The following is a 144179-nucleotide window of genomic DNA, read 5'->3' on the forward strand; positions in this document are numbered from 1 at the left end:
AAAATACTTAGAATTTTGTGTAGATTAATAATATGCCACTTTCTTCCCATGATAAAATGTTTAACATGCTGTTTGTGTTTATTTTGCATAATGCCATACTAAAATGCTTTAATTCATAACTAAATAACCGTAGCTCGGATTTTAATAAATTATATATGTAAATGGGGTAGAAAAATGCATAGTTTAACTTGGTGCACTTTATTTTTCTGGTTAACAACATTAAAATTGTGTTTATGGCAGAACAGTAACAAATCTAAAATATGGACATGAGGATTTTCCGAAATTGTTGTTTGTTGTTCCGGCCTCATTTAAACTTGCCTAAATAGTTAGTTTACTTATGCTTCACCTTTTGCCAGGTTTAACAACATTTAATATTGTGGGGTACACAACCGAGAGTTAACTAAATAATTAAATGTGGTGTTTCTTCAATATGCAACTCGTTGCATATTGAGCTCCACTTAACTTGTAGTATTGTTTGTTGCACTTTGCCATGCCACGCATATTTAAACTGGACATGCATCACACTTGTTTGTGCATCATGCCATGTGTATGTGGTGGTTGTTTACTATGTTGTTTGTTTCTTTCCGGGTTGCTTCTCTCGTTAGCTTCGGTTTCGTTCCGGAGTCGTGAGGATTCGTTCGACTACGTCCGTTTGTCTTCTTCATGGACTCGTTCCTCTTCCTAGCGGGATTTCAGGCAAGATGACCATACCCTCGAAATCACTTCTATCTTTGCTTGCTAGTTGTTCGCTCTATTGCTATGCCGCACTACCTACCACTTGCTATATCATGCCTCCCAAATTGCCATGAAACCACCTCTAACCTTTGTCACCCTTCCTAGCAAACCGTTGTTTGGCTATGTTACCGCTTTTGCTCAGCCCCTTTTATAGCGTTGCTAGTTGCAGGTGAAGATGAAGATTGCTCCATGTTGGATTATGTTTATGTTGGGATATCACAATATCTCTTATTTAATTAATGCATCTATATACTTGGTAAAGGGTGGAAGGCTCGGCCTTATGCCTGGTGTTTTGTTCCACTCTTGCCGCCCTAGTTTCCGTCATACTGGTGTTATGTTCCTTGATTTTGCGTTCATTACGCGGTTGGGTGATTTATGGGACCCCCTTGACAGGTCGCTTTGAATAAAACTCCTCTAGCAAGGCCCAACCTTGGTTTTACCATTTGCCCACCTAAGCCTTTTTCCCTTGGGTTCTGCAGACTCAAGGGTCATCTTTATTTTACCCCCCTGGGCCGGTGCTCCTTCAAGTGCTGGTCCAAACCGAGCGATGTCCGGCGCCCCCTGGGCAACCAGGGTCTATGCCAACCCGACGTCTGGCTCATCCGGTGTGCCCTGAGAACAAGATATGTGCAGCTCCTATCGGGATTTGTCGGCACATTCGGGCAGCTTTGCTGGTCTTGTTTTACCATTGTCGAAATGTCTCGTAAACCGAGATTCCGAGACTGATCGGGTCTTCCTAGGAGAAGGTTTATCCTTCGTTGATCGTGAGAGCTTATGATGGGCTAAGTTGGGACACCCCTGCAGGGTATTATCTTTCGAAAGCCGTGCCCGCGTTTATGTGGCAGGTGGGAATTTGTTAATGTCCGGTTGTAGAGAACTTGACACTTGACTTATTTAAAATACATCAACCGTGTGTGTAGCCGTGATGGTCTCTTTTCGGCGGAGTCCGGGAAGTGAACACGGTTCGGGTTATGCATGAACGTAAGTAGTTTCAGGATCACTTCTTGATCATTACTAGTTGACGACCGTTCCGTTGCTCCTCTTCTCGCTCTTATTTGCGTATGTTAGCCACCATATATGCTTAGTGCTTGCTCCAGCTAGACCTCACTACCCCTTTCCTACCCTTAAGCTTAAATAGTCTTGATCTCGCGGGTGTGAGATTGCTGAGTCCTCGTGACTCACAGATACTTCCAAAATAGTTGCAGGTGCCGATGATACCAGTGCAGGTGACGCAACTGAGCTCAAGTGGGAGTTCGACGAGGACCTTGGTCTTTACTATGTTTCATTTCCTGATGATCAGTAGTGGAGCCTAGTTGGGACGATCGGGGATCTAGCATTTGGGGTTGTCTTCTTTTCTTTTGGTTCCGTACTCGGACCTATGTGTGTACTCTGATTGACGTATGAATTTATTTATGTATTGTGTGAAGTGGCGATTGTAAGCCAACTCTTTATCCCACTCTTGTTCATTACATGGGATTGTGTGAAGATGACCCTTCTTGCGACAAAACCACAATGCGGTTATGCCTCTAAGTCGTGCCTCGACACGTGGGAGATATAGCCGCATCGTGGGCGTTACAAGTTGGTAATCAGAGCCATCCCCGACTTAGGAGCCCCCTGCTTGATCGAATCGCTGGCGTTGTTGAGTCTAGAACAAAATGTTTTGAGTCTTAGGATTATATATATCGGAGACTTGGATTCTTTTTACTCCTCAGTCCCTTCGTCGCTCTGGTGAGGTCCCCTGACGTAGAAATTTTGACTCTTCTCTCCTCAAATTTCACTAAAAATAATTTTAGGATCACGCGGGTATCTTGGAATCGTTCCGATGGTTTTGTGACGAGAACATTGTTCTTGGTGCCTCCTGACATTTAGGGGTTGTGGCAGTGTCCCGGGGAGTTGAGCTCCGAGGTATTGTCGTCACAATTTTATCGTTGCAGTTCTGGAATACCTGAGTTTCCCCGACATCGAAAATCTCTTTTATGCAGTTGTTGGTGAGATCACCTCGACGCCACCCAGTACTGGGGCGGGAGTTCGGGAGTATTGCCATAACTCGTATAACGGATGCTTTTCAAAGGTTCAGGTAAATGATTTCTGAAAGTTTCTTGGTTATGTGTTGAAGGATGGATACAGCTGGATCTAGGTATTGTTAGTTTGGGTGATATATTTTGTGTCCCCTGTATCCCCAACACCTGATTGCATAACCAGAAATTTTCGGGAGTTTATAAGTGGGAATTCAAGTAGCTCCTAGGATATCTTTCCGACAGATGCATGATATGAGATTGGGGTTCGACGTCTAGTGGTCCGCCTTTCCACGGTTAGTTTTACAGTGGTCTCGTAGTGTCTTAAAGAGTCCTTGGCTATGCCGACTCGGGGACGCTTCGTATGTCACGTGCACTGCCTTGTACATGATGGTTCTGTACGATTGAGCCCGTGTGGGCCCCACCACGAAAACTTCAAACGAAATCTCTATCATATGTTTGTTCCGGCTTATTCCGCAAGCCAAATACTTTGTTTTGTTTTGAATTGTGGTATTCGAGTTGCTTCGAAGTCAAATGTTCAATCCATACCTTTCCCTAAGCGGTGTTCCCCTATTTCTATGTGGATACTAAGCCTTCTTGATCATCGAGATTGTCATGCCAATTCTTTTCTAACCGACGTGCTTCTCTTCAAGTGGATCTGATCATTTCAACATTCGCGAGATCGATTCTCAGTTCTTTGCAACGGTGTTTATTCCATCTGCCCCAAGTTGCCTTTGTTTTCCCGCCCTCCCACCCTCTTTCTTCAAGGATTCAGATTTCTTAATCATGTATCCATCTTATGGATGTGAAGTTTCTCCATTCTTTTCCATCAATGTTCTTAACCGGTGATTTCTCGTGAAGATGCTCACGAAACTTCAAGTTCATCATTCTTCATTCTTGTATTCTTCTCCGTTGGATTAAATTCAAGCTTTGTCGATCATATCTTTTCCTCGTTTCAAATGTTTCTCTAGTACCGGTGCACCTCGTAATCATTCAGCTCTCGCTATTCATTTGTTCCGGAGTGTTGAACATATCTCAGAAGATTCGTGCTTTCCATTCTCAATCCGTTCAAGGGATTTTGAGGTTGTTATATCATTCAAGCCATTTAATTCAACCGGTGGAATCTCTTTTTCAAGTAATCATTTCAACGGTGTTTCTTTTGAGTGGGCCCTAACCCACAGGTCTTTTTCCAGGATCTTACCTGACTCTTCTAATTTTTCTGGAGTTATTCTCAAATTAGTTTCAAAGTTTGACGTAAGGATGGGTTATCATCACTCATATGTCTTTCTCCAAGATCTTTCAAATTCTTTTCATTGTTGATTCAACCTTTCTATTCTTCATGGTTCCGGAGTGCCTCAACAATTCATGGTGGTGTTTCTCGTCATCATTCTCAACATTTGAAGACTGAAGAAGAGTTTCTCTTAAATCTTGGTCCGTTCTCTTGAAGATTCATGGTTCTAACTTGATGCCATCCTCTCATAATTGTTTTCGATTGCGAGAATTCTTTTCATAACCATACGGAGCATTTTCATGAGTTGTTTTCGTTTCTTGATCATCCAAAGGCCATCATGTCATAATTATTCATTCTCAGCTTTTGGATCTCGTTCTCCAAATCTTATGGTGCATCGCTCAAGTATTCCCTAGTCAGTTTGTGATCTCTTCGTTCTCATATATTTATATTCCGTCAAGTATCTTTATTCATTTTTTCTAATTCTTCCCGGTGAATTGTGCCTTTGCTACTTTCATTTCCAATTCTTACGGTGGTTCGTTCAAGAGTTCTCTTCCTTCGTTATCATATATATTTATTCGTTGTTTCAATCCTACCGGTGGTTCGATGAAGACCTTCCCAAGTTTGCGCAATATCTATCTAAATCCTTTCTACGAGAATAAGTAGTATGCCAAATCCATTGCTTGTCATCAATGTAATTGATGAAGGATAATCATAATGTAATTCTTATTCTTGCTTCATCGAGTAAAATTCAATTCCTTATTCCGGAGGTTCATGAAAATTCTCGGTTCCAAGTTGTTCATTTTTCTTTCCGGAGCTCCAAGTTATTTCGATTATATCATTTCAAAGCCCCATCTAAATCATTGCAAGGATTCTTTTCATTCTTCAATTGTTCTTCAAGATTTCTCTCGGAGTTAAGATCCGCCAAGCTATACCCTAAAATAAACATGGTGTTCAACACATGTTTTGTTTTGAGGAGTTCAAGCATTCTTCATCTTGCATTCCGAAGTGCAATTCTTTCCCAATTATCTTTTGGGATGGTGTTATGTCATTCTTGATAATTTCCCTTCGCGTTTCATGATTCACAAGTTTTCAAGAGTGATATATTTAAATTCATCATTTTCTGTTTGTTCAAGAGATCTTTTCAACCAATCAATCTTTTTATTGGAGTTGTATTGGGTTATATTTCACCTATAGCCTTCCCGAAGGAATGTAGCTATTTGTGGTGTCTATCATTGATCCAAGTTTTCTCCTATCCTCTCGGCGAGAGAAGTTCTCATCTCTTCGTTGATCTCAAGCAAGCAATTGCTTCCGTTAGTGGCGGGTTGTCACCTCATAATTTTGAGATGTGTTCCATAAGCCCACAACAAGCTTGTTCTTTTCATTGTTGATTTCCCAACAACTCCGTTATTACCTTCTTGGAAGGATGCTTTCCAAGCTCATTTGTGGCAGAAGTTGTCATTTTCTTCTCCAGTCTTTATTCCAATGATCTATCTTCTATTTTTCTTTTCTTCCGGAGGCATGGTGATGTTGCTCTCTTCGCTCATCATCTCGAATTGTGAGGATCGTGTTCTTTTCTTACTTATCCATTTAACCGGAGTGTCGTGTTTTCATTCGAGTTCTCTCATCTTATCAAGTTTTGTCTCCTTCCTCAACCGGAGGGCTGTCTGAAATCTTTCTTACCCCTTGTGCCATTGTTTCATTAGTTCCGGAGGCAGTGTGCTGTTGATTTCATTAAGTATCCTCTCATCTTGTTAAGTTCATGTTCAATTCCTTCCATTTACAGTCGGAGTGCTGCCCAAATTATTTCATTCTTATTCCTTCCCTATCTTGTTTAAACCGGAGTGGTTTAAATATTTATCGTGTCACTTAACCTCAAGGTTCTCATGGTGTTCCTTGCTTCCGTTTACTACGGAGTGCTCTCAATTCGCTTATCTCTGTTGGGTCATTTCTTTCGATTTGTTCAACCCCAAAAGGTTCTTTGGTTTCACTCATTTGTCTAAGAAGCAATTAGTTTTACCTCTTCTCTTCCCCTCCCGTTTATCTCCGGTGCCATCCTAGATCTCGGGGCGAGATCCTCTTGTAGTGGTGGAGTGTTGTAGCGCCCCGAGACCGACGCTCCAGACACTTTCCATGTTTTGCATTGTTGCCGCGTGTTTTTTTTTGTTGCATTTCATCATGTCATCATACGCATTGCATCCACATGTTTTCTTAAAACTTGCATCCGCTCGTAGGTGCCGCGTCTCCCCTTGCTTTTGTTGTTCGTTCGGAGACTAACCTTGTTATTCGTTTGCCCTCTTGCCAAAACCGGAGTCTCTCTGTATGGTGCATCGACCTCTTGCCGTGTCCGAAACTTCCCCGAACCCAAACCGGACTTTTGTTACCGTTGAATCCGGATCATCCCCAAACATCTATAAAATATCTCCGTTTTGTTAGTTGGACGCCCATAGCCTATTTTTCTCGACCGTTCAATTTTGATCGGAGGGTCTGTTTTGCCTTAAGCTAGTCCACCTAGCTATTTATACAGTCCAAACCCTATTTTCTAGGGATCCATTCCATCCATCCCATCCGCCGCCACTAGTTGTCCCCCTTTCCTCGGGATCTTGCCCGATCCACCCAATCGATCCTGCATTCTCCTCATTTTCCCCATCCCACCAACCAGCAAGCCACCACCTTCTCCTCCTCGTCTCTACAGCGAACCCAACCAGCACCCCCCTCGATCGACCTCCGCCGCGGCCTCCCCTGCCTCCATGGACGCGTCCAGCACTTGTAGAGCAGCACGTCCCCTCCAAGCGCTACCTGTTTCGCGCCCGAGGAGATGCTCGCCGAGCTCCACCGGGGACCACTTCCAGCAAGACCCTCGCGTCCCTCTCCTCTGCTTCCTCCCGTTTCCCTTCTTCATGTCTCTTTCTCTCACGGGACTGCCTCTCATCTTCTTCTACAGGAGCTCTCCGCCATGGCCGTTGAGAGGAGCTCGCGTCCCTGTGCCCAGATGCTACTCCGCCGCTGCTGTTCCACCGGAGCACCAGTGGCTCGGATCCGCCCCCTCGTCCACCTGTCGTCCCCATCTCCGGGGCTCCCCCTGCACTTATGCTCCCACTGCTTCCGCTCGTGCGGGACGAACGAGTGCTTCATCTGCCTCCCCAAGCCGCCGCCCTGGCCTCGGATCCGGCCGGTTCCCGTGCGCCCTCGCTCCGCCAAGTCCCTCTTCAGCCTCCTGTAGACCGCCGTGCCTCTGCTTCGTGCGTGCGGCCGCCACCTTGGAGACCCGCGTCCCCGTCGTTCCGGCGTTGCCCTTCGTCGAAACCGCGCCAAGATGCCGTCTCCTGTCTTCGCCAAGTCCCTGCCGCCGTCCCCTTCTGCTTCGTCATCGCACGCGAGGAGGACGACCCCAGCGCCAAGTCCCGCTTCGCCGTCTCCTGCAAGTTCCAGGGCGCCGCTGCCCTGCCTCGTCCTCGCCGGAGTCCAAGCCGCGCCTGCTGCCTCCCCTGCTTCGCGTCGAACCGCTCCAGCCCGCATGCGTTGACCAAGCCAAGAGAGCGCCTTGGCCTAGCCTCCCGCGCAAGTCGGCCCAGCCCCAGCTCCAGCCTCGGCCTGCCAGGTCCTTCACCAAGCCGGCCCATCTTCTCCTCTGGGCCCAATGTGAGCAGTGCACCATTTCCAGCCCGATCTATTTTTTTCTGCTCTGGACGATTTATCTAATTTCCAGAGAAACTGCATGTTTACAGCAAAACCCTCCATGTTCACGCTTTAATAACTCCACAACCATGCATCGGATTAAAATGTTTCAAACATGTAAAATACTTAGAATTTTGTGTAGATTAATAATATGCCACTTTCATCCCATGATAAAATGTTTAACATGCTGTTTGTGTTTATTTTGCATAATGCCATACTAAAATGCTTTAATTCATAACTAAATAACCGTAGCTCGGATTTTAATAAATTATATATGTAAATGGGGTAGAAAAATGTATAGTTTAACTTGGTGCACTTTATTTTGCTGGTTAACAACATTAAAATTGTGTTTATGGCAGAACAGTACCAAATCTAAAATATGGACATGAGGATTTTCCAGAATTGTTGTTTGTTGTTCCGGCCTCATTTAAACTTGCCTAAATAGTTAGTTTACTTATGCTTCACCTTTTGCCATGTTTAACAACATTTATTATCATGGGGTACACAACCGAGAGTTAACTAAATAACTAAATGTGGTGTTTCTTCAATATGCAACTCGTTGCATATTGAGCTCCACTTAACTTGTAGTATTGTTTGTTGCACTTTGCCACGCCACGCATATTTAAACCGGACATGCATCATACTTGTTTGGGCATCATGCCATGTGTATGTGGTGGTTGTTTACTATGTTGTTTGTTTCTTTCCGGGTTGCTTCTCTCGTTAGCTTCGGTTTCGTTCCGAAGTCGTCAGGATTCGTTCGACTACATCCGTTTGTCTTCTTCATGGACTCGTTCTTCTTCCTAGCGGGATTTCAGGCAAGATGACCATACCCTCAAAATCACTTCTATCTTTGCTTGCTAGTTGTTCGCTCTAGTGCTATGCCGCGCTACCTACCACTTGCTATATCATGCCTCCCAAATTGCCATGAAACCACCTCTAACCTTTGTCACCCTTCCTAGCAAACCGTTGTTTGGCTATGTTACCGCTTTTGCTCAGCCCCTCTTATAGCGTTGCTAGTTGCAGGTTTAGATGAAGATTGCTCCATGTTGGATTATGTTTATGTTGGGTTATCACAATATCTCTTATTTAATTAATGCATCTATATACTTGGTAAAGGGTGGAAGGCTCGGCCTTATGCCTGGTGTTTTGTTCCACTCTTGCCGCCCTAGTTTCCGTCATACCGGTGTTATGTTCCTTGATTTTGCGTTCCTTATGCGGTTGGGTGATTTATGGGACCCCCTTGACAGTTCGCTTTGAATAAAACTCCTCCAGCAAGGCCCAACCTTGGTTTTACCATTTGCCACCTAAGCCTTTTTCCCTTGGGTTCTGCAGACTCAAGGGTCATCTTTATTTTACCCCCCTGGGCCGGTGCTCCTTCAAGTGCTGGTCAAAACCGAGCGATGTCCGGCGCCCCCTGGGTAACCAGGGTCTATGCCAACCCGACGTCTGCCTCATCCGGTGTGCCCTGAGAACGAGATATGTGCAGCTCCTATCGGGATTTGTCGGCACATTCGGGCGGCTTTGCTGGTCTTGTTTTACCATTGTCGAAATGTCTCGTAAACCGGGATTCCGAGACTGATCGGGTCTTCCTGGGAGATGGTCTATCCTTCGTTGACCGTGAGAGCTTATGATGGGCTAAGTTGGGACACCCCTGCAGGGTATTATCTTTCGAAAGCCGTGCCCGCGGTTATGTGGCAGATGGGAATTTGTTAATGTCCGGTTGTAGAGAACTTGACACTTGACTTATTTAAAATACATCAACCGTGTGTGTAGCCATGATGGTCTCTTTTTGGCGGAGTCCGGGAAGTGAACACGGTTCCGGTTATGCATGAACGTAAGTAGTTTCAGGATCACTTCTTGATCATTACTAGTTGACGACCGTTCCGTTGCTCCTCTTCTCGCTCTTATTTGCGTATGTTAGCCACCATATATGCTTAGTGCTTGCTGCAGCTAGACCTCACTACCCCTTTCCTACCCTTAAGCTTAAATAGTCTTGATCTCGCGGGTGTGAGATTGCTGAGTCCTCGTGACTCACAGATACTTCCAAAACAGTTGCAGGTGCCGATGATACCAGTGCAGGTGAAGCAACTGAGCTCAAGTGGGAGTTCGACGAGGACCTTGGTCGTTACCATGTTTCGTTTCCTGATGATCAGTAGTGGAGCCCAGTTGGGACGATCGGGGATCTAGCATTTGGGGTTGTCTTCTTTTCTTTTGGTTCCGTACTCGGACCTATGTGTGTACTCTGATTGATGTATGAATTTATTTATGTATTGTGTGAAGTGGCGATTGTAAGCCAACTCTTTATCCCACTCTTGTTCATTACATGGGATTGTGTGAAGATGACCCTTCTTGCGACAAAACCACAATGCGGTTATGCCTCTAAGTCGTGCCTCGACACGTGCGAGATATAGCCGCATCGTGGGCGTTACAGCCTGCCTTCATGGATCGGTGCAACGCTGCTTTTGTTTTGCTCTTTTTCCTGCATCAAACAATGAAACCAGTATGGGCCCAGAGGGGCGAGTATCGAACTGTGGTTCCTTGGTTATTGCACTATGCGTGTTGTTCCCGTGCCGTGTTGCTATTTTGCACAAAGATAACTTAACCTGGTGCATCCGGGACGCCCTCTTCCTTACGAGGTGTTTGTTTCCTCGTGTCCACCCTGACCTGGTGGTCTGTGCTTGCTCAGGAACTGCAAAAATTCATTAGGAGGTGCGCTAGAAGATTTGCCGTCCACCAAAGCCTTACCCTGGCGCTTTGTATCACGGTACCCGTGGGGCACGGACTAGGAGAGATGCGCTCGAACGAGGGTGGCTCACGAGAAGGCAGAGAGGAGAAAAATGCTCGTGAGGGCACCTGCCTAGCCCCCTCGCGAGGTATCCGAGAGAGAGAACACGAGCGAATCAGAGCCAGAAAATGCGGTAAGAGGCGAGGGAATCGAATCAGCAAGGAACACTAAAAGCAAACTTCGGTTAAGAAAAAGCGAGCCAACTACGGAAAGCAAATGAAAAGCCGCGTCCGGCACCTAATCTAGTCTTCAAGTCTTCTCACCAGCGCGGAGCTAAGTGCTGCCACTAGGTGTGGGACGGAGCCCCGGGGCCCGAGGCCGGCGCTCCTGAGACTTCGGGGCGTGTACAGCCCCACTCATTATTACGTGAGAGTGTCAGGGGCGGCGATTCTTCACAGGCACCGGGCCTTCTTCACAGGCTCTGGGCCTTGCTTCATGGGTAGAACTTCCGGAGGTGCTGGATGTTCTAGGCCTTCTAGATGGGTATCCCGTCCTATGTCTCCAGGCGCGCGGCGACAGGCCTGGAGACATGGACAACCCTGAACGGGCCCTCCCACATGGGTGAGAGCTTGTGCAGCCCTTCCCTGGAGAGGACCCGCCTCAGGACGAGGTCGCCCACCTCGAGCGTCCTGGAGCGGATGTTGCAGCAGTGGTATCGCCGCAGCGCTGGCTGGTACCTTGCCGCCCTCAGCGCAGCTTCGCGACGACGTTCCTCCCCCAGCACGAGATCCATCCCCCGCGTGGCGTCCTGCTGCGTTTCGTCGAACGCTAGGACCCGTGCGGAGCGATGCTTGACCTCGTGAGGGAGGACTACTTCAGCTCCGTAGACAAGGAAGAATGGGGTCTCGCCCGTTGGCTTGGTGGCGGTGGTGCGGATGGACCACAGCACGGACTGAAGCTCGTCGTGCCAGCCCCTGCCACAGGCCTCGAGCTTCTTCTTGAAGGTCCTGGTCTAGAGGCCCCTCAGAACCTCCGCGTTGGCGCGTTCGGCCTGGCCATTGCTCCTGGGGTGCGCCACCGAAGCATAGCAAATCTGCGTTCCAAGGTTAGCACAGTAGGTTTTGAAGAGGTTACTAGTAAACTGCGAGCCGTTATCTGTGATGATGCGGTTGGGGACCCCGAAGCGGCTCATGAGGCCCTTCATGAACTTGACAGCAGAGCCGGCTGGGATGGTACGGACGGCTTCCACTTCCGCCAACTTGGTGAACTTGTCGATGGCGACGTAGAGGTAGCGGTAGCCCCCTGGCGCTCGAGGGAACGGGCCCAGGATGTCCAGCCCCCAGACCGCGAACGACCACGTGAGCGGGATGGTCCGGAGGCCCTAAGTCGGCTGATGAATTTGCTTGGCGTGGAACTGGCAAGCCTCGCAGGATTTCACCAACTCGGCTGCGTCGTTGAGCGCCGTGGGCCAGTAGAATCCACTGCAGAACACCTTGCCGACGAGAGTCCATGACGACGAGTGGTGTCCGCAGTCCCCACCGTGTATGTCAACCAGCAACTCCTTTCCTTGGTCACTGGAGATGCAGCACAGCGTAACATCGTTCGGTCGCTTCCTGTACAACTCACCGTCCTAGATACAGTATGCCGTGGCTTGCCGGGCACGCGCTCTGCGTCCTCTTCCTTCTCCTGCAGCATCCCTTGCATCAGGTATTCCTTGAATTCCATGGTCTAGCATTCCTCCTGGGGCTCCAGCACCAAGAGCAGGCGAGCTCCTGAGGTCGGGCCACAGGCTGGGGCTCCCGTGGCAGGTGGCTGTGGGAGCTCCTCCCGAGGCCGAGCCTTGCTTGAAAGTGGTGGTGTCACTCATGGCTTGAAGAGCCGTTCCTCAAAGACGCCGGGCTCTTGCGGCTGCCGCTTGGATGCTCTCCTGGCGATGTCGTCGGCTTCCTTGTTGGTGCCCGAGGGCACGTGCTGTAGCTCCAGGCCCATGAACTTCTTCTCCATCTTGCGCACCTCCGTGAGGTATGCCTCCATATGCTCGTCCTTCGGCTCGCATACTTTGTTGGAGAAGTTGACGAGAAGCTGCGAGTCGCCTCTAACGATAAGGTGCTTCACCCCCAGAGCTGATGCGGCCTTCAGGCCAGCTATCAGGCCTTCGTATTCTGCGATGTTGTTGGAGACCTTCTTGCCGTGCTAGAATCAGAGTTGCACGGCGTAGTAGAGCTTATCCTGAGTGGGCGAGATTAGTACTGCTCCAGCCCCTGCGCCCTGGTGCGTGAAGGTGCCATCGAAGTACATGACCCAACCGTCCAGTGCCTCGCTTCCTGGCGAGGTGGATTGGTCTTCGCCTTCTTCGAGTGTCGGGGCATCCGTCCATTCCGCCATAGAATCAGCGAGCGCGGCCCCCTTGATGACCCTGGTGGTGCTGAACTCCAACTAGAATGCTTGCAGCTCGATGTTCCACTCAGCGACCCTTCCAGCTGAGTTGGGGCTCCTGAGCACCCCTCCAATGGGTAGGCCGAGACGACCTTGATAGGGTGGCCCTGGAAGTAGTGCCGCAGCTTGCGTGAGGCCACCAATAGCGCGAGCAGGAGCTTCTAAGGCATGGGGTATCGTGCCCTCGCGTCCCGCAACACAGTGCTAACAAAGTACACCGGGTGCTCGACGAGGGCTGGCGCGCTGTTGAGTCTCGGGTCTTGCGGAGATTGGGGCGTCTCATGAGGTGAATGGGCTCCTAAGGCCTGACTGCTTTCGGGAATTTCGGCAACATCGTCTTGCTGAGCTTGGTCTTCTACTGCCAAGGCTTTTGCGGCGCCTTCTTGACCCTGCATTACTGCAGCTATAGCTTGGCACAATGGGCCCTTGGATTGGTGCTCCTCCCGAACCGCCACCAGCGCTGCGCTGGCGGAGTACGGGGCGGCGGCAAGGTAGAGCACTAGGGGCTCGAGAGGTCGAGGTGCCACCATCACCGGAGGGCTGGTCAGGTACTTCTTGATGTCTTGGAAGGCTCAGTCGGCCTCTGCGGTCCACTCGAACGGGCCCTTCTTCTTCATGAACGTGAAGAAGGGTAAGGCGCACACTCCTAGCTTGGAGATGAAACGCCCCAACGAAGTCACTCGTCCCGCCAGCTTCTGCATCTCTTTGAGGGTCTGTGGTGGGCTCATGTCCTCGATGGCCTTGATCTTCTCTGGGTTCACCTCGATCCCTCTGTGGGACACGAGGAATCCCAGCAGCTTGCCGAAAGGGACACCAAACACACACTTCTCCGGGTTAAGCCGCAAGTTCACCTGGCGCGGGCTCTCGAAGGTCTCCTCCAAGTCTTGAATCAAGGTTCTCGCCTCCCGAGAATTTACCACTATGTCGTCGACGTAGGCCTCTGTGTTTCTCCCGAGCTGTCGCCCCAAGGCGATGTGCATTAGTCGCTGAAAGGTCGTGCCTGCGTTGCGCAGCCCGAAGGGCATGCAAGTGTAGCAGTACACCCCACACGGGGTCAGGAAGCCTTTCTTCTCCACATCTTCCACCGCCATCTTGATCTGGTGATATCCTGAGAACGCATCTAGGAAACACAACAAGTCGCACTCGGTGGTGTAGTCGACGATCTGGTCGATACGCGGGAGCGGGAACGGATCTTGGGGGCAAGCTTTGTTAAGGTTGGTGAAGTCGACACACATCCGTTCCTTCCCGCCTTTCTTCGGCACTATGACTGGGTTTGCCAGCCATGTGGGATACCGAACCTCGCGAATGGCACCCACCGCCTCCAGCTTGCGGGTCTCCTGGACGATGAAGGCCTGCTTCTCCGTGGATTGCCACCTCGCTCGTTGCTTGACAAGGTGCATGTTGGGGCACACCCTTAAGTGATGCTGAATCATCTCTCTCGGAACCCCCACCAGCTGATTGGGCTCCCATGCGAATATATCCTTGTTTGCGCGCAAGAACCTTACCAGCGCCTCTTCTTGGACGGGACCGAGGCCGGCACGTATGGTGAAGGTGGCTCCCGAGGGTCCGTCCTCATTGACTGGCACCTGCTTGGTTTCCGCCTTGTCTTGGGTGAACAACTGCTTCTTCTTGGTGGGCGCGGCCTCCTTGGCTTCGGCGGTACCGGCGCCGTCGGGCTGCGCCGCCGCTGCGGTCTTGAAGGCAAGCTTGAGTGCCGTTACGGGCTCCTTGGTGTCTCCCTTGATGGTGAGGACGCCCTTGATCCCAGGCATCTTCATGAGGTTGTAGGCCGGGTGAGTCGCCGCCATGAACTGGGCGAGAGCCGGGTACCTGAGGATGGCATTGTACGGGAGGCTGATGCGGGCGATGTCAAAGTCGACCAGCTCGGTGCGGTAGTTGTCGTGTGTGCCGAAGGTGACTGGGAGACGGATCTGTCCCAGAGAGTGGGCAGCGCCGCCACCAACTCCCGAGAAGGGCTTGCGGAGACTAAGCCGCTCGAGCGGCACGTGAAGAAGGCTGAAGGCCTCCACGAAGAGCAAGTTGAGGCCGGCACCGCCATCGATGAGGGTCTTGGTAACAGCCACATTGCAGATGGTGGGCGTGCAGAGCATTGGGAGCATGCCCGAGCCAGTGGTGGAGCCAGGGTGGTCTTCTAAGCTGAAGGTGAGGTCGGCTTGGCGCAGCCCAACTTGGGGGAGCCCCCGGGCGCTTGGAAGCGGCCCCAATCTGACGGAGGAACGGCTTGACGTGTCGATCTGAAGGCGGTGCTTGTGACCGCCTAGCAGGGCTGCGACTGCGTGGTGCGCCGGCACCGCGTAGCGAGCAGTGAAGAGGTCGCGGAGTTTCCCCCAGGACGCCACCGTGGATCCAGGGAGGTTGAGCAGCCAGGCGCGTGGCTCGCCAACGAGGGCCATGGGGAACCAGTTGGCCATGACCTTGTCGTCTCCCCCGGCCTCGAGGACGGCCTCCTTGTACACCAGTAGGAACGGCGTAGGGTCCGTCGCGCCGTCGTAGCGCGGCGGCATCTCCGGCCTGAACTTGGGTGGCCATCGCTCCCGTCGCAGGGCGGGGGCCGGGGCTCGGAGCCCCCTGGCCCCGTCGTCGACACCGGCCGCAGGAGCGGATGGCGGGGCACCCGCCATGGGGGCAAAGTGTGGCGGCGTGGGGCGTAGGCCGGTGGAGAGAAGCTACGGCGCACCCCTACCTGGCATGCCAAATGTCGGATCTGGGGTTCTTGCAAAACCTTAAGGTTCGAACTCTGGGGTGCGCGCAAAGTTCTTTCCTTCCTACCGATCCACGCCCTAGCTCGCTAAGATCTCACGGACGAACTCGACGAACTCACAACACGGAGAGACACGAGGTTTATACTGGTTCGGGCCACCATTGTGGTGTAATACCCTACTCCAGTGTGTGGTGGTGGATTGCCTCTTGGGCTGATGATGAACAGTACAAGGGGAAGAACAGCCTCCTTAAGTTGAGGTGTTCTTGTGCTCTGTGGACTGGTGGATCAGAACTCCTCCCCCCTCTGTGGTGGCTAGCCCAACTTATATAGGCCCTGGTCCTCTTCCCAAATATAGAGCGGGAAGGGAGCCAACAACAGCAGGCAAATTTGAAAGGGGACAGCTAGTACAAGCTATCCTGACAAAAGTGTTCTTCGCCTGCAAAAGGCTCTGGTGGTGACTGATGTCTACTACACAACCTTCTTCTTGTAGACGTTGTTGGGCCTCCAAGTGCAGAGGTTTGTAGGACAGTAGAAATTTCCCTCAAGTGGATGACCTAAGGTTTATCAATCCGTGGGAGGTGTAGGATGAAGATGGTCTCTCTCAAACAACCCTGCAACCAAATAACAAAGAGTCTCTTGTGTCCCCAACACACCCAATACAAAGGTAAATTGTATAGGTGCACTAGTTCGGAGAAGAGATGGTGATACAAGTGCAATATGGATGGTAGATATAGGTTTTTGTAATCTGAAAATATAAAAACAGCAAGGTAACTAATGATAAAAGTGAGCGTAAATGGTATTGCAATGCGTTGAAACAAGGCCTAGGGTTCATACTTTCACTAGTGCAAGTTCTCTCAACAATAATAACATAATTGGATCACATAACTATCCCTCAACATGCAACAAAGAGTCACTCCAAAGCCACTAATAGCGGAGAACAAACGAAGAGATTATGGTAGGGTACGAAACCACCTCAAAGTTATTCTTTCCGATCAATCCATTGGGCTATTCCTATAAGTGTCACAAACAGCCCTAGAGTTCATAGTAAAATAACACCTTAAGACACACATCAACCAAAACCCTAATGTCACCTAGATACTCCAATGTCACCTCAAGTATCCGTGGGTATGATAATACGATATGCATCACACAATCTCAGATTCATCTATTCAACCAACACATAGAACCTCAAAGAGTGCCCCAAAGTTTCTACCGGAGTGTCAAGACAAAAACGTGTGCCAACCCCTATGCATAGGTTCATGGGCGGAACCCGCAAGTTGATCACCAAAACATACATCAAGTGAATCAATAGAATAACCCATTGTCACCACGGTTATCCCACGCAAGACATACATCAAGTGTTCTCAAATCATTAAAGACTCAATCTGATAAGATAACTTCAAAGGGAAAACTCAATCCATTACCAGAGAGTAGAGGGGAGAAACATCATAAGATCCAACTATAATAGCAAACCTCAAGATACATCAAGATCGTGCCAAATAAAGAACACGAGAGAGAGAGAGATCAAACACATAGCTACTGGTACATACCCTCAGCCCCGAGGGTGAACTACTCCCTCCTCGTCATGGAGAGCGCCGGGATGATGAAGATGGCCACCGGTGAGGGTTCCCCCCTCCGGCAGGGTGCCGGAACAGGGTCCCGATTGGTTTTTGGTGGCTACAGAGGCTTGCGGCGGTGGAACTCCCGATCTCTTCTGTTCCCCAATCGTTTTAGGGTATATTGGTATATATAGTAGGAAGAAATACGTCAGGGGAGCCACAAGGGGCCCACGAGGGTGGAGGGCGCGCCCAGGGGGTGGGCGCCCCCCTGCCTCGTGCCTTCCTCGTTGATTTCCTGACGTGCACTCCAAGTCCCCTGGATTGCTTCCGTTCCAAAAATAACTTTCCCGAAGGTTTCATTCCGTTTGGACTCCGTTTGATATTCCTTTTCTGCGAAACACAGAAACAAGGGAAAAAACAGAAACTGGCACTGGGCTCTGGGTTAATTAGTCCAAAAAATAATATAAAAGTGCATAGTAAAGCCCATTAAACATCCAAGATGGATAATATAATAGCATGAATACTTCATAAATTATAGATATGTTGGAGACGTATCAGCATCCCCAAGCTTAATTCCTGCTCGTCCTCGAGTAGGTGAATGATAAAAGAAAGAATTTATGAAGTGTGAATGCTAGCAAGTGCATAAGTTTGATCAATGATAATTTCAATCACCTTTTCTAGCATCATTATATGTTATAATAGTAGCTCAACTCATAGAACTTTGCATGATCAAGTAACAAACTATTCACATGTTAAAGTATAGATCATAAACTTTCTTGAGAACTAACAAACCGTGTTATTAGTCATCAAACAATTACAATTCATCTTATTTCCAGGAAGAGTCTATGTCAGAGCTTTGATTTAGCAAACTCCACATACTCAACTTTCATATAGTCTTCCATGATTGCTACCACTCAAAGCATATTTTTAGAACAAATAGCATCCATCGAACACAGAGAAAGATAGGGGCTTAATGTTTCGCCTCCCAACTTAATTATCATATAGATAATTGTCAACAATAATAATTCATGATCAAATATATTTGAATGGCCATATATGCTCAGATCTTTCCATCACATGATGCTTGCCAACTAAAGAGTAGGTTGGAATGAGAAGGAATACTACTGACTCTTACATAAAAGTAAAAGATAGGCCCTTCGCAGAGGGAAGCAGGGATTTGCAGAGGTGCCAGAGCTCGAAGCAAAAACAGAGATAAAAATAATTTTGAGAGGTATGCTTTCATTGTCAACATAACGACCAAGAGTTCCCAATATACTCCATACTAGATACATCATAAGCGGTTCCCACGCAGAAAGGTAAATTTTTTACTCCCCCTCCACCAACATTCACACTCCACGGCTTGTCCGAAACAACGGGTGCCGTCCAACTATCAACATTCCTGGGGGAGTTTTGTTTAAATTATTTGCGAATATGTTTTTGATCTTTTTATCATAGGACTGGGCATCCCAGTTACTAGCCATTTTCTCGTGAATGATAAGCGGAGTCCACTCATCGTGAGAATAACCTAGCTAGCATGGAAGATACTGACAGCCCCTTGTCGCTACATGAGCGATTCGGGCATACAAAACAAATTATTATTTGAAGGTTTAGAGTTTGGCACATGTAAATTTACTTGGAACGGCAGGTAAATACCGCATATAGGTAGATATGGTGGACACTCATGGAAGAAACTTGGTTCAAAGATTTGGATGCACAAGCAGTATTCCTGCTTAGTACAGATATTTTCTCTAGCAAAGGATTCTAAATAGCAAGCACCACATGTTAGAGGATCCATAACAATATAACTTCTACACAAATATACCCAAGCATAAATCATTATGTTGTCTTCCTTGTCCAACTTCAACTAATTTGCTCAGGTTTGAAAATAATTAATGGGGCTCACAATAATAGAAGATGTCCAAGATAGTATATTTATATGTGAAATCTCTCTTCCTTCAATATTCTTTCATGAATTGTTCAAGTGACCAATACAATGTTTGCTAACCTTCAAAAAATTTACCACCTCTACTTCTTATATGTGAAGTCATTACTCCCCATAGGAAAGGCATACGAAACATATATAATTTCAGATTTATGACATTCAAATAATTCAACCATTTACTCATAGGATATAAGTGAAGCACACGAGTAAATGACAAACTACTCCAAAAAGATATAAGTGAAGATCAATGAGTAGTTAAATAATTATGTAGCTATGTGAAGACTCTCTCCCATTTTAAAAATTTCAGATCTTTATACGTTATTCCAACAGCAATCAAAACAAAATAAAATGATATGACGCTCCAAGCAAAAAAATATCATGTGGTGAATAAAAATATAGCTCCAAGTAAAGTTACCGATGAACGAAGACGAAAGAGCGGATGCCTACCGGGGCATCCCCAAGCTTAGGCTCTTGGTTATCCTTGAATATTACCTTGGGGTGCCTTGGGCATCCCCAAGCTTAGGCTCTTGCCATTCCTTATTCCATAGTCCATCGAATCTTTACCCAAAACTTGAAAACTTCACAACACAAAACTTAACAGAAAACTCGTAAGCTCCGTTAGCGAAAGAAAACAAAACACCACTTCAAGATACTGTAATGAACTCATTATTTATTTGTATTGGTGTTAAACCTACTGTATTCCAACTTCTCTATGGTTTATGAACTATTTTACTAGCCATAGATTCATCAAAATAAGCAAACAACACACGAAAAACAGAATCTGTCAAAAACAGAACAGTCTGTAGTAATCCGTAACTAAGGCAAACTTCTGGAACTCCAAAAATTCTACCAAAATAGGACGACCTATAAAATTTGTTTATTGATCTGCTGCAATTGGAATCAATATTTTATCACGTTCCGGTGATTTTAAACAATTGTTTTCATGAACAGAAAGTTTCTGGAATTTTCAGCAAGATCAAATAACTATCATCCAAGAAGATCCTATAGGTCTTACTTGGCACAAACACTAATTAAAACACAAAACCACATCTAAACAGAAGCTAAATGGATTATTAATTCCTAAACAGAACCAAAAAGCAAGAAACTAAATAAAATTGGGTTGCCTCCCAACAAGCGCTATCGTTTAACGCCCCTAGCTAGGCATGATGATTTCAATGATGCTCACATAAAAGATAAGAATTGAAACATAAAGAGAGCACGATGAAGAATATGGCTAGCACATTTAAGTCTAACCGACTTCCTATGCATAGGGATTTTGTGAGCAAACAACTTATGGGAACAATAATCAACTACCATAGGAAGGCAAAACAAGCATAACTTCAAAACTTTAAGCACATAGAGAGGAAACTTGATATTATTGCAATTCCTACAAGCATAAATTCCTGCCTCATAACAATTTTAAGTAGTATCATGAATGAATTCAACAATATAACCAGCACCTAAAGCATTCTTTTCATGATCTACAAGCATAGATTTTTTACTACTCTCCACATAAGCAAAATTCTTCTCATTCGAATAGTGGGAGTTTCATAAGAGACTTGAATACTATAAATTATTTCCACATTAAAAGAGTAATGTTCAGAAAAAGGGTAATCATAATCATGACAAGTTTCATAAATATAATCATCACTACTTTTTATAGCATAAGTTTCATCACAATAATCATCATAAGTAGCAACTTTGTTCTCATCATAATCAATTGAAACCTCTTCCGAAATAGTGGATACATCACTAAATAAAGTCATGACCTCTCCAAATCCACATTCATAAATATCATAAGATTCAACATCCTCCAAAATTGTGGGATCATTACTTCCTAAAGTTGACACTCTTCCAAACCCACTTTCATCAATATAATCATCATAGGTAGGAGGCATGCTATCATCATAACAACTTTGCATATCAAAACTTGGGAGGCTAAAAATATAATCTTCATTAAACGTAGGATCCCCAAGCTTGGGACAAACATTAATTTCAGCGAATATATTCTCAAATATGTCATTCTCATCAAACATTGCTTCCCCAAGCTTGGGCCTTCTCATATCATAAGCATAATCACTCTCATCATTAATAGTATGGATAGCACCAATAGTATAGCAATTATCATATTCTTCCAAGCAAGTGCCAAAAAGATTTTCAAGATCATAAGAAGTATTATTATCTTCCCAATCATAATCATCACAACAAGCAATAGGCATAACGAGATCATCATCAAGTGTATCATCTTCCACAATTATTTTTGATTCATTTTCATGAGGCACAACAATAATAGGAGCAACATTCTTTGGGAGAGATGTCTTTTTACCTCTCTTCCTTTTTCTTTTCTTCTTCTTCACCACATCATGTGTGGGTTCAATCCTCTTTTTGGAGCTCCTTATTAATGAGATTGGTTGAATAGAAGGCTCCTCCTTGTTACCTTCAAGCACTAACGTCCCCGGCAACGGCGCCAGAAAAGAGCTTGATGTCTACTACACAACCTTCTTCTTGTAGACGTTGTTGGGCCTCCAAGTGCAGAGGTTTGTAGGACAGTAGCAAATTTCCCTCAAGTGGATGACCTAAGGTTTATCAATCCGTGGGAGGTGTAGGATGAAGATGGTCTCTCTCAAACAACCCTGCAACCAAATAACAAAGAGTCTCTTGTGTCCCCAACACACCCAATACATTGGTAAATTTTATAGGTGCACTAGTTCAGCGAAGAGATGGTGATACAAGTGCAATATGGATGGTAGATATAGGTTTTTGTGATCTGAAAATATAAAAACAGCAAGGTAACTAATGACAAAAGTGAGCGTAAACGGTATTGCAATGCGTTGAAACAAGGCCTAGGGTTCATACTTTCACTAGTGCAAGTTCTCTCAACAATAATAACATAATTGGATCACATAACTATCCCTCAACATGCAACAAAGAGTCACTCCAAAGCCACTAATAGCGGAGAGCAAACGAAGAGATTATGGTAGGGTACGAAACCACCTCAAAGTTATTCTTTCCGATCAATCCATTGGGCTATTCCTATAAGTGTCACAAACAGCCCTAGAGTTCGTAGTAAAATAACACCTTAAGACACACATCAACCAAAACCCTAATGTCACCTAGATACTCCAATGTCACCTCAAGTATCTGTGGGTATGATTATACGATATGCATCACACTATCTCAGATTCATCTATTCAACCAACACATAGAACCTCAAAGAGTGCCCCATAGTTTCTACCGGAGAGTCAAGACGAAAACGTGTGCCAACCCCTATGCATAGGTTCATGGGCGGAACACACAGGTTGATCACCAAAACATACATCAAGTGAATCAATAGAATAACCCATTGTCACCATGGTTGTCCCACGCAAGACATACATCAAGTGTTCTCAAATCATTAAAGACTCAATCCGATAAGATAACTTCAAAGGGAAAACTCAATCCATACAAGAGAGTAGAGGGGGAGAAACATCATAAGATCCAACTATAATAGCAAAGCTCGTGATACATCAAGATCGTGCCAAATCAAGAACACGAGAGAGACATCAAACACATAGCTACTGGTACATACCCTCAGCCCCGAGGGTGAACTACTCCCTCCTCGTCATGGAGTTTGCCGGGATGATGAAGATGGCCACCGGTGAGGGTTCCCCCCTCCAGCAGGGTGCCGGAACAGGGTCCCCATTGGTTTTTGGTGGCTACAGAGGCTTGCGGCGGCGGAACTGTCGATCTGTTCTGTTCCCCGATCATTTTAGGGTATATTGGTATAAATAGGAGGAAGAAATACGTCAGGGGAGCCATGAGGGGCCCACGAGGGTGGAGGGCGCGCCCAGGGGGGTGGGCGCGCCCCCCTGCCTCGTGCCTTCCTCGTTGATTCCCTGACGTGCACTCCAAGTCCCCTGGATTGCTTCCGTTCCAAAAATAACTTTCCCGAAGGTTTCATTCCGTTTGGACTCCGTTTGTATTCCTTTTCTGCGAAACACTGAAACAAGGGAAAAAACAGAAACTGGCACTGGGATCTGGGTTAATAAGTTAGTCCAAAAAATAATATAGAAGTGCATAGTAAAGCCCATTAAACATCAAAGATGGATAATATAATAGCATGAATACTTCATAAATTATAGATACGTTGGAGACATATCAGTGACGCCATCTTGGGCTCCATGGTGACGTCCGTCTTGCCGTCCCGCTGGTCTTTGTCTTGTTGCACCGATATGGAAACCTTTGCCTGATGCCTCGGTACTCCGCGCCTGCGCCTGCCTCCTTAGCACCAAAGAGGAAACAAGGACGCTACTCGCGCTGGCGCCCGCCTGGTGTCGATCATCATGGCTCACGTCACGAGAGCCTCATGAGGTTTGCCCCAGCTTGATATCTCCGCTCCTCGCGAGGTAGCCTGGAGAGGCCGCTCCTGAGGAGGTCTTGCGTCGTCTGCCTCGCGAGGCTTGGCTCCTCGCGAAGGTCTTGATTTCCTTGTTGATGAAAATGGGCCATACATGCCCGCTAGCATAGCCACGCCGTGGGCCGCAGGCAGGCAAGTCTGGGGACCCCCATTCCCAGAACGTCGACACATTTTCCTCTATTGCACATCCCAGAAGCAATGGACAAGCTGAGAGGGCGAACGCTGAAGTGCTACGCGGACTCAAGACGAGAACATTTGATAAGCTGCAGAAGTGCAGCAGGCAATGGATCGATGAGCTGCCGGTGGTTCTTTGGTCCCTCAGAATGACACCAAATCAAGCTACCGGGCAGGCTCCCTTCTCCCTAGTCTATGGCTCAGAAGCAGTTATCCCCACGGAACTCATTTACGGGGCACCTTGAGTACTTGCGTACGATGAAGTAGCGCAGGAACAACATCGACGTGACGATGTTGTGCTTCTCGAGGAGAACCGTCTCCGGGCTGCTACGCGTGCTACACGCTACCAGCAAGCCCCGCGCCGCTATCATGGCCGCAGGGTTCATACCCGGTGTTTTGAGGAAGGTGACCTTGTCCTCAGACACGTTTAGTCCGCCAAGGGTACAAACAAGTTGACGCCGAACTGGGAAGGCCCTTACCAGGTGGTATGAGTACCAGACCTAGCGCAGTCCGTCTGGAGACTTGAGATGGCATTTGATTGCAAAATTCATGGAATATTGAGCATCTCCGCAAGTTCTACCCGTAAGGCGCGGCTGTCGGACCCTGCCCGGCAGCCACCCTTTTTTACAGGCCTTGCCTCAGTTGCATGTAACCCCTTCTACAAAGCCAGGTGCAGACCCTGAGCAACAAAGAAATAAACGAAGCGCTGGGGGGCCCTCGACAAGTTGCATGCATGCATAAGCATATGATACGTCTCCAACGTATCTATAATTTTTGATTGTTCCATGCTATTATATTATCTATCTTGGATGTTTTATATGCTATTTTATATGATTTTTGGGACTAACCTATTAACCTAGAGCCATGTGCCAGTTTCTGTTCTTTCCTTGTTTTTGGGTTTCGCAGAAAAGGAATATCAAATGGAGTCCAATTGACCTGAAAATCTACGGAGATTATTTTGGAAAATATAAAAAAAACTAGAACAAAATGATACCGGAGAAGAGCCCCGAGGCCACCACAAGGGTGGAGGGCGTACCCACCCCCTAGGGCGCGCCCACTGACTTTATGGCTGCCTCGTGGGTCCCCCTGACTTGTTCTCGACGCCAACACCTCTTATATATCCCCAAACCTCCAGAATAGAATCTAGATCGGGAGTTCCGCCACCACAAGCCTCTGTAGCCATGAAAAACCAATCGGGAGCCCGTTCCGGCACCCTGCCGGAGGGGAAATCATCACTGGTGGCCATCTTCATCATCCCGGAGCTCTCCGTGACGAGGAGGGAGTAGTTCACCCTCGGGGCTAAGGGTATGTGTTGGGGAACGTAGTAATTACAAAAAAATTCCTACGCACACGCAAAATCACGGTGATGCATAGCAACGAGAGGGGAGGGTGTTGTCCACGTACCCTTGTAGACCGAAAGCGGAAGCGTTAGCACAACGCGGTTGATGTAGTCGTACGTCTTCCCGATCCGACCGATCAAGTACCGAACGCACGGCACCTCCGAGTTCAGCACATGTTCAGCTCGATGACGTCCCTCGAACTCCGATCCAGCCGAGCTTTGAGGGAGAGTTCCGTCAGCACGACGGCGTGGTGACGATGATGATGTTCTACTGACGCAGGGCTTCGCCTAAGCACCGCTATGATATTATCGAGGTGGATTATGGTGGAGGGGGGCACCGCACATAGCTAAGAGATCAAGAGATCAATTGTTGTGTCTCCAAGGGGTGCCCCCCTCCCCGTATATAAAGGAGTGGAGGAGGGGGAGGGCCGGCCCTCTCTATGGCGCGCCCTAGGAGGAGTCCTACTCCCACCGGGAGTAGGATTCCCCCCCCCTTCTAAGTAGTAGGAGTAGGAGTCAAGGAAAGGGAAGAGGGAAGAGAAGGAAGGAGGGGGCGCCGCCCCTCCCCCTAGTCTAATAAGGCCCATATATTTCTTCCCCCGTATTCCCGTAACTCCCTGGTACTACGAAAAATACCCGAATCACTCGGAACCTTTCCGATGTCCGAATATAGTCGTCCAATATATCGATCTTTACGTCTCGACTATTTCGAGACTCCTCGTCATTTCCCCGATCTCATCCGGGACTCCGAACTACCTTCGGTACATCAAAACACATAAACTCATAATCTAACCGTCATCGAACTTTAAGCGTGCGGACCCTACAGATTCAAGAATAATGTAGACATGACCGAGACACGTATCCGGTCAGTAACCAATAGCGGCACCTGGATGCTCATATTGGCTCCCACATATTCTACGAAGATCTTTATCGGTCAGACCGCATAACAACATACGTTGTTCCCTTTGTCATCGGTATGTTATTTGCCCAAGATTCGATCGTCAGTATCTCAATACCTAGTTCAATCTCTTTACCGGCAAGTCTCCTTACTCGTTCCGTAATACATCATCCCGCAACAAACTCATTAGTTGCAATGCTTGCAAGGATTAAGTGATGTGCATTAACGAGATGGCCCAGAGATACCTCTCCGACAATCGGAGTGACAAATCCTAATCTCGAAATACCGCAACCCAACAAGTACCTTCGGAGACACCTGTAGAGCACCTTTATAATCACCCAGTTACATTGTGACATTTGGTAGCACACAAAGTGTTCCTCCAGTAAACGGGTGTTGCATAATCTCATAGTCATAGGAACATGTATAAGTCATGAAGAAAGCAATAGCAACATACTAAACGATCAAGTGCTAAGCTAACGGAATGGGTCAAGTCAATCACATCATTCTCCTAATGACGTGATCCCGTTAATCAAATGACAACTCATGTCCATGGCTAGGAAACCCAACCATCTTCAATTAATGAGCTAGTCAAGTAGAGGCATACTAGTGACACTCTGTTTGTCTATGTATTCACACATGTATTATGTTTCCGGTTAATACAATTCTAGCATGAATAATAAACATTTATCATGAAATAAGGAAATAAATAATAACTTTATTATTGCCTCTAGGGCATATTTCCTTCAGTCTCCCACTTGCACTAGAGTCAATAATCTAGATTACATCGCCATGTGATTTAACATCAATAGTTCACATCACCATGTGATTAACACCCATAGTCCACATCGTTATGTGACCAACACCCAAAGGGTTTACTAGTCAATGATCTAGTTCACATCGCTATGTGATTATCACCCAAAGAGTACTAAGGTGTGATCATGTTTTGCTTGTGAGAGAAGTTTAGTCAACGGGTCTGCCACATTCAGATCCGTATGTATTTTGCAAATTTCTATGTTAACAATGCTCTGCATAGAGCTACTCTAGCTAATTGCTCCCACTTTCAATATGTATCCAGATTGAGACTTAGAGTCATCTGGATCAGTGTCAAAACTTGCATCGGCGTAACTCTTTATGATGAACTCTTTATCACCTCCATAACTGAGAAATATTTCCTTATTCCACTAAGGATAATTTGACTGCTGTCAAGTGATCTACTCCTAGATCACCATTGTACCCTCTTGCCAAACTCTTGGTGTGGTACACAATAGGTCTGGTTCACAGCATAGCATACTTTATAGAACCTATGACTGAGACATAGGGAATGACTTTTCATTCTCTTTCTATTTTCTGCCGTGGTCGGGTTTTGAGTCTTACTCAATTTCACACCTTGTAACACAGGGCAAGAACTCTTTCTTTGACTATTCCATTTTGAACTACTTCAAAATCTTGTCAAGTTATGTACTCATTGAAAAAACTTATCAAGCGTCTTGATCTATCTCTATAGATCTTGATGCTCAATATGTATGCAGCTTCACCGAGGTCTTTCTTTGAAAAACTCCTTTCAAACACTCCTTTATGATTTGGAGAATAATTTTACATTATTTCCGATCAACAATATGTCATTCACATATACTTTTCAGAAATGATGTAGTGCTCCCACTCACTTTCTTGTAAATACAGGCTTCACCGGAAGTCTGTATAAAACTATATGCTTTGATCAACTTATCAAAGCGTATATTCCAACTCCGAGATGCTTGCACCAGTCCATAGATGGATCGCTGGAGTTTGCACACTTTGTTAGCTCCCTTTGGATCGACAAAACCTTCTGGTTGCATCATATACAACTCGTCTTCCAAAAATCCATTCAGGAATGCAGTTTTGACATCCATTTGCCAAATTTCATGATCATAAAATGCGGCAATTGCTAACATGATTCGTACAGACTTAAGCATCGCTACGGGTGAGAAGGTCTCATCGTAGTCAATCCCTTAAACTTGTCGAAAACCTTTTGCAACAAGTCGAGCTTTATAGACAGTAACATTGCCGTCAGCGTTAGTCTTCTTCTTGAAGATCCATTTATTCTCAATTGCTTGCCGATCATCGGGCAAGTCAACCAAAGTCCACACTTTGTTCTCATACATGGATCCCATCTCAGATTTCATGGCTTCAAGCAATTTTGCGGAATCTGGGCTCACCATCGCTTCTTCATAGTTCGTAGGTTCGTCATGGTCTAGTAACATAACCTCCAGAACAGGATTACCGTACCACTCTGGTGCGGATCTTACTCTGGTTGACCAACGAGGTTCAGTAATAACTTGATCTGAAGTTCCATGATCATCATCATTAACTTCCTCACTAATTGGTATAGGCATCGCAGAAACTGGTTTCTGCGATGAACTACTTTCCAATAAGGGAGCAGGTAAAATTACCGCATCAAGTTCTACTTTCCTCCCACTCGCTTCTTTCGAGAGAAACTCCTTCTCCAGAAAAATTCCGAATTTAGCAACAAAACTCTTGCCTTCGGATCTATGATAGAAGGTGTACCCAACAGTCTCCTTTGGGTATCCTATGAAGACACATTTCTCCGATTTGGGTTCGAGCTTATCAGGTTGAAGCCTTTCCACATAAGCATCACAGCCCCAAACTTTAAGAAACAACAACTTTGGTTTCTTGCCAAACCACAGTTCATAAGGTGTCGTCTCAACGGATTTTGATGGTGCCCTATTTAACGTGAATGCGGCCGTCTCTAAAGCATAACCCCAAAACGATAGCGGTAAATCAGTAAGAGATATCATAGATCGCACCATATCTAGTAAAGTACGATTACGACGTTCGGACACACCATTACGCTGTGGTGTTCCGGCTGGCGTGAGTTGCGAAACTATTCCGCATTGTTTCAAATGAAGACCAATCTCATAACTCAAATATTCTCCTCCACGATCAGATCGTAGAAACTTTATTTTCTTGTTACGATGATTTTCAACTTCACTCTGAAATTCTTTGAACTTTTCAAATGTTTCAGACTTATGTTTCATTAAGTAGATATACCCATATCTTCTTAAATCATCTGTGAAGGTGAGAAAATAACGATATCCGCCACGAGCCTCAACATTCATCGGACCACATACATCTGTATGTATGATTTCCAACAAATTTGTTGCTCTCTCCATAGTTCCGGAGAACGGCGTTTTAGTCATCTTGCCCATGAGGCACGGTTCACAAGTACCAAGTGATTAATAATCAAGTGGTTCCAAAAGTCCATGAGTATGGAGTTTCCTCATGCGCTTTACACCGATATGACCTAAACGGCAGTGCCACAAATAAGTTGCACTATCATTATCAACTCTGCATCTTTTGGCTTCAATACTATGAATATGTGTATCACCACTATCGAGATTCAACAAAAATAGACCACTCTTCAAGGGTGCATGACCATAAAAGATATTACTCATATAAATAGAACAACCATTATTCTCTGATTTAAATGAATAACCGTCTCGCATCAAACAAGATCCAGATATAATGTTCATGCTTAACGCTGGCACCAAATAACAATTATTTAGGTGTAAAACTAATCCTGAAGGTAGATGTAGAGGTAGCGTGCCGACCGCGATCACATCGACTTTAGCACCATTTCCCACGCACATCGTCACCTCTTCCTTAGCCAATCTTCGCTTAATCCGTAGCCCCTGCTTCGAGTTGCAAATATTAGCAACAGAACTAGTATCAAATACCCAGGTACTACTGCGAGCATTATTAAGGTACACATCAATAACATGTATATCACATATACCTTTGTTCACCCTGCCATCCTTCTTATCCGCCAAATACTTGGGGCAGTTCCGCTTCCAGTGACCAGTCTGCTTGCAGTAGAAGCACTCAGTCTCAGGCTTAGGTCCAGACTTGGGTTTCTTCTCCTGAACAGCAACTTGCTTGCTGTTCTTCTTGAAGTTCCCCTTCTTCTTCCCTTTGCCCTTTTTCTTGAAACTGGTGGTCTTATTGACCATCAACACTTGATGCTCCTTTTTGATTTCTACCTCCGCAGCCTTTAGCATTGCGAAGAGCTCGGGAATCGTCTTATCCATCCCTTGCATGTTATAGTTCATCACGAAGCTCTTGTAGCTTGGTGGCAGTGATTGAAGAATTTTGTCAATGAGGCTATCATCCGGAAGATTAACTCCGAGTTGAATCAAGTGATTGTTATACCTAGACATTTTGAGTATATGCTCACTGACAGAACTATTCTCTTCCATCTTGCAGCTGTAGAAATTATTGGAGACTTCATATCTCTCAATCCGGGTATTTGCTTGAAATATTAACTTCAACTCCTAGAACATCTCATATGCTCCATGACGTTCAAAACGCCGTTGAAGACCTGGTTCTAAGCCATTAAGCATGGTGCACTAAACTATCAAGTAGTCATCATATTGAGCTAGCCAAACGTTCATAACGTCTACATCTGCTCCTGCAATAGGTCTGTCACCTAGCGGTGCATCAAGGACATAATTCTTCTGTGCAGCAATGAGGATAAACCTCAGATAACGGATCCAATCCGTATCATTGCTACTAATATCTTTCAACTTAGTTTTCTCTAGGAACATATAAAAATTTAAACGGGGAGCAACATCGCGAGCTATTGATCTACAACATAGATATGCTAATACTACGAGGACTAAGTTCATGATAAATTAAAGTTCAATTAATCATATTACTTAAGAACTCCCACTTAGATAGACATCCCTCTAATCCTCTAAGTGATCACGTGATCCATGTCAACTAAACCATGTCCGATCATCACGTGAGATTGAGTAGTTTCAATGGTGAACATCATTTATGTTGATCATATCTACTATATGATTCACGCTCGACCTTTCGGTCTCAGTGTTCCGAGGCCATATCTGTTATATGCTAGGCTCGTCAAGTTTAACCTGAGTATTCCACGTGTGCAACTGTTTTGCACCCGTTGTATTTGAACGTAGAGCCTATCACACCCGATCATCACGTGGTGTCTCAGCACGAAGAACTTTCGCAACGGTGCATACTCAGGGAGAACACTTATACTTTGATAATTTAGTGAGGGGTCATCTTATAATGCTACCGTCAATCAAAGCAAGATAAGATGCATAAAATATAAACATCACATGCAATCAATATAAGTGATATGATATGGCCATCATCATCTTGTGCTTGTGATCTCCATCTCCGAAGCACCGTCGTCACCGGCGCGACACCTTGATCTCCATCGTAGCATCGTTGTCGTCTCGCCAATCTTATGCTTCTACGACTATCGCTACCGCTTAGTGATAAAGTAAAGCATTACAGGGCGATTGCATTGCATACAACAAAGCGACAACCATATGGCTCCTGCCAGTTGCCGATAACTCGGTTACAAAACATGATCATCTCATACAATAAAATTTAGCATCATCTCTTGACCATATCACATCACAACATTGTCACGACCGGTTTTTCAATAAAATAATTATTGAGAAACCAATCCCTGTTACGGACCAGCCAGGAAGAATTCCTTCTCACTGATAGACAATACATTGGTCACAGAAAAAAAAATACCAGGAGTACTAAATATAATACAAAGTTGAGCAGAGACTGCCCAACAATTTATTACACGCACGCCGATAAAACAATACGGCGGATAGGGTGGCAAACTACTAACTCACGATAATGACGATGGTGGAGATATCACCGCGAGGCGAGTGATATGTCTCCAGAAGACTACAGCTCTTCGAGCGTCGGAGTGAGACTCGAGAAGAATTATTGCGGGTGGCGGAATCGTATACAATACAAGTGACCAAAGTCCGGGATCGCGCAGGACTGACTGGGACTCCTCTAGGCATTGGACGCGCTATCAAACTCTTCATCCAAGAGATCGCCTTCGTCAACATCTGGCCAAATCAACAAGCCAGGTAAGTACTATGAAAGTACTCGCAAGACAGTTCGGACATAAGGTATAACAAATGCAAACATGAAACACATGAATAAGTTAACCAGTGCGATCAGACATAGAGATAATAAATACTGGGTGCCAAGCGAGGGTCTGAATGACTCCTCGAGCGGAAAATGCGGAATAATAATACAGGTGCCAAACGAGTGTCTGAAAGACTCCTCGAGCGGAAAATGCGGAATAATAATGCAGGTGCCAAACGAGTGTCTGAAAGACTCCTCGAGCGGAAAATGCGGAATAATAATACAGGTGCCAAACGAGTGTCTGAAAGACTCCTCGAGCGGAAAATGCGGAATAATAATACAGGTGCCAAACGAGTGTCTGAAAGACTCCTCGAGCGGAAAATGCAGAATAATAATGCCACAGTCGGGCGTCGGGGCGACACCACATAAAGGGCTTATAACAGAAAGTAAAGACAGTGCATGCCGCAGTCGGACGTCTGAGCGACATCACATAAAGGGCTTATATCAAAAGTGAGAAACGAGTACACGCCACAGTCGGACGTCTGCGCGACGTCACCTAAAGGGCTTATATCACTTTTCATTATTACAACAGCTCGGAGACATAAATTATCACAAGCATGAGACACAAAATAAAGCTTGTCCATCCACTGGAATAACAATAAAACCTGGGATTTTACCACTTGAGCTTGTTCACCGGGGACAAGTTTTTCACATGGATAGATATGGATATAATGTATACACTACTGATCATGGATACGATGATTTGGAAAGAATTGACTCTGCAGAGTTTGTACTTAACCACAGCCAACGGATTTCAGTAGTCACGGGGACTAGTTCCGTCTACGGTGTTCTGGAAGGAACACGTCTAACCAGTACACACCCAATTCAACCATCCGAAGCCAGGGATCACCCTCGGCAACATTCAAGAAAAACCTTGAGTCGGGGAGGCTACAACCTCGCGTAGCATGGGATCAAATTTCTATACGCGCGCTATAAGGGGGTGCCCTCCCTCTCAGTCCCAACCGGAAACACCCATGCCCCCTGACCGAATGACTGGCTTTAATCCTGGGCCAAGGTACCATCATCCCGGCCTCTCTGTTTGGTGTGTACACGGAAAGAGGTTACCAACTTACTAAACCGTATCCTGGCAATGAGACATGTGGTAGCACGGAAAGGGGAAGGGACGATAACACGGCTCCAACCATGTTAACGTCGGAAAAGTCGGATGACACAAGGCTGGCATGCTACAACAGTACCACCTTGCTGCCCTTCATGTCACCACATGATTAGGCCACCTCTCATCAGAGGTCATCGCAACTGTGGAACATGCGGGAAAAGATCGATAACGTGGCTCCAAGCACGTTAACGTCGAAGAAAGTCGGATGACGCAAGGCTGGCATGCTACAACAGTACCACCTTGCTGCCCTTCATGTCACCACATGATTAGGCCACCTCTCATCAGAGGTCATCGCAACTTCGGAACAACCGGGTCGTTGCCTTACGAGCAACGAGATATTTACCGACACTCATATGCCACACACAAACTTTCACATGAACATGCAAAACTTCTGCCATATCAAATGTCCAAACATGCTTGCCTGGTTCGGAGAAGTCGGAATCTAGCTCGGCGAAGTTCGCGGCTCCGTCACCTCTCCCGGAACCTACGGCAATCACGAAACGGGTACTAACGTGAAAACCAACACATGCACAGAAACTTTGCCAAATATTTCCCAAATAAATCCCATAAAAAACTAGACAAAATTTTAAGAATGTCAGAAAAAGAATCACTCAAAAATACCTTTTTATTAAAAAGTTATAAAGGTTTCTGTCCAGGGACCTTTCTGTAATGAAACAGAAAAGTTCCAGGGTTTTAACTGAGAAAACAGAAAACGGTTCGTTTGGAAATGCGCAAGCGCAAGAGAGAAGACGTATTTTGCCCGGAGGCGTCAACAGAAAACGGTTCGGGAAAATAGAACAGAGGCTGACACGCGGGGCCCGCATGTCAGGTTTGAAAAGGCTCGCCGGCGCCCGAAGACGGCGGTGGACGCCGGCGTCGAACCACGGCGAGTTAGGAGAAACGGAGGGTACCAAGAGCTTCAGTGTCTTCTTCCGCGTCGGTGGGTGGTGGACTCGTCCAACGGGGAGCACCACGTCGACGGCGACACTATCTCCGGCGGACGGCGGCTCGGGTGAGGATGGGGAACTCCGGTGGAGGGCTGCAAGCTTCAAATTGAAGTGCGGGTCAGAACGAGAGATGCATGGTGAAGTTACTGGCAAGAGAATGGAGGCTGTGGAGCACACACGGGGGCGAATCGGGCTGGATCCCGTGGCGGGTCGCGGCGGCCGGAGTCGAGGAAGGAGACCTCCTCGGGGCTCTTCCGGTGGCTAGGCGTGCTCTAGAGGAAGTGCAGGGCTGGTGGGTGCTCGAGTTGAAGCTCGGGACCTCTATTTATAGGCAGATCGACGGGGTGGCCGTGAACGGAGAATCTCCGGCGAGCGATTACGGCGGAGCAGTGGGTTGGCAGAGGGTTTGAGCGGTCGGGCAGCATCGGTGGATGTTACGGGACTCGTTTTGCAGCTAAACGGAGCTGGCCCTGGCGTAATGGCGTCTGCCCACGGTGAGGTGACCGCACGGGCTCAACGGCGGCAGAGAGCGCGCTCCACGCCCTGCGGTTCACGACGAGAGCGGCAGCGCATTCGGGGGAGTGGACGGCCACGCGGCGGGCTCCTGTGGTTTGGCGGCGCTGGGTGGAGTCGTCGGCGCCGTGTCTCCCGCTGGCGTCCGCAAAGCCGCCGCCGGCGTCGGTCACGGGGCGGCGCACCTCCTACTGCTCGTCGCCGACGCCCGCAAGGTGCCAGGCGCTCGTGCGGTGCGGGAACAAGTGGGCGAGGACGAGGAGCAAGGCGACGCGGCGGTACTGGCGAGATCGATGCCCGTTTCTGAAGAAAACGACAGCAAGCACTGAACTGAAACTCTGAAGTTACTGAAACTTGACAGTGACCATGCATTGCAGGTGTTCGACAGTAGGTTTTGGTAAAGAGATAAATTTTGCTGGAGCTGTAACTTGGTGAGATGACCACTCAAAGCACCCAGGGGCTGCATGAATTTATTTGGAATTTTTGGAGAAGGTTTTGAATGAATTTCACCAAATTTGCCAAATCTGGTCCAAACTTGCAGCTGATGTAGTTTGAAAATTTTGAACTGGAGACCAGTGGATCTTCATGGTTCTAGGTTGAGGGTTCAAAGGACTAGGAGGGGAAAGAAGTTTGGTGGTAAAAGTCCAAACAGAAAATGGAGTTCCTTTGTAAATCTCCAAGAGGTAGAATAGAAGGCAGAAAATATTTGAATAGAATTTGAATGGAAAATAAATACATGGGGAGGTTCAACTTGCTGGATTTGATGTAAATCATGATCCAGAGGTGAGGGAGTGTTTAGGAGAGAGGATTTGCACTTATGCCATGGCAAGAAGGAATAGTTGAAAGTGGCAAAGTACCTTCCAAAAGCCATAGTGCAAATTCAGAAAAAGGTTTTCAAAAGTTCTTTTCCCAAATAAAAAAAACATTTTGTCTTGAGTCCAAATGAAGAGCAAGAACTCCCAAGGTCAAAGGCAGATCTTGGGTGAATCCAAATAAAATTTTTGCCATAAAGAAAATATATGAGAGGGAGAGTTCTCTTGAAGGAAATTTTTAAATCACTCCCCTCAAGTCAAATAAAATCTTTTCAAAAAAAATCCAAATAAAAACTTGGGTGCCACAAACATGCCCTGCAAAAACAAGTTAGACGTCCTCTACTTTGTTGTTGCAAGTTTTACGTGGCTGCTACGGGCTTAGCAAGAACCGTTCTCACCTACGCATCAAAACCACAACGATAGTTTGTCAAGTTGGTGTTGTTTTAACCTTCGCAAGGACCAGGCGTAGCCACACTCGGTTCAACAAAATTTGGAGAAACTGACACCCGCCAGTCACCTGTGTGCAAAGCACGTCGGAAGAACCAGTCTCGCGTAAGCGTACGCGTAATGAAGGTCCGGACCGCTTCATCCAACAATACCGCCGAACCAAAGTATGACATGCTGGTAAGCAGTATGACTTGTATTGCCCATGGCTCACTTGTGTTCTACTCATGCATAAACATCTACGCATAAAACAAGGCTTGGATGCCACTGTTGGGGAACATAATAATTTCAAAAAAATTCCAACGCACACGCAAGATCACGGTGATGCATAGCAACGAGAGGGGAGAGTGTTGTCCACGTACCCTCGTAGACCAAAAGCGGAAGCGTTAGCACAACGCGGTTGATGTAGTCATACGTCTTCACGATCCGACCGATCAAGTACGAAACGCACGGCACCTCCGAGTTCAGCACACGTTCATCTCGATGGCGTCCCTCGAACTCCGATCCAGCCGAGCTTTGAGGGAGAGTTCCGTCAGCACGACGGCATGGTGACGATGATGATGTTCTACCGACGCAGGGCTTCGCCTAAGCACCGCTACGATATTATCGAGTTGGATTATGGTGGAGGGCGGCACCGCACACGGCTAAGAGATCAAGAGATCAATTGTTGTGTCTCCAAGGGGTGCCCCCCTCCCCGTATATAAAGGAGTGGAGGAGGGGGAGGGTCGGCCCTCTCTATGGCGCGCCCTAGGAAGAGTCCTACTCCCACCGGGAGTAGGATTACCCCTTTCCAAGTAGTAGGAGTAGGATTCAAGGAAAGGGAAGAGGGAAGAGAAGGAAGGAGGGGGCGCCGCCCCTCCCCCTAGTCCAATAAGGCCCATATACTTCTTCCCCCATATTCCCGTAACTCCCCGGTACTCCAAAAAATACCCGAATCACTCGGAACCTTTCCGATGTCCGAATATAGTCGTCCAATATATCGATCTTTACATCTCGACCATTTAGAGACTCCTCGTCATGTCCCCGATCTCATTCGGGACTCCGAACTACCTTCGGTACATCAAAACACATAAACTCATAATATAACCGTCATCGAACTTTAAGCGTGCGGACCCTACGGATTCGAGAATAATGTAGACATGACCGAGACACGTATCCGGTCAATAACCAATAGTGGAACCTGGATGCTCATATTGGCTCCCACGTATTCTACGAAGATCTTTATCGGTCAGACCGCATAACAACATACGTTGTTCCCTTTGTCATCGGTATGTTACTTACCCGAGATTCGATCGTCGGTATCTCAATACCTAGTTCAATCTCGTTACCGGCAAGTCTCTTTACTCGTTCCGTAATACATCATCCCGGAACAAACTCATTAGTTGCAATTCTTGCAAGGCTTAAGTGATGTGCATTACCGAGAGGGCCTAGAGATACCTCTCCGACAATCGGAGTGACAAATCCTAATCTCGAAATACGCCAACCCAACAAGTACCTTCGGAGACACCTGTAGAGCACCTTTATAATCACCCAGTTACTTTGTGATGTTTGGTAGCACACAAAGTGTTCCTCCGGTAAACGGGAGTTGCATAATCTCATAGTCGTAGGAACATGTATAAGTCATGAAGAAAGCAATAACAACATACTAAACGATCAAGTGCTAAGCTAACGGAATGGGTCAAGTCAATCACATCATTATCCTAATGATGTGATCCCATTAATCAAATGACAACTCATGTCCATGGCTAGGAAACTCAACCATCTTCAATTAACGAGCTAGTCAAGTAGAGGCATACTAGTGACACTCTGTTTGTCTATGTATCCACACATGTATTATGTTTCCGGTTAATACAATTCTAGCATGAATAATAAACATTTATCATGAAATAAGGAAATAAATAATAACTTTATTATTGCCCCTAGGGCATATTTCCTTCAGTATGTACCAGTAGCTATGTGTTTGATCTCTCTCTCGTCTTCTTGATTTGGCATGACCTTGATGTACCGCGAGCTTTGCTATTATAGTTGGATCTTATAATGTTTCTCCCCCTCAACCTTCTTGTAATGGATTGAGTTTTCCCTTTGAAGTTATCTTATCAGATTGGGTCTTTAAGGATTTGAGAACACTTGATATATGTCTTGCATGTGCTTATCTGTTGTGACAATGGGATATTCACGTGATCCACTTGATGTATGTTTTGGTGATCAACTTGCGGGTTCTGTGACCTTGTGAACTTATGCATAGGGGTTGGCACACGTTTTCGTCTTGAATCTCCGGTAGAAACTTCGGGGCACTCTTTGAAGTTCTTTGTGTTGGTTTGAATAGATGAATCTGAGATTGTGTGATGCATATCATATAATCAAACCCACGGATACTTGTGGTGACCTTGGAGTATCTAGGTGACATTAGGGTTTTGGTTGATGTGTATCTTAAGGTGTTATTTTAGTACGAACTCTAGGGCTGTTTGTGACACTTATAGGAATAGCCCAATAGATCGATCAGAAAGAATAACTTTGAGGTGGTTTCATACCCTACAATAATCTCTTCGTTTGTTCTCTGCTATTACTAACTTTGGAGTGACTCTTTGTTGCATGTTGAGGGATTGTCATATGATCTAATTATGTTATCATTGTTGAGAGAACTTGCACTAGTGAAAGTATGAACCCTAGGCCTTGTTTTGAAGCATTGCACTACCGTTTTCGCTCACTTTTGTTACTTGCTACCTTGCTGTTTTTATAATTTCAGATTACAAAAGCCCATATCTACCATCCATATTACGCTCGTATCACCATCTCTTCGCCGAACTAGTGCACCTATACAATTTACCATTGTATTGGGTGTGTTGGGGACACAAGAGACTCTTCGTTATTTGGTTGTAGGGTTGTTTGAGAGAGACCATCTTCATCCTACGCCTCCCACTGATTGATAAACATTAGGTCATCCTCTTGAGGGAAATTTGCTACTGTCCTACAAACCTCTGCACTTGGAGCTCCAACAATGTCTACAAGAAGAAGGTTGCGTAGTAGACATCAAGCTCTTTTCTGGCGCTGTTGCCGGGGAGGCGAGGTAAGCGGCATTAACACCCCGTCAACTAAGCTCTTTTCTGGCGTCGTTGCCGGGGAGGTTAGTGCTTGAAATTATATCTTTAGATCTTGCAATTGAATCTTTTAGTTTTTCTTGTTTTATCACTAGTTTAGTCTATAAAATAAAACTACAAAAAATGGAATTGAGGTTGCCTCACATGCTTCATCTTTTTAATATCTTTCGTGAAAATGATGGAAAGGAAAATTGTGCCAAAGTGTTAGAAGAAGAATGCATTAAAATGTTTGGCACTAAATTTTTGAATGATGAGCATGATTGCAATGTTGTTAGTATGAATTATTTGAATATCCATGTTTGATGAAGATGATATTTTTAGTCCCCCAAGTTTTGGTGAGAAAATTTATCATGATGATAGCATGCCTCCTATTTATGATGATTATATTGATGAAAGTGGGTTTGGAAGAGTGTCAAGTTTAGGAAGTAATGATCCCACTATTTTGGAGGGTGTTGACTCTTATAAAATTTATTAAAGTGGATTTGGAGAGGTCATGCCTTTATTTAGTGATGAATCCATTATTTCAGAAGAGGTTCCAATTGATTATGAGAACAAAGTTGCTAACTATGATGATTATTGTGATGACATGTATGTGAAAGTGCAACTATCCCTGGGTGGTTTTGGTAATTCCTAACAACATATAGCTCACTGAACTAATGCTATTTCAAGATGATCATTTCAGAAAGTTCAATGATTGGCATGGCATGGATTAGGAATGTGGACCCCTCGAAATGCTAAGGACACATATTGGCTCAAGCTCAAGACTTACATTTTCATTTTAGTGATCCAAGATCATATTGAGTACATAGGAAAAGCCAACACTAAAAGGGGATGAGGTGTTGCTTAATGGCTTGCTTGCTCAAAATGCTTAGTGATATGCTCCAAAAGCCCTCAACCACTTTCTCATATCCACATATGTTGCAAACCAAAAGTCAAACACGGCCCCACCGATTTGATCTATCCGGTGCCACCGAGTTCATTTGACATAGCCACTGCCAGAAACCCTAGTCACATCGGTCCCACCGAGTTGACATTTCGGTCCCACCGAAAAGCCTAACGTTCACATTTTGATCTAAATCGGTCTGACCGAGTTTCATGATTCGGTCCCACCGAGATTGGTAAATTGTGTGTAATGGTTAGATTTTGTGTGGAGGCTATATATACCCCTCCACCCACTCTTTATTCGTGGAGAGAGCCATCAGAACGTGCCTACACTTCCAACATACATTTTTTGAGAGAGAACCACCTACTCATGTATTGAGACCAAGATATTCCAATCCAACCACAAGAATCTTGATCTCTAGCCTTCCCCAAGTTGCTTTCCACTCAAATCATCTATCCACCAAATCCAAATCCATGAGAGAGAGTTGAGTGTTGGGGAGACTACTCTATTTGAAGCACAAGAGCAAGTAGTTCATCATCAACACACCATCTATTACCTTTTGGAGAGTGGTGTCTCCTAGATTGGTTAGGTGTCACTTGGGAGCCTCCGTCAAGATTGTGGAGTTGAATCAAGGAGTTTGTAAGGGAAAGGAGATCGCCTACTTCGTGAAGATCTACCCAAGTGAGGCAAGTCCTTCGTGGGCGATGGCCATGGTAGGATAGACAAGGTTGCTTCTTCGTGGACCCTTCATGGGTGGAGCCCTCCATGGACTGGCACAGTCGTTACCCTACGTGGGTTGAAGTATCCATCAACGTGGATGTACGATAGCACCACCTATTGGAACCATGGAAAAAATCTCCGTGTCTACATTGCATTTGCTCCCTCCAAACTCCTCCCTTTACCTTCACATGCAAATGTTTACATTCTGCTGCTATACTCTTAGGCTTGCATGTGTAGGTTGATTGCTTGACTTGTGCTAAGTTGCTAAAATCTGCCAAGACTTAAAATTGGGAAAAGGCTAGATTTTTATTTGGTCAAGTAGTCTAATCACCCCCCTCTAGACATACTTTCGATCCTACAAGTGGTATCAGAGCTTTGGTCTCCATTTGCCTTGATTTTCATAGCTTTTGGCGATCATAGCCTTGGTTTCACAACCTAGGAGAGTATGGCGTCTAGCGAGGGAAATTACCACCGTAGAGGTCCTTACTTTGATGGTACTAATTTTGCTAGTTGGAAACATAAGATGAAAATGCATATTCTTGGACATAACCCCGCCGTTTGGGCTACTGTGTGTATTGGCTTGCAAGGTGAATTCTTCGATGGGAGAGAACCAAACCGTGAAGCTACGGTGGAAGAGTTGAAGATGCTGCAATACAATGCTCAAGCTTTCAATGTCCTCTTCAACAGATTGTGCCTCAAAGAATTCAACAAAATCAGCCGTCTTGAGAATGCAAAGGAAATTTGGGATACCTTGAGTGATATGCACGAGGGTACCGACTCCGTCAAGGAATACAAATTGGATGTGCTTCAAAGTCAACTTGACAAGTTCAAAATGAAGGATGGTGAAGGTGTCGCTGAAATGTACTCTATGCTTGCTCTCGTCACAAATGAGATCGCCGGCTTAGGAAGTGAAAGATCACCGATAGATTCATCATCAAGAAGATCCTAAGAGGCTTGGATGGGAAATATGATACCGTTTGCACATTGATCCAAATTATGCCCAATTACAAAGATCTCAAGACAACGTAAGTCATTGGAAGAATTGTTGCTCTTGAGATGTCACTCAAGGATAAGGAAGAGCTTCACAACAATCAAGTGGTGCTTACAAAGCCTCATGTGATGCTCCTACATCATCAAGTGAGAAACAAACCTTCAATGAAGAATTGAGCCTAATGGTGAAGAACTTCAACAAGTTCTACAAGAGTAGAAGCAAGGAAAGAAGTTCCAAGTCAAGGTCCTACAATGACAAAAGATCTTCGAGTCGTGAGCGTAATTGCTACAATTGCGGAAGATCCGGACACTACTCCAATGAGTGTACGGCCCCCTACAAAAGAAGATAAGATTCACCCAAAAGGAGAAGTAGAAGAGAAGAATCACCACCAAGAGAGAGAAGGAGTAGAGATGATCGTTATGAACGAAGAACCTCTCGGAGAAGCAAGGATTTGGAAAGGAAGGACAAATCATCAAAGAGCTACACAAAATGAAGACATCAAGCTCATGTTGGTGAATGGGTATCCGGCTCCGACTCCGACCACCACTCCGAAAGAAGTTATCACTCTGACTCCGAATATACACAAGATGAAGTTGTTGCCGGTCTAGCACTTGTGTCAACCAACTCCTATGACATATTTGACTCACCAAATGAAGGAATTGGAAGATGCTTTATGGCTAAAGGCCCAAAGGTATCACACCCCGAGTATGAAGATGATTTGCTAGGTGATGATGATTTACTTGTTGACAACTCTAGTGATGAAAACCATGATGAACTTGCTATTAATCATGCTAATCAAGATAAAACGAATGATGATGATAAGAAGGAGATTGAGCGTCTAACTAATGAACTAAAAACTCTTAATTTATCTCATGAAACTACCTTGGAAGATCATCGAGAACTTTTAAAGACACATGAGAAGTTATGCTTTGAAAAGCTCAACCTTGAGCAAGAGCATGGGTTCTTAAAAGCAATCAATGATGATCTTCACAAGAAAAGTTCTTCTTACATTGCCAAGCATTTACTCTTGTCTACTTACATGCCACAAGTTAAATCTAGCAACAAGAGCAAGAAAGATTCTTCTTCTAGTAGTAACCATAATCATGTTAAATCAAATATTGTTAATTCTAGTAGTTCTCCTGATTCCACTAATGATTCTCTTAGCCAAGTTACACTTGAGCAAGAAAATAGCTTATTGAAGGGAATTATAGAGAAAGGTGTTTACAAGAGCCTTGCCGGAAGTAAGCAATCTGAGGAAATTGTACGCAAGCAAGGAAGGCACCAGAAGAATCAAGGTATTGGTTTTGAACGAAAGTTCAATGCAAATGGAGTTGAGTGGGAAGAAGATCAATACCCCAAGATGAAGTTTGTTCCTCAACAAGAGAAGTATGATCCTACTTCTTTCCAAGGGACACAACCTCAAGATGATCTTCCACCACAAGACCACAAGCAAAAAGGCAAGGACAAGCTTCAAGAGGAGATTGATGCATTTGAAGAAGCTCCTAAGGCCTTTGTCAAGTGGGATCCCAAGACTACATCAAGTTCTACTTCATCAAGTACGACTACAACTCCAACGATTCCCATCAAGATGATGTGGATCCCGAAGAAGAAGAACTAGAGAGTTCTTGAGGGTGACTCCGCCAACATACTTCACTTATATCATTTTGGCGAGGACAGGTGCAAACAACTTCCACATCTTGCACTTGTTCAAGGAATCACAAACCCTCTTGTTAGTAAGACAAGGGACAAGGTAACCTAATGCTTTCATGGACATCATCTTGTGTGAACATCACTCTATGCCTGTGGATATCCTTGTTTTTTCCTTGTGGGACTAACCCGTGTAGGTATTGAAAGTGCAACTCACTCCAATGGATTGCTCCGAATGATCTACATCAACATTGAGCATCCACATCTTCATTACCTACATGAAGTCATCATCGACAAAACCCAAGGTTAGTTCATCCCTCTTAGGGGGGATATCACATCTAGGGGGAGCTTTAATCTAAGAATTGAGCTAAAGCAACTCTAATGGTGTGAGCAGAACAATGCTTTATGTAGAAGTGGTGACCCCACTTGTGCTTAAACGATGAGTATGACATATGATAAAATGTTCTCATTTGACTCCTAAGTCAATATACTCATATATAGATGACCTAGTCATCGCCAATTGATTGATAGATGCTAGAGTGTTTGTGCATGCTTTGTCACATATTTCATTTGCCATTTTATTGTGTGAGCATGTTGATTGCATATTTTACTCATTCGAGGACATCCATTTGTTGCTTTGATTGTTTGGCTTTTTCTCTTTTGCCAAATGGATGGACAAGAATGCCTAAGAACTTCCTCTAGCTATCTATGCTTTTGTCGGCTCAAACTCTATTCATGCTACATCACAAAGTTTGATCAAGTCAGATTCGAACCACTCTGTGTGAGGAGCACTCGGAGTCCCCGATTCGTCATAGACTTAAACTTCCAAAACCTCTCTGTGCATTTCGGTCTGACCGATTCATCCTTTCGGTCTGACCGATTCATCCTTTTCGGTCTGACCAAGTTCACTGAGTTGATCTAGGTTTTCAATCTCGGTGCAACCGATTAGAACTTTTCAATCACACCGAGTTGCGGTTACCGCTTGCGATTCTGCATCTCGGTGCCACCGAGTTGTTCCATTCGGTCACACCAACACGGTCAGGATATATATACCGACGGGTGAGATTTTGGAAATTTCTTCAAAACCCTTCATCCCGCGCGTGTCCTGCTTTGCCGTCTCGGGTCTCCGGATCGTCTCCCCGATGCCAGCGACCTCCCACCGCTGGTCTCCATCGCCATCAACGGGATTCAACCCCGCCGTTGCCGCCGTAGCGAAATCAGAGCCGAACTAGGGTATGAGTTCGAAACATTGTGTTGTTCCTTACTCGGATTCTTAGCACAAAGCAAATGCCATGTTCTTTACCACGTATGAGATCATCCTGTTGAGCAAGAACATCCTTTAGATTAGATTTGATTCGAAAATTTAGGGTTAGGTTCCCGTCGAACTCATCTCGGACCGACCGAGTTGTAGAAATCGGTCTCACCGATTTGGCTTTGACCATCGGACTTGCACTTTTCGGTCTAACCGAAAGATGCAAATCATTGTGACCGAGTTCAAATCTCTGTGAAACCCTAGCAATCTCGGAGTCACCGAACTGTGTCTCGGTCTGAACGATTTCAGTAGTTTAGCCTACAAAAGTTGCTTCAGTGTCACCGAGTTTAACAAATCGGTAGCTCTGAAATGCTTTCTGTGGAAAACTAATACTAAGTCTTTGACTCATCTGTTTTGCAAATTCTCTACGCTTTGTGATGCTCATCCACTCTACCTCATCTATATCTATTCACAGGGTCTGCTGTCAGTTTGCTTTGCCAATATGTCTGACCAGAGTGATAGCCAGAACAAATCAGAAGAGCAAGTGAACATGAGTGAGGGCACTAGTCCCTCTAGCAGCTATGATGAGGGCAGTAGGAGCACTCCAAGCTATTTGCCCAAGGCAGCTACAAGAACAAGGAAGAAGAGAAACTCAGACTCAGAGGACGAGGACTATGTGGCTGCTGAGGAGGAAGTGAGCTCCAAGAAGAAAGTGCTGAAGAGCAGACACGAAGGAGCGCTGCTCATTCACGCCCTTCGTCACTCCCACTTCATCTTCTTCCTTGTGACAAAAACCGCCTCCGCCGCCGCCACCTGTCGGTGCAACAAACCCTGGGTCCATTGCCCGGACTGTGCACGGGCCTAAAGACAAGATTACAACACCGTGATCAACCCAAGCATGATGGATCAATTCTCTTGAAGGATCCGAGTGCAGATCAAGAAGGCCAAGTCGAAGCCAGAAAGACGAGATGCCACTAAGGAAAAGAATCCCTTGCCGGGCAGGCGAGCCTGGCGAGGACGAGGATCGTCCCGGCAGCAATCCCAAAGACCGCCCAGGCAGGCCTGTCGGGGCCTGCAAAAGCACAACACCCCGCCAAGGCGCCACCGCTCCACCTCACAAGCAACCCAGGTCATCGATCAGTGTGGTGTCAAGCGCCTAAGTGACTAAGTGGCTGCTTCTTGCCACATGGTAGCCACTTCCTACAACAAAAAAATCATGACAGAAAATGGGATTTTCGTCCTGGGCGGGCCGGAGACGCAGCTGCATGACATTCTTTGGGCCGTCCATGACGGAAAAAACCGTGGTAGAAGCGAGGGCGAGGAAAATTTCGGGGAGTTCCCGATTACGATGGGATGTCGGGGGCCGAGCGATGCGCGTTTCTCTCATACATGTACGCGTGTGTGTGCGAGGCGTTAGCTCTAACTGAACCCGAGCGAGGCATTGGGCTCCAACTGAACCCAAGCGATTGCACTACAGGCTACGCGTTACTGAACCCGAGCGATCGATCGATGGCTGTTAACTAAACCCGATCGAGCGATTCCTTCGCTACTGCTGCTAACTGAAGCCGATCGATGCTGCCTCTGGATGAACAGTGAGCGTTGCTGGGGGGGTTTGGATGAACAGTTCCCGGTGGGGGTGGATGAACAGGACCCCGTGGTGTTGCCTCTGGATGAACAGGACCCCGATCGATCGAGCTGGTTGGGGCTGCATGAACAGGACCCCGTGGAGGGCAGGATGAACAGGACCACCCCGTGGAGGGCAGAATGAACAGTAGATGGTGGAGGGCTGGATGAACAGTAGCCCGTGGAGGGGTGGTTGAACAGGAGCCCGTGGAGAGGGCTGGTTGAACAGTAGCCGGTGGAGTAGCGCGTGGTGGAGGCTGGATGAACAGGAGCCCGTGGATGAACAGTCGCAGGTGGAGGCTGGAGGAGGTCGACGGTGGATGAACAGTAGCCCGTGGAGGCTGGAGGGGGTCGACGGTGCAGATGAACAGTATCCCGTGGAGTCCCGTTTTGCGGCACGCCACACCCCTCCCGATGAACAGGACCCCTGTTTCGACCGTAGCGCTCCAACACAAGTCCGTTTCCTCCGTTTTGCGGTACGGCACACCCCTCCTGATCAACAGGACCCCTGTTTCGACCGTAGGAGGTCCGTTTCCTCCGTTTTACGGTACGCCAGACCCCTCCCGATGAACAAGATCCCGTTTCAAACGTGGCCGGTCGAACACAAGGCCGTTTCCTCCGTTCTGCGGTACGCCAGGCCTCGTTTCCATCGGCTGTTCCGTCCAAGCCCTCCCAATGAACACGACGACGCATTCCGTTCCGACCCAGCCAGTTGGCTCCCCATGAACATGACGATGACGCTGTTTCTCCGTTCCGACCCAGCCATGTACACGAGCCCTGGCCGTACGTATGCGCGAGTAGGCGTTCGAGACCCCGCCCGTATGTACACATACGTGGCCGTATTTTCTTTCTTGCACCCTGGCCGCTGTACGTATGTGTACATGCTACGTGCGCGCCTCTACTACGACACGTACGCGCCTCTACTATGACACGTGCGCGCCTCTACATCCACCAGTATATATGTACGTACACGTTCGCAACCAGAATGACAACGCTAGCGTACGCTTCGACCAGGTGGGTCCCGACTGTCAGGCACTTCCTTGCCTGCGAAGATGTAGCTGGTGGGTCCTAGCAGTCAGGGGGGCGAATCGTTTTTTTTTGCCCGGACGCACTTCCTTGCGTGCGAAGATGTAGCTGGTGGGTCCCAGCAGTCAGGGGGAAACGTTTTTTTCGCGAAATACAGTGGCCCGTCCGGTGGGTCCCAGCTATCAGGTGGAGGAATAATTATTTTCCGCGTAATAAGGAGGCACTTCCTTGCTGCGGCCGTGGACCCAGCTGTCAGCCTCTCCACGTACAGTCCATGTCCGATCGAAGTCGTTCCTTGACCATGTTGACCACACCGCGCCGAGAGCACCAGGGCGGTGGACGACGGCGAGGCCTAGGAAGGGGACGACGGGGAGCCGGGGAAGACGCGGCAGTGGAAGCCCGCGCGGAGAGGAGTACGAGGGTTCACTGGTTTGGCTGCGGTGTGAGGCTGCCGTCGCCGCAGGGCCTGGCCAGCGGTGGGAATAGTAGGGGGCGGGGAGGCCTCCGCGGCAGCACAGCCGGCCACGGGAGGCAGGAGCATGCGGCATGACCGGCGCTGCTTTGGGCGGCTGGAGCAAGAAGACCAGAGGTTGAAGAAGCACTACGGCCGTTGGATGGACATCGTATGGTCACTGGAGCTAGAATCGTGCATATTGACTAAGTTGACAAAGCCCTCCGTCCCCGTCAACTTAGTAGGCCCACAAGTAGGCTGCCACTATACTGGGTCCTAGCTAAAAGGGGGAGTATTCATTTTTTCGTGCGTAATAAGGAGGCACTTCCTTGCGTGCGAAGATATAGCCGGTGGGTCCGAGCTGTCTGTGGCGGTAATGTTTTTTTCGCGAAATACAGAGGCCCTTTCGGTGGGTCCCTGATGTCAGGTGGAGGAATCATTATTTTGCGCGTAATAAGGAGGCACTTCCTTGCGTGCGGCCGTGGACCCAGCTATCGGCCTCTCCACGTACAGTCCACTTCAGATGCATGTTGGTCGTTTACCATGTTGACCAGGCCGCGCCGAGAGCACCAGGCCGGTGGACGACGGCGAGGCCTAGGAAGGGAACGACATGGAGGCAGGGAAGACTCGGCAGTTGTTTCCCACGCGGAGGGGAATACGACTGTACGAGGGTTTACTGGTTCATCTGCCGTCGCCGGAGAATAACAGCAGGTGTGGGTGAGTTGAGGGATGGCTAGGCCAGCGATGGGAGTACGGTGGGGCGGTGAGGCCTGCGCGACAGCAGAGCCAGCCACGGGGAGGAGGGAGCAGGCAGTCCCGCCGGCGCTTGTTTGAGCGGCTGGAGCAGGAAGAGCAGAGATTGAAGAAGCACGACGGCCGTTGGATGGACATCCAACAGTCAGTGCTTGTGCGTCAACCTTTTTTTAGGAAAGCCTCAAATCTGTGGAAAAAAGCATACAGCCCATCTGCCATTATTTCTAATAATTTACAGCCCATTTGCTAATTATTAAGGTTTTTTTGGAGCCCATATTCTTTTTGTTAGCATTACAGGCCATATTGTGGCCACGGTTAAAAAATTATACGAAATTTTGCATATTTCGGTGCGGTCCGAACTGTTTTTAATCCCGAAATTTCGACTCACATTCAAACTGATTTTCAAAATAAATGTATATCAATATAAAATCCAACAAATTCTCCACGCATAAAAATTAATGTAATTTAAAATCTCGAAATGAAAAAAAAAGATATTTGAAACTAATTGCCGGTTTGATGTGTTTTAAAAATGTACAGCCCATTTCTCATTACTGATGGGCCATTTTCTCGGCCAGCCGAATGAAAGCTCTCCTCGTCTTGAAAGATTTACAGCCCAACAGGCCTGACAAAGCGACTTACTTGGCAAATCACAAAATAAACTAGCCTGTGGCCGTGGACCTAGCTGTCAGCCTCTCCACGTACAGTACTCTTCCGATGGAATGTCGTTGACCACGTTGACCATGCCGCGCCGAGAGCGCCAAGGCGGTGGACGATGGCGAGGCCTAGGAAGGGGATGACGCGGATCCGGGGAAGACGCGGCAGTGGATGCCCAAGCGGAGAGGAGTACGAGGGTTCATTGGTTCGGCTATGGTTTGAGGCTGCCGTCGCCGCAGGGCCTGGCTAGCGGTGGGAGTAGTAGGGAGCGATGAGGCCTCAATGGCAGCACAGCCGGCCATTGGAGGCAGGAGCAGGTGGTCTCCCCGGCGCTGGTTTGGGTGGCTGGTGCAAGAAGAGCAGCGATTGAAGAAGCAGCAGGACCGTTCGATTCAAATCCAACGGTTACTGCTGCTAGAATCGTTTGTTGACTAAGTTGACAAGCCCTGCGTACACGTCAACTTAGTAGGCCCACAGGTTAGCCTCCCAACCGGTGCGCCCCACATGTCAGTGGGAGGAATCATTTTTTCGCATAATAAGGAGGCAGTTGATTGCGTGCGGCCAGGCCAGCGGAGGGAGTAGGGTGGGCCGGGGAAGCCTGCACGGCATCACAGCGGGCCATAAGAGGAGGGAGCAGGCAGTCCCACCAGCGCTAGTTTAGGCGGCTGGAGCAGGAAGATCAGAGATTGAAGAAGCACGTCGGCCATTGGATGGACATCCAAAAGTCACTGCTGCTAGAATCGTGTGCTCACTGACAAAGCCTTGCGTAAACAAGTCAGCCTTGAAATCTGTGGTGTGTACAGCCCATTTGCTATTATTTTTATAATTTTTACTCATTTTCTAATTCATATGGAATTTATTGCAGCCCGTTTTCCATTTTTAGAATTGCTGGCCATTTTCTGGTCAGTACCAGGGTCAAAAAATTAACTAAATATGTGGGAAATTTTGAAAATTCGCAAATTTTTGCTGGGGAACGAAATATTCTTAATCCAAAAATTAATAGCCATACTAAAACAAATTTAAAAATAAATTAGTACTATGTCATGTTAAATCCAATGAAATACGTATAAGATATCAGTGAAGAACAAAAACAAAAAAAGAAACTTATATCCCATTTGCTATAAATTTTTTGGAAATTTCAACCCCTTTTGATATTACTTTTAACAGGCATTAACCATACTCTTAAGCCAGGCCGGAATGCATCCCTCCTCGTCTTGAAAGATTTGCAACCCAGTAATTAGGAGAAAACAAATAGGCCTAGCTTGGGTATTCTTCAAAAAGAAATACTGGGCTACCTATTTTCCCAAAGAACTGGTGCATGAGCATTTAGCTTTATTTATTTATTTATTTACTTATTTATGTTTAGGGGACCATGAGCATGTACCTGGGCCGGATTCATGTGAGAGCCTCCATTCCAGTTAATTATGGGCTTCTCTATTGGGCCATCATCAGTGGGCGGCATGTTATCAACAAGTGGAAAATGTGTTCCGTACGAAAAATAGTATGCGCTACGTACGGTACGGGGCACTAAAGGATCGAACCGTGCAACGACTTCCAAAACATTGTGTTTGTTGTTCTAACAACACATTTATTCAACCAACAGATGAAATATACTACTGATTGTACATTGAAAACAGCAGCAGCAGCAACCAGGGCTGGGGGTGCAACAGAAGCAGTAAGCAGGCCAGAAGAGTGAAGACGCATCTCTCTGTTCCAAACCAAACATCAGCCATCATTACAAAAGGGCTACCAAAAAAGAACAAGTGTATGCATCAAACTAAATAAAGATCCTACTACACCAAGTGTACGCATCTAACTAACTGGCTCAGTTAGACGTTACTATTTATTAAGCTGTGGAGATTGGCTGGCGGCTTGAACCAGATGGGTGCCTGACGGGGGAAACTCCAGCCAGCAGGTCGAAGTATGATACTTGCGACCCTCTCTCCTACTTTGGGCTGCAGAGCGTGGCGGCACATATCAGGGTATGGTGCATGCAGAGACGCATGGTATGCTGTGTACACACAGTTTTGCCTGATGAACGAAACCGCGCTGCCATCATGATCCTTGCCGTCGGTTATCTCCTGGTTAATCAGATAATTCAGTCCGACAAACAGAGAGCATGCACAATGGCTACTTACCAGCCTCCAGTCAAAAATTCCTAAAGGCCCAGAGAAGCTGGGATCCTGCTCAAAGACCTTGCACTGACCTTGATTGTATTCCGCGGAACAACACTTCCGGTACGTGCGAACGATCATCAATCTTTCGCCGTCGTCTGATCGAGCCAGGAACCACCTGCAACTGCCATGCCACTTTTCTTTGAATGGTTCTAGGATTAGGAAGGGTAGGGACACCAGGCGGCCTACAACATCATATCAAGTTGGAGTCAAATAAAAAAGGGCTCTTGATTTAGTCAATCTTAAGAACATCATGTTATGAGCATGAATATTTTTTCAGCAAATGTTGACAGTAATATAAGCAAGCCATCATGATATCATAGGAAAGTAACATACTGCTGTAACAGCCGTTTGTAGCGATGACTGGAGTAGGGCAGCAATACGTCCAGCCATAGAAGGAGTCGACAGCGTAAATGAAGCCCTTGTGTTGAATGGCATCAGAGAACCATGGAAGATGTATGATGCTGCGATGGACGTGCAGATTTATCCACTTACCGCAATGACCTGTGAGATAGGCGAGACCGCGGTTGAAGAACGCAATTAGCCTAAAGTCTTTATAATTCGCATATCTTGTGGGCACTTGGCAGATTACAACCTTGAGCAAATCAAACTTGGTATCATGTTGGCTACTGTAAGATTCCGAGTATTCTGGGCAGCAGTGCCAAAGCAGTGCAGTGTTAATCGAAGGAAGGGGATCAATCACCGGGTGTAGACCTCCATGAGCATCTAGCTGCCGCGACCGTCGACGAGCACCATCCAATACGTGTTCATGCCGACCCAGTACATACCGTTAATGTAGTTGAGGCTGACGGGGATCGGATCGCAGTCAAGGGGGTTGATGCTCGCCACCCTACGATCGTTATGCTGCGTGACATGCCGTTTCTGAAGATCAGGCGGCATCAGCAAGCAAGGAGCTGGCTTAAAAAGCTCCGGCCTGAGGGCTTTGAGTAAACGGTACAGCCCCGACGAGCACGCGGCGAGCGGCATGGTACTGTGATTGTCCACACGCGAAACAATGTGCTTGATTACCTCTGTGGGGAGCAAATTCCAACCACTCTTTCAGCGGACGCTACTCGGTTCTGCCATTGTTAGTGGGGATGGAAGATTGGACGAGATTATGTGCGGACAAAGATGGAGAAGCGAATATGTGCTGCGGGAAGTGGACAGGTGATGATGACTACAGCACGCCGCTTGACTTACGGAGACACATACCAGCAGTGTAGGGTCATGTCGATGCCAGACAACTTGCTTGAGTGATCACAGTACTGGTACTCCCTATAGTGCTATGCCCTAACTTGCTTGAGTAGAGTAGTAGAGTAGGACTCTGCTCTACTACTAGCACTGGAGGAGTAGTATATTCTAATCTAAAATAGTTACAAACTTCAATGCCCGAGCGTGGAACGACTACAAACCGTGCTCAAAGACCGTGTCTACGTGGTGTTTGGACATGGGCGACAACCTCAACGCCAACGGTGCTGCTCCTGTTGCACCGTATGTGTTTCTGCCCTTCTTGTTCGAAATCGTGGTAGAATTCATGTTTCTACTCTGTATCCTACTACTATGCTAGTCCACATGATTAGTTTCATCTCTGTTATAGCCGTCAAGATTTATTTTGTGCTTATTCGGATTAAATCTCGTAGTAACTTGCTCATATATTCAACTGGCGCAACGTCCCCTACAGCCACTCCCGTTTCATGGACGGCCTGGTCGATGCCTCCAAGGAGCCCTTCGTCCACTGCTATGAGTACCCGATGCCGTTTTGTGGCTCGCCAGCGGACATGGTGCACCACCTCACGGATGCGTGCAGCGGTCACTGCTGGCCCTTGGCGGAGAACATCAAGTACGAGACGTGCTACCCGTTCACCATGACGGAGTCGCTGGAGGATCACCGCCGCCTGCTAGTCTCGGAGGAGGACGGCAGCGTCTTCCTCTTGATTGTGGGCACCGGCGACGCCCGCGCAGGCCGCCGCTTCGTCTCTGTAATGTGCGTCGGGGGCGACGTCGCTGACGCTGACACTCACACGAGGCCGATGTACGGGTGCATGGTCAGTGTTACTACCCCTCCGGGTCGCGTGGGCGGCAACACCGGCCTCATCGAACGGACTTGGACTCTGGGGAGCTGGGACTATCTCGCCAATGTGGACTTGGAAAACCCATGGCCTCCTTTACCCGCCGACGCGGTGCACGGGGACTCCAAGGAGGTCCACCTGGAAGTACGCATTATCAAGTTAAATGTTGATCATTAGTCTTCGCTCAATGTAATCCGCTGTCTAAGCATGTGGAGACTTCCATGCAGGATCTTGCTCTATTGGAGTATCGCGCATGAATAAAAGTGTATCCGTTTATGGTTTAGTCTAGAATCTTCCTTGTATGAATTTTTACTACAGTACTGGTGAAAGACTTACGATGAACCATTTCTTACATCTCCTCTGCCCGCTTGCAACTCATCCTGATTTAATCCCTCCGTCTAGGTGTATAAGGGCATGGTTAATATTACTTAATAGTATAGCCAACTGTTGACTATAAGAAAGTGCCATGTCATCTGTAGCCAACATGTATAACAATCGATACTCGAAAACTAATTCTTAAAGATCATTTCTTGCAAAGCACAATAAGTGTTATTTCTTCACAAGTTTTGGATGCAGGTTGAACAGTTGAACGCTTTTGTTTGCAAAAGATACCTTTTTATCTATTTCACCCGGATGTTTGTGAGCTCTAGAGATAAATAATATCCGAAGAAACCTATCGATACCCGTTACACATGAGATGACCCCCACATCCTTTGTCAAAATAAACAACTCCCCGATCAATGCATTTCACTCTTCGGTGCAACGCATGGGCACCTTACTACTATAGATTAGTACGACCAAAAATTGAACTAACATTATGTATTGTACAATAAATGCTGATACATGTCACCTAAAATTATATCATTCAAAACTATGTTCAAATACGAATCCAACGATATAGGTTTTGTTGACATGCACTAACATTTTGTCAGTTAAATCTTCAGTCAAATTCAATATCGGACTAATAAACCATGACCGATGTAGTACAAGTGTAGAGGGCGGCGCTGCATGGGAGTCTCACCTCTCACCCCGCTCGTGGCGCGGTAGTAAAGCCGTCATATCACAAAACCTAACCACTCCCAGTAATAAGTGGCCTGGTAAAATAAACGGACAAGCAACCATCACATCCCTCCGTCTTTTTTGCATTTCATCTCTCTGCATTTACTTTCTCCGGTACATCTTGCACACTCGATCCCTAGCTACTACTCCTAGGGCCAGTTCTTTTGGCGGCTTCCGCAACTTTTCCCACAAGACTAGTCACAGTGGAGAGTAACAATAAGGCGCCTCACTCATTTATTTGGGCTTCTAAACTACTACTCCGTCCTGGTTTATTCCTCACCATTGTAATTTGTGCTAAATTTTGACCAAAGATTTAACTGGTTTATTCCTCACCATTGTAATCCCTCCATCTAGGTGTGTAAGTCATCTTACGACAACCAAATAATCCCAAAACACTTTGGCGCGGTGCATTAACTTCTACCTCGTTTCTTGTTTCTTGACATATCAACCAATAAGAGATAAAGAGTGTGCATGCTTTTAATGACTTGAGATATCAAACACGACATGCAGTGGTTAGTTCATTGCATGCAATACTATTAGTTAGCAAATAAACATTAACGTTTCTCGTTTTCTCCTCCTTCTTGGTCACGGTGCACAGCCTAAGATGACTTACTCACCTAGATGGATGGAGTATTGCATGTGACATACACTAACATTTCATTAGTTAAATTTATGATCAAAATTTGACACAGATTACAATGGGGACCAATAAACCAGGACGGAGGTAGTAGTTAGAGCATGGTTAATAGTATAGCCAGCTGCTGGCTATAAGCCAGTGCCATGTCATCTACAACCCATCTTATAGCCAACATGTACAATAATAGATCAAAAGAGTGTACTACTTTTTTATTATGTGTCCCACTTCTCATTCTCACGAAGTGCCTAGGAGCACGTGCTAGAGCTGGCTCTTCACGAAGAGCCCGCTTACCTTCTCTATCCTCTTCTCTTTCCTCCAACTAAGCAGAAATATACTAGTTTATTTCTTATAGCCCGCTGACTCAGCTCTATTGTACTTGCTCTTATGGGATTACTAATCTAGAAGCCTAAAAGAACTGGCCCTGGTACTCCTACTAGTAGTAGTACTCAAGTTGGAATTCCAATTGCACGGCACAACTTGTTAGGCGAAAAATTCGATACAGGGTGTAGGAAGCGGTTTGGGAATTTGCATGCCTTTCCAACCAGTGAGATACTCCGTACAAAGTACGACAGAGAAATAACCACGGAGAAGGAAGCTAAAAGTAAACAATCAAACGAGCATTTTTGCAATTGTTTTGCATTGAATCGTTTCACAAGCTTGACTAGTGCTGTTTTTCTACTTTTACAAAAACCACATCGTAATGTTAAAACGTGCATTTGCACGTACATAAGTAATAGTAGTACTCCCTCCGTCTAGGTGTATAAGTCTTCCCTCCTTCTTGGTCACGGTGCACAACCAAAGATGACTTATTGACCTGGACGGAGGGAGTACCACAGTCTGCAAGCATATATCGAGAGAGACGTGTAGTGCGATAGTATATAGTAAAGTTTGTGCTATATGCACGTACTTGCAAAATGCGTACGAATACACAAGGTTTCCAAACTTTCCCTTTTACATACTTAATTAAGGACGCTAAAAATTCCTGAACATTCAGGATTTATCATTTGCGTCCCAAAACTAATGAGATCGCCTTACGAAACAAAAATTATACTCCTCCTAAAAGCCACGACGCTCGCCGGAGCGCTTGCGGCGCACCACGAGTGCCCTGGTGCGCGGCCGTTTCCCAGCGCGCCGACACAACGCCTCTGCCACAGCCTCGCAACTCGCGAGGTGCTGATTGGCAGCTTGCCAGTGGGCGAGCGCGATCTCACCGGTGTGGTGATCCGGCGCCAACAGGTACTCCTCCTCGCTGGAGCGTGCACCCGGTCCATGTACCGCCAAGCGTAGATGAGGCGCTTTGGCTCGACTGCACCCAGGGCGTCGGCACGGGCGTCCTCCACCACCCTCACGGCCCTCGCACGAGCCTTCTGCCAAAGAGCCAATTGCCTGACTCTCTCGGACGCGACATAGGCCTCCCAGGCAGCTTGTTCCGCGGTGCGCTTCTCTTCCTCGGCCTTCTTCTCCGCCTCTATTTTGGCGCGCTCTGCTGGAGGCAAAGCCTCCCAAAAGGTGACATACATTTCTTTCCAAAGCTCCTCAAGGCTGGGTAGCTCGGCGGGCGGCGCGGCGTTCTCCTCGTAGCGGGGAGCCGACGCGTCCTCCGGCGCGCGTGCTCGCGAGATTGGGAACGCCGACGCGTCCACCTCGACGCGTCGCGGCGAGGAGCGGAACGCAGACGCATCCTCCTCGACTAGTGGCGGCGAGGAGCAGAACGGCGACGCGTCGCGTCACGGCGAGGAGCGGAACGCCGACGCGTCCTCCTCGACTAGTGGCAGCAAGGAACGGAACGGCGACGCGTCGCGTAGCGGCGAGGAGCGGAACACCGACGCGTCCTCCTCGACAAGTGGCGGCGAGGAATGGAATGGCGACGCGTGACCGTCCGCACGGTGCAGCGAGGGGCTCCTAGGGCTTGGGAGGGGCGATGCCATGGTGGTCGACATGAGAGGGAGGGGGAGGAGATGGTGATGAACGTGAACGTGAGGGGGAGGAGATAGCGATGAACGTGAACGTGAGGGGGAGGAGATAGCGATGTCGTGGGAGGCACAGTATTTATAGCGAGCAATGGCACACCTACGTAAGATATGGACTGAGTTGCACTGACTTAACTGCAGGTCCAATTGCGTCACTGACATGTGGGCCAGACCCCTATTGGGCCCATATGTCAGTGACCCAATGCACCTGCAGTTAAGTAACAACTACGTGGGCATATTTGTTGGAGTAAATTACGGGGGAGCGAAGGGGTGGAAATATTGCTGGTCACAACGGATTGGACGAGCGTGGGGGGAGGAGAGTCATGCATGCAGATTTTTTCACACGGGGTGGAGTGGTGGGACCGCCGGAGGGAGAAGGAGAGTTTGGCAGGCATATTGTTTCCACACATGGAGAGGAAAAGATTTGGAGACGAACGGGCTTCCTGCAGGTATGGGGAACGGTGCATAATAAGTCATCTTGCATGGCGGGCTAGGTATAGTCTCAAGTCATTAAAAACATACACGCCCCACACATGTTCATATTTCAAGGTGCACTAAATTATTGCATGCGATGATTAAGGCTGGCCATAATGGTGGTATCTTAGCTGGTATCATGCACACGGGAATAGCAAACATGCTGATGTGGCAAAGAATTAAAGAAGAGGGGGGTTAGAGTAACTAGTGTTCATGCATGCATTGGTATACACATTTTTATGTGAAGAACGACAGCACTAGTTGAGTACTTTTGCAGACTTAAAAAACTATTCCACCGCCTCTACTATCTTGCTAAGAGTAGGTGAAATTTTTGAATCGAGCCCTTTAAACTGGAAGGGAGGTAGTTGTACTCTAAGGCTGGTCATAGTGGGGAGTAACTTAGACTAGTAACATGCATATGTTACTAGTCTATGTTACTACCTTTATAGTGCATAGTATCATAGATTATTATCATAGGTGGTCTCATTTATTGCCATGCATGACACATAGTAGCATCACATTTATTATGTTACGGTATCTACCAATGTTACTATAATCATCTCTCTCTTATACTCATTATAATCAGTATTGTAGATATTCATATTTTTAGTATAAATTTGGTCATGGGATTTCATTGATGCCTGTCAAAGCGTGGAGGAAGCGGAGCTTAGGGCTTGCATTGCCGGTCTCTACATAGGTATTTCTCTTCATAATCCCGTAATTTTAGAGACTGATTGCACTTTTGTGGTAGCGTCTCTTGCATCGGGGGGACTATGACAGGTCAGCTATGCGTGACCTGAAGATGAAAGCGTTGAGCATCTCGAAGTTGATCAACAATCTTCAATTGTCAAAGATTAGCCGTTCGGCCAATAAGCTGGCACACTTAATCGCTAAGTATATCTTTGACAATAGATTAGATGGTATTCTTGTAAATAACGTACCGCCCTGTGTGGTGAATATTGTATCGAATGAGTGTACTGGTGTGGCTGGTTAATTAATATAAGGTGGTGTTCAAAAAAAGTATAAATTTGGTCAAACACTTTGCAAACGGTTGACGGGAGTAAAAAGGACCAGAGGGAGTATCATGCATGCGGAGTAGGCAAAAAAAATTGCTTGTCTAAAAAAAGGCAAAAAAATTTCTCATTTATAGCCGGTCGAAGTCTCAAAGGGCGCGACCGCGGGAGGGAGGCGAAGGTCGTGGGAGGCGCGACGTTTGAAGGAATTAAGTGAAGTTACATCGACGCGCCGGCATGGCGTGCGAACAGGCAGTAGCTATACCGTCAGGCCTACGATATGGGTCTAGTAGACATGACATCTAGTGGGTCCTGCATAGTTCTCGAGAACTCTTTGGGGGCTTGCAGCCGTTAATCCACCGGGCAAGCCAGCAACCCCACGCCGTTCGCATGCCCTACTCGTCCCCGTCTTCAACCTTACAATAGTTCGCTCCCAGTCGTCCTGTCCTTTCACATTAGTTCGCTCCCAGTTTTTTTCGCGGGGTACAACAATTCAACTTCTCCTAACCTTCCTCCAAAATCCATGGCCTCCCAAATCTCCATGGTCGCCGCTGAGTGCCAGGTTAGAGCCATCACCGGCGATCAGTTCATCGTCATCTACACACATGGATCCGAGACGGTGAAAGCGTGGCTTGCTCGCTTCCTACGCATGTTCAACAATTCAACGGATGAGTGGGTCGCTGGGCTAGATGTTGAGTACACCACAGTCCTGGGACGAGAGAAGGATCTAAAGGACGAAGAGAGGAAGAAGCCCGCCGTGATCCCGGTTTGTGTACATAACGTTTGCTTGGTCTACCACATATGCCATGCCGACATTGAGTGCCAGGATTTTAAGAACTTCCTCAAGGACAAAAGAGTGAAATTCGTTACTCTAGGCTTTAAGAATGACAGGGATGTCCTGCGTCGGATAGGTCTCGTTGTAGGCCAGCCCTTCGATCTCCAGAAGGCAAGCCTGGTGTCCTCCTCTCAACCTTCAATGCTGACCCTGGCAGCAGCCATGATTGATCCTTTATTTGCTGGTCACAACGGATTGGACGAGCGTGGGGGGAGGAGAGTCATGCATGCAGATTTTTTCACACGGGGTGGAGTGGTGGGACCACTGGAGGGAGAAGGAGAGTTTGGCAGGCATATTGTTTCCACACATGGAGAGGAAAAGATTTGGAGAGGAACGGGCTTCCTGCAGGTATGGTGAACGGTGCATAATAAGTCATCTTGCATGCCGGGCTAGGTATAGTCTCAAGTCATTAAACACATACACGCCCCACACATGTTCATATTTCAAGGTGCACTAAATTATTGCATGCGATGATTAAGGCTGGTCATAATGGTGGTATCATAGCTGGTATCATGCACACGGGAATAGCAAACATGCTAATGTGGCAAAGAATTAAAGAAGAGAGGGGGGTTAGAGTAACTACTGTGCATGCATGCATTGGTAAACACATTTTTTTGTGAAGAACGACAGCACTAGTTGAGTACTTTTGCAGACTTCAAAAACTATTCCACCGCCTCTACTATCTTGCTAAGAGTAGGTGAAATTTTTGAATCGATCCCTTTAAACTGGAAGGGAGGTAGTGGTACTCTAAGGCTGGTGATAGCGGGGAGTAACTTAGACTAGTAACATGCATATGTTACTAGTCTATGTTACTACCTTTATAGTGCATAGTATCATAGATTAGTATCATAGGTGGTCTCATTTATTGCCATGCATGACACATAGTAGCATCACATTTATTATGTTACGGTATCTACCTATGTTACTATAATCATCTCTCTCTTATACTCATTATAATCAATATTGTACATATTGATATTTTTAGTATAAATTTGGTCGTGGGATTACATTGATGCCTGTCAAAGCGTGGAGGAAGCGGAGATTAGGGCTTGCATTGCCGGTCTCTACATAGGTATTTCTCTTCATAATCCTGTAATTTTAGAGACTGATTGCGCTTTTGTGGTAGCGTCTCTTGCATCGGGGGACTATGGCAGGTCAGCTATGCGTGACCTGAAGATGAAAGCGTTGAGCATCTCGAAGTTGATCAACAATCTTCAATTGTCAAAGATTAGCCGTTTGGCCAATAAGGTGGCACACTTAATCGCTAAGTATAGCTTTGACAATAGATTAGATGGTATTCTTGTAAATAACGTACCGCCCTGTGTGGTGAATATTGTATCGAATGAGTGTACTGGTGTGGCTGGTTAATTAATATAAGGTGGTGTTCAAAAAAAAGTATAAATTTGGTCAAACACTTTGCAAATGGTTGACGGGAGTAAAAAGGACCAGAGGGAGTATCATGCATGCGGAGTAGGTAAAAAAAAATTGCTTGTCTAAAAAAAGGCAAAAAAATTGCTCATTTATAGCCGGTCGAAGTCTCAAAGGGCGCGACCGCGCGAGGGAGGCAAAGGTCGTGGGAGACGTGACGTTTGACGGAATTAAGTGAAGTTACATCCACGCGCCGGCATGGCGTGCGAACAGGCAGAAGCTATACCGTCAGGCCTACGATATGGGTCTAGTAGACATGACATCTAGTGGGTTCCGCATAGTTCTCGAGAACTCTTTGGGGGCTTGCAGCCGTTAATCCACCGGGCAAGCCAGCAACCCCACGCCGTTCGCACGCCCTACTCGTCCCCGTCTTCTACCTTACAATAGTTCGCTCCTAGTCGTCCCGTCCTTTCACATTAGTTCGCTCCTAGTTTTTTTTGCAGGGTACAATAGTTCAACTTCTCCTAACCCTCCTCCAAAATTCATGGCCTCCCAAATCTCCATGGTCGCCGCTGAGTACCAGGTTAGAGCCATCACCGGCGATCAGTTCATCGTCATCTACACACGTGGATCCGAGATGGTGAAAGCGTGGCTTGCTCGCTTCCTACGCATGTTCAACAGTTCAACGGATGAGTGGGTCGCTGGGCTAGATGTTGAGTACACCACAGTCCTAGTACGAGAGAAGGATCTAAAGGACGAAGAGAGGTAGAAGCCCGCCATGATCCCGGTTTGCGTACATAACGTTTGCTTGGTCAACCACATATGCCATGCCGACGTTGAGTGCCAGGATTTTAAGAACTTCCTCAAGGACAAAAGAGTGAAATTCGTTACTATAGGCTTTAAGAACGACAGGGATGTCCTGCGTCGGATAGGTCTCGTTGTAGGCCAGCCCTTCGATCTCCAGAAGGCAAGCCCGGTGTCCTCCTCTCAACCTTCAATGCTGACCCTGGCAGCAGCCATGATTGATCCTTCGTATGCTAAACTGAAGAAACCTCATCACGAGTTTCATCATGCATGGGAGTCAAACACATTAGATGAAGATCACATCCTGTACGCAGCAATGGATGCATGCCTTTGTTTAAATATCTACAACGGTTGGATGAACAAGCAGAGCCCAGTGTCCGGTTCAAGCAAACAAGCGTCAGCGAAGAGGAAGAGGAAGAGGGACAGTGTTTCAAATCCAGTATCTTTGGATAACAAACAATGGCGGACCATTTCGTTGTATATCTTCAACAACCTGATAGAAGTGCGGCCGTACATCGAGTAAGTTCTCGGTACATAGTTTCGCAACTTCTATTTCCTTTGAACTGCTCTTATTCCTGGATATATTTCATACAGTCGATACGTCGCCTTATTCTCGTATGGAGCGGTGATCCAAAAGGATTCTGTCGAAGAGTATGAGCTTCTCGCAAAGAAAGGAGGCGGCTATCCCGGTTTCATCTCTTGGTTCAAACAAACGGTAATTTCTATTAGACTTGTAGGCTAATTTGTAGGCGGCTATCCCGGTTTCATTCGCTAATTTGTGCGTAATGCAACAATCCTTTCATATTAAACTTGTAGGCTAATTCAGAGTCTATGGACGCCGAATTGAGACAAGTCGCTAATGGTTTTGACTATAAGGTCCGTTCATTTGACAAATACGACATCAACGGGTATCGCTTTCGTACCTATGGCAAAGAGCTATCTATGGCCGACCGAAAGTCTACAAATTGTTGTGTATCTGCTATAGGCGAAGGAGGTACCGAGTATTATGGGAGAGTTGAAGCAATTTATGAACTTCTATTCTATGGTGAAAACCCACCGAATGTGGTAGTCTTCAAATGTTATTGGTTTCAGCCGAAGGAGACTAGAAGGACTCATGAACATATAGGGCTAGTTGAAATCAACCAAAGCACCCATTTAGATGTTCCTGATGTCTATATTACGGCTCAACAGGCGACCCAAGTATTCTATCTACCGTGGGCCTGCCAAACTAATCCAAATCTGAAAGGTTGGGATATCGTTTATGAAGTGCCGCCACGTGCTAGACTATCTCCCCCAAAGGAAGAGGATTATGAACCTCACATTAACCCAGACACATATGAAGGAGAATTCTTCCAAGAGACACGTCTTTCCAAAAAGCGTTTCAAGAACCGCTATACTTCACCCCAAAACATTGAAGTAGACAGCGACAGTGAATCCGACATCACCCCAGAGGAGGAACAAGAAGAGCCGGAACAAGAAGAGGTTACTGCTGCGGATGACATGTCATTGCTTGACCGATTACGTCAAGGTGGCCTTGCACATGTTGATGCCACTGAACCCTATGAGCCCGTCATTGATTATAGTGATGATAATGATTATGCATTTATTGATGATACTGATCGAGATTATTAGTAGTGTCAGGTATTAAATTTTTTAATGTTGTACTTGATGATGATACACTTAAGTGATACACATATTATTATTCATGTCGGTCTTTTCTTTATGTTGTGCTAATTTCGTTTACTGTTTGTCATGGCAGGTGTTGAAAGATGGTGGGCGCTGGTCGGGAGCGCGCCAAGGCCCCTTCTTCGTCGGCGCGTGGTCTGAGGTCTTCCATTCCAGACGCACCTCTCCGCCGAGCGTTGCTGGAAAGTATCGCCACACCGCCGGGCCCTTCTTCATCGACCGCGGTGCCCAGCAGGGGACGAGGTAGGAAGAGAGGAGGTGGGGCACGTGGTCGCGGGAGAGGAGGTAGGGTGACTGCTACGGCGCCTTCCTCGCCGCCACCCCCAGCTGTTTCACCCGAGCACGTGACTGCTAGGGTGGACTCGTCCGACGAGGAGGCTACACGGACTCCGGTCCACGAGCCTCCGGTCCACGGGTCTTGGGCCCATGAGCCTCGGGTCGACTGGCCTTCGGCCCACGAGACCCCGGAGGAGCACACGTCCGGATGGGGTACCTGGCCGGATCAGCCCGAGGAGCCGAGTAGCCATGCTGATGATGGCGGGGAGCCGACTGATCTTGAGGAGGAGGGGGCCACCGTCTACCAGCGTGGTGCTACACGGCTCCCGTCCGTGCCGGCGACCCGCGAGCAGAGGTGGTTGATTTTCCCTGATGGGGAGAGGTACGTAAGTGCATTTAATATTTTTGTACCTTGTGCATTCACGTTTCTTCAAATAACTAATGCGTTGGCCTTGTCATGCTGCAGGGGTTGGGACCACCATCATAGTGTCCGCCGGCCCAACTCCATCCTTGGAGTTCTTTGCCGGCAAAACTTCCCGGGGTTTGTCACGTTGCCTGGTGAGGGTCGGCTTCCAGAGCTTGGATTGAGCTGGGAGCACTACGTGGCTGCCCCGGCCCCGCCGGATGAGATTATCGACGGTGTCGTGTGCGACACGAGGGCAGACATGGTGATCAGAAAGTTCTGGGTAATTTCTCCTTTACACATTTAAAAATCTTCAACTAGCTAGTTATTAATTGTACTAATCAATATTGTCTCATTTGATTGCAGACATTCTACAGGTGTGAGGAGGGATACGAGGAGGACGCGGCACATGTTATCGAGAACGTCTGCAAGCGCCTACTCCAGAACTTACGGCACGAGGCTCGGGTGCAGGCTGTTCGAGACTACTACGCCTTGCGTGGTATCAAGAAGACCAAGCCGGCATGCAGCGATAAGTTCCTGAGTAAGGAGCAGTACATGAAGGTAATTCTTAAGGCCTTCTACTTAAGTTCCTTCATTTAGTAATTCTTAGCCGTAGCGCTCAAGTTTCTATTTGCTAACTTAGGCGCCTCCGAGATGGTGTGCGGATCGGATGGATTGTTGGGAGGTGTTGGTCGATGAGTGGTGCTCAAAAGAATGGCTAGCCCTCCACAACGAGGCCAAGGACAAACATGCCCAAATGGAAGGTGTGCCACACCATCAAGGCAGCTCCAACTTATATCAGTTCGGGCGCAACTGGGTATGTGGTTTGCTTCATGATTCATGCAATTCATTCATCATGCTAGCTTGAGCCCTTTAATTACTAATTTTCATTGTTTCTCTCTTTCAGGCACGCCACAATAAGGTGGATAAGGTGCCAGAGGTGTACGACCTGTATGCCATGGCCCACACTGCCTCTTTCAAGAAAATCAAGGCTTTCTCTCAGTCTGACCTCGATGATGCAAACAACTTCACCAACATCTCCTCCCACAACAAGCTCGTGAGATATAGAGATGAGGGGAAGGCGAGGAAAGGGGAGGACTTTAACCCAAGCCAGGGTCCCATTGATCCAGAGCTGGTGATGATATCTGGTGGCGGGAGGTCCCATGGCTCCATAGCCATTGGAGATGGACTTATCCGTTGTCCTAGCACTCTCCCGGAGATCAAGGCGCGCCAGTCGAGCTCTGCTCCTGAGATAAGGCCTCGTGAACGGCCAGTGCAACTCGCCATCAAGGTTAGTGATACGTACTCAGTTATCTTTCTCCATTACATTGTGTGCGCTTCCATCAATGATTACAAATGGTCATGTGAGTGGTGTTGCAGGCTGCTATACAGAGTGAGAGAGATAGAACGGAGAAACTTCTGGCGGAGGTGGCGGAGAGGCAGCGGGAGTTGGAGGAGAGGACGACAAAGATGATGGAGGAGGAGAGGGCACGGAATGACATGCAGGCAAGGGCCATGTACGAGCTCCTTGTGGTAAGTTTCTTCTGCAGATTAGCCAAAACATTCATGTAGTGTTTGTCTCATTACTAACTAGTATGACTGAGTCGTCGAAACCAAATGTGCAGTCTGTGTGCGAGAAGACAGGTCAGACCGCTCCGCCGATGCCAGTGATTGCTCCTGGGACCACGGTGAGTTTTATTTGAATGGACATTACTTGCTAGTCTTAACATTTGAGTGTCATCATGCTAACAAGACATTGGAAATGATCTTTGGTGCAGCGTAACTCTAGACAAGCATCGCACGATCCTTCTCCAGCTACCGACACGAGCCACCCCGCTCCTACACCTCCTGGATCTTGGTAAGTTTATCTAGTGTTTTGCTTAACACATGCATAAAGACCTAGACTTAGCTTTATTTCCTCCAATGCTTACCATAATGACCTAGACTTAGCTTCTTCTCCTCCAAAATGACTTAATAAGCTTACTGACCTCCAAAACCATCCATTTTACCTAAGTTAGCTCTAAAACGATCTGTACTTAGCTTACTTATGTCAAAAATTGCATAGTTAGCTTAGTTAGCTCATAAACGATCCATTTTACCTAAGTTAGCTCTAAAATGACCCATTTTACCTACGTTAGCTTATAAATGATCCAGTTCACCCAAGTTAGCTCAAAAATGACCCATTTAGCTCCTAAATGATCCATTTTACCTACGTTAGCTTTAAAATGACCCATTTCACCTAGGTTAACTCCAAAATGACACATCTTACCTAGGTTATCTCATAAACGATCCATTTCAACTAATTTAGCTCATAAACGATCCATTTCACCAAGTTAGCTAAAAAATGATCCATTTCACCTAAATTAGCTCTTAAATGATCCATTTCACCTAAGTTAGCTCAAAAAGATCCATTTCAACTAAATTAGCTCATAAATGATCCATTTCACCTAAGTTAGCTAAAAAACGATCCATTTGAACTAAGTTAGCTCATAAATGATCCATTTCACCTTAGTTACCTCAAAAACGATCCATTTGACCTTAGTTAGCTCATAAACGACCCATTTCAACTAAGTTAGCTCATAAATGATCCATTTCACCTTAGCTAGCTCATAAACAACCCATTTCAACTTAGTTAGCTCATATATGATCCATTTCACGTAAGTTAGCTCATAAATGACATACTCTTCTTGTTCTAGTCTTCTTCTTGTTCTACTCTTCTTGTTCTAGTCTTCTTCTTGTTCTACTCTTCTTGTTCTAACTTTCTGGTTTTTCATTTTGCAGATTTCATTCACTTGACGAAAGCTTGCATAGATGGAGTGCTCCTTATCCCTTTCTTTGTTTCTTTTGTATCGTTGAACTATGCATGTATCGTTGGATGAAACTATTGTAATATATATGGTTGGATGCCTCTATGTTGAACTTGTTATGTATGATGGAACTATGCATGTAATATATATGGTTGGATGATGAAGTTATGTGTTGGATATCTTATATGTTTGCTCTGTAATGGCCTTTTGAAATATATCTATATATGTCATATATATTTGTGATGAAAATTGTTGGATTTAATAAAAAACAGAAAAAAGAGCCAATATGCAGGCTCTTTGCCGTCTGCCACCAACGGCAACGGGCTCTTTGCCGTCTGCCACGGACGGCAAAGAAGCCACATGGCATCCAGCTGTGCTTTCTGGGAGCTGACCCATTTGATCAGTTTGCCTACAGTGGCAGACGGCAAAGAGTAAATAATTTTGCCGTCAGCGGCGGACGGCAAAGGCCTGCCATGTAGTGACGTATAGATGACATCATAAGGCGGACGGCAAAGACACTAGAAAGTTTGTCGTCTCCCGCGGACGGCAAAGGCCTGCCGTTAGCCACTTAACGGACTGACAGCGTAATTATTGCCGTCCGCTCTCTTTGCCGTCCGCGGCAGACGGCAAAGGGCCTTTGCCGTCAGCCACCAGGAAGCGGACGGCAAAGTAGCTGTTTACCGTAGCCTACTTTGCCGGAGCCTTTTGCCGTCCACGGCTGACGGCAAAGGCCTTTGCCATCCGCCGTTCATGCCTTTGCCGTCCGCCGTGGCAGACGGCAAAATAGTTGATTCCTTAGTGTATTCGGTGTATGCGAGATTACCGTCCTATCCCCAACCGACTAATGTTGCTGTGATGTAGTAGAAATTTGAAATGGGGGCTAAGTTTGTAAATTTCCTCGCATTTGAGACAAGCGCGCCCTGAATACATGGTTCCCCCCTTCCTCTCTACCTCCCTTTTCCCCATTCGTACTCCATGGGTGCCAAAACACCCTCTCCACCCCACCCTCCTCCGTCCGTCGCCGTCCGCCACCCCATCCACCGCCATCCTCCTCCACCATGCCGGAGCTGATACCCCGATGCCGCCGTCCATTACAAGAGATCGACCTCTCTCATCCACGGCTTCGGACCGGGATCCTTGCATCCCGTCCTCTCGCTTCATCCTCGCCGTCGTCCACCTTGCCGGTGCCGCTCCTACGATCGTCTCGTCCACCGCGCCCTGCCGCCACCGTCTACCCTCCTAGATCTGCTTCCACGCCGCCGACAGCCATCGTTACCGCAACACCGTCAAATTCTCAGCAGATGCGTACACGGCGCCGCACCAGAGGTGGTACTCTTTCGTATCTGCTCAACTTATTTATCGCAGCAGGAAAATAGATCACCACTGCTTTACTCTGATTTCTTGTCTTGGCTGCAAAGTTGCCTTTGTCCGGTTTGCACCTTCAGATCCGCCATGGCACGCTCAACAGTATACTCCCAATGCTTATGGTTTTCCCCTTTTATATTCCACACTAGTTAAATCACAGTAGACTAAATTTCAAAATTGGGTCAGTCGATTTTTCAGAGCTCGCCGAAGTTCGCCGGTGCGATCGAAGGGGCTCGGGTGGTTGTGGGGCCTCGCCGAACGAAGAAAACTCGACGCGGGTGGGGGTTGGGTGGGGGTGGCGGAGGAACACAGGCGGTGGGGGCCAGTGGTCCGGCCGGCGGCCCGTGCGGTGTTCTGTATGGGAAGAATCGGAGACGAGGAAGAAGAAGGGTTAGGAGACGTAGTATCTTCATCCAACCGCCTGAAATGGTCGAGAGACAGCTAGGAGTTGCATTCTTAATGCGCTCTTGTTCATCATGTGTGGGCACTGCGCAACCAACATTTTATTATCCAAAATCTGCTTGCTCTTCTTTACCATGTTCCTCTTCCGTTCTTCTTTAATATGTACTCTCTCCGTACCTAAATACAAGTCTTTGTATAGATTCCACCATGGACTACATATGGAGCAAAATGAGTGAATCTACACTCTAAAATGTATCTGGATACATCTGTATGTGATCCATAGTGGAAATCTCTACCAAGACTTATATTTTGGAATGGAGGGAGTATGATAGTAGTAAAGTATGTTCCTTGTACTGAAGATGAGCAGGGACATTTGCAGTGTAGAGGTCTATACGGTCGGTTGTGATGGACACTTTGAGCCTCTTTGATTCATAGGATCTTGTAAACATAGGAATAGGATTTGTAGTGGCCTGCCCACTTGAATCCTATAAGAATAGCAAGGGAATGCGGGGAGCTGTGTCGCCTTTGAGAGTTACACTGATATTAACAGTACCGCACCTTCACTTGAAGAGAGCTGGTATCCGAAGCCTTTCTAGCCGTACCGGCAATACTAGCACATATATTCCAGCAAGTTCCACTTTGCTGATTTTACTCTGATGCTTAAGGTTTTCCCGTTATATCTACACTATGATCTGTGTAGCTGCTTTGTGTCGCACTAGCAGCAGTCCACTCTTGAAGCTAAACACTGCAATGACTTACAAAATTGGCACCAAGGCATTGAGTGCCATTCTGGATGCAATGAAACTCATACGCTCCCCACCTGTTGATTCTTGTTCAGAATATGATCCTAATGACTATTCTAACCTCGAGGAGTCAAAGGCAGATGGCCTGTCCTGTTCACCCATCAAGGTGCCTGTTCTAATTTGGCAATGTTTTATTGATTGCTGGTATCTTGCATATGTTGTCTTGCATTTCTTCTACTTTGTTGCACCGCCATCTGCTTAGTTTACTCATCAAATATGTCGAGATGCCATGCCCATCCATTATCAATACATATTCCATCTGTCATCATACCATGTTTTTCCACTCAAATGATGTTCTTGTGCATCAGACATCACAAAGGAAGAGGGTGATTGCCGAACCTGAAGGAGCACCAGCAAAGTCCTTGAAAAACGTGGTGGTGCCAGAGAAATCAGACAGCACCCCACTTATATTGACTATACAACCAGTGACACAAAACGTAGGACCGACTCCAGCAGACTGTACCCATACTTCACTGGCCACACCACTAGCCCCACCACACAGGACCTGTACTCCAGCAAAAGGTATACCGATTTCATTTGCCATAGCACCAGCTGTACCACAGAAAAATCCCACTCCAGCAAAAAGTACAGCAAGTCCACCGGCCGAAGACCTATCCCAACTGCAGAGACGACCAATTCCTGCAGATTGGAACCCCATTCCATTTATTCCCAGTTTAAAAGACAATGCTTTCAATGTTGTTAGGGTATACGTGCATATATTCGCATCATGGGAAGATTATTGTGAAGAGAAACACCATTTTCACATCTTCCTGTCCAACTTACGTGTAAGTGCTATTATTCATGGTTATTATTTTCCTGTTTTCTGCTGATTGAACACATCAATGATTTACTTTACATTGTTGTAACTAGGCGAGGGTCAATCTGGATAGTCATGACAAGCAAAGCTTGCTTGTGCTTTTCAAGGAAGCATTGCAGCAGTATCTGTGTTACCTGAGGAAATCACACTTTGATGGCAAGTCTATAAACGAATTTCCGGTGAAGTCTCATGTGCTAAATTTAGAAGACATTGAATGGAAAAACCTTGTTATGCACTGGTCTCATTCCCAGGATGAGGTACTGTCTATGAAATCACATGACAATTTGAACTTCTACTTTTCCGCATGTGCCTTACGGATCTTTTTTGCAGGAAATCTGCTCGAAGAAGAATTCTGGTTTGACAAGAACGACAGGATATCGCAAATATGCTCTTGTTAGTACCTGTTGTCCTGTATCACTGGACTTGCATACATACCTAGTTCATTATGTGACAGCAGTATGCATGATAGCTTGCTTATCAATTGTTCGCTCCAAATTATCTGATCTGTATGAATGGTTACATTAGTGTAGAATATATCCAATGCCAATGTTTTTTTAGCTCTGCATTGTTCTTGTAAGTACATGATGTCCTTTATCAGTGTACTTATAATGATAGTTAGTTGTTCATGTACCATCACTCTGCAGCTTATTTTCCTTTGCCCTCCATTTTCTACACATCAGTTCTATATTTACTCTTACCATAAGGTTGGTACTGAAGAAGTTTAGCTGTGCATTGCTCTTGGCTGTACCATTTGCCTGTATCGCTGCACTTACATTTATAGCTACTTGGTTATGTAGCATCACTCTTCATCTTATCTTAAATATTCTCCATTTTTTCGTATATTATCACATCTATATTTACTCTTAACAAAATGTAGAATAAAGGCAATGCTTTTGAAGAAGATTCTGTGGTAAACTTCTTGAATTGCCCCCCCATCAGCATGGACAAGGCCTTTATAGAGCCTGTCTTCACCAATAATGTAAGTTTGTCCATCTCAAGCCTTCAAACTTTGTTGTATATATTTGGTTAGGCATGACTGCAACAGCTGTTTATTTTTGGTGTTTGCATCAAATTGCTTGTTTAAAGTTTATTATGTAGTTCATAAACAAAAGTTTGTCCTTTCTCAATTTAAGTTTTCAGTTGTACAACCAACTTCCTTCTTCATACCATGTAAATTAAACTATACAGAGCAAGTGATCTTCTTTTGCACTGCATGTATGCTTCTGTTCTTCATCCGTAATCCAGTGGTGTGGTGAACCTACCCACTACAGCACAATGTCATATTCTGCAATGTCTTAACTATGAACAATGTCATATCATTCTACTATTATTTAAACCGTCTCTTTATTTGCCAATCTGAAATGGTATAAATTGACAGCACACTAACCATTGATACTTATGAGTTCTTGATATGTAATCCAGTGGTGTCGTGAAGCTGCCAACTCCTTCACAATGTCATTTCCTGCCATGTCTTGACCTGAACAATACCATATTGTGTTAATGCAATTTTAAACTCAGTCACTTTATTAGTTAGTATGAAATGTGATGAATTGTCAGCACTGATACTTTTATGTGCAAAACCTGTCATCTGTCTGCTTGTTTATCTTTCAGAGTGAGGAAGATATAAGTGTTGAACAAGCGCAGTCTCATCATCTTTTCAGCTGCTTGCGCTGCAGCTCCCCAGCAGGGCTAACCTTTCTTGAACTCAATTGAAGTGCTGTCGGCTTTGTATATTATTTTGTCGGCGTGTTTATTTGCACTGGTGGTGATCTTTGATGCCCAGTGTATGTAATCTGCTGTCTGCTTGTGCTTTATTATCATAGTGGCGAACTTTGATGCCCAGTGGATGTAATATGCCATAATTTCTTTATTGTATAGTCTAGATTTTTTCTTATTCACCATGCTGCAGTTATTTTACTGTATATATATCCTGTGTTCGCAGTAAACCGGCCAAACCGTAAAATTACGGTACATAATCGGGCCGTCATGCAATCACGATGTAGGTTGGGCCTGAAACGTGCCGAACAGCTCACGGGCCGGCAGCAGCCCGAAATGAACCCCGACCCATGATTGTGCGAATAAAATCACGGGCTTTTAACAGGCCAAAATTGTCTCGGTCCTTGTTTGGCCCAATCAGATATCGGCTGCGAGCAGGCCGGATGCAAACCGGGCCGTAGTTAGGCCCAACTATATGACGGGCTTTTAACAGGCCGATATTAATATAGGACCGAAATGTTAAACGGGCCCTTAACAGGCCAAAACTAATATCAGGCTGAATTACTAAGTGGGCCTTTAGCAAGTGGGCCCAAAAGCATAGTGTCCAGTTGACGGGCCGAATCTGATATGGGCCATAATTGAGCCCAAAGCCTCTTAAAGGGGCGGACTTGATCTGGGCCATAATTTGGCCTGGAACGTGGTAGGCTTTTAACGGGCCGTATCTCATATGGGCCACTATTAGGACTGGAGCGTGGCAGGCCATTAATGGACCGGATCAAATATGGGCTGGCATTTGGCCCAAAACATGGCAGCCAGTTAATGGACCGGCCTACTAGGGTCCTCAAAATCTTGTGGGCCTACAGCTGGGCCGGCTCATTAATGTCGGCGAAATCTCGTGCGCCTTTAGCTGGGTCGGCCCATTATGATCCGCAAGAATCTTGTGGGCCTTTACCTGGGCCGACCCATTATGGCACACAAAAATCTTGTGGGCCTTTACCTGGGCAGGCCCATTATGGCCCGCAAAATCTTGTGGGCCTTTAGCTGGGCCAGCCCATTATGGTCCGCAAAATCTCGTGGGCCTTTAGCTGGGCCGGCCCATTATGGTCCGCAAAATCTTGTGGGCCTTCAGTTGGGCCGGCCCATTTAAACTTGATGGGCCGGTCCACGTGTCAACATATCATAGGCGCATCTCGCCCATTGGATGAGTGACACGTGTGCCAACGCGGACCTGACACGTGTCTCCTCCAGCCAATGATGATTTTACACGTGGAAAATGCCCATTGGTCGGGGCTATTAACAGGTTATCGAATCCAAAACCCAACCCGATAGCTTAACGGCGTTCCGTTACGGTGGATGCCACGTGTCGGTCACCCTTGACGAAAGCACTTCCGTGACGCGCGATTTATCGTCATGGAAGTGGACACTTCCGTGATGATAATTTTGGTAATGTCATGGAACACTTCTACGACAGCATAGGTATGACTATCTTGATTCTGTCATAAATTTGTCATGGATGTACATGCATGACAAAAAATGCGACCTACTGTGACAAACACGTATCATCACGGAAGTGTATTTTTTTGTAGTGCATATGGGAGGGGTCACCCCCACGGTGCAATCCCCGCCACGGCAAGCAGCACGAGAGCCATGAAACAAAGAGCCCGATCACGTCTCGATGGCCCCTTCTAACCCACGAGCGTGTCAAGGCCAACGGCAAGCCCCAGAGGACAGGCGTACAGAAGCCGCGTGTGTCGTCGTCGAGCAGCGCCGAGACGACCACCGCTGGTCAAATGGGTGTGATGGCCCTAACGTCGGCGAGCCTGCGCTCGGAGATGGCGGGTGCCTACCTTTCGAGGTTGGGTGCCCTGCTTTCACCCGTGAGCTGCGGCAAGTCCGTTGGCCATCCGCTCCCACGTTAAAGCCAGAGATTCCCGAGAAGTATGATGGGAAACTGAACCCGGCAGAGTTCTTGAGCATCTACACCATCAATGTTCAAGCTGCCGAGGGAACAGATGAGAAGGTGTTCTGAAAGTGCAAGTAATCCCTGGGTGGTTTTGGTAATTCTTAACAACATATAGCTCATTGGACTAATATTCTTTCAAGATAATCATTTCGGAAAGTTCAATGTTTGGCATGGCATGGACTAGAGATGTGGACCCCTCAAAATGCTAAGGACACATATTGGCACAAGCTCAAGACTCTACATTTTCATTTTAGTGATCCAAGATCGCATCGAGTCCATAGGAAAAGCCAATACTATTAAAAGGGGATGAGGTGTTGCTTAATGGCTTGCTTGCTCAAAATGCTTAGTGATATGCTCCAAAAGCCCTCAACCACTTTCTCATATCCACATATGTCCCAAACCAAAACTCAAACTCGGCCCCATCGATTTGATCTATCCGGCGCCACCGAGTTCATTTGACATAGCCATAACCAAAAACCCTAATCAGTTCGGTCTCACCGATAGGGATCTCGGTCTCACCAAGATGGGATTGCAAACTGTAGGATCGAAAGTATGTCTAGAGGGGGGTGAGTAGACTACTTGACCAAATAATAATCTAGCCTTTTCCAAATTTTAGTTCTTGGCAGATTTTAGCAACTTAGCACAAGTCAAGCAATCAACCTACACATGCAATTCTAAGAGTATAGCAGCGGAAAGTAAAACAATTGCATATGAAGGTAAAGGGAGGAGTTTGGAGGGAGCAAACGCAATGTTGACACGGAGATTTTTTATCTGTGGTTCCGATAGGTGGTGCTATCGTACATCCACGTTGATGGAGACTTCAACCCATGAAGGGTAACGGTTGCGTGAGTCCATGGAGGGCTCCACCCACAAAGGGTCCACGAAGAAGCAACCTTGTCTATCCCACCATGGCCGTCGCCCACGAAGGACTTGCCTCACTCGAGTTGATCTTCGCGAAGTAGGCGATCTTCTTGCCCTTACAAACTCCTTGGTTCAACTCCACAATCTTGACGAAGGCTCCCAAGTGACACCTAGCCAATCTAGGAGACACCACTATCCAAGAGGTAATAGATGGTGTGTTGATGATGAACTCCTTGCTCTTGTGCTTCAAATGATAGTCTCCCCAACACTCCACTCTCTCCACAGGATTTGGATTTGGTGGAAAGAAGATTTGAGTGGAAAGCAACTTGGGAAGGCTAGAGATCAAGATTTATGTGGTTGGAATGGAATATCTTGACCTCAACACAAGTGTAGGTGGTTCTCTCTCAGAAAATGTATGTTGGAAGTGTAGGCATGTTCTGATGGCTCTCTCCATGAATGAAGAGTGGGTGGAGGGGTATATCTAGCCTCCACACAAAATCTAACCGTTACACACAATTTACCAAACTCGGTGGGACCGAATCATGAAACTTGGTCGGACCGATATAGTTCAAAATGTGAACGTTAGGATTTTCGGTGGGACCGACATGTCAACTCGGTGGGACCGATTTCGTTAGGGTTGGGGCATAACGTAATCTCGGTGAGACCGATTACACAAACTCGGTGAGACCGATTTTGGTAATAGACTAACCAGAGAGTTGGTCAGGCAAACTCGGTGGGACCGATTCGCTCATCTCGGTTGGACCAAAACGTTATGAAAGGGAAACAGAGAGTTTGCATTGCAATCTCGGTAGGACCGATTGCTCATCTCGGTTTGACCAAAACGTTACGAAGGGAAACAGAGAGATTACAATCCCATCTTGGTGAGACCGAGATCCCTATCGGTGAGACCGAAAAGACTAGGGTTTCTGGCAGTGGTATGTCAAGTGAACTCGGTGGCGCCGGATAGAAAGTTTCGGTAGGACCGAGTTTGACTTTTGGTTTGGGACATATGTGGATATGGGAAAGTAGTTGAGGGTTTTTGGAGTATATCACTAAGCATTTTGAGCAAGAAACTCATTAAGCAACACCTCACCCCCTCTTGATAGTATTGGCTTTTCCTATGGACTCAATGTGATCTTTGATCACTAAAATGAAAATTGTAGAGTCTTGTGCTTTGAGCTTGAACCAATCCTTTTGTCCTTAGCATTTTGAGGGGTCCACTTTCTAATCCATGCCATGCCAATCATTGAGCTTTCCTGAAATATTTATCTTGAAATAGCATTAGCTCAATGAGCTATATGTTGTTAGGAATTACCAAAACCACCTAGGGATAGTTGCACTTTCAATCTCCCCCTTTTTGGTAATTGATGACAACATATAGATCAAAGCTTCGACAAATGATAATAAGATCTACAAAACATCGTCGCTTTGAGAAGTATGTGATAAGCAAGAGCTCCCCCTAAATTTGTGCATTGTTTAAAATTTGCTTTTGAATGTAAATGCACAATCGATTAGGATCATGGGTTACTCTTCCATGTCACATACATCTTGGTGGAGCGCTCAAAATGATAGAAATTAAAAGCATGCACCCATCACTAAGCAAGTGAATGATCGTATAAGGATATACGAGATAATATCATCCAACAAGCATTAAGGGTAGCATATGATCAAACACATGATCAAACAAGTATCTCACAAGAACATAAAGTATCTCACACAAGAACACACTCAAGAAGTTCAACCAAACCAAAAACAAGAGAGATAAAAAGCAACACTCTCTCTCGAAGCCTAAGATCTATACATTTTTCTCCCCTTTGGCAACAAGTTACCAAAAAGTTCAAAAATGCATAGTGCTAAACGTCTCTCAGGCTTGATCTTCGGGAGGTGGTGTAGAGAGAACTCGAATGACGAAGGCATCTGTTGATGTAGCTGGAGCTAGTGGAGTGGCTGCTGGAGGTGGCACTGGAGCTGTAGCTGCTGGTGCTGACGTTGTAGCTCAAGAATCTCTCACTAGCACTACAGCAGATCTCTGTCCTCTAGGCACTCGCTCAAATGCATCAGTGGTTGCCTTGCCCTTCTTCTCTTTTGCTTCCTCCTGAAGCTGCTCAACTGCGGTTTGGATCTCAGTTACCTTGACATCAAGATCATAGAATTTCTGCTCAATGATCCTCTCCAAGCTCTCCTGGTTTTGAGTCAGGGTGTCCAAGCCCTTCTCGATCCTCAAGGTGGATTGGATCAGATATGCTAGCTGATCTTGCTTGCTCTTCAGGAAAACTTGAGATGCCTCTTCAACACTTGGCATCTTGGCAGCTTTCTCAGCTTTAGCTTTGGCTTTCTTCTCCTGTGCTTGAACTGATGATGGTTCATTCTCATCCATCACAATTGTGTTGTCTTCAAATTTAGGGTATATGGCCAGGTGCTTCGTATCCAATAGATATTTGCCTGTGCCCATCTTGGAGTTGATGAGCTCCTGAATTTGTGGGGCATACCCACAGCTTCTCTTCTGATCAGTTGTTATCCTTTTGATTGTCTCTACAATCTGACTCATGACTTTGAACTTTTGAGGCACATCAAACAAATGTAGCAAATTGATAGCATGTCCTCTGATCATCTTGTGATCACCTGACTTGGTTAGCAATGTGTGCCTTAGGATCCAGTTGATGGTAGGCAGACCAGACAACAAGAAGTGGACAGATCCAAGCTTATGAGTCTCTAAAGCATCATGAGGGATCTCTCTGTACATGTGTGCCATAGTGTTGTGGTCTTTCTTCTTCTCAGCATAAACATCCAAGTCATCCTCATGCTCTTCTGGGGCATTGCTCAACTGAGCCCATTCTTCAACAGAGGATTGGTACCTAGTACCTTCTGACATCCAAATGATCTTCCCATCAGGGTAGAAGTGGGCAGTGGAGTAAAACTGCATGATAAGCTCATCATTCCACTTGGTGAGCTTCTGGGCAACAAATGTATCAACTCCACATGCTTTGAAGCTATCATATACTCTTGGATAGTGATCTTCATTCTCCTTGATGTACTCCCAGTCAACCCATCTCATGTCACATACAATGGGCTTCTTGTCAAGCAAAATTGTCTCATAAAAGTCTTGTTGTTCCTTTGTGTGGAACCTGTAATCCATAGCAGTTCTCCTCCTGACAACATATGGATCAGACTGTCTCCACAATCTCAGTCCTGAATCCTTCCTGATTTTCATATTCTCTGCAACAGGATGTGCATCATTGTGGTCAGGGATCTTGGGTTTGAGCTTCCTTAGCACTTGGGCTTCATCATCTTCTTCATCAACAGTCTCAGGCACTGGGGCCTTGTTCTTTTCTGCAGCTGGAATGTTTCTAGTGCTTCTCCTTGGAGCAGACTTCTGAGCTGGAGCTTTGGGAGCAGACTTGGGCTTAGATGGAGCAGCCCCTGATCTGATTGCATCTCCCATAAGCTTCTGAGCTTTGGGTGCTGGTGCAGCATCCTCCTCTTCTTCGTCATCATCTCTCATCATGGAGGGCTTCCCAATAACTCTGGCAATGGTCTTCTTGACCCTTTCTTCCCTCTTCTTGCCTTCACCTCCTTCTTTGGGTTCAAGAGTGAACGCCATTGTTTCTTGAGTGGAGGCTCTGGCTTTTAACATTGGAACTCTTCTTGCTGGAGCCTTTGTTTTCATTCCTGGCTTACTTGTAGCAGCTGTGCCATACTCCTTTTTCAGCACCTTTTCCTTGAAGTGGCTTCATCCTCAACAGCCACATAATCCTCATCCTCAGAATCTGAGGTTTTCTTCTTCCTTGTCCTGGTAGCTGCCTTTGGAAGGTTACTAGGTGTGCTCCTACTGCCCTCATCATAGCTGCTGGAGGGACTAGTGCCCTCACTCATCTGAACCTGCTCTTCAGACTTGTTCTGACTGTCACTTTGATCAGACATCTTCAGGCAAACTATCAGCAGACCCTGTGAATAGGTTGTAGATGAGGTAGAGTAGATGAGCATCACAAAGTACAGAGGTTTTGCAACACAATTGAGTCAAAAAAAAACTTAGTTTTAGTTCTCTACAGAAGTGCTCTCGGAGCTACCGAATTGACAAACTCGGTGATACCGAGGCAACACTTGGAACCTAAACTAGTGAACTCGGTTGGGCCGAGTCACAGTTCGGTGGCACCGAGATTGCTAGGGTTTCACAGAATCTGGAACTCGGTCACACCGATTTGCATGTTTCGGTCGGACCGAAAAGCGCATGTGCAATGGCCAAGGCCGAATCGGTGAGACCAATTTCTACAGTTCGGTCAGTCCGAGATGAGTTCTGCGGAGAGCTAACCCTAATGTTTTCGAATCAATCTAGACCTAAGGAAGTTTTAACTGGATGGATCAATCTCAATCGTGGCAGGAAACATGGCATTGTCCTTGTGCTAGGAATCGGAGTGAAAAAGACAGCACAAGGGGTCGAACACTTACCCTAGAGCGGCGAGTGTTCGCTATGGCGGCAACGGCAGAGTAGATTGCCGTTGACGGTGGCGGAGACGAACGGCGGGAGGTCGCTCGCGGCAAGAGGACGATCTAGAGACCCGAAGAGGCAGAGCAGGTTACGCGCGGGTGAAGGGTTTCGGAAAATTTTCCAAAATTTGACCCGTCAGTATATATAACATGACCCTGTTAGTGTGACCGAGTGGAACAACTCAGTGGCACCGAGATGCAGAACTGCAGGCAGTTACTGCAACTTGGTGTGAGCGAAAGGTTCTAATCGATTGCACCGAGATTGAAAACCTAGATCAACTAAGTGATCTCAGTAGGACCGAAAAGGATGAATCAATCAGACCGAAATGCACAAAGAGGTTTTGGAAGTTTAAGTCTATGACGAATCGGGGACTCCAAGTGCTCCTCACACAGAGTGGTTCGAATCTGACTTGATCAAACTTTGTGATGTAGCATGAATAGAGTTTGAGACGAGAAAAGCATAGATAGCTAGAGGGAGTTCTTAGGCATTCTTGTCCATCCATTTGGCAAAAGAGAAAAAGCCAAACAATCAAAGCAACAAATGGATGTCCTTGAATGAGAAAAATATGCATCCAACATGCTTACACAATTAAAATGGCAAATGAAATATGTGATGAAGCATGCACAAACACTCTAGCATCTACCAAGCAATTGGCGGTGACTAGGTCATCTATATATGAGTATATTGACTTAGGAGTCAAATGAGAACATTTGATCATAGGTCATACTCATCGTTTAAGCATAAGTGGGGTTACCACTTTTACATAAAGCATTGTTGTGCTCACACCATTAGAGTTGCTTTAGCTCAATTCTTAGAGTAAAGCTCCCCCTAGATGTGATATCCCCCCTAAGAGGGATGAACTAACCTTGGGTTTTGTCGATGATGACTTCATGTAGGTAATGAAGATGTGGATGCTCAATGTTGATTTAGATCATTTGGAGCAATCCATTGGAGTGAGTTGCACTTTCAATACCTACACGGGTTAGTCCCACAAGGAACAAACAAGGATATCCATAGACATAGAGTGATGTACACACAAGATGATGTCCATGAAAGCATTAGGTTACCGTGTCCCTTGTCTTACCAACAAGAGGGTTTGTGACTCCTTGAACTAGTGCAATATATGGAAGTTGTTTGCACTTGTCCTTGCCGAAATGATAAGAGTGAAGTATGTTGGCGGAGTCACCCTCAAGAAATCTCTAGTTCTTCTTCTTCGGAATCCACACCATTTTGATGGGAATCCTTGGAGTTGTAGTCGTACTTGATGAAGTAGAACTTGATGTAGTCTTGGCAACCCACTTGACCACGGCCGTAGGTGCTTCTTCAAATGCATCAATCTCCTCTTGAAGCTTGTCCTTGCCTTTTTTGCTTGTGGTCTTGTGGTGGAAAATCATCTTGAGCTTGTGTTCCTTGGAAAGAAGTTGGATCATACTTCTCTTGTTGAGGAACAAACTTCGTCTTGGGGTATTGATCTTCTTCCCACTGAACTCCATTGGCATTGAACTTTCGTTCAAAACCAACACCTTGATTCTTCCGGTGCCTTCCTTGCTTGCGTACAATTTCCTCAAATTGCTTACTTCCGGCAAAGCTCTTGTAAACACCTTTCTCTATAGTTCCCTTCAATAAGCTATTTTCTTGCTCAAGTGTAACTTGGCTAAGAGAATCATTTGTGGAATCAAGAGAGCTACTAGAAGCAACAACATTGGATTTAGCATGATTGTTGTTACTACCAGATGAAGAATCTTTCTTGTTCTTGTTGCTAGATTTAACTTGTGGCATGTAAGTAGACAAGAGTAAACACTTGGCAATGTAAGAAGACCTTTTCTTGCGAAGATTATCATTGATTACCTTTAAAAACTCATGCTCTTGCTCAAGGTTAAGCTTTTCAAAGCGTAGCTTCTCATGAGTCTTTAAAAGTTCTCGATGATCTTCCAAGGTAGTTTCATGAGCTAACTTAAGAGTGTTTAGTTCTTGAGTTAGACGCTCAATCTCCTTCTTATCATCGTCATTCATTTTATCTTGATTAGCATGATTAATAGAAAGTTCATCATATTTTTCATAACTAGAGTTGTCAACAAGTAAATCATCATCTCCTAGCAAATCATCTTCATCACTATTGAAATCAACATACTCGGGGTGTGTTACCTTTGGACCTTTAGCCATGAAACAACTTCCAATTCCTTGATTTGGTGAGTCAAATATGTCGTAGGAGTTGGTTGTCACAAGTGCTAGTCCGGCAACACCTTCATCTTGAGTATATTCGGAGTCGTAGTGATAGCTTCTTTCGGAGTGATGATCGGAGTCGGAACCGGATACCCATTCACCAACATGAGCTTGATGTCTTCCTTTTGTGTAGCTCCTTGATGACTTATCCTTCCTTTCCAAATCCTTGCTTCTCTGAGAGGGTCTTCGTTCATAACGATCATCCCTACTCCTTCTTTCTCTTGGTGGTGATTCTTCTCTTCTACTCCTTCTTTTGGGAGAATCTTCTCTTCTTTTGTAGGGAGCCGTACACTCATTGGAGTAGTGTCCGGGTCTTCCACAATTGTAGCACTTTCTTTCGCGACTTGTAAATCTCTTGTCATTGTAGGATCTTGACTTTGAGCTTCTTTCCTAGCTCCTTCTCTTGTAGAATTTGTTGAGGTTCTTCACCATTAGACTCAATTCTTCATTGAAGGTTTGCTTCTCACTTGATGATGTGGGAGCTTCACATGAGGCTTTGTAAGGACCACTTGACTTGTTGTGGAGCTCTTCCTTATCCTTGAGTGACATCTCATGAGCAACAATTCTTCCAATGACTTCCGTTGGCTTGAGATCTTTGTAATTGTGCATCATTTGGATCAATGTGCATACGGTATCATACTTCCGTTGGCTTGAGATCTTTCAATTCTTCCATACTCACTTGGATCAATTCTTCCAATGACTTCCGTTACCTTAGAAGATCATCGAGAACTTTTAAAGACTCATAAGAAGGTACGCTTTGAAAAGCTCAACCTAGAGCAAGTGCATGGGTTCTTAAAAGCAATCAATGATGATCTTCGTAAGAAAAGTTCTTTTTACATTGCCAAGCGTTTACTCTTGTCTACTTACATGCCACAAGTAAAATCTAGCAACAAGGGTAAGAAAGATTCTTCCTATAGTAGTAACAATAATCATGCTAAATCCAATATACTTGCTTCTAGTAGTTCTCTTGATTCCACTAACGATTCTCTTAGCCAAGTTTCACTTGAGCAAGAAAATAGCTTATTGAAGGGAATTATAGAGAAATGTGTTTACAAGAGCCTTGACGGAAGTAAGCAATTTGAGGAGATCGTACGCAAGCAAGCAAGGCACTGGAAGAATCAAGGTGTTGGTTTTGAACGAAAGTTCAATGCCAATGGAGTTCAGTGGGAAGAAGATCAATACCCCAAGACGAAGTTTGTTCCTCAACAAGAGAAGTATGATCCTACTTATTTCGAGGGGACACAAGCTCAAGATGATCTTCCACCACAAGGCTGAAGGAAATATGCCCTAAAGGCAATAATAAAGGTATTATTTATTTCCTCATATCATGATAAATGTTTATTATTTATGCTAGAATTGTATTAACTGGAAACATAATACATGTGTGAATACATAGACAAACATAGTGTCACTAGTATGCCTCTACTTGACTAGCTCGTTAATCGAAGATGGTTGAGTTTCCTGGCCATGGACATGAGTTGTCATTTGATTAACGAGATCACATCATTAGGAGAATGATGTGATTGACTTGACCCATTCCGTTAGCTTAGCACTTGATCGTTTAGTATGTTGTTATTGCTTTCTTCATGACTTATACATGTTCCTATGACTATGAGATTATGCAACTCCCGTTTACCGGAGGAACACTTTGTGTGCTACCAAACGTCACAACGTAATTGGGTGATTATAAAGGTGCTCTACAGGTGTCTCCAAAGGTACTTGTTGAGTTGGCGTATTTCAAGATTAGGATTTGTCACTCCGATTGTCGGAGAGGTATCTCTGGGCCCTCTCGGTAATGCACATCACTATAAGCCTTGTAAGCAATGTGACTAATGAGTTAGTTGCGGGATGATGCATACGTAACGAGTAAAGAGACTTGCCAGTAACGAGATTGAAGTAGGTATTGAGATACCGACGATCGAATCTCGGGCAAGTAACATAAAGATGACAAAGGGAACAAAGTATGTTGTTATGCGGTTTGACCGATAAAGATCTTCGTAGAATATGTGGGAGCCAATATGAGCATCCAGGTTCTGCTATTGGTTATTGACATGAGACGTGTCTCGGTCATGTCTACATAGTTCTCGAACCCGTAGGGTCCGCACGCTGAAAGTTTGGTGACGATCGGTATTATGAGTTTTTGTGTTTTGATGTACCGAAGGTAGTTCAGAATCCCAGATATGACCGCAGACAAGACGAGGAGTCTCGAAATGGTCGAGACATAAAGATCCATATATTGGAAGGCTATATTCGGACACCGGAAGTGTTCCGGGTGTTTTCGGAGAAAACCAGAGTGCCGGAGGGGTTATCGGAACCCCCGGGGAAGTATTGGGCCTTAGTGGGCCTGAGGGGAGAGAGAGGGCAGCAGCCCAGGAGGTGACGCGCCCCTCCAATGAGGAGTCCGAATTGGACTAGGGGGGCGCGGCCCCTCTTTCCCTCTCCCTCTCTTTCCTTCCCCCTTCCCTCTTCCTAGTTGGACTAGGAAAGGGGAGTCCTACTCCTACTAGGAGGAGGACTTCCCCTCCTTGGCGCGCCCCAAGGGCCAGCCGGCCTCCCCCTTGCTCCTTTATATACGGGGGCAGGGGCACCTCTAGACACAACAATGGATCTCTTCATCTCTTAGCCGTGTGTGGTGCCCCCCTCCACCATATTCCACCTCGATCATATCGTAGCGGTGCTTAGGCGAAGCCCTGCATCGGTAGCAACATCATCACCGTCATCACGCCATAATGCTGACGGCACTCTCCCATGAAGCTCTGCTGGATCGGAGTTCGCGGGACGTCATCGAGCTGAACGTGTGCTGAACTCAGAGGTGCCGTACGTTCGGTACTTGGATCGGTCGGATCGTGAAGACGTACGACTACATCAACCGCGTTGTGCTAACGCTTTCGGTCTACGAGGGTACGTGGATAACACTCTCCCCTCTCGTTGCTATGCATCACCATGATCTTGCGTGTGCGTAGGATTTTTTTTGAAATTACTACGTTCCCCAATAGTGGTATCAGAGCTTGGTTTTATGCATAGTTGTTATATGAACGAGTAGAACACAAGTGCGTTGTGGGCGATACAAGTCATACTGCTTACCAGCATGTCACACTTTGGTTCGGCGGTATTGTTGGATGAAGCGGCCCGGACCGACATTACGCGTACGCTTACGTGAGACTGGTTCTACCGACGTGCTTTGCACACAGGTGGCTGGCGGGTGTCAGTTTCTCCAACTTTAGTTGAACCGAGTGTTCCTATGCCCGGTCCTTGAGAAGGTTAAAATATCACTAACTTGACGAACTATCGTTGTGGTTTGATGCGTAGGTAAGAACGGTTCTTTCTCAGCCCGTAGGAGCCACGTAAAACTTGCAACAACAAAGTAGAGGACGTCTAACTTGTTTTTGCAGGGCATGTTGTGATGTCATATGGTCAAGGCATGATGCTATATTTTATTGTATGAGATGATCATGTTTTGTAACCGAGTTATCGGCAACTGGCAGGAGCCATATGGTTTCGTTTTATTGTATGCAATGCAACCACCCTGTAATTGATTTACTTTATCACTAAGCTGTAGCGATAGTCGTAGAAGCAATAGTTTGCGAGACGACAACGATGCTACGATGGAGATCAAGGTGTCGCGCCCGTGACGATGGTGATCATGAAAGTGCTTCAGAGATGGAGATCACAAGAACAAGATGATGATGGCCATATCATATCACTTATATTGATTGCATGTGATGTTTATCCTTTATGCATCTTATTTTGCTTTGATTGACGGTAGCATTATAAGATGATCTCTCACTAAATTTCAAGATAAAAGTGTTCTCCCTGAGTATGCACCGTTGCCAAAGTTTGTCGTGTCGAGACACCACGTGATGATCGGCTGTGATAAGCTCTATGTTCATCTACAACGGGTGCAAGCCAGTTTTGCACACGCAGAATACTCGGGTTGAACTTGACGAGCCTAGCATATGCAGATATGGCCTCGGAATACCGAGACCGAAAGGTCGAGCGTGAATCATATAGTAGATATGATCAACATAGTGATGTTCACCATTGAAAACTACTCCATCTCACGTGATGATCGGACATGGTTTAGTTGATTTGGATCACGTGATCACTTAGATGATTAGAGGGATGTCTATCTAAGTGGGAGTTCTTAAGTAATATGATTATTTGAACTTAAATTTATCATGAACTTAGTACCTGATAGTATTTTGCTTGTCTATGTTGATTGTAGATAGATGGCCCGTGTTGTTGTTCTGTTGAATTTTAATGCGTTCCTTCAGAAAGCAAAGTTGAAAGATGATGGTAGCAATTACACGGACTTGGTCCGTAACTTGAGGATTGTCCTCATTGCTGCACAGAAGAATTATGTCTTGGAAGCACCGCTGGGTGCCAGGCCTGCTGCAGATGCAACTGACGATGTTAAGAACGTCTGGCAGAGCAAAGCTGATGACTACTCGATAGTTCAGTGTGCCATGCTTTATGGCTTAGAACCGGGACTTCAATGACGTTTTGAACGTCATGGAGCATATGAGATGTTCCAGGAGTTGAAGTTAATATTTCAAGCAAATGCCTGAATTGAGAGATATGAAGTCTCCAATAAGTTCTATAGCTGTAAGATGGAGGAGAATAGTTCCGTCAGTGAACATATACTCAAAATGTCTGGGTATAACAATCACTTGATTCAACTGGGAGTTAATCTTCCGGATGATAGTGTCATTGACATAATTCTTCAATCACTGCCACCAAGCTACAAGAGCTTCGTGATGAACTATAATATGCAAGGGATGGATAAGACAATACCGGAGCTCTTCGCAATGCTAAAAACTGCGGAGGTAGAAATCAAGAAGGAGCATCAAGTGTTGATGGTCAATAAGACCACCAGTTTCAAGAAAAAAGGGCAAAGGGAAGAAGAAGGGGAACTTCAAGAAGAAGAACAAACAAGTTGTTGCTCAAGAGAAGAAACCCAAGTCTGGACCTAAGCCTGAGACTGAGTGCTTCTACTGCAAGCAGACTGGTCACTGGAAGCGGAACTGCCCCAAGTATTTGGCGGATAAGAAGGATGGCAAGGTGAACAAAGGTATATGTGATATACATGTTATTGATGTGTACCTTACTAGAGCTCGCAGTAGCACCTGGGTATTTGATACTGGTTCTGTTGCTAATATTTGCAACTCGAAACAGGGACTACGGATTAAGCGAAGACTGGCTAAGGACGAGGTGACGATGTGCGTGGGAAATGGTTCCAAAGTTGATGTGATCGCCGTCGGCACGCTACCTCTACATCTACCTTCGGGATTAGTTTTAGACCTAAATAATTGTAATTTGGTGCCAACGATGAGCATGAACATTATATCTGGATCTTGTTTGATGCGAGACGATCATTCATTTAAATTTGAGAATAATGGTTGTTGTATTTATATGATTAATATCTTTTATCGTCATGCACCCTTGAAGAGTGGTCTATTTTTGTTGAATCTCGATAGTAGTGATACACATATTCATAATGTTGAAACCAAAAGATGCAGACTTGATAATGATACTGCAACTTATTTGTGGCACTGCCGTTTGGGTCATATTGGTGTAAAGCGCATGAAGAAACTCCATACTGATTAAGTTTTGGAATCACTTGATTATGAATCACTTCGTACTTGCGAACCATGCCTTATGGGCAAGATGACTAAAACGCCGTTCTCCGGAACAATGGAGCGAGCAACAGATTTGTTGGAGATCATACATACTGATGTATGTGGTCCAATGAATGTTGAGGCTCGCGGCGGGTATCGTTATTTTCTCACCTTCACAGATGATTTGAGCAGATATGGGTATATCTACTTAATGAAACATAAGTCTAAAACATTTGAAAAGTTCAAAGAAGTTCAGAGTGAAGTAGAAAATCATCGTAACAAGAAAATAAAGTTCTACGATCTGATCGTGGAGGAGAATATTTGAGTTACGAGTTTGGTCTACAATTGAAACAATGTGGAATAGCTTCGCAACTCACGCCACCCGGAACACCACAGCATAATGGTGTGTCCAAACGTTGCAATCGTACTTTTCTAGATATGGTGCGATCTATGATGTCTCTTACTGATTTACTGCTATCATTTTGGGGTTATGCTTTAGAGACGGCTGCATTCACGTTAAATAGGGCACCATCAAAATCCGTTGAGACGACGCCTTATGAACTGTGGTTTGGCAAGAAACCAAAGTTGTCGTTTCTTATAGTTATGGGCTGCGATGCTTATGTGAAAAACTTCAACCTGATAAGCTCGAACCCAAATAGGAGAAATGTGTCTTCATAGGATACCCAAAGGAAACTGTTGGGTACACCTTCTATCACAGATCCGAAGGCAAGATATTCGTTGCTAAAAATGGATCCTTTCTAGAGAAGGAGTTTCTCTCAAAAGAAGTGAGTGGGAGGAAAGTAGAACTTGATGAGGTAACTGTACCTGCTCCCTTATTGGATAGTAGTTCATCACAGAAACCGGTTCATGTGACACCTACACCAATTAGTGAGGAAGCTAATGATATTGATCATGAAACTTCAGATCAAGTTACTACTGAACCTCGTAGGTCAACTAGAGTAAGATCCACACCAGAGTGGTACGATAATCCTATTCTGGAGGTCATGTTACTTGACCAAGGTGAACCTACAAACTATGAAGAAGCGATGGTGAGCCCAGATTCCGCAAAATGGCTTGAGGCCATGAAATCTGAGATGGGATCCATGTATGAGAACAAAGTGTGGACTTTGGTTGACTTGCCCGATGATCGGCAAGCCATAGAGAATAAATGGATCTTCAAGAAGAAGACTGACGCTGACGGTAATGTTACTGTCTACAAAGCTCATCTTGTTGCAAAAGGTTTTTGACAAGTTCAAGGGGTTGACTACGATGAGACTTTCTCACCCGTAGCGATGCTTAAGTCTGTTTGAATCATGTTAGCAATTGCCGCATTTTATGATTATGAAATTTGGCAAATGGTTGTCAAAATTGCATTCCTGAATGGATTTCTGGAAGAAGAGTTGTATATGATGCAACCAGAAGGTTTTGTCGATCCAAAGGGTATGCAAGCTCCAGCGATCCATTTATGGACTGGTGCAAGCATCTCGGAGTTGGAATAAATGTTTTGATAGTGTGATCAAAGTATATGGTTTTATACAGACTTTTGGAGAAGCCTGTATTTACAAGAAAGTGAGTGAGAGCTCTGTAGCATTTCTAATTTTATATGTGGATGACATATTGCTGATTGGAAATGATATAGAATTTCTGGATAGCATAAAAGGATATTTGAATAAGAGTTTTTCAATGAAAGACCTCGGTGAAGCTGCTTACATATTGGGCATCAAAATCTATAGAGATAGATCAAGACGCTTGATAGGACTTTCACAAAGCACATACCTTGTAAAAGTTTTGAAAAAGTTCAAAATGGATCAAGCAAAGAAAGGGTTCTTGCCTGTGTTACAAGGTGTGAAGTTGAGTCAGACTCAATGCTCGACCACTGCAGAAGATAGAGAGAAAATGAAAGATGTTCCATATGCTTCAGCCATAGGCTCTATCATGTATGCAATGCTGTGTACCAGACCTGATGTGTGTCTTGCTATTAGCTTAGCAGGGAGGTAGCAAAGTAATCCAGGAGTGGATCACTAGACAGCGGTCAAGAACATCCTGAAATACCTGAAAAGGATTAAGGATATGTTTCTCGTTTATGGAGGTGACAAAGAGCTCGTCGTAAATGGTTACGTCGATGCAAGCTTTGACACTGATCCAGATGATTCTAAATCGCAAACCGGATACGTGTTTATATTGAACGGTGGAGCTATCAGTTGGTGCAGTTCTAAACAAAGCATCGTGGCAGGATCTACATGTGAAGCGGAGTACATAGCTGCTTCGGAAGCAGCAAATGAAGGAGTATGGATGAAGGAGTTCATATCCGATCTAGGTGTCATACCTAGTGCAACGGGTCCAATGAAAATCTTTTGTGACAATACTGGTGCAATTGCCTTGGCAAAGGAATCCAGATTTCACAAGAGAACCCAGCACATCAAGAGACGCTTCAATTCCATCCGGGACCAAGTCCAGGTGGGAGACATAGAGATTTGCAAGATACATACAGATCTGAATGTTGCAGACCCATTGACTAAGCCTCTTCCACGAGCAAAACATGATCAGCACCAAGACTCCATGGGTGTTAGAATCATTACAGTGTAATCTAGATTATTGACTCTTGTGCAAGTGGGAGACTGAAGGAAATATGCCCTAGAGGCAATAATAAAGTTATTATTTATTTCCTCATATCATGATAAATGTTCATTATTCATGCTAGAATTGTACTAACCGGAAACATAATACATGTGTGAATACATAGACCAACATAGTGTCACTAGTATGCCTCTACTTGACTAGCTCGTTAATCGAAGATGGTTGAGTTTCCTAGCCATGGACATGAGTTGCCATTTGATTAACGGGATCACATCATTAGGAGAATGATGTGATTGACTTGACCCATTCCGTTAGCTTAGCACTTGATTTTTTAGTATGTTGCTATTGCTTTCTTCATGACTTATACATGTTCCTATGACTATGAGATTATGCAACTCCCGTTTACCGGAGGAACACTTTGTGTGCTACCAAACGTCACAACGTAACTGGGTGATTATAAAAGTGCTCTATAGGTGTCTCCGAAGGTACTTGTTGAGTTGGCGTATTTCAAGATTAGGATTTGTCAGTCCGATTGTCGGAGAGGTATCTCTGGGCCCTCTCAGTAATGCACATCACTATAAGCCTTGTAAGCAATGTGAATAATGAGTTAGTTGCAGGATGATGCACTACGTAACGAGTAAAGAGACTTGCCGGTAACGAGATTGAACTAGGTATTGACATACCGACGATCGAATCTCGGGCAAGTAACATACTGATGACAAAGAGAACAACGTATGTTGTTATGCGGTTTGACTGATAAAGATCTTCATATAATATGTGGGAGCCAACATGAGCATCCTGGTTCCACTATTGGTTATTGACCGGAGATGTGTCTCGGTCATGTCTACATAGTTCTCGAACCCGTAGGGTCCATACGCTTAAAGTTTGGTGACGATCGGTATTATGAGTTTTTGTGTTTTGATGTACCGAAGGTAGTTCGGAATCCCGGATATGATCACGGACATGACGAGGAGTCTCCAAATGGTCGAGAAATAAAGATCGATATATTGGACAGCTATATTCGGACACCGGAAGTGTTCCGGGTGTTTTCGGAGAAAACCGGAGTGCCGGAGGGGTTACCGGAACCCCCCGGGGAAGTATTGGGCCTTAGTGGGCCTGAGGGGAGATAGAGGGCAGCAGCCTAGGGGGTGGCGCGCCCCCTCCCATGAGGAGTCCGAATTGGACTAGGGGAGGGGGGCGCGGCCCCTTTTTCCCTCTCCCTCTGCCTCTCTTTCCTTCCCCCTTCCCCCTTCCCTCTTCCTAGTTGGACTAGGAAAGGGGAGTCCTACTCCTACTAGGAGGAGGACTCCCCCTCCTTGGCGCGCCCAAGGGCCGGCCGGCCTCCTCCCTTGCTCCTTTATATACGGGGGCAGGGGGCACCTCTAGACACAACAATTGATCTCTTAGCCGTGTGCGGTGCCCCCCTCCACCATATTCCACCTTGATCATATCGTAGCGGTGCTTAGGCGAAGCCCTGCATCGGTAGCAACATCATCACCGTCATCACGCCGTCGTGCTGATGGAACTCGCCGGTGAAGCTCTGCTGGATCGGAGTTCGTGGGACGTCATCGAGCTGAACGTGTGCTGAACTCGGAGGTGCCGTACGTTCGGTACTTGGATCGGTCAGATCGTGAAGACGTACAACTACATCAACCATGTTGTGCTAACGCTTCCGCTTTCGGTCTACGAGGGTATGTGGATAACACTCTCCCCTCTCGTTGCTATGCATCACCATGATATTGCGTGTGCGTAGGAATTGTTTTTGAAATTACTACGTTCCCCAACAAAGACCACAAGCAAAAAGGCAAGGACAAGCTTCAACAGGAGATTGATGCATTTGAAGAAGCTCCTAAGGCCTTGGTCAAGTGGGTTCCCAAGTCTACATCATGTTCTAGTTCATCAATGTAACACCCATGATGCGGCTATATCTCCCACGTGTCAAGGCACGACTTAGAGGCATAACTGCATTGTGGTTTTGTCGCAAGAAGGGTCATCTTCACACAATCCCATGTAATGAACAAGAATGGGATAAAGAGAGTTGGCTTACAATCGCCACACCACACAATACTTAAATAAAACACACATAGACCGACTACGGTTAAACCAGGGGGGTCGGTTAGGCTACCCGTGGCCATTTACTCCGACAGTAGGCCCCGAAGCTGGTCGGGCTTCGAGGCTGAAAGAAGGACGAGAAGCTCAATCAGCTTCCTATCTTGAAGATCCATCAGCTAGGAGCCGGCTTTGGTTAGGTGCGCCGCCTTGGTGGGGTTTTGAAGTCTGAAGGCGGGAGCCAGCTGGCGCGCAAGCCGGGTCGCGGGCCGGCCGCTTGCTGCCCGCGCGCCACGTGGCACCCTCCGGCTGGAAGGGCCTGCCAGCCCACGCGCGTGACGGGACACCGCTACAGGCCGGGGCCCACCACTTCCACGCCTAGGCCTAGGTGTGGATCTTCTGTGTCCCAAAACGGGCCGCTCGCCTTCCAACGGTAGTTTCCGCACACCGTTAGGGCGCAATAATCGCGGGACGTGGGGGAGTGGGCGCAGTTAATCCCACGTCCCCCCCACGCCTCGCCTCCTCGGCTTCGCCGCACGAGGCTATAAATAGGGGGAGGAGGGGGAGCAGCAGACGCTCGCACGCTCACCCTCGCTCCGCCATCTTCTTCTTCTTCCTCTCCATCGCGGCAGCCCCTCGCCGCCGCTCCGTCCCTCTAGTCTTCGCACCACCCCGCAGCTTCACCGCCGCGGGGCCGTGGTTTTGCCGTCGCCGCGCCCTTTCTCATCAGCTTCTTGCCGTCATGTTGCGAGGCGGAGACTGGGACGGCTCCAACATCCACGCGGACCACATCGACTTCCTCCGCAAGACGCGGCGGTTGCTCGGCGAGGACCACGTGCGGGTCCGTCTTGCGCCGAAGAGGGAGATCTCGCCGGTGCCGGAGGAAGGCGAGCGGGTAATCTTCCGCTCGCACTTCCTGCGCGGCCTTGGCGTGCGTGCGAGCGCCTTCTTCCGCTCCTTCCTTGAATTCTACCAGCTCCAGCCGCACCACCTCACTCCAAACACGGTGGTGCTGCTGTCTACCTTCGTCACTTTGTGCGAGGGCTTCCTTGGCGTCCTTCCCACCGTCGAGCTCCGGGGGGAATTCTTCCAGTCCAAGCTCGGCACCGCCATGCAGGGCGTGCCGACTCAGAGCGGCGCCTTCATCGCGCTGCGGAGGCCTGTAGCTGACAACCCTTTTCCTCCCATCACGCTGATCCAGTCGGTGAAGCGCTGGCAGAAATCCTACTTCTACATGAAGAATGTCACCCCGCAAGGCGACTTCGTCAACTTGCCGGCTTATGTAGCCGGCCCGCCGGCTGGGAGGCGGCCCCAGTGGTCCTATCGGGCCAGAACGCTGTCGCCCGCTGGAGCCGCCGCCATCGCGCGACTTCGGGTAATGGTCCAGTCAGAGGGCCCGACCGGGTCCGACCTGCTGGCCGCCTTGATGGTGTGCAGGGTGCTCCCACTCCAAGGCCGCCCTCGTATGATCTGTCAGATGAGCGGGCAACTCAATCCGAGTCGGATGTGCACCAAGGAGATGGCTCACGCCGAGGAAGCTCTCATGGTGAACTACCTCGCAAACTGCAAGCTCGCCGACGAGTGGCAGTTTGGCAAGAGCCGTACTGCCGTTCCCATCCCCCGCCTATGGTAAGCTTTCTTTATCTTCTCTTCTTTGCTTTTGTCACCAAGTTTCTCTTGGCCGACTCTGATCAGTCGGTTTGTCTTGACAGAGCCCCCTCCTTCGACCGGCAGTCGGAGCAGCGGGGGCGGAGCGCCAATTTCTCCCTGACCGGGCGACGCATGACTTGGACGACCCCGACTTGGGGGCGGCCGCTATGGACGACAACACCGAGGGGGGAGGCGGCGAGGCAGGCGGCTCCGGGCTTGGAGCTAACTTTGATGACTGGCCGGATGATGACGAGGCGGAAGTCGTCCCGCGCCGCCAGCCAGCGTCCGATCATGGCGCGGGCTCGTCTACCGCGCCGCCTGCCTGAGGCGGCGCGCAGAAGCGCTGGGCCGTGTCGGGCCTATTCGGCAGTCAACCGAAGAAGCCCAAGAGCACGGCAGCGACGACCAAGCGGGACGAGGCGGCCGTGAAGGCTGCCCGCTTCTGCAAGGTGGTGAAGCAGCCACAAATGGTTTCGGCGTACGTGTCGATTCTCTCACATATTCCTTCTTGAATTTTGTTGATATCTTCTGAATCCTTGTCTTGACTTATCAAACAGGGCTCCGCTCTCTCTTGAGCGGACCACTGCTGCCTCCGTGGTTGGATCGGCTAGAGGATCCGCAAGCACCCGCCGCATGGACCCCCGTGCCGATCTTCAAGCAGCGACGGAGCGGAATGCGCGGGAGACGCGGGAGGAGCGGGAGGCGGAGGAGCTGAGGGCAGCCGCTGCCAAGGCGGCGTAGGATCTGGCGGAGGAGTCGGCGGCGGCACAAGCCGACGCGGCGGCCAAGACCCAGGCGGAGGCCGCAGCCATAGAGAGGGCGGCGGAGGCCCTGTTTGTCGTCCCCCTGCGTGCCGTAGCGCCTGAGATCCCGGAGCCCCCGCCGGAGGAAGCCGGTGGCGACCTGACGGGGATGGAGAGGGAGGAGGACGACGTCGTCGTCCGGGAGAGGGAGGCGGCATCGCCATCGCCGACTGGGGCGGACCAAGGCAGCCGGCCTAACGCGCCGCCCGTGCAGCCGGCTAGAGGCGAGCCGGCTGCGAGGACGGACCTGGTGATCTGGTCGCCATCGCGCCAACGCGCGGGGAAGGCGACTTCGGCGCCGGACCCGCAGAAGGCCGCGGGCTCTAGCTCGTCGGCCCAGGATCTGGAGACGGCCAGCGCCAGCTCAGGGTGGACGCCGGGTGGTGGGATGGCCGTGGTGAACGTGGCGGCGCAAGAAGTCCGGAACCGGCTTCAGTCACAGGCCGCCGTGCGGAGGCAGTACATTCAAGAGTTCCTCGCGACACGGACGGCCATTCGGGTGAGTCTTCCCGCTTTTCTGTTTCTTGATCTTGATTTCTTCCGTGGGGGTGCGTCAGCGCACCCACTGGGTGTAGCCCCGAGTTCTGAGTCGGCTGCTGAGCAGGCGGCTTGGAACTTCTTAGTAGACTTCGCTTGCTATCTTGTTCTTATTCGCTCCTCTGTCCTACTTGCAGGACTATCACAACCTCCGCGCGGCTGCCTTCAACTCCCAGGCTCGGGAGCTGACCCAGAAGACCGCTGGTCTAACTGAGAGCCGGAGTAAGTGCTTCATCTTTTATCTCACGTGAGGGCGCGTCAGCGCACCCACTGGGTGTAGTCCCCGAGATCCGGCCCGACTGCTGAGCAGTCGGGCCGGATCTTTCCTGGCGACTTCGTTCTTATTGCTTTTTTCTTCTTTGCCATATCCGCAGAGGCCAATGCCGACCTGAGGGAGCAGTTGGGTGGGGCCCAGACCGCCCTTCGCGCGAAGGAAGCCGAGTGCAACGCCTTGGCCCAGGAGTGTGACCGCTTGGCCAAGAGGCTGGCCGACCAGGAGGAGAGCCATAAGGCGGTCCTGAAGGCGGCGCAGGACAGCGAGGCCGCCCTCCAAGCCGAATACGAGACCGAGGCGGCGGGCTGGGCTGAGGCAAGGCAATCGCTGATCAACGGCTACGACCATATCGAAGATTTGGTTGATGGTAGGTTGCCTTCTTCTTCGTTCCCTCGCTTGCCGCCTGCCATTTAGTCCATTTTCTAACTGTGTTTTTTCTCTTCCTTTCTTACTTGTGCAGAGTACTTCCCTGGTTACTCCACTGCCGCCAACCAAATCGTCGAGGCTCACCGTGAGGCGCAAAGGCAGGCTGGTGCTGAGATCGCGCCGGACGCTCGCCGGTTGCTTGAAGAGCAGCTTCTGGCGATCCAAGCCCGCCTCCAGCCGGCTCAGCGCATGCTCCGCCGTCTTCAGCGCGTTGGGGCGCAAGTGTTGGCCGCCCTCCGGCCCGGCGAGGTGGTTCCCCATACCCCCAGTCGGACTGCCGACTGGCTGGAGGTAGCGGTTGGCCGCTTCGAGGCCTGGAAGGCTTCTGCAGCTCGGTCAGGCGCCAGGCGGGCTCTGGAGTTTGTCAAAGCTTGGTATCCCGAGCTGAGCTTGGACCAGGTAGCCACCTGGCGGCACGAGGCCGACGAGGAGCTGGAGGCGGTGCGGCCGGCTATCATCCAGCGCGCCTCGGAGATGGCCGACTACACCGACACCAGTGCCTTTGCCCCTGAGGTGGATGATGACGGCATTGCTCAGCCGGAGGAGTGGTTTGTGCTGAACCCGGCGGATGGTTAGGACTCGGCGGAGGAGATCGACTCCAGCGACAAGGGCGAAGAGGAGGAGGGAGAGGATGGTGAAGACGACGTGCAAGATGGTGGAGCAACCGGCCAGCCTCAGCTTGATCGTGCCTCCAGCAACGAGGCGCATGCGAGCGCGCCGCCTGCAGCCGGTGATGATCAAGCCAAGACTCGCCAGCCGGCCACTCCTCCAGCCAGCACTACCGTCTCCACCGACCTGCCTGGCTCGCCTGTTGCACCCTTGACCAGATCCGCCGTCTTTACTTTCCTGTTTTATTACTCTTTGAACAATATTTTGTTAAGTTTGCGCAATTCCACCCACTGGGGGTGTATTCAAACAATGTTTAATGCCGGCCTTTAGAAGGCCTTTTGTGTAAATATAATCATGCATGTGCTTGGCTTCCGATTGTTCTTGCTTTTCATCCTTTTGGCTGTTTCCTTTGCCGCCCTCCCTTGGTTGCCGCCTTCCCAGCCGGACAGCTGCTCTGCAGTCTGTGGCTGGGGAAGGGCTTGGTCGTTTGAGAGGGCAAGTACTCTAGCTTTCATGGATTGTAGCAAGGTGAATGGGAAGCTGACCAGCCGGCTGTTCTGACAGCCGGTAGGCGGGGTGGGAGGCCGACTTGTGTTATATAAGCTCGTTAGTCCTTAGCCGTTTTTGTGTGGGCATCCTTTCCTGCCTTTGACTCTTGCCAGTCGGACAGTCGGTTCTTCGAGCTTCGACTCTCAACAAGAGAGGGCTTGGGTGCCGGCACACTACTTGTCTGACTGCAGGTAGAACTTTAATATAACTCAAGGCGGCAAGTCCCCGGGCCGACTGATCGAACCCGGTGTCGGACAGAAAAACAAATGTAATAATACATTCAAAGGTATGATACTCGTCATACATATTTAAAAGATGGCAGTCCCCGAGTGCTCCTCAGGGGGGCCGTTGTCTTGTACTTAATAACAAAGGTAGCATGATACATACTGCTTTTAACTGTAAAATCTTCGGAGGAGATTGGCGTTCCATGGTCGTTCCGACTCTTTGCCGGAATCATATCTCTTGCGTGCCTTCGGCTTCTGCGCATCGATCAGGTAGTAGGAGTCGTTGCCTAGAGCCTTGCTGATGACGAAGGGGCCTTCCCAAGGGGCCGAGAGCTTGTGCTGGCCGGCTGTTCACTGGATCGGCCGGAGCACAAGATCGCCTTCTTGGAAGCATCTTGGCTTGACCTTCCGGTTGTGGTAACGGCGCAAACCCTCCTGGTAGATGGCGGACCGATGAGTGCTAACAGCCGGCCCTCTTCCAGCAGGTCAACGCCGTCTTCTCGCGCTTCCTTGGCCTCCGCCTCCGTGTACATGGTGACCCGAGGTGAGTCGAACTCAATGTCAGTTGGGATGACAGCCTCGGCACCATATACAAGGAAGAAAGGGGTGAAGCCGGTTGACTTGTTCGGGGTAGTACGCCAAACTCCAGAGGACAGCCGGCAGCTCGTCGAGCCAGCAGCCGGCCGAACGCAACAGTTGTACAACCAGTCGGGGCTTGATGCCAGAGAGGATGAGGCCGTTTGCTCGCTCGACTTGGCCGTTTGACTGCGGGTGGGCAACAGACGCTAAGTCCAGTCGGATGTCCTGAGTCATGCAGAAACGTGCCAGTGCTCCTTTGGCAAAATTCGTGCCATTGTCGGTGATGATGCTGTGTGGTACGCCATACCGGGTGGTGATATCTGCGATGAATGTCACGGCAGTCGGCCTGTTCAGCTTCTTGATTGGCTTCGCTTCAATCCACTTGGTGAATTTTTCCACGGCGATGAGAAGATGTGTCATGCCGTCGCGCGCCGTCTTGAATGGGCCCACCATGTCCAATCCCCAGACGGCAAAGGGCCAGGTGAGGGGGGTGGTCTTGAGTGCAGAAGCCGGCAGGTGTTGCTTGGAGCTGAAGACTTAGCACCCTTTGTAGCATTTGACTAATTCCTTGGCGTCTTCCAAAGCAGTCGGCCAGAAGAACCCATGGCGGAAAGCTTTGGCGACAACTGATCTTGAGGCCGTGTGGTGGCCGCATTCACCTTGGTGGATGTCCTTGAGGATTGCTATGCCCTTCTCTGGCTCGACGCAGCGCGGGAAGACTCCAGTGACGCTGCGCCTAACAAGTTCTCTGTTTATTATTGTGTATGCTCCGGCTCGGTGTTGAACTTGTCTTGCCGAGATCTCGTCAGTCGGCAGCTCTCTATTTACCAGGAAGTTGAGGATGGGTTGGGCCCATGATGGAGTTGTGACTTCTTCTATCGCCAATACGGCTACTGCGACTCGGGTGGGTGGGTTGGGTGGTGAAGAGTTGGAGTCGGCCCCCGCCTATTGGGTCGTTGCAGTCCCCGGGCCGACTGCTGCAGTCCTCGGGCCGGGTTCTGAAGTCCCCGAGCCGGATGCGACTACGGCAGTCCCCGGGCCGCCTGTCGAAGTCCCCGAGCCGCCTGCTGGGTTCCCCAAGTCGGATCTGACTGCATCAGGGGCAGGCGGTATGAAGATGGAGTCTGATTCTGGAGACGGCTTGACAGACGGTTTGAGGAGGCGTTGGAGGGAGACGCCGGTTGGTATAGCTTGTCGGGTGGAGCCGATTCGTGCCAGGGCATCTGCTTGCTCGTTGTCGGCCCGTGGCACGTGGAGGAACTCGCATCCTTCAAAGTATCCGCTGATTTGCTGAACGAGGAATCGGTAGGTCACCATGTTTGCGTCCTTGGCGTCCCAGTCGCCGGATGACTGTTGGACTACCAAATCCGAGTCGCCATAGCACAGGATCCGGCGGATGCCGAGCTCTTTGGCTAGCCGGAGCCCGTGTATGAGTGCCTCGTACTCGCCCACATTGTTGGAGGCGGCAAAATGAATTTGCAATGTGTATCTGAGTTTGTTGCCCTAGGGAGAGGTGAGGACGATGTCGGCTCCCAAGCCGGTGTGCATCTTGGATCCATCGAAGTTCATCCGCCAATGAGTGGAGTCGGGAGCCGGCGATAGGTACTGGGTCTCGGCCCAGTCGACAAGGAAGTCATCCAATGCTTGCGACTTGATGGCGGTGCGAGGCTGGTAGAAGATCGTGTAAGGAGCCAGCGCGATGGCCCACTTAGCCACCCGGTCGGATGCATCCTGGCTGCCTATGATTTCGGCGAGCGGGGCAGTACACACGACCGTGATGGGATGCTCTTGAATGTAGGGCTTTAGCTTCTTGGCGGCGAAGTATACTCCAGAGCACATCTTCTGGTAGTGCGGGTAGTTTTGCTTTGAGGTGGACAGTACTTCGCTCAAATAATACACAGGCCTCTGGACTAACTGAGCTCGGCCTTCTTCTGGGCGTTGGACCACAATAACTGTACTGACCACTCGGCTAGTCACGGCAATGTAAAGGAGCATGGGCTCTTTCTCAGTCGGCGCCACCAAGACAGGCGGCGTGGTCAGCATCTTCTTCAACTCGTGGAAATCTTGGTCTGCTTGGTCGTTCCACTCAAAGTGGGTGGACTTTTTCATGAGTCGGTACAGGGGGAGAGCCTTCTCTCCTAGCCGGCTGATGAAGCGGTTCAAGGAGGCCAGGCACCCGGTGAACTTTTGGACGTCTCGCAGCTTGGTAGGAATCTCCATTCTCTCTATGGCCTTGATCTTCACTGGGTTGCACTCGATGCCGCGTTCGGAGACCAAGAAGCCTAGAAGCTGGCCGACTGGTACTCCGAACACGCATTTCTCCGGGTTGAGCTTGATCTGAAACCGGCGCAAGTTGGCAAATGTTTCTCTGAGGTCTTCTAGCAGGGTGCCGCGCTTCTCCGACTTCACCACAATATCGTCTACATAGACGTGGGCATTTCTGCCGAGTTGCTTGAGGAGGCATTTCTGCATGCAACGCTGAAAAGTGGCACCGGCATTTTTCAAGCCGAATGTCATAGTCAGGTAGCAGAAAGCTCCGAATGGTGTGATGAAGGCGGTCTTCAGGCGGTCGGCTGGATCCAACTTGATTTGATGGTAGCCTGAGTAAGCATCCAAGAAACTCAACAGCTCGCATCCGACTGTGGAGTCTATCACTTGATCGATTCGAGGTAGGGCAAACGGATCTTTGGGGCAGGCTTTGTTGAGGCTGGTGTAATCTATACGCATGCGCCATTTATTGTTTTTCTTCAACACCAGGACCGGGTTGGCAAGCCATTCTGGAAAAAACACCTCCATAATGAAGCCGGCTGCCAGAAGCCGGGCTACCTCTTCTCCTACAATCCTTCTCTTTTCCTCCGACAGTCGGCGGAGGGGTTGTTTGACTGGTTTTGCGTCTACTCGGACGTGTAGCTTGTGCTCGGTGAAATCCTTCGGAACACCCGGCATGTCCTTCGGGGACCATGCAAAGATGTCCCGATTCTCACGGAGGAAATCGACGAGCTCACCTTCCTATCTGCTGTCCAGGTTTGCACCAATGACAGCAAACCTCTCCGGGTTCTCCGGGTCCAGAGGTATCTTCTTCGTTTCTTTGGCCGGCTGGAAGGAGCCTTGAGCATCATATTCCTTGGGGTCAGGGGACAGGGCCGGCTGCTTGCCGGCCATGGCCACGACTCGGTCCAGCATCTTCTTTTCTTCAGCGATCACGAGGGACTCGGCCAGCGGGCTGCTGGCTGCAGCACACTCGGAGGATTTCTTGTAGTCTCCAGCTATGGTGATGATCTCCTTTGAACTCGGCATCTTCATCTTGAGGTAGGCGTAGTGGGGCACAACCATGAACTTGGCCAGGGCAGGTCGGCCAAGCAATGCGTGGTAAGGGCTCTCTAGATCCACCACTTCAAACCAGATTGCTTCTCGGCGGAAGTGATCCTTGTCTCCGAAGAGAACATCCATCTTGATCTTGCCAATTGGTGAGCAGGACAGGCCGTGTACGATGCCATGGAACACAGTCCGGCTTGGCACGAGTTGCTTTGTCTTGATGTTCAGCTTCTCGATGGTGTCGCGGTACAGTATGTTGATGTTGCTCCCACCGTCAATCAGTACACGGGAGAAACGGGCAGCTCACCTTTCTGTTGCGAGGGTGGCGTCTAATACTAATGCATAAGAGCCGGGGCACGGCATCACCTCTGGGTGATCGGCCCGGCTCCAGCTGATGGGCTTCTCAGACCAATGCATAAACTCTGGGTTGCTAGAGGCCACCGCGTTGACTTCTTGGTGCTGTCGGCGCCGACTGCGCCTGTCTTCAGTTTGGCTTGTAAAGACGACGTAGGCGGCGTGCTCATCCGGGAACTCGTCTTGAATGGCTCCGACTGCTGGTCAGGCACCCGACTGCTGAGGGGCTGGAGGTGGCGGGCCAGCAGGTGGAGGTGGCACCAGCCCTTCGCCTTTGGAGATCCGCGTGAGCTAATGACACTTCCGGGTTGTGTGGTTGGACGGCTTTGTGCCGCTGTGGAACTTGCAGGGGGCATCAAGGGTTTGTTCGTAGGAGAAAGCCGGCTGCCAAGCCGGCCTGCCGCCCTTCTGCTTCTTGGGCATGGGCCGCTCTTCAGGTTGTTCGTCTTCGACCGTGCCCACTTGCCGACTGGTGGAAGGCGGCATAGGGGCCTTGCGCTTGTTGTCGTTCTGGTAAGGGCGTCGATTGGAGTCACCAGCCGGCGTCTTGGGAGCCAGAGCGAGCACCTTTCCAGAGGCGTCGACTCGAAGCTGGGTCTTCATTGAAGAGTCGGCCATGGCGTACTTGTCTGCTATGATCAGCAGCTCGTCGAGGGTAGTCGGTTCGTCGCAGAGGAGTCGGTGCTTGAGGAGGGTGCCCTCTCGGCACCCGGCGGTGAAGTACTCTATGGCTTAAACCTCGTGCACCCCTTCGCAGGAGTTGCGGAGCTCGGCCCAACGCTTGAGGTAGTCGCAAGTTGATTCGCTGGGCCCTTGGACGCACAAGGAGAGCTGGCGGGGCTTGGGAGGCCGCTTGTACGTGCTGGTGAAGTTGCGGATGAAGACTTCCGTGAAGTCTAGCCAGCTGTTGGTGTTGTAGGGCTTGAGGCTGTTCAACCAAGTGCGTGTCGTGCCTTGAAGCATGAGCGGGACGTACTTCACGGAAACGCGCCTGTTGCCGTTCGCTATGCGGACTACGGTGGAGTAATCGATCAACCAGTCTTCCGGCTTCACGGAGCCGTTGTATTTTGGCGTGTCTCTTGGGAGCGAGAACCCTTTGGGCAAGGGCTCGTCGCGGATGCGGGGGCCAAAGCAAGGCGAGCCGACATCGTCTTCTTCTTATAGCGCCAGGGATCGCGCTAGGCGGTCGATCCGGTGGCGGGCGTCATTCTCGCCGACTCCTTCGCGGTGGCCTAGTCGGCCGCCGAGAGTCGGATGCGTAACAGGCGGCGGGATGGGATATCTCTCCCCATGAGGCGGGGGAGGAGGCGGATCGCCTCGTCGTTCCACAGCTTGGGGGCAGCCTTATGCGTCGCGCTCGATGGTAAGCCAGGTCCGACTGCGGCTAGCAGCCGGTTCCTTGTCTTTTCTCGCGCGGGCGCCGTCTGCAGTCAGCGTCTGGGATGTCGCGCCGTGCTTTCGGCGTGGGGGAGGAATTTCAGCGCGGGCGCTGGCTTCATGCCGCTCTGCGGCCGCGTCAATCAGCTGCTGGATGCGTCTAGTCATGTAGGGGAGCTCGTCGGCCCCCAACCGGTTCAGCTCGTCTACGGCCGCCTGAGCGGCACGCAGGTTCTCGAGTGGCATGGCGTAGACTGGGCGGTCTGCTCCCAGCATGCTGGCAATGGCCGCGCCGCGCTTCTTGACGATGCCGGCTCGGCTCGGCCCGCCAGGAGGCGGCGTACCAAAGGCGGCGCGGTCGACTTCGCGCCGGTGAGCCTCAGTGAGGCGTCTCATGGATGCTATCTTCTGGCCCTCCGCGACGAGGGCGAGGTGGCATGCCTCCAGTGTCTCAGCGTCGGCGTCGGCCGGGATGGGGACGGACAAGTCGTGCAGCGCCGCTTGTAGGGCGTCGTGGGCGTTCTCGCCTGAGACGACACCGTGGCTGATGACCAGCTCCTTGGTGACAGCGCTGCTGCCACTGTCGGCTCGAGGAAGAGGGTCGTCGATGATCACCACGTTGCTGGGGAAGGCGTTAAGCGATGCTGCGTCGGAGTCGACAAGCATCGGGTCGGTGGAGCCGACCGACTCCAAGTCCATAGCAAGCTCGCTGGAGACGTGAAGCTGGTCGAGGAGGCTGACGAGGCGGCTCTCGGGGCAGTCTGTGCCCGCGTCGGACGCAGGCTCGTCAGAGATGCGAGCCTCGCCAAGAAGATCGGCGAGGCAGCTCGCCGCGCAGGCGTCGTCGATGCCTTGCAGCGCGTCGGGGCAAGCGCCATCGGACGTGCCGGGCTGGCTACGCTCGCGGCGGAGGAAAAGGTTTCCCGTCCAGAACAGGTCTCTGGACGATGGTGCACCTGGCCCCACGGTGGGCGCCAAATGTCGGGTGGTAGGTGCGACATATGCCAACGGGTGGCTTATCATTGTGGGAGCCAGTAAGACAACGCCGGTGCCTGGAAACGGGATAAGGGGAAGACATGCACGCCGGCGAATCTTACCCAGGTTCGTGGCTCTCCGTGGAGATAACACCCCTAGTCCTGCTCTGCGGGGTCTCCGCATGATCACTAGAACAACACAAGTGGCTACAAGAGGCTCCTTGAGTTGTTTGGCTAGAGGAGGAAGAAGGGCAAGGCTAGCTCTCCTTTTCTCTCTATTTGGTGTCTAAAACTCTCAGAGCTCCCCTCTTTGCATGGGTGTCCCGGGGGGTTTATATAGGCCTACCCCCAGGGGTACAATGGTAATCCGGCTGGACGCGGGTCCTAGCCGTCAGTGTCTGTATTCACCGGCTTCTCCGCCGACTAGGGGGTCCCGCCGGCTGCCGGCCTCTTGGCCGACAGGACGGCCACACCGCCTGGGGGTCTTGTCGGTGGCTGGTTACTGTAGCCTCGCCCCTGATGACGAGGGCTTTGTCGAGATAAGCATGGCTACAGTGCTGCCGCCTGGCGGGCTCTCAATGTAGCCTTACCTCGTCTTGTCTCCTTAATGATGCACATACTTCGAGGGAGTGGGTAGCTAGCTGTTGGGAGCCACCTACGCCCCAGACCGACTGGGGGAGGCTTGGCCGGCTTTGAGCGTCTCTCTGGCTGAAGGGGCCTGCTGGCCGCGGGCCGTACTGACAGCCTGTCGTGGGTGGCGTCATGGTCAACATGGCAACAGTGTCGCGCCAGACGAGGGATGGCCGGCCCGTACGGCGCACTGTGGCCACGCGTGCTCCAGGATTCGGGGTGGCAGGCTGTACTATTACCACACCCCGTCCTGTCACCGTTATGTGGGTGCAACCCTTGAGGGTGCGATCTTGGCCGCTTGCCGGGAGCCAGTCTTCTTGTGGCCGGCTTCTGGGAGTCTGTCCTCTTGTGGCCGGCTTCTGGGAGGGTTTTTAGGGTCGGGTCGCCTTCCAGTAGTCGGCCTGTGAGGTAGCCGGCCAGGGAAGGCGGCCCTGTGCTTTGGGTGCTTGCAGGCTCGATCGGCCCGATAATTTTTGAAGAACCAGGGGCAGTCGGCCCGATCCTAATCGATTGTGCATTTGCATTCAAAAGCAAATTTTAAATAATGCACAAATTTAGGGGAAGCTCGTGCTTCTCATATACTTCTCAAAGCGACGATGTATTTCATTGTTATTATCATTTGTCAAAGCTTTTATCTATATGTTGGCATCAATTACGAAAAAGGGGGTGATTGAAAGTGCAACTAACCCCTTGGTGGTTTTGGTAATTCTTAACAACATATAGCTCATTGGACTAATATTCTTTCAAGATAATCATTTCAGAAAGTTCAACGTTTGGCATGGCTTGGACTAGAGATGTGGACCCCTCAAAATGCTAAGGACACATATTGGCACAAGCTCAAGAGTCTACATTTTCATTTTAGTGATCCAAGATCACATTGAGTCCATAGGAAAAGCCAATACTATTAAAAGGGGACGAGGTAATGCTTAATAGCTTGCTTGCTCAAAATGCTTAGTGATATGCTCCAAAGGCCCTCAACCACTTTCTCATATCCACGTATGTCCCAAACCAAAAGTCAAACTCGGCCCCACCGATTTGGTCTATCCGGCGCCACCAAGTTCATTTGACATAGCCATAGCCAGAAACCCTAATCAGTTCGGTCTCACCGATAGGGATCTCGGTCTCACCGAGATGGGATTGCAAACTCTCTGTTTCCCTTCGTAACATTTCAGTCTAACCGAGATGAGCGATCGGTCCCACCGAGTTCGTAATGCAAACTCTATGTTTCCTTTTTGTAACATTCCGGTCTCATCGAAATGAGCGATCGGTCTCACCGAGTTTGCCTGACCAACTCTCTGTGTGCCTATTACAGAAATCAGTCTCACTGAGTTCATGTAATCGGTCTCACCGAGATTACGTTATGCCCTAACCCTAACACAATCGGTCCCACCGAGTTGATCATGTCAGTCCCACCGAAAAGCCTAACGTTCACATTTTGAACCAAATCGGTCTGACCGAGTTTCACTATCCGGTCCCACTGAGTTTGGTAAATTGTGTGTAACGGTTAGATTTTGTGTGGAGGCTATATATACCCCTCCACCCTTCCTCCATTCGAGGAGAGAGCTATCAGAACATGCCTACACTTCCAGTATTCATTTTCTGAGAGAGAACCACCTACTCATGTGTTGAGACCAAGATATTCCAATCCAACCACAAGAATCTTGATCTCTAGCCTTCCCCAAGTTGCTTTCCACTCAAATCATCTTTCCACCATATCCAAATCTGTGAGAGAGAGTTGAGTGTTGGGGAGACTATCATTTGAAGCACAAGAGCAAGAAGTTCATCATCAACACACCATCTATTACCTTTTGGAGAGTGGTATCTCCTAGATTGGTTAGGTGTCAGTTGGGAGCCTCCGTCAAGATTGTTGTCGGCGTTCTGGGAACGGGGGTCCCCAGACTTGCCTGCCTGTGGCCCACGGCATGGCTCCACCAGAGGCCCTATACGGCCCATCTTCACCAGCAAACACCCAAGACCCTTGCGAGGGGCCAAGCCTCGCGAGGCGGACGATGCAAGACCCCCTCGGGCGCAGCCTCACCTGGCTGGCCCGCGAGGGGCGGAGAGCTCAAGGCAAGGGGAACCTCATGAGGTTCCCGTGACGTAAGCCATGACGACCAAGGCCAGGCGGGCGCCAATGCGCGCAGTGTCCTCGTTTCCTCTTTGGTGCTAAAGGGGCAAGCGCACGCGAGGAGTCCCGAGGCATTAGGGGCAAAGGTTTCCATATCGGTGCAACGAGACCAAGACCAGAAGGACGACAAGACGGAGGTCACCATGGAGCCCAAGAGGGCGTCACCGCCAGAGGCTTTGGCAGGCGAAGACCACCTTTAGTCAGGATAGCTTGTACTAGTTGTCCCCCTTCAAACTGGCCGTTGTGGCATCCCTTCCCGCTCAATCTTTGGGAAGAGGACCAGGGCCTCTATAAATAGGACTAGCCACCATCGTAGGAGGGGGGTCGATCATTCAGTTCACCAACCACCACACAAGCTCACCGAGCACAAGAACACCTCTGCTCAGGAGGTTGTTCTTCCCTTGTAATGTTCATCCTCAGCCCAAGAGGCAATCCACCACACCACACTGGAGTAGGGTATTGCACCACAACGGTGGCCCGAACCAATATAAACCTTGTGTCCCTTTGTTCTTTGGATCCGTCGAGCTAGGCCGTCACATCTTGATGCGAGCGAGCTAGGGGGGAGAGATCTTCGTGCACACCCCAGTGTTCGAACATCAAGGGTTTTGCCGGAACCCGAAATCCAACATTTGGCGCGCCAGGTAGGGGTGCGTTGAAGCTTTCCTCTCGTCGACTCACGTCTCGCCACTCCACCAAATTCATGGCCAACGCTCGCCGGGCCCGCGCTAAGCACCGGGCCGCTCTCGCCACCCGTGTCGCTCAGACAGCCCCTGTCGGCGGGTCTCCCCGTCGTTCTCCGTCACCCTCCGCCAACGCCGCCACCGGTCCGGCGGGAAACGAGCAGCAAGCGTCCTCTCTACACCCCTCCGTGCGGCGGGGTGGCTGCACCGCCACTCCGTCGCTGACCCCGGTCGGCTCGTCGTCTCACGCCTGTCGCGCTCCCGCGGACGCGCAGGCCACGTGCTCATGGCACGTGAGCTCCTGCGCTACCGCCCCGTCGACGACCTCTACGAGGACTGGCTGGACCGCATCGCCGAGCTCGTCAGCGCTGCAGGGGGCTCCCCTGTGCAATCCCTCTCTCTGCCTCGCCCTTCAACAGCTGTGGGCGACGTGGCTCGTGGAGCGCCTCCACCACCTATGCACCAAGACGGCGTCCTGGCGCCAAGGCGTGTGGTTCCCCGACGAGACCCATCGCGTCGGGCGCCCGCGCGAGAAGAAGGAAGCTGCCAAGAAGTTCCCCCGACCGCAAGAAAATGCTCCACCACTCCCAGCGCCGCCACGTCAGGATCGCTTGCTGCGGCAGGGCCACGCGCCACTTGCCGTGGCAGCGCGGGGACACCATGATCAGGCTCCGCCTCCACGACGGGCCCCGGTGGCCACGGCGGGCTGCCGCGCCTTCACCCCTGAGTTGCGTGGTGTCGTCTGGCTGTGCAAGTTCAAGCCGGATCTGCCTCCCCGCTACGACGGCACCCCGACCCTGCGGACTTCTTGCAGCTCTATGAGCTGAGCATCGAGGCGGCCAACGGTGATGAGAAAGTCATGGCGTACTGGTTCCCCATGGCTCTCAAGGGCGGTGCTCGATCGTGGCTCCTGAACCTGCCCCCGGGTTCGATTTCCTCCTGGGGTGAGATGCGTGACCGCTTCATCGCCAAGTTCCAGGGCACTCGCGATCGCCCCCCGGCTGCGGGTAACCTACGCCGCATCAAGCAACAACCAAGAGAGACCTTGCAGAAGTACATCCAGTGCTTCAACAGCGTTCGTGTCAAGATCCCCAAGGTGACGGACGAGGCCATCATTTCGGCATTTTCTGATGGCGTCCGCGACGTCAAGATGAAGGAGTAGCTCGCCATCCACGAGGAGCTGTGCACGGCTCTGGAGCTGTTCAACCTAGCGACCAAGTGCGCGAGAGCGGAGGAAGGGCGCCTTTCCCTCCTCGAGCTCCCAGCTGCCGACCTGGAGGAGAAGAAAGCCAAGGCCAAGGACGTGAAGCGCAAGGGAGTGGCCGTCCTCGCGGCGGAGCCAGACACGAAGCGCGGCCACGATCATCCCGAGTCATCCAAGAGCAGCCGACCATTCTGCGCCTTCCACAACATACACAGCCACAACACCAATGACTATCAGGAGCTCAGGGCCATTCGAGATGGACGATTCGGTCGACGCCCCGAGCGCAATGACCGGGGCTACGGCCAAGGTGGAGGATGTGGTGGAGGACGTTGGGACGACCGTGGCCCCCGCCAGGAGTGGCGCGACCGGCCTCGCGAGGACTGTTGGTAGGATCAGCCTCGCGAGGAAGCCTGGAGGGATCAGCCTCGCGAGGACCGCCCTCAGGGCTATGCTGGTCTTCCTCCACTACCGCCACCACCCAGAAGGAACGACGACCACCATCAGGATGAAGGAGCTGGGGGCTTTCAGGAACCGCGCGCTATCGCCTGCATCTTGGGCGGAGCCCAGGCCCCAGTGTCTCAGCGCATCTTCAAGCAGTTTGCTCGTGAGGTGAACGCGGCTCTTCCCAAGCTCGAGGCCACACGCCCGCTCAGGTGGTCCAAGTACGCCATCACTTTCAGCTCAGCGGACCAGCTCAAGTGCGCCGCAGTCGCCGGTGCTCTCCCAATGCTCTGCTCGTCTGTCATCAGCAACGTCCAAGTCACCAAGACCCTTATCTATGGAGGTGCGGGGCTCAACATCCTGTCCGTCGACACGTTCGATCGCCTTCAAGTACCCTATGATCAGCTGCAACCGACCAAGCCCTTCTCAGGAGTGACCGATGGTTCCACCACCCCGATCGGGCAGGTCCGCCTCCCTGTCACCTTTGATGGACGCGATAACTACCACACCGAGCTCATCGACTTCGACATCGCCCACATTCTTCTGCCATACAATGCCATCCTCGGGTACCCAGCGTTGGCCAAGTTCATGGCAGTGACCCACCACGGTTACAGCGTCCTCATGATGCCAGGGGCCGGCGGTGTCATCACAGTCGCTTGTGAGGAGAAGGATGCAGTGTGCTCCCTTGAGCACGCCTTCCAGACCGCAGCAATCGAAGACCCTGACAACGAAGGAATCTTGCACCCTCCTGAGGCCATCCCCAAGAAGAAGAAGCAGCTGCTCTGTGCATGGCCTCAGGAGAGCAGCGTCGCCAGCATCACCACCTCAGGACCCGCGCCCTCAGATGGGCGCCTCCCTCTCGCGCATAGGAAAGTGCGCCCAGCGCCCTCCTGGGGCAGGGCTTGGGGGCTCTATTTTGGAGGGCCTCAGACCTAGCCAACATCACGAGGGAGGCGCTTGGGCACCACATGGAGGCGTGCTTTGCGGCACGTTTCCCTTAGGAGGACACCAAACGAGGAGCGCCTGGCGCTCCATAGTTCGTCACCCAGACTACCCAGGAGCTTCAAGAAGCAAGGGCCATGCGTGGCGACCGCCGCCCACCTAGTGCAGCTCCCCATCCAGGTGAGGATGGTGGGCTGCGCATCTGCATCGACATCCCAGGGCTCAACAGGGCCGCATCTCAGGAGCTTTTCAGGCCTTCGCGCGTGGGACGTTGCGAGGGCCCGCCCCACAGCTATGTTCGCATATCGTTTGGCCTGCCGAGCATGGTAGCCGCCTATCAGCGCAACCTGCGGAGCATCCTGGCGGCTCAGCAGGCCAGGCATCACGCAGTCCTGGAGGAGATGGAGACGGTCCTCAAGGAACCGCCTGGACCATCAGAGCCTCCCGAGGCTCAGGGTCCCGGTGGCTCGTGAGGAGCAACCCCATCGCCGCGCATCTTCAACTACCCAACACTCCTTCGACAACGGAACCAGGTGACATTTTCCAAGTGTATTTAGCTGGAAGCGCCCCTCGGGCTGCATCATTCGCAGGCCGCGTGGGCCTGTCCCTGCGGCATGTATCCTTTTGCATCTTTAGTTTACTCTTTTGGGGGGCGCCCCCCGGGCTGCATCCTCCCCAAGCCGCTTGGGCCCAACCCAGTGGCATGTATCATTCCTGCATTTACCTAAGCTAGCTCGTTTTCCATGCATAATCTACCTATGATTATCACATGCTTGATTATCGCCCACCACGGGAGCCGCGCACCGATCGTCTTTATTCAGGATCCTTCGCATAAGAAGGCTAGGCACGGCATCTATGCTCGGGCCCGTCCCTACAGCATCGATAAATCCAAAGATTGAGCTCTGTCTGGGGGGCCGGACCCGTTCAGGTCACCTCCAGGGGTCGTTGGTGCTTTGCCTTCTCATGTGATAACCTCAAGAGATTCGGCCGGCGCAGGTTGTCTAACCATCTCGCAGGAACACCACAGCCATCAAGAAACAAGACCAGGCGCAACCCGCCTTGAGGTAGGGCCTCGTGAGTCCCGCGCTGGCTCATGGGTGCCCAGACACACCTCGTCTAGCCCTGTTGTGCAAGCCACGTGTCAGGGCGGGGCTGTACATGCCCCGGGGGCTCTCCGCAGTAGGGAGTCCCCTCCCACGCACCAGTGGAAGCACCATGCTCCATGCTGGCAGTCGACACTGCCGAGGAGCGGCTATGCCCGTGCAAGTGTGGAAGCACTATGCTCCGCGCTGGTGATAAACAACTGAGGGCGGCCCCATGGCCGTATCAACCTCAGGGAGCCCCTGAGCTCAGTGCCTACTCTCACCGCGCTGCCTTCCCCTCGGGAGGGTAGCGCGAGGGGGCTGGGCACGGGGGCTGCACTCAGTTCACGCCTGCCGTACGCCCCACCGGGTCCCTCGGACCTGGTCATCGCGCGACCCTCCCAAGCAAAAGCCCGGTGAGGATAGGTATGAGGTCTGTTCGTACGTCAAGGGGGACCCTTGGGCATCGCGACGCAAGGACCTAACTGGTCACGTAGCCTCTCACTCCCTGGCCTCGTCCTGGTGTTCCGGTCGAGTCAGTGGCGGCTGAGGTATGCGCGGGGCCGGACCCTGCCGACGCAGAACGCTAAGGCCTGCTCTTGCATTTCCTTCCCAAAGGTCTTTTGAGCATCAAGGGGGACCCTTGGGCATCGCGACCCAAGGGCCTAACTGACCTCATAGCCCCTCACTCCTTGTTCCTGTCCGGGTGTTCCGGACGGCCCAATGGCGGCTGAGGTATGTGCGGGGTCGGCCTTGCCGACGTAGAACACTAAGGCCTCCTCCTGCACCTCCTTTCTGTAAGCTATTTGCGCGTCAAGGGGGGCTCCTGAGCATCGCGACTCAGGAGCCTAACTGGCCACGTAGCCCCTCACCCCCCGGCCTCATCCTGGTGTTCCGGTCGAGTCAGCGGTGGCTGAGGTATGCGCGGGGTCGGGATCTGCCGACGTAGAACGTAAACCAAATAGGAAGGAAGGAAGTCGCAAAAATCTCAAGCAAATATTACAAGACATACTATTCTACCAATATCAAACGCAAGTTTAAACGCCTCCACGAGGCACGGTGCATGTTGCAGGAGTTAAACAGGAAAGGATCCGCCAACAGGTCACCTCGTCATCCTTGGACGCCACCGTCCCCTGCAAGGGATGCTTCCCCCACAGCAGCGTTGCCCTCACCTGTGCCGCCTGCTGGAGTTGCAGGCTCAGCAGCACCACTAGTTGGGGGTGCAAGGTCAAAGGCGCAGAACTTCTTCAGCAAAGCTTCCACCTGGCCCTTCACAGCCTCGGCAGTAGCTGCGCAGCGCTCGTCATCCACAGGTTCCAGCAGCTCGTCAAGGTTGGTGGCGGGATCGCGAGGATGGAGGTGGCTGAAGACGCGCGTCAACACGAATGAGGAAAGAACGCGGGCTTCTGCCTCTGCCATGGGGTCGACGCCGCTCACTACTTCCTCAAGCACCTCGACCAGATAGGGAAGCAGCTGGGCGGGGCCGTCCTCGTCGGTGGTGAGCGGCTTCTCCAAGCCCTTCTCGTAGATCGCCCGCAATGTCACGCAGGACCTCTCCTTGAGGAGCTCGAAGGCCGCACAGTCGTCTGCCAGGACCTTCGCATTGGCATCAAGTTCAGCCTTCCCCGCTTCCACCTTCTGCTCCAGCTTCTCCAGCCGGCTGTGCTCCGCGGCCTGCGCCTTCGCCAACTACTCCAGCTCGGCGTCGCGGTCCTTGACGACATCCTCCCGGGCCTTCATCTTCTTCTGCTCCACCTTGCGGCCACGAGGCTCTTCCGCACGCTCGTTGCACAGAGTCTTCATTTCGGCCTCCAGCCATTGGCAGCGATCCTGGACAGCCTTGTCATCCTTCAACGCCACCTCCCGAGCAGCCGCGGCTTGGGCGGCGGCCTACTTGTCCTTCTCGGAGGTCGCCGCGGCCTGGCTCAGCGCTGCCCAAACGGACGCGTCTGAATGAAGCCAGCTGGAGACCAGCTCCAAGCACCCGGTTACCAGGAGGGGGTCGGCGCCCTGAAGATCTTCTCGCAGCTGGGTCATCTCAGAAAGAGCGCGCTCCAAGACGTCAGGGGAGGCGGAAGGATCCGGAACCAGCGGCGCAGTAGTAGGAGGAGGAGGCAAAATCATCACCATAGCCTGGGAGACTGGGGACTCCTGAGCTTTGGGGACCCCAGCAGCCGAGCCGGACACCGGCGCCTCCGGAGCTAGCGGGGCCACGGGGGCTGACTCCTCCCGAAGCTGCTCCCCTAGGCCTCATGAGGACGATCGAGCTGGAGAAGCATGAGCGCCAAAGCTGCCCTTCTCCACGGAGGGGACGCAGCAGTGGCAGGCAGATTGGCCCCGACCAGTTCCACCGCTTCCTCCTTCCTCTTCTTCGCTGCGGGCGTCGGCCTAATTGCACAATGGAGCGGCGTCAAGGATCAGCAGCATATGCAAGAACATGGCAGCAAGGACGCTTACTGGTCCACCGCGGTGTAGTCCCTCTGCTTGCTGAGGTTGAAGCCTGCGAGCCTCGCAGCCTGAGGCGCGGGCGCGCGGGCTCCAGAAGCAGAAGAAGGGGCAGCAGATGGGCCGAAAGCAGCAACCGGCGGCACCAAAGCTGGAGCGCCGTCTCGGGAGATCAGTGCCGACCTGCCCCTCGTCGGAACAGCGGTCGGCGACCCCTGCTGGGGGCTGGCCCCAGACATCATGGCGACCCCAGCTGCGGGTTGTTCCCTCCCCTCCGAGCGGCCATCAGCGCCATCGTCATCGTCAGGCATGGAGCGGAGGATGTCAGCCTTGCGTGGGGGAGAGGTTTCTCCTGTCCCCTCGTGGGTGGCCTCCGAGTTGCGCTCCTCATCTTCCTCCTCCTCTGCCTCCTCGCGGGACTCGCTGGAAGACACGACCACCGGCGCTGTCACCACCGGGGCCCCAAGGGGCGCCGCCGGCACCAGCCCGCGCCCATCGAAGGTGGGCATGGCGGCCGCGACCTGCGCCCCGTCCTCGTGGAGGAACAGAGGAACGAAGGCGCTCGACGGGTACTCCTGATCATCTCCTACCAGGAGGCGGAGGGCCACGGCTAGCTCTTCTTCAGGTAAGGCTGCCGGACTCAAGCAGAGCTTGTGCTCCGCGCCCTCAAGCATCCACAAGGGGCGCGAGCGCGCTTGGAGCGGGGCCACGGGTAGCATCAGGAACTCCCTCAAGAGCATGGCCCCCGTCAGCTTCGCCGCCTTCACGTTGTCCGGCTTAAAGTCGGCGGTCATCTTCTATAGTACCAACCGCGCCCGGTCGTCAGTAAGCTTCGTGCAAGACCACCCCTTGTCCGACTGGGCCATCTCCGTCAGCAGCCTCAACCGTGGATGGACACACTTGCAATTCATCATGACCCACTTTCTCCTGAAGCCATCGGCCTTCTTTCCGGCCTTCGAGAGCGCGTTGGCCTTGCCAGCTGCGACGAGGTTGGCGCACCCAGAGGTGCGGTCGCCGTTGATTCGGAGGAAGAAGAAGTGGCGCAGAAGAGCCACGAACGGCATCACCCCGACGTATGCCTCACAATAGAAGGCGAAGATCGACAAGAGAAGAACGGCGTTGGGATGAAGATGAAGGGCCTGCAACCTGTTATGGCGGAGGACGGTGTAGAAGAAGTCGGAGAAGGGAGGAACTAGGCCTGCGACGACACTGCTCAAGAAGAAGGGGTAGAAGGTGCTCCCCTGAGCCTCTGGCTCGGCGTTGCCGGCCCGGAGCTCGGTCTTCCCCTTCTCGTTGCTCTCCTCCGCTGTCAGCAGGCGCGTGGCGGCGAGGTTCTTCTTTGAGACGTTGGGCGCATCCAGAGCTGGCCCGTACCAAGCAGGCGGCGCAGAAGCCTTGGCCTTTCGGGGCGCCATTGGTCGGAGGCTCGGAAGGGGATTCAAGCAGATCTGGGGGTTTCGGAAGCAAGGAGCAAGGAAGGGGATCTGGAGCAAGGTGAAAGGAAGCAATGAAGGCAAACGTTGCCTGCGCCAGTCTTTTGTCAGTCTGGCGGTTGCCGAGGCGGCGTGGGAAGCAGAGACGCCCATGTCCAATCAATCGCCATGTGTCGACCGAGGCCGCAGGCTGTTGGGGCCCGCGGCACTCCACACTTGCCCCTTGGCTTCGCCTCGAAGCCAAGCCCGAGCGCGCCTTGGTCCCGGGGGCTACTGTCGGCGTTCTGGGAATGGGGGTCCCCAGACTTGCCTGGCTGCGGCCAACGGCGTGGCTCCACCAGCGGCCCTGTACGGCCCATCTTCACCAGCAAACACCCAAGACCCTCGCGAGGGGCCAAGCCTCGCAAGGCGGACGACGCAAGACCCCCTCGGGGGCAGCCTCACCAGGCTGGCTTGCGAGGGGCGGAGAGATCAAGGCAAGGGGAACCTCGCGAGGTTCCCATGACGTAAGCCATGACGACCAAGGCCAGGCGGGCGCCAGCACGCGCAGTGTCCTCGTTTCCTCATTGATGCTAAAGGGGCAAGCGCAGGCGAGGAGTCCCGAGGCATCAGAGAAAGGATTCCATATCGGTGCAATGAGACCAAGACCAGAAGGATGACAAGACGGAGGTCACCGTGGAGCCCAAGACGGCGTCACCACCAGAGCGTTTGGCAGGCGAAGACCACCTTTAGTCAGGATAGCTTGTACTAGCTATCCCCCTTCAAACTGGCCGTTGTGGCATCCCTTCCCGCTCAATATTTGGGAAGAGGACCAGGGCCTCTATAAATAGGACTAGCCACCATCGTAGGAGGGGGATCGATCATTCAGTTCACCAACCACCACACAAGCTCATTGAGCACAAGAATACCTCTCCTCAGGAGGCTGTTCTTCCCTTGTACTGTTCATCCTCAGCCCAAGAGGCAATCCACCACACCACACTAGAGTAGGGTATTACACCACAACGGTGGCCCGAACCAGTATAAACCTTGTGTCCCTTTGTTCTTTTGGTCCGTCGAGCTAGGCCGTGAGATCTTGATGCGAGCGAGCTAGGGGGGAGAGATCTTCGTGCGCACCCAAGTGTTCGAACCTCAAGGGTTTTGCTGGAACCCGAAATCAGACAATTGTGAAGTTGAACCAAGGAGTTTGTAAGGGCAAGGAGATCGCCTACTTCATGAAGATCTACCCGAGTGAGGAAAGTCCTTCGTGGGCGATGGCCATGGTGGGATAGACAAGGTTGCTTCTTCGTGGACCCTTTGTGGGTGGAGCCCTCCGTGGACTCGCGCAGCCGTTACCCTTCGTGGGTTGAAGTCTCCATCAATGTGGATGTACGATGGCACCACTATCGGAACCATGCTAAAAATCTCCATGTCTACATTGCGTTTGCTCCCTCCAAACTCCTCCCCTTTACCTTCATATGCAATGATTTACATTCCGCTGCTATACTCTTAGAACTGCATGTGTAGGTTGATTGCTTGACTTGTAGGTGTACCGGCAAGGAATACGAGAAGCGTGCATCTTTGGAGTGCGCCACACCTGTGGATGACGTGCCGGAGAGTTCCAACAGCAAGAAATCCAAGGCTGCTGCACCCCAAGTTAAGAAGGTCCTGGTAGGGCTGGCTGGCGCTGATGGTACTTTCACTATCAACGCCGCCCTTGACAACAAATAGGAAAGCGCACTCGTTTCCTTCCTGCGGGCTAATATCGATGTGTTTGCCTGGCAACCATCTAATATCCCCGGTGTTCCCAGGGAGGTAATCGAGCACCACCTTGCTGTCTGCCCACATGCCCGACCCGTCAAGCAGAAAGTCCGGAAGCAGGCCTTGGAACGGCAGCAATTCATCACCAAGGAGATCAAGAAACTTGAGGCAGCTGGTTTGGTCACAGGAGTGTTACATCCAACGTGGTTAGCGAACCCAGTGGTTGTGCGCAAGGCTAATGGGAAATGGAGGCTTTGCATAGATTTCACGGATCTGAACAAGGCATGCCCGAAGGACCCATTCCCCTTGCCGTGCATCGACCAGATTTTTGGGCCAATAGAATCCTTGCCGGAATGCTTTCCCAACCAAAGCCCTTGATCCAATAGAATCCTTGCCGGAATCCTCACGGGGCTAGATCCAGGTATTCTGGCGTGCAAAAATTGATTTTTGGCCTTGTCATGGCCTCAAGGAAACTACGCCACTACTTCCAAGCCCATGAGATCACGGTTGTCACCCGCTTCCCGTTGCAAAGGATACTCTGAAACCCAGAGGCTACCGGCAAGATAGTGGAATGGGCATTGGAGTTATCTAGCTTTGGCCTAATGTTTGAAAGAATGTCGATGATTCAGAGCAGGGCATTGGGAGAGTTTATTGCAGAATGGACGCCAACCCCTGATGAAGAAGTGCGAGAAACAATTATCCCCGGTAAGGAAGCGCCCCAAGAATGGATCATGTATTTTGATGGTGCCTTCTCCCTACAAGGTGCAGGAGCAGGCGTGCTTCTCGTTGCTCCTACTGGAGAGCACTTGAGGTACGTCGTCCAGATGCATTTTCACTAGGAGGAGGCGACCAACAATACAGCAGAGTATGAAGGGCACCTTGCCGGGCTCAGAATTGCCACATAATTGGGGATCAAGAAGCTGATCATTCGAGGGGATTCACAACTTGTGGTGAGACAAGTCAACAAGGATTACCAAAGTCCATTGATGGAGGCATACGTTGAGGAAGTGAGAAGGTTGGAGGAGCACTTTGATGGATTGCAAACAGAGCACGTACCTCGTGCGGAAAACAACATTGCTAATCATCTATCAAAGTGCGCTGCACAGAAGCTTCCTGTGGAACCAGGAACTTTTGTTCTCCATCTGACTCAGCCCTTCGTATCCCCAGCAACGATGGCTCGGAAAAGAAGGAAATTGGACTCGGGTAAGCCTCTCCCGGTAGAACCCCTCGGGGCTCCCGACAGGGACCCTGCCAGAAACAACTCCTCTTCGATTGCCGAGTTGCACCCTCCTGCCGGGCCACTGGCCACCGCGGTCGAGGTAAGCGCTCCCTCGAATGAGGAGGTGCCGCTAGTCCTCGTTGCCGTGCCCCAGGCTGCAACATGGGCAAGGCACATAGTCCATTTCCTCCAAACTAGAGAACTTCCCGAAGAGCAAGAAGAAGCGGAAAGAGTAGCCCGGAGGGCCAGTATGTATCAGTTTGTCAATGGCACACTATACATAAGAAGGCCCAACTATGTGAAATTTAAGTGTATTTGCCGGGAAGAAGGAATGGAACTGCTGGCGGAAATACACAAAGGCATGTGCGGCTCCCATATTGGATCAAGGGCTTTGGTTGGGAAAGCATTCCAGCAAGGATTCTATTGGCGCACATCCCTCCAAGATGCGGTCGAGCTAGTCACAGGGTGTGAAGCCTGCCAGTTCCATTCCAAGGATATCCATCTGCCTACCCAAGCTCTTAAGACAATCCCTTTGTCATGGCCGTTTTTGGTCTAGGGGCTCGATATCCTCGGCCATTTCCCCCGAGATTCCGGGGGCTTTGAATTCTTGTTCGTTGCAATTGAAAATTTTACAAAGTGGTTGTAAGTAGATGCCGCGAGGAAGGTGACTGCTTAGTCAGCTATCAAGTTCTTGAAAGGATTGGTGTGCCGTTTCGGGGTCCCTGCCCGGATCACCACCGACAACGGCACCCAGTTCACAAGCCGCGCCTTCATGCAATATGTTCATGCCCTCGGAAGCAAGATCTCATTTTGTCGGATCTGGGGTTCCGGCAAAACCTTTAAGGTTCGAACTCAGGGGTGCGCGCGAAGTTCTTTCCTTCCTACCGATCCACGCCCTAGCTCGCTAAGATCTCACGGACGAACTCGACAAACTCACAACACGGAGAGACACGAGGTTTATACTGGTTCGGGCCACCGTTGTGGTCTAATACCCTACTCCTGTGTGTGGTGGTGGATTGCCTCTTGGGCTGATGATGAACAGTACAAGGGGAAGAATAGCCTCCTGAAGTTGAGGTGTTCTTGTGCTCTCTGGACTGGTGGATCAGAACTCCTCCCCCTCTATGATGGCTAGCCCTACTTATATAGGCCCTGGTCCTCTTCTCAAATATCTATCGGGAAGGGAGCCAACAACGGCGGGCAAATTTGAAAGGGGACAACTAGTACAAGCTATCCTGACAAAAGTGGTCTTCGCCTGCAAAAGGCTCTGGTGGTGACGCCATCTTGGGCTCCATGGTGACCTCCGTCTTGCCGTCCCACTGGGCTTGGTCTTGTTGCACCGATATGGAAACCTTTGCCTAATGCCTCGGTACTCTGCGCCTGTGCCTGCCTCCTTAGCACCAAAGAGGAAACAAGGATGCTACGCGCGTTGGCGCCCGCCTGGCGTCCGCCTGGTGTCGATCGTCATGGCTCACGTCACGAGAGCCTCATGAGGTTTTCCCCGCCTTGATATCTCCGCTCCTCGCGAGGTAGCCTGGAGAGGCCGCTCCTGAGGAGGTCTTGCGTCGTCTGCCTCGCAAGGCTTGGCTCCTTGCGAAGGTCTTGATAGCCTTGTTGATGAAGATGGGTCGTACAGGCCCGCTAGAATAGCCACGCCATGGGCCGCAGGTAGGCATGTCTGGGGACCCCCGTTCCCAAAACGCCGACAGTAGCCCTGGACCCAAGCTGCGCTCGGGCTTGGCTTCGAGGCGAAGCCAAAGGTCAAGTATGGAGCGCCGCGGGCCCCAAAAGCCTGCGCCCTCGGTCGATGCGTGGTGGTTGATTGGACGTGGGCGTCTCCGCTTCCCCATGCAGCCTCGGCAACTGCTCGATTTGACAAGGCCCTGCGACATGCAAGGAAAACCATCATTACCCGCGATCGTGGGAGGCGCCGGTTGGCCTTCTTCCGCTATAAATGGGGAGGGGGGCAGAGCCCCCGCCGCCCATCTCTTCCTTGCTCGCTTACTTCTTCCTCCTCGCTCCATTGCTAGCAGCGCCACTAATGGCACCACGAAGGAAGTTCTCTGCCGCCGAGAAGGGGAAAGCCCCTCACGAGGGACCCGGTTCTCCGGCGCCCAAGCACGGACGCGGCCGTCCGCGCAAGCACGTCGCGACCCCCTCCGCGGCCCACTGTCGTGGCGGCATCACGGCACGGGAGGGGGTCGTCCCAGCCATGGCGGTCAAGTTGACGAAGGGAGGCGTGCCATGGTGGTGCGGCCTCCCCGTCCGCGCTTCCATTCAGCGGAAGTGTTGCTGGAGTTCGTCGTCTGGTCAGAGAACCCGGCCGGCAACTGGCTCCAGCTCCCGCGCTTCTTTGTCGACGAACTGTCGGCCTTTGGTTTAGGCGGGCTCTGGTTGCAGGCGAATGGTTGCTGCAGCAAGGCCTCTTGGGTCGCGGTCGAGACTTCCGCCACGGGCAACATAGTCCTGGCCCGCGGCTGGCAGACGTTCGCGCGCGCGCTGCCTGGGCAGGCGGTGCACCCTCTACTTCAAGTATGATGGTGGAGCGACCCTCCATGTGAGGGTGTTTGGGGAAGATGGTCGCCGCGCTGGGTGCTGCCCCGAGACGAACGACGACGAGGAGGTGCTCGGCCTTGGCGACGGTCGCGACGAGGGTGAGGGCGAGCCCGCCCTCGGCGGCGACCGTGTCTCGTCCAGCTATGGTAGCTCTTCCTCCGGCGACAGCTCCAGCAGTAGTGGCTATGACCAGCCGCCGCGCCGCCGCGCCCGCTTTGAAGGCGGCAGCGGGTCGTCTCGTCGCCGCGCCTCCGTGAAGCGCGAGGAGGGGCTGGCTAGGCTCGGGATGTCACTAGGGGCCTGCCTCCGTGGATCGCTGCAACGCTGCTTTTGTTTTGCTCTTTTTCCTGCATCAAAAAATGAAACCAGTATGGGCCCAGAGGGGCGTGTCTCGAACTGTGGTTCCTTGGTTATTGCACTATGCGTGTTGTTCCCGTGCCGTGTTGCTATTTTGCGCAAAGATAACTTAACCTGGTGCATCCGGGAGGCCCTCTTCCTTATGAGGTGTTTGTTTCCTCGTGTCCACCCTGACCTGGTGGTCTGTGCTTGCTCAGGAACTGCAAAAATTCGTTAGGAGGTGCGCTAGAAGATTTGCCATCCACCCAAGCCTTGCCCTGGCGCTTTGTATTGCGGTACCCGTGGGGCACGGACTAGGAGAGATGCGCTCGAACGAGGGTGGCTCGCAAGAAGGCATAGGGGAGAAAAATGCTCGCGAGGGCACCTGCCTAGCCCCCTCGCGAGGTATGCGAGAGAGAGAACACGAGCGAATCGGAGCCAGAAAATGCGGTAAGAGGCGAGGGAATCGAATCAGCAAGGAACACTAAAAGCAAACTTCGGTTAAGAAAAAGCGAGCCAACTACGGAAAGCAAATGAAAAGCCGCGTCCGGCACCTAATCTAGTCTTCATGTATTCTCACCAGTGCGGAGCTAAGTGCTGCACTAGGCATGGGAGGGAGCCCTAGGGCCTAAGGCCGGCGCTCCTGAGACTCCGGGGCGTGTACAGACCCACTCATTATTACGTGAGAGTGTCACGGGCAGCGATTCTTCACAGGCACCGGCCCTTCTTCACAGGCTCTGGGCCTTGCTTCATGGGTAGAACTTTCGGAGGTGCTGGATGTTCCAGGCGTTTTGGATGGGTATCCCGTCCTGTGTCTCCAGGCGCGCGGTGCTAGGCCTGGAGACATGGACAACCCTGAACGGCCCTCCCACATGGGCGAGAGCTTGTGCAGCCCTTCCCTGGGGAGGACCCGCCTCAGGATGAGGTCGCCCACCTCAGGCGTCCTGGAGCGGACGTTGCGGCAGTGGTATCGCCGCAGCTTCACGACGATGTTCCTCCCCCAGCACGAGATCCATCCCCCGCGTGGCATCCTGCTGTGTTTCATCGAATGCAAATACCCGTGCGGAGCGATGCTTGACCTCGTGAGGGAGGACTACTTCAGCTCCGTAGACAAGGAAGAATGGGGTCTCGCCCGTTGGCTTGGTGGCGGTGGTGTGGATGGACGACAACATGGACTGAAGCTCGTCGTGCCAGCCCTTGCCACAGGCCTCGAGCTTCTTCTTGAAGGTCCTGGTCTTGAGGCCCCTCAGGACCTCTGCGTTGGAGCGTTCGGCCTGACCATTGCTCCTGGGGTGCGCCACCGAAGCGTAGCAAATCTGCGTTCCAAGGTTAGCACAGTAGGTTTTGAAGAGGTTACTAGTAAACTGCGAGCCGTTATCTGTGATGATGCGGTTGGGGACCCCGAAGCGGCTCACGAGGCCCTTGATGAACTTGACAGCAGAGCCGGCTAGGATGGTACGGACGGCTTCCACTTCCGCCCACTTGGTGAACTTGTCGATGGCGACGTAGAGGTAGCGGTAGCCCTCTGGCGCTCGAGGGAACGGGCCCAGGATGTCCAGCCCCCAGACCACGAACGCCCACGTGAGCGGGATGGTCTGGAGGCCCTGAGCTAGCTGATGAATTTGCTTGGCGTGGAACTGGCAAGCCTCGCAGGACTTCACCAACTCGGCCGCGTCGTTGAGCGCCGTGGGCCAGTAGAATCCACTGCGGAACACCTTGCCGACGAGAGTCCGTGACGACGAGTGGTGTCCGCAGTCCCCACCGTGTATGTCAACCAGCAACTCCTTTCCTTGGTCACTGAAGATGCAACACAGTGTAACATCGTTCGGTCGCTTCCTGTACAACTCCCGTCCTGGATACAGTATGTTGTGGCCTGCCGGGCCACGCGCTCTGTGTCCTCTTCCTTCTCCGACAGCGTCCCTTGCATCAGGTACTCCTTGAATTCCTTGGTCCAGCATTCCTCCTGGGGCTCGAGCGCCAAGAGCAGGTGAGCTCCTGAGGCCGGGCCACAGGCTGGGGCTCCCTTGGCGGGTGGGTGTGGGAGTTCCTCCCGAGGCTGAGCCGTGCTTGAAAGTGGTGGTGTCATTGATGGCTTGAAGAGCCGCTCCTCAAAGACGCCGGGCTCTTGAGGCTGCCACTTGGATGCTCTCCTGGCGATGTCGTCAGCTTCCTTGTTGGTGCCTCGGGGCACGTGCTGCACTCCAGGCCCAAGAACTGCTTCTCCATCTTGCGCACCTCCGTGAGGTATGCCTCCATATGCTCGTCCTTCGGCTCGTATACTTTGTTGGAGAAGTTAACGAGAAGCTGCGAGTCGCCTCTAACGGTAAGGCGCTTCACCCCCAGAGCTGCCGCGGCCTTCAGGCCAGCTATGAGGCCTTCATATTCTGCGATGTTGTTGGAGACCTTCTCGCCGTGCTGGAATCAGAGTTGCACGGCATAGTAGAGCTTATCCTGAGTGGGCGAGATTAGTACTGCTCCAGCCCCTGCGCCCTGGTGCGTGAAGGCGCCATCGAAGTACATGACCCAACCGTCCGGTGCCTCGCTTCCTGGCGAGGTGGATCGGTCTTCGCCTTCTTCGAGTGTCGGGGCATCCGTCCATTCTGCCACAAAATCAGCGAGCGCGGCCCCCTTGATGACCCTGGTGGTGCTGAACTCCAACTAGAATGCTTGCAGCTCGATGTTCCACTCAGCGACCCTTCCAGCTGAGTTGGGGCTCCTGAGCACCCTCTCCAATGGGTAGGCCGAGACAACCTTGATAGGGTGGCCCTGGAAGTAGTGTCGCAGCTTGCGTGAGGCCACCAAGAGCATGAGCAGGAGCTTCTGAGGCATGGTGTATCATGCCCTCGCGTCCCGCAACACGGTGCTGACAAAGTACACCGAGTGCTCGACGAGGGCTGGCGCGCTGTTGAGGCTCGGGTCTTGCGGAGATTGGGGCGTCTCCTGAGGTGAACGAGCTCCTGAGGCCCAACTGCTTTTGGGAATTTCGGCAACATCGTCTTGCCGAGCTTGGTCTTCTGCTGCCAAGGCTTTTGCGGCGCCTTCTTGACCCTGCATTACTGCAGGTATAGCTTGGCGCAATGCACCCTTGGCTTGGTTCTCCTCCCCAACCGCCACCAGCGATGCGCTGGCGGAGTACGGGATGGCGGCAAGGTAGAGCACTAGGGGCTCGAGAGGTCTAGGTGCCACCATCACCGGAGGGCTGGTCAGGTACTTCTTGAGGTCTTGGAAGGCTCGGTCGGCCTCGGGGGTCCACTCGAACGGGCCCTTCTTCTTCATGAGCTTGAAGATGGGTAAGGCGCGCTCTCCTAGCTTGGAGATGAAACGCCCAAACGCAGTCACTCATCCCACCAGCTTCTGCATCTCCTTGAGGGTCTGTGGTGGGCTCATGTCCTCGATGGCCTTGATCTTCTCCCGGTTCGCCTCGATCCATCCGTGGGACATGAGGAATCCCAGCAGCTTGCCGGAAGGGACACCGAACACACACTTCTCCGGGTTAAGCCGCAAGTTCACCTGGCGCAGGCTCTCGAAGGTCTCCTCCAACTCTTGAATCAAGGTTCTCGCCTCCCGAGACTTTACCACTATGTCGTCGACGTAGGCCTCTGTGTTTCTCCCGAGCTGCCGCCCCAAGGCGATGTGCATCAGTCGCTGAAAGGTCGCGCCTGCGTTGCGCAGCCCGAAGGGCATGCAAGTGTAGCAGTACATCCCACACGGGGTCAGGAAGACTGTCTTCTCCACATCTTCCACCGCCATCTTGATCTGGTGATATCCTGAGAACGCATCTAGGAAACACAACAAGTCGCACTCGGCGGTGGAGTCGACGATCTGGTCAATGCGCGGGAGCGGGAACGGATCTGGGGGCAGGCGTTGTTAAGGTTGCTGAAATCGACACACATCCATTCCTTTCCGCCTATCTTCGGCACTACGACTGGGTTTGCCAGCCATGTGGGACACCGAACCTCGTGGATGGCACCCGCCGCCTCCAGCTTGCGGGTCTCCTGGATGATGAAGGCCTGCTTCTCCGTGGATTGCCGCCTCGCTCGTTGCTTGACAGGGCGCATGTTAGGGCACACCCTTAAGTGATGCTGAATCATCTCTCTCGGAACCCCCACCAGCTGATTGGGCTCCCATGCGAATATATCCTTGTTTGCACGCAAGAACCTTACCAGCGCCTCTTCTTGGACGGAACCGAGGCCGGCACCTATGGTGAAGGTGGCTCCTGAGGGTCCGTCCTCATTGACTGGCACCTGCTTGGTTTCCGCCTTGTCTTGGGTGAACAGCTGCTTCTTCTTGGTGGGCGCGGCCTATTTGGCTTCGGCGGTACCGGCGCCGGCGGTCTGCGCCGCCCGCTGCGGTCTTGAAGACAAGCTTGAGTGCCGTTACAGCCTCCTTGGTGTCTCCCTTGATCGTGAGGACGCCCTTGCTCCCAGGCATCTTCATGAGGTTGTAGGCCGGGTGAGTCGCCGCCATGAACTGGGCGAGAGCCGGGTACCCGAGGATGGCATTGTACGGAAGGCCGATGCGGGCGATGTCAAAGTCGACCAGCTCAGTGCGGTAGTTGTTGTGTGTGCCGAAGGTGACTGGGAGACAGATCTGTCCCAGAGAGTGGGCACCGCCGCCACCAACTCCCGAGAAGGGCTTGCTGAGACTAAGCCGCTCGAGCGGCACGTGAAGAAGGCTGAAGGCCTCCACGGAGAGCAAGTTGAGGCCAGCACCACCGTCGATGAGGGTCTTGGTAACAGCCACATTGAAGATGGTGGGCGTGCAGAGCATTGGGAGCATGCCCGAGCTGGCGGTGGAGCCGGGGTGGTCTTCTGAGCTGAAGGTGAGGTCGGCCTCTAGCGCAGCCCAACCTGGCGGAGCCCCCGGGCGCTTGGAAGCAGCCCCAATCTGACGGAGCAACGTCTTGACGTGGCGATCTGAAGGCGGTGCTTGTGAGCCGCCTAGTAGGGCTGCGACTGTGTGGTGCGCCGGCACCGCGTAGCGAGCAATGAAGAGGTTGCGGAGTTCCCCCCGGGACGCCACCGTGGATCTAGGGAGGTTGAGCAGCCAGGCGCGTGGCTCGCTGGCGAGGGCCATGGGGAACCAGTTGGCCATGACCTTGTCGTCGCCCCCAGCCTCGAGGACGGCCTCCTCATACGCCACTAGGAACGACATCGGGTCCGCCGCGCCGTCGTAGCGCGGCGGCATCTCCGGCCTGAACTTGGGTGGCCATCGCACCCGTCGCAGGGCGGGAGCCAGGGCTCGGAGCCCCCTGGCCCCGTCGTCGACACCGGTCGAAGGAGCAGATGACGGGGCACCCGCCATGGGGGGATGTGTGGCGGCGCGGGGCGTAGGCCAGTGGAGAGAAGCTACGGCGCACCCCTACCTGGCGCGCCAAATGTCGGATCTGGGGTTCCGGCAAAACCCTTAAGGTTCGAACTCTGGGTGCGCAGGAAGTTCTTTCCTTCGTATCGATCCAGGCCCTAGTTCGCTAAGATCTCACGGACGAACTCGACGAACTCACAACACGGAGAGACACGAGGTTTATACTGGTTTGGGCCACCATTGTGGTGTAATACCCTACTCGAGTGTGTGGTGGTGGATTGCCTCTTGGGCTGATGATGAACAGTACAAGGGGAAGAACAGCCTCCTGAAGTTGATGTGTTCTTGTGCTCTGTGGACTGGTGGATCAGAACTCCTCCCCCCTCTGTGGTGGCTAGCCCTACTTATATAGGCCCTGGTCCTCTTCCCAAATATAGAGCGGGAAGGGAGCCAACAACGGCGGGCAAATTTGAAAAGGGACAGCTAGTACAAGCTATCCTGACAAAAGTGCTCTTCGCCTGCAAAAGGCTCTGGTGGTGACGCCGTCTTGGGCTCCATGGTGACGTCCGTCTTGCCGTCCCACTGGTCTTGGTCTTGTTGCACCGATATGGAAACCTTTGCCTGATTCCTCGGTACTCCGCGCCTGCGCCTGCCTCCTTAGCACCAAAGAGGAAACAAGGACGCTACGCGCGCTGGCGCCCGCCTAGCGTCCGCCTGGTGTCGATCGTCATGGCTCATGTCACGAGAGCCTCGTGAGGTTTGCCCCACCTTGATATCCCCGCTCCTTGCGAGGTAGCCTGGAGAGGCCGCTCCTGAGGAGGTCTTGCATCGTCTGCCTCGCGAGGCTTTGTGACACCCAAGTTTTTATTTGGATTTTTCAAAAGATTTTTTTTTGACTTGAGGGGAGTGATTTAAATTTTTCTTCAAGAGAACTCTCCCTCTCATATATATTTCTTTATGGCAAAAGTTTTGTTTGAATTCATCCAAGATCTGCCTTTAGTCTTGGAAGTTCTTGCTTTTCTTTCGGACTCAAGACAAAATGTTTTTCATTTGGGAAATTAACTTTTGAAAACCTTTTTGAATTTTGCACTATGGCTTTTAGAAAATCCTTTGCCACTTTCAACAATTCCTTCTTGCCATGGCATTAGTGCAAATCCTCTTCCCTAACCACTCCCTCACCTCTAGATCATGTTTTACACCAAAACCAGCAAGTTGAACCTCCCCATGTGGTTATTTCCATTTAAATTCTATTCAAACAAATTTCTGTCTTCTCCTCTAGCTCTTGGAGATTTACAAAGGAACTCCTTTTTCTGTTTTGATTTTTGCCACCAAACCAACTCTCCCTCCTAGTCTTTTGTACCCTCAACCTAGAACCATGAAGATCCACTGGTCTTCAGTTCAAAATTTTCAAACTACACTTGCTGCAAGTTTGGACCAGATTTGCCAAATTTGGTGAAATTTATCCCAAACCTTCTCCAAAAATTCCAAGTAAAACCAGGCAGCCTCTGGGTGCATTGAGTGGTCATCTCACCAAGTTACAGCTCCAGAAAAATTTATCTCAAAGCCAAAACCTTCTGTCGAACACCTGCAGTGCACTGTCTTTGTCACATTCAGTAAGTTCAGAGATTCAGTCAAGTGGCTGGTGTCATTTTCTTCAGAAGCGGACGTCGATCTCGCCAGTGCCACCGCGTCGCCTTGCTCCTCGTCCCCGCTCTCTTGTTCCTGCACCGCACGAATGCCTGGCGCCGTGCGGGCGTCGGCAACGAGCAGCAGAAGGTGCACCGCCCTGTGACCGACGCCGGCGGCGGCTTTGCGGACTCCAGCAGGAGACACGGCGCCGAGGACGCCACCCAGCGCCGCCCAAACCACCGGAGCTCGCCGCGTGGCCTTCCACTCCCCCGAACGCGCTGCCGCTCTCGTCGTGAACCGCAGGGCGCGGAGCACGCTCTATGCCGCCGTTGAGCCCGTGCGGTCACCTCACCGTGGACCGACGGCATTACGCCAAGACCGACCCCGTTTAGCTGCAAAACGAGTCCAGTAACCTCCACTGATGCTGCCCGGCCGCTCAAACCCCCTGCCAATCCACTGCTCCGCCGTAATCGCTCGCCGGAGATTCTCCGTTCACGGCCACCCCGTCGATCTGCCTATAAATAGAGGCCCCGAGCTTCAACTCGAGCACCCACCAGCCATGCACTCCCCCTAGAGCACGCCTAGCCACTGGAAGAGCCCCGAGGAGGTCTCCTTCCTCGACTCCGGCCGCCGCGACCCGCCACGGGATCCAGCCCGATTCGCCCCCGTGTGTGCTCCTCCGCCTCCATTCTCCTGCCAGTAGCTTCACCATGCATCCCTCTTTCTGACCCGCACTTAAATTTGAAGCTTGCAGCCCTCCACCGGAGTTCCCCATCCTCACCCGAGCCGCCGTCCGCCGGAGAAAGTGTCGCCGTCGACTTAGGGCTCCCCGTTGGACGAGTCCACCACCCACCGACGCGGAAGAGGACGCTGAAGCTCTTGGTACCCTCCATTCCCCCTATCTCGCCGTGGTTCGACGCCGGCGTCCACCGCAGTCTTCGGGCGCCGGTGAGCTTTTCAAACCTGACATGTGGACCCCACATGTCAGCCTCTGTTCTTTTATTCGCGAACCATTTTCTGTTGGCGCCTTCGGGCAAAATACGTTTCCTCCTTTGCGCTTGCGCATTCCCAGCCGAAGTGTTTTCTGTTTTCTCAGTTAAAACCCTTGAACTTTTCTGTTTCATTACAGATAAGTCCCTGGACAGAAACCTTTATAACTTTTTAATAAAAAGGTATTTTTGAGTGATTCTTTTTCTGACAATCTTCAAATTTTGTCTAGTTTTTTATGGGATTTATTTGAAAAATATTTGGAAAAGTTTCTGTGTATGTGTTGGTTTTCATGTTAGTATCCGTTTCGTGATTTGCCGTAGGTTCCGGGAGAGGTGACGGGGCCGCGAACTTCACCGATCTAGACTCCGACTTCTCCGAACCAGGCAAGCATGTTTTGAACATTTGATATGGCAGATGTTTTGCATGTTCACGTGAGAGTTTGTGCGTGGCATATGAGTGTCGGTAAAAACCTCGTTGCTTGTAAGGCAACGACCCGGTTGTCCCAAAGTTGCGATGATCTCTGTTGAGAGGTGGCCTAAGCATGTGGTGACATGAAGGGCAGCAAGGTGGTACTGTTGTGGCATGCCAGCCTTGCGTCATCCAACTTTCTTCGACGTTAACGTGGTTGGAGCTACGTTATCGATCTTTTTCCGCCTGTTCCAAAGTTGCGATGGTCTCTGATGAGAGATGGCCAAATCATGTGGTGACATGAATGGCAGCAAGGTGGTACTGTTGTAGCATGCCAGCCTTGCGACATCCGACTTTCTCCGACGTTAACGTGGTTGGAGCCACGTTACCATTCTTTCCCCTTTCCGTGCTACCACATGTCTCATTGCCAGGATGCGGTTTAGTAAGTTGGTAACCTCTTTCCGTGTACACACCAAACAGAGAGGCCGGGATGATGGTACCTTGGCCCAGGATTAAAGCCAGTCATTCGGTCAGGGGGCATGGGTGTTTCCGGTTGGGACCGAGAGGGGGGCACCCCCTTAAAGCGCGCGTATAGAAATTTGATCCCATGCTACGCGAGGTTGTAGCCTCCCCGTCTCAAGATTTTTCTTGAAAGTTGCCGAGGGTGATCCCTGGCTTCGGATGGTTGAATTGGGTGTGTACTGGTTAGACGTGTTTCTTCCAAAACACCGTAGACGGAACTAGTCCCCGTGACTACTGAAATCCGTTGGCCGTGGTTAAGTACAAACTCTGCAGAGTCATTTCTTTCCAAATCATCGTATCCATGATCAAGTAATGAGAACATTATATCCATATCTATCCGTGTGAAAAACTTGTCCCCAGTGAACAAGCTCAAGTGGTAAAATTCCGATTTATTGTTATTCCTGTGGATGGACTAACTTTATTTTGTGTCTCATGCTTGTGATAATTTATGTTCCCGAACTGTTGTATTAATGAGATGTGATATAAGCCCTTTATGTGACGTCGCGCAGACGTCCGACTGTGGCGTGTACTCGTTTCTCACTTTCAATATAAGCCATTTATGTGATGTCGCTCAGACGTCCGACTGCGGCATGCACTGTCTTTACTTTCTGTTATCAGCCCTTTATGTGGTGTCTCCCCGACGCCCGACTATGGCATTATTATTCTGCATTTACCTCTCGAGGAGTCTTTCAGACACTCGTTTGGCACCCGCATTATTATACCGCATTTTCCGCTCGAGGAGTCTTTCGGACACTCGTTTGGCACCCGCATTATTATTCCGCATTTTCCGCTCGAGGAGTCTTTCAAACACTCGTTTGGCACCAGTATTACTATTCTGCAGTTTCCGCTCGAGGCGTCATTCAGACCCTCGCTTGGCACCCAGTATTTATTTATGTCTGATCGCACTGGTTAACTTATTCATGTGCTTCATGTTTACTTTTGTTGTACCTTATGTCCGAACTGTCTTGCGAGTACTTTCATAGTACTCACCTGGCTTGTTGATTTGGCCAGATGTTGACGAAGGCAATCTCTTGGATGAAGAGTTTGATAGCGCGTCCGACGCCTAGAGGAGTCCTAGTCAGTCCTGCGCGATCCCGGATATTGGTCACTTGTATCGTTTACGCTTCCGCCACCCGCAATAGATCTTCTCGAGCCTCACTCAGACGCTTGATGAGTTGTAGTCTTCTGGAATCATATCACTCGCTTCGCGGTGATATTTCCACCACCATCATTGTCGTGAGTTAGTAGTTGCCACCCTATCCGCCGTTTTGTTTTAGCGGCGTGCATGTAATAAATTGTTGGGCAGTCTCTGCTCAACCTTGTATTATATTTAGTACTCCTGGTATTTTTCTTCTGTGACCAAGATATTGTCTACCAGTGAGAAGGAATTCTTCCTCGCTGGTCCGTATAAGGGATTGGTCTCTCAATAATTATTTTATTATAAAACTGGTCGTGACAAGCTTGGTATCAGAGCCAGGCTGACTGTAGGAAACCACTAGGTGCGATCGTGTCGGGACCCCGATTCCAAGTCACACCGATCTAGCCTGTAACACCTCATATCACTTTGCGGCCTCACGCACGGTACCCCCACGGGTGTCGCCTTACCATGGCCCGGGACCGTTTGCGCCTTTTGGCTCACGTATATGACAATGTCGCTAGCATCCATATGACAGAGAACCCGGGCCGACATGGCTAGTCGTGAACCCAAAGCGGCACTAACGTATGGGGACAGGCATACTTGAATCAACATCGAACGTGTCGGTCAGCAGCGTGCGAATCCGGGCTGTAGCACTGGGCTAACAGGACTCCGGGAACCCGGGTTGTAGCAGGCTAGGCAGGACTCCGGATGTCACCGCGTGACATTTCCCCGAAGGGACAGACACAGGAACGATATGAAACACATGCCGGCCAGTCAAGTGTTCCAGAGCAGTAGTGCTGGGCTAGCAGGACTCCGGTGAACCCGGCTGTAGCGGACTACTATGGCTCATGGGAGCACAAGACTACATTTCTCCATAGGAGAGGCTACCAAGGATAAACAACTAGGTTGTCGGATCCCACACATACCAAGCATTTCAATCATACACACAATATGCCCGATATGTGCAAATACAACATGGCATCACAACAAGACTCTACGACTCAGAGTATTTATTCATTAGGCTCCAAAGAGCCAGATATTACAAACATGGGTCTCATGACCCAACATTCAGAGCATACAAGTCAAAGCACATGCAGAAGCTTAACATGTCTGAGTACAGACATGTACAAATGAAAAAGGCTGAGAAGCCTGACTATCTACCAGATCCTGCCGAGGGCACAAGATCGTAGCTGAGGTATCAAGCTAAACGTCGAAGTCCACACGGAACTACTAGCGAGACTGGCGTCTCTCTCCAAAACATAAAATAAGAAAACGTGAGTACAAATGTACCCAGCAAGACTTACATCAGAACTATCTACATATGCATCGGTATCAACAAACGGGGTGCTGGAGTTTAACTGCAGCAAGCCAGCTTTGACTCGGTGGCTATCCTAATTACGACTGCAAGTAACTCTTTTGAGGTGGTGCACACGAGTCCACATATTCACCATATCAATACTCCACTATGGATCCGCTCCCGTCTCCCTACGAGAACGCCATCCATAGCACTCACGCTTATCTTGCGCATTTTAGAGTATCCACTTTCACTTGTCTATGAACTGTTATAGGCAACCCAGAACTCCATTTCCGCGGACACGGCTATTCGAATAGATCATATTAACCCTGCAGGGGTGTACTTCGTCACACACGCTCTCGCCACTTACCACCATGTACACGTCGTGTACCTCGGCAACCTTCAAGCGGAAGCCTGGCGAGGGAGTCGGCCACAGCCTACCTAAACACTCAAGTCTCTAGTCCACGTTTATCGCCTATTCAGGTTCCATCCGCAGGGAGTCCGGCCGAGGTTTCCACATACGGCCCCGAACGATGTGTGCAGGGTTCCCGAGACACCAAACGGGCGCCCGGTACACCGTGCCACGTGCCTACCGCATCACAGCCCACCCCTCCGGTCAGCGCTGTCCACGGCCTCCAGCATACTACAAACACCAGAAACTACTTGCAACTCCTGGACAGAGGACAAGGGTGATTAAGAAGCCGAGAGGGTCCATTGGTTTCGGGCCCAATGCGTGGTAGTAACTGTATCATGGATCACAAACACAGAACTCAGTTCCTGAGGACGGCTTCAATGAGACAACCCACCATGTACTCCTACATGGCCTCTCACCGCTACCTTTACCAAATCGTGTTCACACACTTAGCTCACACACAGTAGGACATGTTCATCACCATTCCAATTCATCCCCGATGAATCAGACCCGACTCAACTCTAAGCAGTAGCAGGCATGACAAACAGGCATGAATGAGTAGGCACATCAGGGCTCAAACAACTCCTACTCATGCTAGTGGGTTTCATCTATTTACTGTGGCAATGACAGGTCATGCAGAGGATAAGGGGTTCAACTACCGCAGCATGTAACAGTTGAATCGTTGTTGTCCTAATGCAGTAAAGAGAGCAGGAGCGAGAGAGTGGGATTGTATCGGAATGAACAAGGGGTTATGCTTGCCTGGCACTTCTGAAGATATTATAGTTCTTCATCGGTGTCATCGAACTCATCGTCGGAATCACGGCTATCGAGAGGGGACAATCACCGGCAAACAAGGAAGAACACAATCAATGCAATGCACACTATGATGCATGATCATGACATGGCAATATGACGTGATTTGGCCTAATGCAACTAGCAACAGAAAGGTTTGGGTTGATTTGAACTCAAGGTTCAAATTCAAATTCAAACTATGAATTCAAATAGTGCATTATCATGTTTTCACCTATACAGCAGGTATAACTTAGTTTGACATGCATAATGATACAGATGGATAGATTGCAATTTTCTGATAATTTTTCATATATAAATTATTTCATTCTGAGCTACGGTTGATTTTATATGATTTTTAGAAGTTTATACTATTTTCTGGAATTTCCTGATTAAAAATAAATCCAGAAAATGTAATACTGCGTCAGCCTGACGTCATCACTGCGTCAGCGAGTCAACGGCTGGCCAGGGTCAAACCTGACCCGTGGGACCTGCCTGTCAGTCTCTCAGTGCCTAATTAAGTTTAGGTTTTAAACTAAACTAACTTTTAACAGGGGCTGGCCCCACACGTCAGTGGGTCAGGGGGGAAGTCAAACCCCGGTCAAGCAGGGTCAAACCCACCGGCGTCGTGACGCCGGCAAGGCCAGACGCGGCGGGGCACTCGGGCGCGGGCTGTGGTGCCCCGTTCGTAGCGTGGCTGGGCTCGTTCGAGAGCCCAGACCAGCGCGCGTCGGGCGGTGGCGCCAGTCGGGCCTGCGGTGGCCGGAGGCGATGGCGAGGAGCTCGACCGCGGCGGCCGGAGCTCGGGCGCACTCGGGAACGGGGCTGCGGTGGCCGTGGAGTGGCGTGCTTAGCTCCTACGGCACCTACGCGGCGCGGTGAGTACGTGGGTGTGCTCGGTTGGGAGCTATGACGACTGTGGCCACGGCGGCGAGAAGCTCGGACGGCGGCGTGGTTCGGTGCTCGTGGGGAACGGTGCTACGGCAACCAAACGGGGAGCAGGGTTAGGAGGGAAATGACCGGGTGCTCACCGCGGTCACGAAGAGGTTCTCGGCGAGCTCGGGGAGGCACGGACGGCGTCGGAATTTGGCGGCGGCGATGCACGGCTGTGCGCGGAGACGACGGGTCGATGGCGAGGCGACAGGGCGTCCGGTGATGCTCGCGTTGAGGGGAAGCTTCAAGGCGTCGAGGCGGAGCTCGTGGACTCATCGGCGGGGCGAGGGGTGGCCGGTGGCCACGGCAACGGCGACGGTGGCGACGGCTCCGTTCGGTGGTGCTGCGGGGAGAGAGACAGGGGAGGGGAGGAAGTGCAGCGAGTGAGGGAGAAGTGAGAGGGGGTCGGGGAGGTGCCGTGGCACTCGTGGAGGCGTCCAGAAGCGGCGGAAGCAGGAGGTGGCCTCGCGCGCGGCGACCACACGCCCGGCGTCCCTCTGGCGTCCTTCTGGCGCGAGGTGGGAGACGGTGGCGGCTCTGGTGGGCTGGGCCAGCTCCTGGGCCGTGGTGGGGCGCCAGGTATGTCCAGGTGAGGGGCCCAGTGGCCTTCTCTCTCTCTCTTACTTAATTGTTTCTGTTTTCTAGTTTAATTTGTTTTGTTTTGATTTAGTAAATTACTAAACCATTTTATAAAATCCTGGAAATAATTAGGGGTGCTGTCTGAATTATTCCAGTGACCCATAACAATTTCCAACATTTTTGGAGCACCTAAAATGTATATAGCATTTAAATAGCTCCAATTCAAATATGTTTGAACTAATTTCAAAGACCATAAATGCCTTGGAAAAATGTGCATGACCTCTGGTAAAGGTTTTAACCTTTTTCCATAAATAATGAACATTTTTGAAGGGCATTTTGGGTTTAATGAAAATATTTTTATTTTGAACCTAGTTGAATTCATTTGGTGCTAGGGTTTGGTCATCCCCAATTCAAATTCATTTGAATTAGACATGATGACATGAATGCTTTCATGCAACTAACTACAATCAATTCTAGGGCTGTGACAACTCACCCCCACTAAACAAGAATCTCGTCCCGAGATTCAAGACGTGAGGTAAGAAGACAGAGGGACACAAGCTAACACCATCTTCATGATCCAATTGCTCTTCGCGAAGATGTTGATCCGTTGCTTCAATTAATGTTGACGTCTTTGCTTTCGAGATCTTCATCCAACATGATGACGACAAGGGAAGAACTCTATAGAAATCGATCTCCTTAAAGATCGAGCAACTCACGATCAACTCACGGAATGCGACGTTGAGTATCTCTTGAGCTGAGACTCAACACATACATCGAGAGAGGGATGAAGTGAAACAGAGAACGAAGATTCAAGTTGATAAACACAATTCCACGCTGAATAAGACGGTGCATGGTTTCAAAGTAGCGAGGAGATAATTGCCATGACTCCATAACGAGGCACCTTAGGGAAGGTGGCTCGTAGAAATATTCCCTGAAGTGGCAAAAAGAATTACTTTTGATATAAATATCATTGAAACTCTTTATGCCAGCCTAAGGCAATCACAATCGATCGTTCGAAAGAATTCAAAAGAATGGCACACTCAATTTGGAAAGGAAACTATGGTTATAGAACAACTCGGCAAATGGAAGGCATATTCCAGTTGATACCAAGGATATAACCGAGTGACTGAGCGTGCTTTCAAGAACTTGAGCATTTCCATATACATCAAGGTTTTACCAACATCCATGTCAAGGATCCTGGCAACACATCATACTACCATGATGAACGGTGATGGAGGATGCAGGTGCAAAGGAGGATAACACCTTCTCGGATTTCACCTTAGCAAGGCCAAGGAATCAGATATCCGGATGATTGACCGAGAGACATTTAGCACTCCGCTTCTAATGTTCTCCTTGATGTTCTAGCGTAACCCATTAGATGTGGTTTGGTATCTTGAACATCAAGTAGTAGGTCGGACTTCGGGAGCGCAGGAATCCATAAGGAATAACTATTGGGATAAATCCTAAGAAATCCTTATGGGGAGGTGGCCAACTTACTCAATCAAGATACTACCATAATAGGTCTTCCGGCTGGGTGTGTTTAGCCACGACATCCACTTTACCGGTTATCGAGAGACCAATATTATAGCTCTTGGGAAACGTTCCAACCATCACATCTGCCCGAGATTCAGATCTGGTTGGTGGCAGGATATTCCAGACTCATCGAGTCTAGGAAGAAAAATGAAGGTTTGCAACACAAATCGACGAGATGACGTTGCGAGATTCTCAGGGGATGAACTACGATAGCAAGCTCCAAAACATGAGCTGGTTCTGCTACAACATGTGAACACGCTGTCCCAGACAAGCATGATCACATGGTAGTCTTATAATAAAACACTACCGAGTTCAGGAGGGGAACCATCATCGCAGATAATGAAGTTCTCAATTAAGGCCGGGTTAGCTCTTAAAAGGAACTCCTTCTCCTGCACCAAATCAGTCAGTGGCTTGGTGTGCTAGGAACACATATAGAACGAAGGTTGCAAGTCTCCAAACCACAGAATACTTCGCACGTATGCATGACCGATTTTGGGATGATTCCAAAAGAAGCAATATTGACTTTCTCAAATCCACGACGGCAACTTGCATCAGATGCACGTGAATTAGAGGAAGTCACTACTTTCATCCAAACATATGCTTCATGAACGGAACACGAAGATATTGCTTATAAAATTTCCAATACTAGCTGTACGTTCAACACGAGTCATGGAGAAGGTAGCAGTGTTGCTGATGGGCTCAACAACAATTCATCCAGGTTTCCATGGAGATGGAATTCCATAATTATGTGAACAAGTGATAGCATTGGTCAGACCCAAAGATATAATGGTGTATGCTCGAGGGATCAACCACGAGTAAGACAACATTATGAACATCGTTGGTTCTGATTTGATTTGGTGATAGCCCATACTCAATTCAAAGTCTTGATACGACAATAGGTCCAACAACTGATCATAGGGACCAATCGATGAAGATATCATCTATCTTCAACACACGCAGATATATCCCTTGAAATGATCTAGGCTGGCAAGCTTTTATCTTCCAACTCTCCAAGTTGTTGTTTAGCTTGACCAACTAGCTCAGGGTATCCAACACGGATTATTGGAGAAGGGGTGGTTTACAGGGAACCAACTTGTTCACGAACTCAACATATCGGTCAGGGACAACCTGGTGGTACTTCCAAGAAGATATTTGGAAAATCACGATCCACCGACATGTTATTAAGATCGAGAACAATCTTGCTTTTCAGAGCAAGACGATATGATCAAATAAGCAAGGGATTCAATCCTAACCCAAAGTTTGAAGAGTGCACCAGAATAAGAACAAGGTAGCACGATCAATCCTAGTATAGTGATTCAATAACCAACACGCTAAGGATGAAATTATTGTCCTTTAACTACCAAGCAACGGAGTTGCTAGGAGTATTGATTTCACGCATCACGATTCACTTGTCGGTGTTCCGGTTACAATAACACGGGACCAAGAAACGAGTGATGATGGCGAGGAGTATCACTGCGTCAATGAATTCATAAGAGGTGGTGCAATTCCTACGATATTCTCGACATAAAGGGGGTAATACTCGAAGGTAGAACAGAACAAAAGCTGGTTAGGCATTTGATCTGTGGAATACAACTACATTGACCCAATCCTAGAGATGGACGAGGTACTGGAGTTTGTTTCTCCTAGTCATTCCGGATTAGAATGGCTTGACAGACCACAGGAATAATAGGCATCGATAACACAAATGCACAATTACTCCTGACTATCAATTTATAGACGAGGGCCAGAAAATAACTAAAGAGGGACAACCCAAAGGAACATATGTTTTTTTCTGAGTTGTGGATGCATGGATTAGTATGTCGAACCAAGTCCAACAAGTTTCTTCTAGATAACCCATGCAGAAAGGGTAGAACTGGCAGATTCACAATGTAGAATGGAGAACTCATTAAGAGCACTCTGGTCGTGACCTTTTGGTTCAAACGAACTCCTGCCAAGAATGGTTCATGGTATTTAGAAGAACGATATACCTCGGACCTCGAGGACTAATGCAAAGGTTACTAATAACTTAAGGGAACTAGCAAACACTAGCTACACGAGTTAAGTAGAGTGAATCTTGGGTTCAAAAACCCAGAAATAGAATTCCTACTATCTAAATGGCATCACGGGATGCTTTCGAGAATAGTGGCCAGAATCATCACACTGGGGATGCGAGCATTGCTAGATTACTAACTAGTCCTCTAAGACACCTAGGGTCATAATAATAACTCCAACATATATGTCGAGGCAATAGAGTACCTCAACTCAGCAATTAGTGTGATTAACCTGGCCTAAAGGAACATCGACCAGAGGGAGATGATTTTGCAAATGCATCAGATAGTTTAGAAACCTGGGATGACTCGGACAGCATAACGGCTGTAAATGCTCAACGGATTTGAGACATCCTACAAAAAAAATGGTGGCATAACCACTTAACATTACAATATCAATGTTCTGAGATCAACTAAGAACACATGGAAGTAGTAGGAACCGAACTGAGGCTTGAGACCATCAATCCTACGAGTCTACGGATTAGTAACACGTGATCCTGATGGAAAGATGAGAAGCCTAGTTCTTAATCCCCGTAGAAGAGAAGAGGGTGACTCAGATCAGAGGGCATAAGGTAAAGGAGTAAAAAGAGCCTTACGTTCCCTTCCACAATCAATTCCCTTATATAACTAAAGCATTTCTAGACTCAACTTCGACCAGTTTGGCTTGGTAATCCTACAGGCAGTCAGGCTCTGATACCAACGCTGTCGGGACCCCGATTCCAAGTCACACCGATCTAGCCTGTAACACCTCATATCACTTTGCGGCCTCACGCACGGTACCCCCACGGGTGTCGCCTTACCATGGCCCGGGACCGTTTGCGCCTTTTGGCTCACGTATATGACAATGTCGCTAGCATCCATATGACAGAGAACCTGGGCCGACATGGCTAGTCGTGAACCCAAAGCGGCACTAACGTATGGGGACAGGCATACCTGAATCAACATCGAACGTGTCGGTCAGCAGCGTGCGAATCCGGGCTGTAGCACTGGGCTAACAGGACTCCGGGAACCCGGGCTGTAGCAGGCTAGGCAGGACTCCAGATGTCACCGCGTGACATTTCCCCGAAGGGACAGACACAGGAACGATATGAAACACATGCCGGCCAGTCAAGTGTTCCGGAGCAGTAGTGCTGGGCTAGCAGGACTCCGGTGAACCCGGCTGTAGCGGACTACTATGGCTCATGGGAGCACAAGACTACATTTCCCCATAGGAGAGGCTACCAAGGATAAACAACTAGGTTGTCGGATCCCACACATACCAAGCATTTCAATCATACACACAATATGCTCGATATGTGCAAATACAACATGGCATCACAACAAGACTCTACGACTCAGAGTATTTATTCATTAGGCTCCGAAGAGCCAGATATTACAAACATGGGTCTCATGACCCAACATTCAGAGCATACAAGTCAAAGCACATGCGGAAGCTTAACATGTCTGAGTACAGACATCTACAAATGAAAAAGGCTGAGAAGCCTGACTATCTACCAGATCCTGCCGAGGGCACAAGATCGTAGCTGAGGTATCAAGCTAAACGTCGAAGTCCACACGGAACTACTAGCGAGACTGGCGTCTCTCTGCAAAACATAAAATAAGCAAACGTGAGTACAAATGTACCCAGCAAGACTTACATCAGAACTATCTACATATGCATCGGTATCAACAAAGGGGGTGGTGGAGTTTAACTGCAGCAAGCCAGCTTTGACTCGGTGGCTATCCTAATTATGACTGCAAGTAACTCTTTTGAGGTGGTGCACACGAGTCCACATATTCACCATATCAATACTCCACTATGGATCCGCTCCCGTCTCCCTACGAGAACGCCATCCATAGCACTCACGCTTATCTTGCGCATTTTAGAGTATCCACTTTCACTTGTCTATGAACTGTTATAGACAACCCAGAAGTCCATTTCCGCGGACACGACTATTCGAATAGATCATATTAACCCTGCAGGGGTGTACTTCGTCACATACGCTCTCGCCACTTACCACCATGTACACGTCGTGTACCTCGGCAACCTTCAAGCGGAAGCCTGGCGAGGGAGTCGGCCACAGCCTACCTAAACACTCAAGTCTCTAGTCCAAGTTTATCGCCTATTCAGGTTCCATCCGCAGGGAGTCCGGCCGAGGTTTCCACATACGGCCCCGGACGATGTGTGCAGGGTTCCCGAGACACCAAACGGGCGCCCGGTACACCGTGCCACGTGCCTACCGCATCACAGCCCACCCCTCTGGTCAGCGCTGTCCACGGCCTCCAGCATACTACAAACACCAGAAACTACTTGCAACTCCTGGACAGAGGACAAGGGTGATTAAGAAGCCGAGAGGGTCCATTGGTTTCGGGCCCAATGCGTGGTAGTAACTGTATCATGGATCACAAACACAGAACTCAGTTCCTGAGGACGGCTTCAATGAGACAACCCACCATGTACTCCTACATGGCCTCTCACCGCTATCTTTACCAAATCGTGTTCACACACTTAGCTCACACACAGTAGGACATGTTCATCACCATTCCAATTCATCCCCGATGAATTAGACCCGACTCAACTCTAAGCAGTAGCAGGCATGACAAACAGGCATGAATGAGTAGGCACATCAGGGCTCAAACAACTCCTACTCATGCTAGTGGGTTTCATCTATTTACTGTGGCAATGACAGGTCATGCAGAGGATAAGGGGTTCAACTACCGCAGCATGTAACAGTTGAATCGTTGTTGTCCTAATGCAGTAAAGAGAGCAGGAGCGAGAGAGTGGGATTGTATCGGAATGAACAAGGGGTTATGCTTGCCTGGCACTTCTGAAGATATTATAGTTCTTCATCGGTGTCATCGAACTCATTGTCGGAATCACGGCTATCGAGAGGGGACAATCACCGGCAAACAAGGAAGAACACAATCAATGCAATGCACACTATGATGCATGATCATGACATGGCAATATGACGTGATTTGGCCTAATGCAACTAGCAACAGAAAGGTTTGGGTTGATTTGAACTCACGGTTCAAATTCAAATTCAAACTATGAATTCAAATAGTGCATTATCATGTTTTCACCTATACAGTAGGTATAACTTAGTTTGACATGCATGAAAATGATACAGATGGATAGATTGCATTTTTCTGATAATTTTTCATATATAAATTATTTCATTCTGAGCTACGGTTGATTTTATATGATTTTTAGAAGTTTATACTATTTTCTGGAATTTCCTGATTAAAAATAAATCCAGAAAATGTAATACTGCGTCAGCCTGACGTCATCACTGCGTCAGCGAGTCAACGGCTGGCCAGGGTCAAACCTGACCCGTGGGACCTGCCTGTCAGTCTCTCAGTGCCTAATTAAGTTTAGGTTTTAAACTAAACTAACTTTTAACAGGGGCTGGCCCCACACGTCAGTGGGTCAGGGGGGGAAGTCAAACCCCGGTCAAGCAGGGTCAAACCCACCGGCGTCGTGACGCCGGCGAGGCCAGACGCGGCGGGGCACTCGGGCGCGGGCTGTGGTGCCCCGTTCGCAGCGTGGCTGGGCTCGTTCGAGAGCCCAGACCAACGCGCGTCGGGCGGTGGCGCCAGTCGGGCCTGGGGTGGCCGGAGGCGATGGCGAGGAGCTCGACCGCGGCGGCCGGAGCTCGGGCGCACTCGGGAACGGGGCTGCGGTGGCCGTGGAGTGGCGTGCTTAGCTCCTACGGCACCTACGCGGCGCGGTGAGTACGTGGGTGTGCTCGGTTGGGAGCTATGACGACTGTGGCCACGGCGGCGAGAAGCTCGGGCGGCGGCGTGGTTCGGTGCTCGTGGGGAACGGTGCTACGGCAACCAAACGGGGAGCAGGGTTAGGAGGGAAATGACCGGGTGCTCACCGTGGTCACGAAGAGGTTCTCGGCGAGCTCGGGGAGGCACGGACGGCGTCGGAATTTGGCGGCGGCGATGCACGGCTGTGCGCGGAGACGACGGGTCGATGGCGAGGCGATAGGGCGTCCGGCGATGCTCGCGTTGAGGGGAAGCTTCAAGGCGTCAAGGCGGAGCTCGTGGACTCATCGGCGGGGCGAGGGGTGGCCGGTGGCCACGGCAACGGCGACGGTGGCGACGGCTCCGTTCGGTGGTGCTGCGGGGAGAGAGACAGGGGAGGGGAGGAAGTGCAGCGAGTGAGGGAGAAGTGAGAGGGGGTCGGGGAGGTGCCGTGGCACTCGTGGAGGCGTCTAGAAGCGGCGGAAGCAGGAGGTGGCCTCGCGCGCGGCGACCACACGCCCGGCGTCCCTCTGGCGTCCTTCTGGCGCGAGGTGGGAGACGGTGGCGGCTCTGGTGGGCTGGGCCAGCTCCTGGGCCGTGGTGGGGCGCCAGGTATGTCCAGGTGAGGGGCCCAGTGGCCTTCTCTCTCTCTCTTACTTAATTGTTTCTGTTTTCTAGTTTAATTTGTTTTGTTTTGATTTAGTAAATTACTAAACCATTTTATAAAATCCTGGAAATAATTAGGGGTGCTGTCTGAATTATTCCAGTGACCCATAACAATTTCCAACATTTTTGGAGCACCTAAAATGTATATAGCATTTAAATAGCTCCAATTCAAATATGTTTGAATTAATTTCAAAGACCATAAATGCCTTGGAAAAATGTGCATGACCTCTGGTAAAGGTTTTAACCTTTTTCCATAAATAATGAACATTTTTGAAGGGCATTTTGGGTTTAATGAAAATATTTTTATTTTGAACCTAGTTGAATTCATTTGGTGCTAGGGTTTGGTCATCCCCAATTCAAATTCATTTAAATTAGACATGATGACATGAATGCTTTCATGCAACTAACTACAAGCAATTCTAGGGCTGTGACAGATCGCTAATCGGTTATTAGCGTTTTTGTGCTTTTTCAGCCTTTTTGCAATTGTAGCTATTTTCTGTTGGTCATCATAAATTTATGACATGACTACTCAGAATTTTTGCCTACTTTTGTAGATGGCTGGCAGCAGCTGTGAGAATCGAGTGTTCACCAACGTGCCCGAGGGGTTTGTCAAGCTCCTCGTCTCCATCACCAAGCTCGCGATCGGGCCAGCAGCTCGCCCGGAGTTCACGCTCTATCAGCACAAGCTCAGTGACGACGTATCTATGCACCAAGCCGTGGTGCAGTTCAGGGGAGGACATTCTGCTGCTCGTCACTTCCGTTTTACGGGAAGGGCCATGCCTACGGAGAGGCATGCCATGCAGATGGCTTCCCGCGAGGCGATAGCTCGCCTTCGGGACATCCTTCCTACGATGAAGACTCGTCGCTACCGCTACCTCCCATGCCATGTGCCCTACACCAGCCACTATGCGTTCGCCTGCCATCGGGGAGAACGAGATGAAGCCATCGAGATGGTTGTGGAGTATCTCAAGGCTCTGGAGGAGTCGTTCGACAACCTCGTGGATGATCTTGTGGCTGCCCGCATGGACTTAGTCCGGGGCGGTCCTGCCAGCAGGAAGGAGCTTCTCCACACGGCGCCGCCTCTGACATTCGTCTCGTCTTCAGCCTCGTATGCACCGGCCGTTTGGGCCACTGCTCGCCGTCTGCCTACCACTGAGGAGTTCGACCGAATCATCGCCCCTACCCCAGTCAGAGCCGCGCCGCCTGCCGCACGCGCTCTACCACCAGTCGCCCCCGCACCATCACCGCAGCGCAGTGTCCCGCGCCAGGAGCCAGCTAGAGAGGAGGAGGTTGATTCTCCTAGACCGCTGAGCCTTGCCATCGGCAAGGGGAAGGAGATCTTCACCATCTCCGACTGAGAGCACTGAGTAGCCGCGTGTTATGCCTGCTTGTATGATGTGTTGTTTTATCTATACGCTAGTTTGTATTGGTGTGTTTGTTGCCTTCTGAGTGGTACGCTAGTTTTTAAATAACATGTCAGGATATGTACGCGCATCCTGAGTGTTGTATCATGTGTTTGCTTTTCGCATGTAAGTTTTATGTTAAGCACTTCTTCTCCGTGAAAAATCATTTGTGTTTCTTTGAAAACCTTGAAGCCCTTCTATTTTTTCCTTTGCGAGATTTTTGTGCTACACAATTGTTCTCATGGGTTTGCAAATAATACCCCAGACTGGAAAAATGTCTCGCCCGTGGACTCGCTCCATGCCCAATCAGCCAGAAGAGGTTTACGGGACACAGACCAGCAACAATTTCACTCAGGGTCAGTCTAGCCAACAAGACAGCGAAGCGGCACTGTCACAAGTATGCCGTCTCTTCGAGAAAAGCCAGCAACAACACCAAGAGATGATGAACCATGTCATCAACATGGGAAACCACCATGAACCCTATCAACCCCATTCCAAGTTATCTGAATTACAAAAGACTCGCCCCTCAACTTTTGCTCACACCGACAGACCACTGGAAGCCGATGATTGGCTTCGTGAGATTGAAAGGAAATTGATTATTGCTCAGTGCTCAGATCATGAGAAGGTGCTTTATGCACCACACTACCTTACTGGAGCAGCCGCAGCATGGTGGGAAAACTTCCTACACATGCATCCCAGGGAACACATCATCACCTGGGAAGAGTTCAAGGAAGGCTTCCGTGGGGCACACATCCCCAGGAGCATCCTAAAGATCAAGAAGAGAGAGTTTGATGACCTGAAGCAAAGAGGCATGTCAGTGACCGAGTACAATGGTCAGTTCACCCAGCTGTCTCGTTATGCCTACGACGAGCATATGACAGAAAGCAAGAAGATGGAAAAATTCCCGGACGGCCTGGCACCAGCACTGAGATGCCAACTGATTGTGCACACCTTTCCGGATTTTAAGACGCTGGTGGACAAGGCCATCACCCTGGAGAATGAGCGCCGTAGTCTGGAAGATATCCGCAAGCGAAAGAGGAACAAGACGACTCTTGCCCGCAGCAACCGAGGCAAGACTGAGGT

The sequence above is a fragment of the Triticum aestivum genome, chromosome 7D (genome assembly GCF_018294505.1).
Source record: "Triticum aestivum cultivar Chinese Spring chromosome 7D, IWGSC CS RefSeq v2.1, whole genome shotgun sequence".
Taxonomy (NCBI): domain Eukaryota; kingdom Viridiplantae; phylum Streptophyta; class Magnoliopsida; order Poales; family Poaceae; genus Triticum; species Triticum aestivum.